The following is a 144,179-nucleotide window of genomic DNA, read 5'->3' on the forward strand; positions in this document are numbered from 1 at the left end:
CCCGTCAGACCGGATCGTAGAAGAGGAGGTGCTGGACCGGAGAGCAGCGACACCCATCGGACCGGATCAGAGAAGAGGAGGTGCTGGACTGGAGAGCAGCGACACCCATCGGACCGGATCGGAGAAAAGGAGGTGCTGGACTGGAGAGCGGCGACACCCATCGGATCGGAGAAGAGGAGGTGCTGGACTGGAGAGCAGCGACGCCCATCGGATCAGAGAAGAGAAGGTGCTGGACTGGAGAGCAGCGACACCCATCGGACCGGACTGTAGAGAGGAGGCGCTGAACCGGAGAGCGGCGACACCCATCGGATCGGAGAAGAGGAAGTGCTGGACCGGAGAGCGGCGACACCCATCGGACTGGATCACCACCTAGGTAAGTATTATAAAGTGATTTTTATGTTATACACAGCGGCCTTGCCTCTTATATACAGTTATTCTAACATACTGTATATAAGAGCCCACTGGTGGTGGCCGCAGCTTATAGTCACCAAATCTGCAGACAGGTTCCCTTTAAAGGGGTTGTCCATTACTTTTACATTGATGGTCTATCCTTAGCACAGGTCATCAATGTGTGATCGGCAGGAGTCAGACACCCAGCACTCCCAACGATCAGCTATTCTCGGTGCCGCGAGGTTGGAAGTGCTCAATTCCGGAGCTGCTCTGTCAACTGATTACAGCCGGGGCCGGGTACTGCAAATCTGCCGCATATTGATTTGAATAGGTGGTGGATGTGTAATACCCAGCCTCTGCCGTTATCAGTTGACGGAGCAGCTTCAGGATTGAGCAATTCTAGATGCCGGCACCAGGCACAGCTGATCGGTGGGGGTGCCCGGGTGTCGGACTGAGGTCATCAAGGCCTGATCGGCCAATCCTAAGAATAGGCCATCAATGATTAAGAAGTGGACAACCACTTTGACCACTTCGGGCTTCGAAAGCTGTGAAGTGGCTAAAAGTGACCGGTCTTTCTTCCGTTCGGAAGTTGCTCACAATTTAAAAAAAAGACGCCACTAAAATAAATAGAAACCAAAGAAGATGCTTCAGAAAAAAGACTGTTGGCATTTTCCTGACGCGTTTGTTGCTTCAAAAACTCATCAGGTGCAACCGGCGTCTTAAAGATGTCAAGGGCACGTGCTCCAAGGCTGAAAACCGGGCCTGATCGTGTTCAGTAACAGTGCATTAGGACATTTTCGTGGTACAAACCACACCGCTATAAATGTTGGACATCATTCTGATGTAAGCAAGAAGGAGTAACGAGGTGCCCATACCCGTTAGGGCATATATCATAAAGGACAGTTGTGTCCGGTGTGGTACACTTGAGCCATTTCTGTGTTACTTGGCCATGGTTTTGGGGAAATGTGTGGTCAGAAAAGTCTTTTCGTGGCAAAATCAACTGGGAGCTAAACAATTGGCGATCAACTGATCAACATGTGATCTGCAGCTACTAAGGGGTGAGACGGCGCGGCGGCGGTCTGCTCCATAGACGCTCTACATCCTGATCCTGCCAGCTGATTGTGCCAAGTGCCAGACCCCCACTGTCTGATATTGATGACATCTCCTAATACCATAGTAGTGGAAACCCCCTTTAAAATATTCTTTCTTCGGCGCTCCATTGGGAGACCCAGACGATTGGGTGTATAGCTACTGCCTCCGGAGGCCACACAAAGTATTACACTAAAAAGTGTAAGGCCCCTCCCCTTCTGCATATACACCCCCCGTGGGATCACGGGCTGCTTCAGTTTTCATGCTTTGTGCGAAGGAGGTCAGACACGCACGCATAGCTCCACTGTTTTTAGTCAGCAGCAGCTGCTGACTATGTCGGTTGGAAGAAAAGTGGGCCCATATGGGGCCCCCAGCATGCTCCCTTCTCACCCCACTTTTGTCGGCGGTGTTTGTAAGGTTGAGGTATCCATTGCGGGTATGGAGGCTGGAGCCCACATGCTGTTTTCCTTCCCCATCCCCCCTCAGGGCTCTGGGTGAAGTGGGATCTTACCGGTCTCCAGGCACTGAGACCGGGCTCCATCCACAGACCCGGAGAACCTGCTGGATATGGAGCTGGGTATCGTCAGGGACAGGGCCCTGCTACATTAAGGTACTCTGTGTCCCCGTACACATCGCGCACACACACACCAGCATTGCTGGGAGTGCTAGTGCGCCGGGGACAACAGCGCGGAGCGCTTGTGCTATTATTCACTGCAGCTTAGCTGAGTGAATTTATGTGTTAGAAACTGCCGCGCCGGCCGCTGCGGGGTGTTTTACACTGTGGCGCGGCTGGGACTTGTGGTGCGCCGGGGACTTCCGCGCTGGCCGTGCACATAGGACGGCCGCGCTTATTACTCGAGTCCCCGGCTTTGCGGCCTAGTTTTCGCTTCGTTCCCGCCCCCAGCCCTGCCAGTCAGGGGAGGGGCGGGACGCTGTACAGAAAGTCAGCGCCGAGAGCTGGAGTCTGCTTTGCATTCTCCAGCCCCCTTCACTGGACACAGTGGGACGCCAGTTTCCCGCTCTTGTCTGGGGCACGCCCACGGCCCGCCCCTCTTCACAAGACGCCGGCAGCCATTCCTGCACGCAGTCTGGGCTGGAGAAGGGAGACAAGCTCTGGGCAACCAGTCACAGGATTCGGGCGACCACACACCCGCTTTTGTGCGGGCGGTAAGCAGCACCTGGAGTGCTGACCCCACTAATGCCATTTGTACTTTATGCTTAGATGGCTAGACTACAGCAGCAAAAAGCAAGGGTGCTAAGGCACAGGCTTTCTAGGCTGCTTGTATTGCATGTGCTGAAGTGGTCATTTGTACTTTATGCTGGTATGCTATACACTGCACTGTACGGTCGCTATTCTTGGCTATATACTCCTAGATGGCTGGACAACAGCAGCAAAAAAGCAAGGGTGCTAAGGCACAGGCTTTCTATGCTGCTTGTACTGCATGTGCTGAAGTGTTCATTTGTACTTTCTGCTTGTATGCTATACATTGCACTGTACGGTCGCTATTCTTGGCTATATGCTTCTAGATGGCTAGACAACAGCAGCAAAAAAGAAAGGGTGCCAAGGCACAGGCTTTCTATGCTGCTTGTACTGCACGTGATACTGTTCCACACGGCAGGTTCCACTGTCCCCATTGTGTGCAATGCTCCCCTGTAGCACTTGGTCAGCCGGGGTCTCTGCTAGAGGTGGCCAAAGGAACCACCTGTGAACCCTGTCCAGGGACAGGGACGGAGTTGCAGTTTCGGCTGATAGATTGTCTGTGACTGTGACTAACATCTTAGAGACTTTGCAGTCCAGACGGACCATGGGCAATGTTGATACAATGCTCCCTGGCCGCCCTCATTTGGAACAAATCAGTGCTCCGGGGGGGTCCCATGCATCCCAGGGCGCAGGCTCTGACACGGACGACAGTCCCAGACAGTCTAAGCGAGCTTGCTGGGAGCGGCACTCGGCTTCATCACTGGTTAGGGTCCCAGCAGGACTCTCTGTATGATGAGGCAGACGTAGCTGATCAGGACTCTGATCCTGAGACCGCTCTCAATCCGGATACACCGGATGGTGACGCCATGGTGAATGATCCTATAGCGTCCATCAATGGAATGTTGGATATTTCTCCCTCAGCTCCTCCGGTGGAGGAGTCAGCTTCACAGCAGGAGAAATCCCTTTTCAGTATCTCAAGCGTATATTGAGTACTTTTCTGGCCACTCTGACTTCAGAGAAGCAATCCGGAAACACCACACTTATCCAGATAAGCGTTCTCCAATCGTATTAAGGATACACGTTATCCTTTTTTCTCCCTGACGTGGTCAAGCGCTGGACCCAGTGTCCAAAGGTGGATCCCCCAATCTCCAGGCTTGCGGCTAGATCCATAGTTGCAGTGGAAGATGGGACTTCACTTGAAGATGCCATTGACAGACAGATGGTCCTCTGGTTGAATTCTGTCTATGAAGCTATCGGCGTGTCGGTTGCTCCGGCATTCGCAGCCGTATGGGCATTCCAAGCTCTTTCAGCTGGTCTTGCACACGTGGACACTGTCACATGTACATCTGTGCCGCAGATGGCGTCCTTAACCTCGCAATGTCTGCATTGCGACTTACGCTATTAATGCTGTCCTGCACTCTACGAGCCGTACGTCAGTGGCGTCCGCCAACTCCGTGGTTTTACGCAGAGCCTTGTGGTTGAGGGAATGGAAAGCAGATTCTGCTTCCAAAAAAGTGCTTAACCAGTTTGCCATTATCTGGTGACAGACTGTTTGGTGAGCGATTGGATGAAATCATTAAACAGTCCAAGGGTAAGGACTCTTCCTTAAACCAGCCCAGATCAAACAACACCCAACAGAGGAAGGGACAGTCGAGGTTTCGGTCCTTCCCAGGCTCGGGCAGGTCCCAATTATCCTCGTCCAAAAGGACTCAAAAGGCTCAGAGAGGCGCAGATTCCTGGCGGGCTCAATCACGCCCAAGGAAGGCAGCCGGAGGAACCGCTACCAAGGCGGTTTCCTCATGACGTTCAGCCCTCTCTCTCCGCATCCGCGGTCGGTGGCAGACTCTCCCGTTTTGGCGACATTTAGCTGCCACAGGTCAAAGACCGGTGGGTGAGAGACATTTTGTCTCACGTGTACAGGATAGAGTTCTGTTCTCGTCCTCCGACTAGATCTTCAGAACTTCCTCACCTCCCGACCGAGCCGATGCTCTTCTGCAGGCAGAAGGAGTGGTAATCCCTGTTCCTCCTCAGGAACAAGATACGGTTTTTACTCCAATCTGGTTGTGGTACCAAAAAACGACGGCTCTTTCCGTTCCGTTTTGGACCTAAACCTGCTCAACAAGCACGTGAAAACCAGGCGGTTCCGGATGGAATCCCTCCGCTCCGTCATTGCCTCAATGTCTCAAGGAGATTTCCTAGCGTCAATAGACATCAGGATGCTTATCTCCACGTGCCGATTGCTCCAGAGCACCGGTGTTGGCTACGATTCGTTATTGAAGACGAGCATCTTCAGTTCGTAGCCCTGCCCTTCGGTCTGGCGACAGCCCCACGGCTTTTCACAAGTTCATGGCAGCAGTGGGAGTAGTCCTGCACTCTCAGGGTCACTCTGTAATCCCTTACTTGGACGATCTACTTGTCAAGGCACCCTCTCAAGAGACATGCCAACACAGCCTGAACGTGGCGCTGGAGACTCTCCAGAGTTTCGGGTGGATCATAAACTTTTCAAAGTTAAATCTGACACCGACCCAATCGCTGACATATCTTGGCATGGAGCTTCACACTCTCTCAGCGATAGTGCAGCTCCCGCTGGACATACAGCGTTCACTACAGACGGGGGTGCAGTCTCTCCTTCAAGGCCAGTCACACCCCTTAAGACGCCTCATGCAGAGGCAGTCCCTTTCGCGCAGTTTCATCTGCGTCCACTTCTATAGGACATTCTTCGCCAATGGGATGGGAAGTCGACGTCCCTAGACAGGAACGTACCCCTTTCTCAGACGGGCAAGGACCCTCTTCAGAGGAGTCCACCCTTCAGATCAATGTTCTGGAAATCTGGGCAGGGTATCTTGCCCTGCAAGCCTTCCAGCAGAGGCTGGAAGGCAAACAGATCCGAATTCAGTCGGACAACTTCGCAGCGGTGGCATACATCAACCACCAAGGCGGAACACGCAGTCGGCAAGCCTCCCAGGAAGTCCGGCGGATTCTGATGTGGGTGGAAGACAGAGCATACACCATATCCGCAGTTCACATCCCGGGCGTAGAAAACTGGGAAGCAGACTTCCTCAGTCGCCAGGGCATGGACGCAGGGGAATGGTCTCTGCACCCGGACGGGTTTCAAGAAATCTGTAGCCGCTGGGGTAGGCCGGACGTCGACCTAATGGCGTCTCGGCACAACAACAAGGGCCCGATTTTCATGGCGCGGTCTCACGATCAAAGAGCTCTGGCGGCAGGCGCCTTAGTTCAGGATTGGTCGCAGTTCCAGCTACCCTATGTGTTTTCCCCTCTGGCACTGTTGCCCAGAGGGCTACGCAAGATCAGCTCCGATTGCCGCCGCGCCATCCTCGTCGCCCCAGACTGGCCGAGGAGGTCGTGGTACCTGCATCTGTGGCATCTCACGGTCGGCCAACCGTGGGCACTACCAGACCGGCCAGACTTACTGTCCCAAGGGCCGTTTTTTCCATCTGAATTCTACAGCCCTGACCCTGACTGTGTGGCCATTGAGTCCTGGATCCTAGCGTCTTCAGGATTATCTCAAGACGTCATTGTCACCATGAGACGGGCTAGGAAGCCGACGTCTGCCAAGATCTACCACAAGACGTGGAAGATATTCTTATCTTAGTGCTCTGCTCAGGGAGTGTCTCCCTGGACATTTGCATTGCCTACTTTTCCTTCCTTCCTGCAATCTGGTTTGGGAAAAGGTTTGTCGCTCGGCTCCCTTAACGGACGAGTCCCAGCGCTGTCTGTATTCTTTCAGAAGCGCATAGTACGACTTCCTCAGGTACGCACGTTCCTGCAGGGGGTTTGTCACATTGTCCCTCTGTACAAGAGGCCGTTATACCCATGGGATCTGAACAAGGTACTAATTGCTCTCTAGGAGCCGCCCTTTGAGCCTCTGAGGGATGTTTCACTTTCTCGACTTTCACAGAAAGTGGCCTTTTTGGTAGCGGTCACGTCTCTTCAGAGAGTGTCCGAGCTAGCAGCGCGGTCATCCAAAGCTCCCTTCCTGGTGTTTCACCAAGACAAGGTAGTGCTGCGCCTGATTCCGGGGTTTCTCCCTAAGGTGGTATTCCCCTTTCATCTCAGTCAGGATATCTCCTTACCTTCCTTTTGTCCTCATCCAGTTCATCGATATGAATTGGATTTGCATTTGTTGGATCTGATGAGAGCGCTCAGAATCTACATTTCCCGCACGGCGCCCCTGCGCCGCTCGGATGCACTCTTTGTACTTGTCGCTGGTCAGCGCAAAGGGTCGCAGGCTTCCAAATCCACCCTGGCTCGATGGATCAAGGAACCAATTCTTGAAGCCTACCGTTCTGCTGGGCTTCCGGTTCCATCAGGGCTGAAGGCCCATTCTACCAGAGCCGTGGGTGCGTCCTGGACATTACGGCACCAGGCTACGGCTCAGCAGGTGTGCCAGGCGGCTACCTGGGCGAGTCTGCACACCTTCACCAAGCGTTATCAGGTGCATGCCTACGCTTAGGCGGATGCCAGCCTAAGTAGAAGAGTCCTGCAGGCGGCGGTTGCCTCCATGTAGGGAAGGGCTGTTTTTACAGTCCAAACTTGAGGTATTTCTTTACCCACCCAGGGACTGCTTTTGGACGTCCCAATCGTCTGGGTCTCCCAATGGAGCGCCGAAGAAGAAGGGAATTTTGTTACTTACCGTAAATTCCTTTTCTTCTAGCTCCAATTGGGAGACCCAGCACCCGCCCCTGTTCCTTCGGGATTTTTGGTTGTTCGGGTACACATGTTGTTCATGTTGAATGGTTTCAGTTCTCCGATGTTCCTTCGGATTGAATTGTTTAACCAGTTATTGGCTTTCCTCCTTCTTGCTTTTGCACTAAAACTGAAGCAGCCCGTGATCCCACGGGGGGTGTATATGCAGAAGGGGAGGGGCCTTACACTTTTTAGTGTAATACTTTGTGTGGCCTCCGGAGGCAGTAGCTATACACCCAATCGTCTGGGTCTCCCAATTGGAGCTAGAAGAAAAGGAATTTACGGTAAGTAACAAAATTCCCTTCTTCTGTACTTCTATAATGAACAGACTCAATATTGCCCAACGTTCTGTATTTATGAAACTCTATGCAGAAGAATGGTGTACTCCTGAGCCAGCGATTCGGCTTTTCATCCTAAGGGTTTCATTTATCAATCATAATTTTTACTTTATTAGATACGTCTTGTATAAACAAACAATAAGTCTTTCTTTTCTCGTTATAATGGGGAAATCAGGTTTACTGTAGTATGACCATACATTCAAGATACATTTTGAAGTCACCATAAATCAATTCTCCTGCGTTCCCGCGCCAATTCTCTTCTGCCGCCCTGATTCGGATAGTTACTGTAGTTCGTCCAACTCTCCTGCCTCTGGTCTAAGGTTTTATGACTACACTACTTCTGTAGTGAACACGTGGCGTATTCCCACCCAAGAAAATACGTACCCATAGATCTGCACTAACTATATGGAAGTAAAAGAAAAATGATGGTACGTTTACATTGAGATACCTTTTTAGTTTTTATTGTGCATAATAGCACAGATGACTGAGCTCTTCTTTGACAATTGATCCAATATATACTACTTTTTTTAAGCATTGATGTCTGTGGCAGAAGACAGTGAATTGATGCCTATGGCAGAAGACACAATGAACAGATGATTGCTACTATTTCATAGTTTAATGGTAGACATCTGTGTCCAAAAATGAATTATAAAAAAAAAAACTATAGGTGGTATTGGGAGCCAGTCACACTTTTTTTTTTTTATAGGAATTGATGCCTATGGCAGAAGACAGTGATGTACGAAGTACTGTATGTCCAAGAAAAGACTAGACTGCACACGGTGAACAGATGATTGCTATTTCACAGTTTAATGGTGGACATCTGTGACCAAAAATTAATTCTAAAAAAAACCCCTCTATAGGTAGTATAGGGATCAAGTCCCACTTTTTTTTTTAAGAATTGATGCCTACGGCAGAAGACAGTAATGTACGAAGAACTATGTCCAAGAAAAGACTAGACTGCACATGGTGAACAGATGATTGCTACTACTTCACAGTTTAATGGTGGACATCTGTGCCCAAAATTGAGTTCTAAAAAAACCCTCTATAGGTAGTATAAGGATCAGGTCCCACCTTTTTTTTCAGAATTGATGCCTATGGCAGAAAACTGATGTACAAAGAAGTATGTTCAAGAAAAGGATAGATTGCACACGGTGAACAGATGATTGCTACTATTTCACAGTTTAATGGTAGACATCTGTGCCACAAATTAATTAGTAAAAAAAAGCTCTATAGGTGGTATTGGGAGCCAGTCGAACTTTTTTTGTAAGAATTGATGCCTGTGGCAGAAGTCAGTGATGTATGAAGAAGTATGTCCAAGAAAAGACTAGATTGCACACAGTGAACAAATGATTACTACTTCATAGTTTAATGGTAGACATCTGTGCGGAAAAATGAATTATAAAAAAACCTCTATTGGTGCTATTGGAAGCCAGTCCCACTTTTCTTTTTTTAAGAATAGATGCCTAAGGCAGAAGATAGTAATATACGAAGAAGTATGTCCAAGAAAAGGATAGATTGCACACGGTGAACAGATGATTGCTACTATTTCACAGTTTAATGGTAGACATCTGTGCCACAAATTAATTAGTAAAAAAAAGCTCTATAGGTGGTATTGGGAGCCAATCCCACTTTTTTCTTTAAGAATTGATGCCTATGGCAGAAGACAGTAATGTATGAAGAAGTATGTCCAAGAAAAGGCTAGATTGAACGGTCTGATCAGATGATTGCTACTATTTGACTATTTAGCGGTAGACATCTGTGTATAAAAAATGAATTATAAAAAAACTTTATAGGTGGTATTGGGATCCAGTCCCACTTTTGAGAACTCCAAGCTCTTATATAAACGGTGGATGAGACGGTTATTAGTGCCTGGTCAGAATAAAGCTCACAAGTCTCTCCATGTTTGGCTCTGGGGGACGTCCAATGACACAGATATGCTATATTTGCCAACGTGATAAAAGAAGCCTTTGTAACACAGACTAAAAATATCAGTACTGATGTTTCACATGGCTGAGAAGATTTTATTGTGCAATGGCCCCAAGACTACAACAAAGACCAATGGAAGATGGGAACAGTAAGTAAATATCCCAAAAAAAAAGACACCGCAGGCTATTAGCCACACATGCTTCCCACTGAATAACCCTTTCAGTCTTGCAACATCCTCTTTTTCATTAACAGGCTTATAAATATAGAATAAACATGGAGTCAGTAGGGAGGTCTGTGATTGGGGAATTGTCATTTTATAGTACCAGATGCAAAAGTGCATGACTTTATGCTATGAGAAGTCCTATTATAACATGAGCATTTTTATGCAACATTAGAAGGTTTAATTAAACGAATAACCTTGTTTGCTTATACCCAAAAGTGCTTTTTCAACCATGCAGGGTGCCCAAAGGGAGAGACAAAGACCTGTCCCTACTGCCTATAAGGAAACAAAAGACCTGCACACTCTTCCTGTAGACAGATGAAGACCTATACTTACTTCCTGTAGATAAACCAAGACCCGTCTCTACTTCCTGTAGATAGACCAAGACCTGTCCCTACTTCCTGTAGAAAGACCAAGCCCTATACTTATTTCCTGTAGATAGACCAAGACCTGTCCCTACTTCCTGTAGAATAGACCAAGACCTGTCCCTACTTCCTGTAGAATAGACCAAGACCTGTCCCTACTTCCTGTAGAAAGACCAAGACCTATACCTACTTCCTGTAGATAAACCAAGACCCATACCTACTTCTTGTAGATAGACCAAGAACCGTCCCTACTTCCTGTAGATAGACCAAGACCTGTCTACTTCCAGTAGAAGTGTAAGAGTCCCACCTCTATTTCTAGAAGAGTAAAGACAGAAACCCAGCCTTACTTCCTATAGACTGACACAGACCAGCTCCTTCTTGCTATAGACTGACACAGACCCACCCCCACTTCCTATAGCGTGACATAGACCTTCCCCTACTTCCTATAGTGACAAAGACCCACCCCTACTTTCTGTAGAGTGACTTTGACCCACCACCACTTCTGGTAGTGACAAGACCCACAACCAATTCATGTAGAGTGACATAAACCTACCCCTACTTCGTATAAAGTGACATTGACCCGCTCCTACTTCCTATAGAGTGACATTGACCCGCCACTACTTCCTATAGAGTGACATAGACCCGCCCCTACTTCCTATAGCGTGACATAGACCTTACCCTACTTCCTAAAGAGTGACAGACCAACCCACACTTGCTATAGAGTAACATAGACCATCCCCTACTTCCTATAGAGTGACATAGACCCACCCCCACTTGCTATAAAGTGACATAGACTTCTCCCTACTTCCTACAGAGTGACAGCTTCCCCTTCTACCTATAGAGTAAAATAGACCTTCCCCTACTTCCTATGGGGTGACATAGACCCACCCCCACTTGCTATAGAGTCACATAGAACTTCCCCTACTACCTATAGAGTGACATAGACTATCCCTTACTTCCTGAAGAGAGGCAAAGACCCATCCATACTTCTTGTAGGGAGACAAAGACAAGCCCATACTTCCTCTAGATAGAGAGATAAAGACACACCTCTAGAACCCTGCAGAGACAATGACCTACCACAACTTCCTCTAGAGACAAATGACCATCCATTCTTATTGTAAAGAGAGAAAGAAGAGTCCACACTTCCTGTAAAAATACAAAGACCAACCCCTAATTTCTGTAGAGAGACCAAGACCTGACCCTACTTACTGTAGACAGGCAGAGTCCCACCTCTATTTCTAGTAGAGAAGCAAAGACCCCCTCTACTTCCAATAGAGTGACATAGATCCGACGCCACTTCCAGTAGAGAGACAATGACATACAACCACTTCCTGGAGTGACATAGACCCACCCTTACTCCCTATAGAGTGACAAGACCCCCCCAACTTCCAGTAGAGCGACAAAGACCTACAACCACTTCCTTTAGCGTTACATAGACCTGACCCTACCTCCTATAGGGACAAAGGCTCACCCCTACTTTCTATAGAGTGACATTAACCCACGACCACTTCTGGTAGAGACAAAGACCCACAACCACTTCCTGTAGAGTGACATAGACCTGCCCCTACTTCCTATAGAGCGATATAGACCCGCTTCTACTTCCTATAGAGTGACATAGACCTGCTCCTACTTCCTCTAGAGTGACATAGACCTGCTCCTACTTCCTATAGAGTGACATTGACCCGCCCCTACTTCCTCTAGAGTGACATTGACCCGCCCCTACTTCCTATAGAGTGACATTGACCCGCCCCTACTTCCTCTAGAGTGACATTGACCCGCCCCTACTTCATCTAGAGTGATATTGACCAGCCTCTACTTCCTCTAGAGTGACATTGACCAGCCTCTACTTCCTCTAGAGTGACATTGACCTGCCCCAACTTCCTGTAGAGTGAAATAGAACCGCCCCTACTTCCTGCAGAGGGACACAGACTTACATATACCTCCTGTAGAGTGCCATAGGGGACATAGGTGACACTATATTCATAAAAAAAGAGTGTAAAAGCCATCCCATTTTCTGTAAATCTGTCTATGCGGGTAATGCAGTTCTGCATGGGGAAAAAAAGGGTCCAGATTAGTATTACAATTATTATTATTATTAATGATATTATTTATTATTATTAAGACTATGAGTGCAGAATGTTATAAACCTATGAAATTGCATTTCATTGCTATGTGTGATTATAGCTCATCTCTGAGGAAACATCCTTGACCCGCTCACACCTCAGGTGGGCTATCGACTCCCCCTGCTGGAACCACCGGTAAACTCAGCAGCTCAGGTTAACATTAATACTTTCAGACAGACATAAGCCTCTGTGTTTAGAGAGATGGAGACAATACTGCTGAGATCAGATGCTGCATCAATACCCAGTAGGGGGGTGTACGACGCACCAATGGCCGAAATGGGAACGATCCACTCAGCAAGAGCCTGACGTCCTGCATTATAGTTATATAGAGTTTTAGAAGTCATACAGTGAATGTATTACTGTTATATGACTGATGAAGAGGAACAAACTTTGGTCAGTCAGTTCACATATGGCCCGTCACACTAATGCACGTTTCTAACACATGGTCTCTCCAAGTTCACATCCCAATCGGGGAGTGATTCCTTTTTATTCCTTTTTTTTTGCTTTTCTCTTTGTCCTGCATTTGTAAGAATGGCCCACTATTGCTGTCGGGTTCCTCCCATGAAGACACCAATGTGAATAATTTCTTGCGTCTTTTGTGTATAAAAAGTTATATGACCTGTGATGATAATGTATTGTACCATAGGGTAAGCAAAAGTTAATTGTTGGGACTAGCCCATAATGGGAGGAGCTAGATAATAGGGTAAGAGACAGTTTATTCTAGAAGAGTTAGTTAGGGTTTAGACAGTGAAGATGTAGTGAGAGACAGTTACAAATTGATAGTCTGTAGGTTGTGAGGTTGCATACAGTGGGTGACTTGTGGCAGTAATGGGAAGGAGACTGGAGATGAGATAGCGTGAACCTTGAGAGTTGACTGAGACACGGAGTGCGAACAGCGTTGAAATGAGAGACCGATCCTCAAACAGGACAACCCAAGACAATAAGAGCTGAAAGACAGGACTCTAGTGGCCAGGCCCATTAGCGTCAAGGTGATGGGTTTATCCTAGCTGGCATGTGACTGTAGTTGACGGATCCGGACGGATTCTCCCCGAGCGTCTGAGAGCTCAAGGCTCTACTCTAACCATTAAATCATTTTCACTTTGCATGAATTTAGTGCAGTGCTAATTTTTGTATTTTCTACCACTGAGCACTACAACTATGATCATTGAGTGCCCACCATTTACTTTCTACTACTCTGACCATGGCGATGGGAACCCCGATCGTCAAAACTCTAAGAAGACTAGGGGTGGAACTGCTGTACGGGAAAGTGACCGTCATAGGATGTACTGTAATGCTGGGCTGGGTTGTGCTGGGAGTCACCGGGACGGTAAGATCTGAAACAACCATGTGGGAACTAGGACTGTGTCTGAGTATGCCTTGTAGCACTGTAACGTGTTGGAAGAGAAGTGCCCACTATCGTGAGTGGTCCTACTCTTTTTGGGGCACGGAGGAGATCACTTTTACAGAGTAGGACATAAAAGATGGCTTTTTAGACTATGTTGTGAACTATTACTCTCTGGTGCATAATATAGGGCACTATTTTGTACCATTATCTGGGTGGTATTCATTTTTTAAAGGATTTTTATAGTAGAGGCATCAATAATTCTGATACACAGTATTTAGGGTATTCAATATTGGTGCAAACTGGGCAGTAATGGGTCAGAATTGGGGTTAGTGGCAGAATAGAGAATTTGTGCAATTTGAAAAATTGTGAAATTTGTATGGGTTGCAAATTTTGCAGATGAGCTGTGACTGCAAGAAGAAATGTTCATAACGGCCTGGGCCAAATGAAGAGAAAATGCTCATAACTGCCTGGGCCAGATGGAAAGAAAATGTTTATAACGGCCTGGGCCAGATGGAAAGAAACTGTTCATAAGAACCTGGGCCGGATGAAAAGAAAATGTTCATAATGGCCTGGGCCAGATGAAAAGAAAAATGTTCATAACGGCCTGGGCCAGATGAAAAGAAAATGTTCATAATGGCCTGGGCCAGATGAAAAGAAAATGTTCATAACGGCCTGGGCCAGATGGAAACAAAATGTTCATAACGGCCTGGGCCAGAGGGAAAGAAAATATTCATAACGGCCTGGGCTAGATAAATAGAAAATATTCATAACGGCCTGGGCGAGATAAATAGAAAATGTTTATAACGGCCAGGGCTGGATGAAAAGAAAATGCTCATAACAGCCTGGGCCAGATGAAAAGAAAATGTTCATAACAGCCTGGGCCAGATGAAAAGAAAATGTTCATAACGGCCAGGGCCGGATGAAAAGAAAATGTTCATAACAGCCTGGGCCATATGGAAAGAAAGGATGTCCTGTGTGAGCCACTCTATACAGTTTCTATACTTTAATATTTTATATGAACTTCAAAATTGGTTATAGATGAGCGAATCCATTTGTAGGACACTGGTGAAGTGGCCACAAGAGTATTCTGTGGCTGCTTGAGGGGAGCAATGCCTCCTCTTTTGATTTGTAGACCCGGCACGACATCGTCATTGTGGCATGATGCCTACACAAAGTCAAGCCAGGTCGGCTAATCAAAAAGAGCCCGGGAGGTTGGGGAGGTGGTTCAAAAGGCTCCCGTCCGGCAGCCATGGACTACTAACTTGGTCAGTAGACCAGGTACCCCATCTCTAGAATTGGTACCATCCACTCTACGTCACTATTGGTAATATTGGTCTTTCGATAATGGTTAATGGCTGCGGTGTCCACTATACGAGACTACTGGGACCCTTGTATGCTTCTGTAGTTGTAAAAGAACTTGGGAGTCAGATACGTCCCAGAATCAGATGTTTGGCCAAAACCTTGTTAGATCCTTGTGTTCCAATGATTAGATTATAGGAGCAATCGGCCAAAGAAACTGTTTACAGGGAAACAGTGAACTACATTGTGGCTCGTTGTGTACGCCGGGTAATTCTATCATACAACATACAATAGTCTGTTTTTAAAGACTTTATAGATGTGATGGGTAAATAGGGCGACATACAGTAACGTGATCCTTGAAGTCCCATGAAATGTGATCCATAAAGTCCCAATATAGCTTGGGGTCATATACTATACATACATACCGCTTGTTTTTTAATTAAAGGGGGGGTGGATGGTTGTTGAACAGTTTTCATGGTTTCATAACTTTCCACTGCCTCTGGCCGCCTTGGTCATGTGGGCCTCTCCTGGCTTTCTAGGAGGGGCTCAGAAGATGCCTTTAAAGAGACTCCACAGATAGAACGATTCATTCTTTGTCCTTATCTCATCCGAAGGAATAGATCTTTCCCGGCGTTAGACAAGGAGAGAGGGAGCCATAAGGTAACGTGAAGTGAATGAGTCCTGCTGGGAGAACCACTGTGTGCTCCACCATCTGGACCTGCCGTCAACGGGAGAAGGTTGGAGACTTCATCTGCTGTGAGTCTACCCAAGCAGAAGAACACCAGCTTGGTATGTCAGAAGCACAGTGGGAAACTGCCCTGCGCACAAGTGATTCCCCGCAAAGCAGAACTATAAGAACTGTTGTGATTGACGGGGCATCAAAATGTACAAGGGGAACCAAAAGAACTAAAAGCATTGATCCCCACCAACCTTAAACGAGCTGGAGGCACCAACACTGCTTTATTCTGAAGGCATTATCCATCACGCACAAGGTAATGGGACTTATTTGGCATTGATGAATTTTTCACAAACCCATAGGTCTTTGAAGGAGTCCGGTAAGTAATGAGGTCATCTATAGATCATGAAGATGATACCCAATGGTGGAGACCATCTGACATAACATTGGTGTAATGCAGCCTTCACGAGAGGGGACTGGAGCAAAATCCCAAAACAAGAAGATTCCTGCTCTCATTTCTCAGATGCCTACTGGAAAATGATAGCAGCCACCGGTCTGGTTGTAATGGGTAACGTCATCTCTTTGCTTGTGTACCAGTTTATATTATTGTATCCCAATTGCTCGCACATTCATATAGGTCTGAGATCAATAATCTACCACTATCCCTCAAAGTAGGTGCACACCACTTCTGACTTTTTTAAGTCTTAGTAAGTTAAGGCTCTTAACACCCTTAACCATAGCCTACTTGTTGGATCCAACTTTGTGATCTAAAGTTTGGGGAATGCACGTCGACTTAGTGGACTTATTGGCAATTTTGAATGAAAATTTTAGTTCCAAAACCAGAAATGTTGAGTTATCCTTCAGCTGGATCTACTTCTGGATTTAGGCTCAGAAGCTATATATTTGATTGCAGCCTTAATCAGATATGTTAATATCGGACCACGTTGGAAAAATCACATCATGCTCAAAATGGCATCTGATTATCGGATTGCAAGTCAATAGGTCCCATACAATATGGAGAGAAGGCATGCACACCAGTGACTATGTAAGGGTGTGCATACCTTCTCTCCATATAGTGTACATTTTTTTGTTTTTTGCACCCAGTTCAGACTCAGAATGGTGTTCCAGACGTTATTTCTTGATTGATTTGTAGTTTTTCGTTTGTGAACCCTCCCCATACACACCTATTGCCAATCCATATCATACGCATATATAGCCTGGGTCTCGGCTTCCCATACACGGTAAGTTTTTTAACTGCATGAGAGGACACACACAAGCTAGGGACCCCAACGTAGAGAAATACTTTGGCGTAGTGTTGGGGCTCTATTGCATTGATCAAATCAGTAGCTAAATTTCTCTTGATTCATATGTTCATGGCAGTAATGCAGGTTCCATTTTCATATTTTCATTCTTACATATAGCTATTGGATTTTTCAGGCCAGTATTCACACAGCAGTTTCTGCTTTTCATATATTACCCTTACATAGTCACTGGTGTGCATACCTTATCTCCATATAGTGTAGATTTTTTAGGTTTTTGCACCCAGTTCAGACTCAGAATGGAGTTCCAGATGTTATTTCTTGATTAATGGGTCCCATACAGGCTGGGGATTTGGGGTCACCAACGACATATGGAATTTGAACACACCGTACCCCAAATTATACAAAGATATTAATGTATTTTAATAAGCTTTATTATTATTAATGGAAATGGTTCTAATCGAGGTACACTTGGAGCCAAAATGTTGAAGAATTTGGAATCACTCTAAAACTGCGTGCCCACGATCAGAGTGTTTTTGCTGCGTCCAAATACTGCGTTATACAGTACAAGCACAGTGGATGGGATTTCTAGAAATCCCATGCCCACTGTGCTTATTTTTCCCGCAGCGAAAACTGACCTACGGCGCAGCTTCCCAAGCTGCAGCATGTCAATTCTTTGCTGTAGAGACACAAGGGAGAACAGAAGCGAGAGACCACAACTGCCCGAGCCCGGATCGTAGGCACGAGCAGCTGCGGGATCCTGATGAGGAGACTCGCGACTCCACAGGTGGCGGGTCCTGATCGTGGGCACTTACCCTTAGACTAGGTGAAGATGAGCAAATCGGGTCAATTATGCTTAATGTGCTTTGATCGGATTGTGATCCGATTTCTCGAATGTAGAGAACAAAGAGAAATTTTATATTGTATCTTCTTGATTCTGTCAGTCCGAAAAAATTGGACAGCACTTGGTTGTCATCAGAGTGCAGTCCGATTTTTCCACGGACCCATTGACTTGCAGTGATAATCAGATACCACTTGGACACAGTATATTTTCCGATGGTCCGAGGAAAAATTGGACTGGTGCACACTCCATAGAATAACATTGGTCCGAGTGTGATCCAATATTTGTTGGATAGCATTCGGACCGAAAATATGGTTATGAGCACCAGCCCTATGTATGGATGACTAGGGATTAATTAGGTCTGGTCAAGGGTTAATCAACGGTATGGAAACAGGAAAGAGGTTCTGCAGTTCAGTTCCTGTTATTTCCAAAAATAGAGCAATATAAGTGGTGGAATGGTAAATATCTGGTCTTTCTATTTAGACACCATGATTTATAGGGATCCGGTGGGATTACACATACTACAATGTGATCGTGCTCATCCATCACTTCGCTTATGCATCTAAATATATGTAGATTATTTTGTAAGTTGAACAAATAAGATTTTCTATGCAGAGGACAATAAAAAAATTGGTAAAAAAGGAAAAACCTTGTTCGCCCACATAATAATATAAAGGTAGTGATGTATTTAGTAGTGATCGTTAATAATCGAGCTGTAAACCTCAATGGACAACCATGTTTATCACATCCATGACCTGTTTGCAAATCTTTTTCTTAGCACATTGACTCCTGTAACTGAGATCTGAAGGACATAAAAAGTTTAGTAACTTTGTGTGTGTGTGTGTGTGTGTATATATATATAGCTATGCGTGGATACTTAATAGTTGCACTATGTGCAAAGTCATTTTTTGCTATTGTTGTTGATCTTTTTCTTATTTTATTTTTTGCGTATTTTTTAGTGTCATTTTTATTGCATTTTTTATGTGCAAGGTATATGTATCAGCCTAAAAGCATGAAAAAAATAAAATGAAATAAAAAATAAAAAAAATATGCCAGCATTTGGATATGCGTAGCATCGGGCTGTATACACAGTATTCTTAATGAGAAATGCTGCATTTAAGTGGCTTTTTTTTTACTTAATTGGATTTTATCTGTTTGTAGCTAATTTTGCTCATATATATATATATATATATATATATATATATATATATATATATATATAAAAAAAAAATATATTATATATATATATATATATATAATATTTTTTTTTTTTATTATTATTATTTTGTTAAGTTAATACATTTTGCATTTTTTGTGTCTTTTTTTTTTTTATGTTACAAAACATAAAATATTTAGGGCAGTCTAGCAATCATACAATGCATAAGTCACTTGACTTATAATAGCAAAAATGCAAAAATAAAAAAAGTACTAAAATATATTGACTTTTAGACAGACCAGAATAAAAGAAATGCATGTGAAACATGAGAAAAATGTGTGTGTGACAGTAGCCTTAGGGTAATTGTTCTTCCAAACATCTGTAAGATAGGTAATGACATTCTTACCTGTGGAGTCTGATAGCCGATATTGGAACTCTGAAATTCTCTCTTCAAAAGGAGTACTGGTAACTAGTGATGAGCGGGCACTACCATGCTCAGGTGCTCAGTACTGGTAACTAGTGATGAGCGGGCACTACCATGCTCAGGTGCTCAGTACTCGTAACTAGTGATGAGCGGGCACTACCATGCTCAGGTGCTCAGTACTCGTAACTAGTGATGAGCAGGCACTACCATGCTCAGGTGCTCAGTACTGGTAACTAGTAATGAGCGGGCACTACCATGCTCGGGTGCTCGGTACTCGTAACTACTGATGAGCGGGCACTACCATGCTCGGGTGCTCAGTACTCGTAACTAGTGATGAGCAGGCACTACCATGCTCAGGTGCTCAGTACTCGTAACTAGTGATGAGCGGGCACTACCATGTTCGGGTGCTCAGTACTCGTAACTAGTGATGAGCGGGCACTACCATGTTCGGGTGCTCAGTACTCGTAACTAGTGATGATTGGGCACTACCATGCTCGGGTGCTCAGTACTCGTAACTAGTGATGAGCGGGCACTACCATGTTCGGGTGCTCAGTACTCGTAACTAGTGATGAGCGGGCACTACCATGTTCGGGTGCTCGGTACTCGTAACTAGTGATGAGCGGGCACTACCATGCTCGGGTGCTCGGTACTGGTAACTAGTGATGAGCAGGCACTACCATGCTCAGGTGCTCAGTACTCGTAACTAGTGATGAGCGGGCACTACCATGCTCGGGTGCTCAGTACTGGTAACTAGTGATGAGCGGGCACTACCATGCTTAGGTGCTCAGTACTGGTAACTAGTGATGAGCGGGCACTACCATGCTCAGGTGCTCAGTACTGGTAACTAGTGATGAGCGGGCACTACCATGCTTAGGTGCTCAGTACTGGTAACTAGTGATGAGCGGGCACTACCATGCTCTGGTGCTCGGTACTCGTAACTAGTGATGAGCGGGCACTACCATCCTCGGGTGCTCAGTACTGGTAACTAGTGATGAGTGAGCACTACCATGCTCGGGTGCTCTGTACTCGTAACTAGTGATGAGTGGGCACTACCATACTCGGGTGCTCAGTACTGGTAACTAGTGATGAGCAGGCACTACCATGCTCGGGTGCTCAGTATTGGTAACTAGTGATGAGCAGGCACTACCATGATGAGCGGGCACTACCATGCTCAGGTGGTCAGTACTCATAACTAGTGATGAGCGGGCACTACCATGCTCGGGTGCTCAGTACTCGTAGCTAGTGATGAGCGGGACTACCATGTTCGGGTGCTCGGTACTCGTAACTAGTGATGAGCAGGCACTACCATGCTTGGGTGCTCAGTACTAGTAACTAGTGATGAGCGGGCACTACCATGCTCAGGTGCTCGGTACTCGTAACTAGTGATGAGCGGGCACTACCATGCTTGGGTGCTCAGTACTAGTAACTAGTGATGAGCGGGCACTACCATGCTCAGGTGCTCGGTACTCGTAACTAGTGATGAGCGGGCACTACCATGCTTGGGTGCTCGGTACTCGTAACTAGTGATGAGCGGGCACTACCATGCTTGGGTGCTCAGTACTAGTAACTAGTGATGAGCGGGCACTACCATGCTCAGGTGCTCAGTACTCGTAACTAGTGATGAGCGGGCACTACCATGCTTGGGTGCTCAGTACTCGTAACTAGTGATGAGTGGGCACTACCATGCTCAGATGCTCGGTCCTCGTAACTAGTGATGAGTGGGCACTACCATGCTCAGATGCTCGGTCCTCGTAACTAGTGATGAGTGGGCACTACCATGCTTGGGTGCTCAGTACTCGTAACTAGTGATGAGCGGGCACTACCATGCTTGGGTGCTCAGTACTCGTAACTAGTGATGAGCGGGCACTACCATGCTCGGGTGCTTGGTACTCGTAACTAGTGATGAGTGGGCACTACCATGCTCAGATGCTCGGTCCTCGTAACTACATCCAACTGCTCGATATGAGTACTGAGTACCCAAACATGGTAGTGCTCGCTCATCACTAGTGGCTACTCATGCTTTCCACAGAGCTCCTCTCATGTTTTTATCGGACTTCCATAAAATGTTGTGCACTTTGCTCGACTATCTTTGGGCACCGCTCCTTGATGACAGGGTATCTCAGAGCACCAATTTTGGGACCGGTGTAGTCTCACGGGTCAATCTCCACAAATAAGAAACTTATTACCTTTCCCATGGTTATTACCTATCCCTTTGAAAATTCCCTTTGAAGTGTCTCTGGTCCTGTGTATATACGCTGCATTAAGAATATTACACTTATGCATTGATTTTTTTACCCCTACCTTTTATTCTTTTATGGGGAAAAAAACCCTCACCACTTCCCCCTTCCATGTGTTATCTGCAATTATATTTTATTCTTGGCTATGTTTCCCACTTTTCAATTATCTTATTTGTCAGTTTTATAGCTTCTCTAATCAGAAAAACTGTTTTCAGCTGTGCTAACATACTTGCACAAGAGTTTTCAAGGGATTTCTTATTTGTAAAACAATAAGTTTTGGAAAGAAATAATATGCCACATGTAGAGCATGCTATATTTTCCCCAAAAATGTCAAGGACCAAAAAAAAGGCACAAACTCCCAAACATTTACAAACAATTGTGGGAGAGCGTGTGTCATTACGATCATTAGGCCGTGCTGTAATCTATGGAATCTTCCGAAAATAGATCTTTAATCACAGGGAAAGTAAACCAGTTTTTAAAAACACATAGAATCTTTCGCAGGTCATCACCGGGCCATACATAAGAAACATTGCCCTCCTCTGCACATTATACCGTGTATGAGGCTCGGCTCACCCTCACTTTGGTGTTTTAATTAAGAAGTCCCTGTGTACATACATTACATTACTGATCCTGTATGGATCCTGAGTTACATCCTGTATTATCCTCCAGAGCTGAATTCATTATTCTGCTGGTGCAGTCACTGTGTACATACATTACATTACTGATCCTGAGTTACCTCCTGTATTATACTCCAGAGCTGCACTCACTGTTCTTCTTGTGAAGTCACTGTGTACATACATTATGATACTGATCATTTATTTATTGTCAGTTACATCCTGTATTATACTTCAGAGCTGCACTCACTATTCTGCTGGTGCAGTTACTGTGTTCATACATTACATTACTGATCCTATACTGATCCTGAGTTACCTCCTGTGTTATACTCCTGAGCTGCACTCACTATTCTGCTGGTGCAGTCACTGTGTACATACTGTACATTACATTACTGATCCTGAGTTACCTCCTGTATTATACTCCAGAGCTGCACTCACTATTCTGCTGGTTCAGTCACTGTGTACATTCTGTACATTACATTACTGATCCTGAGTTACCTCCTGTATTATACACCAGAGCTGCACTCACTATTCTGCTGGTGCAGTCACTGTGTACATACATTACTGATCCTGTATTATACTCCAGAGCTGCACTCACTATTCAGCTGGTGCAGTCACTGTGTACATACATTACATTACTGATCCTGAGTTACCTCCTGTATTATACTTCAGAGCTGCACTCACTATTCTGCTGGTGTAGTCACTGTGTACATACATTGCATTACTGATCCTGAGTTACCTCTTGTATTATACTCCAGAGCTGCACTCACTATTCTGCTGGTGCAGTCACTGTGTACATACATTACTGATCCTGAGTTACCTCCTGTATTATACTTCAGAGCTGCACTCACTATTCTGCTGGTGCAGTCACTCTATACATATATTACATTGCTGAATAAGGTAAGTTATGCCCTATACGCTTCACATCTCCAGTCTTCCAGCTTTCCCTGTTTTCTTTGTATCTGTGCTTGGTCGCTTTAGTAGTCGGTATTCTGTGAAATGTAATTTTCACATCAAAAACTGAACAATAATCCAATAAAAAGAAAACTAACTCACCCACTTCAATACATAAGTTAGGCAATGAGGGGTGCGTCTGACGAAATGTTTGCTGACTGTTTCCAGGATGTCTCAGGATATGGTAGATCAGTTCTAAGAAGCCATCAGCGTAAGGTAAGGGCACGTGCAGTGAAGTAACCTGTACAGGGAGCTTGTGGTGCACACACGGGACGCTCCGTATCACCCAGGTAAGAGCACCTTGAGCCACACAGGATCCTGCACACTCAGGTCCAGGACCTGCGATCAGTGCAGTCAGTGGAAAGTAGAGGGTGGTCTTAGCAAAGAGATGCATGTGTGACGCCCTGGACTAGCCAGGTAGTCACAGTTAGTGCCCCGCATAACACCGGTCCCCTAAAAAGGAGTCATCAGCCAACCCCAAAAACCCTAGTCACCTCCCTCAGTGCTTGATGGACACACCAGGGGGGCGGAGCCAGGCGGTAGGCACGCCCACCGAGGAGTTCAGAGGGCCTGAGGCAGGAAAAACAAGTTCAGTTGTCAGTTTAGTGAGATCAGTTTGAGTGTTGAGGAGTGAGGAGGTGAGGCCTCTGAGACAGGCCGGTGACAGACTGACAGGTGTGAGGGTCGTAGCCGGCACACCTTGGCTAGGAGGCAAATGGTGCCCTCAGCCTGCAGGAGTCAGGAAGACAGCTCAGTGGAACCGTGGTGGACCGGGACAGGGTAGTGGCCCGCCGGTACCGACTCGGGGAACCGACTCAGAAACCGATGCACACAGGAGGGTACTCAGACCCTGAAACGAGGTCCAGAATCCACTGGACTGAGTTAATTAACTGATTGCGGTCTGGACTATAGGTTCTTTCCCACCCAAGTCCCGACTGAATACAACAGCCCACCGAGGGGGATAGAAAGCCACCGCACAGGCAGAGAGATCCCACGGGCCAGCGTCTGCCTGCAAACGGGCTCTCCCGACATACACAAACCCGTGGAGCGGACTCCCGTCGCTGAAGCGCAGGCAGTCCACAGCTACACTACACGGTGCAGGAGAAAGGCAGAGACCACCATCTGGGTGGGGGATCCGTCCGCTTACCAGTGACTTGTGTGTGTCAATAACAGTGAGTACAACAGTGCCCTCTGGCCGCGCACATCGCCCTGCACTGCCCAGCTATCCCCAACGGGTCCCGAGGCCATCATCCCTGCCCACGGAGGGGTTAACATCTTGCTGCATAACCATCTCCCCCCAGGTGCCCCGTAACCGCAGCGGTGGTGTCTACACCTTCACCACATCCCGTGGGTGGCATCACGAACTCAAGCGAGGCTCCGGCCGTGCACCTACCTGACCCCCACCGAAAGCGCCAGCATCCCCTTTCAGAGCGAAGTGACCCCGGGTCCGGAGGCGCTCGAGCCACCCACCAACGAGCCCGGATCCGAGCATGTACATGCATCAATAATCATCCAATCATATACTAATCATCCTCATTAATGTCTGTGTCTGTCACTTTTCATTGAAGCTGTATGGGGGTGGGGTGGCAGGGCGAACCATCAGATTTGGGAAAAAATCCCTTTGGGTCTGTTCACATGTCCGATTTCTGGGATAACAGGGCTTCTAAAGATCCTTATGTTAGTGGAGCGGTAGTGAGCATGTGCGACCACTGCTCTACTCAGTGTTTATAGGATTTGTGGTCGCACATGCTCACTACAGTTCGATTAGTGGGCATGTGCGACCACTGCTCTACTCATTGTTTATAGGAGTTGTAGTCGCACATTATCAATACAGGTCGATTAGTGGGCAAGTGTGACCACTGCTCTATAGGAGTTGTGGTCGCACATGCTCAGTACAGCTCGATTAGTGAGCATGTGCAACCACTGCTTTAATCAATGTTTATAGGAGTTGTGGTCGCACATGCTCACTACAGCTTGATTAGTGAGCATGTGCAACCACTGCTCTACTCAATGTTTATAGATGTGGTCGCACATGCTCACTACAGCTTGATTAGTGAGCATGTGTGACCACTGCTTTGCTCAATGTATACAGGAGTTGTGGTTGCACATGCTCAGTACAGCTCGATTCACACAAGTGGCTTATGCTTGCTCTTTGGGATTGGTGGTAGTCTGAGCACCCGGACACCCAGCGATTATACATGTATCATCTATTCTGGAAGTGAGTAGTAAATGTTGTTCATGGGACAGCCCCTTTAAAAAACATTTTTGGGTGAGAAGAAAGGTAAAAGATGATTTTTTTGGAAATGTTTGTATTTGAGACTGTCCCACCTAATCCATGTTGTTTTCTTCCCCAGACGCAGCTTACTATGACCCCGTTGTCTACTCTACAATCAGGCATCAATATCACAAACATCACTCTCCAAAGCACCGCAGAGGTGAAGGCTAATGAATCCACCATCATTCACATCGAGGTCCCTAAAGGGGTCTTCTTATTCCTGTGCCTTCTTAGCCTTTTGGAGAACATCCTGGTGGTCGTAGCCATCGCGAAAAATCACAACCTCCACTCTCCCATGTATTATTTCATCTGCTGCCTGGCTGCATCAGACATGTTGGTCAGTATCAGCAACCTGGTGGAGACCCTAATCCTGATCCTTCTCAGCTATGCCGTCATTGAGTATAACGAACCCATGGTCAAAATGATGGACAACATTGTAGATACGATGATCCTCTGCTCCTTGGTGACTTCTCTCTCATTTCTCGGAGCCATTGCTGTGGACCGCTATGTCACCATCTTCTACGCGTTGAGATACCACAACATCATAACCCAGCGTAGGGTGGTCAGCGCCATTATTGGGATCTGGGTGGCCAGCATAGCTTGTAGCATCACCTTCATCGTGTTTTCGAACAGCCATGTAGTCATCTTGTGTCTTATTGGGTTTTTTATTTTCATGTTGGTCTTAATGTTGGGTCTCTACATCCACATGTTTGTTTTAGCAAGAAAACATTCCCAGATCATCATGGCCCAACAGAAAGGAGTGCGAAGGGGATTCTCCCCTCATCAAGCAGCTGCCAAACTCCGAGGAGCCATCACCTTGACCATGCTCCTTGGCATCTTCTTTCTATGCTGGGGACCCTTTTTTCTCCACCTCACCCTAATTGTGTCCTGCCCCAAGCACCCCTTCTGCCGTGAATACTTCAAGTACTTCAACATCACCTTCGTCCTTATGATATTTAACTCTATAATTGACCCTATTATCTACGCCTTCCGAAGCCGGGAGCTGAGAAAAACCCTGAAGGACATTGTGATGTGCTGTTCCCAGTGACGGTACAAGGGGGATGGGGGGGACAGAAGCATAAAGAACATATGAACTTCTTGTCCAAGTCCTCTCCATCCCCCAAGAACGTGCTATTGACTTGTACAGGGTAAAAAATGGCATAAAAAGACTGCGGGTAAAGACGATGAGCGCCAAGACACAATTAACGATGAGGTTACTACTGGGTAACGACTCTTGGTTGGCCCTGAATTCTGGTCCATAAATACCATTTACTGTATAGGTTTTTCTATACTTTCAGACGGTACTCTTTAGTTTTTCTATATGTTTTGTCGCTACTTTTAGTTTTTCTATACTTTTGGTGGGTACGCTTTAGTTTTTCTATACGTTTTGTCGCTACTTTTAGTTTTTCTATACTTTTGGTCAGTACTCTTTAGTTTTTCTATACTTTTGGTGGGTATTCTTTAGTTTTTCTATACTTTTGGTCGCTACTTTTAGTTTTTCTATACTTTTGGTGGGTATTCTTTAGTTTTTCTATACTTTTGGTCGCTACTTTTAGTTTTTCTATACTTTTGGTGGGTATTCTTTAGTTTTTCTATACTTTTGGTCGGTACTCTTTAGTTTTTCTATACTTTTGGTGGGTATTCTTTAGTTTTTCTATACGTTTTGTCGCTACTTTTAGTTTTTCTATACTTTTGGTGGGTATTCTTTAGTTTTTCTATACTTTTGGTCGGTACTCTTTAGTTTTTCTATACTTTTGGTCGGTACTCTTTAGTTTTTCTATACGTTTTGTCGCTACTTTTAGTTTTTCTATACTTTTGGTAGGTATTCTTTAGTTTTTCTATACTTTTGGTGGGTACTCTTTAGTTTTTCTATACTTTTGGTCGTTACTCTTCAGTTTTTCTATACTTTTGGTGGGTACTCTTTAGTTTTTCTATACTTTTGGTCGGTACTCTTTAGTTTTTCTATACTTTTTGTCAGTACTCTTTCTTCTTGAGCATATATTTGGGAAGGCAGTGCTCCTTGGGAAAAGAATGCAAATTTGATCCCGTCCTCCTAAAGAAAATCTGCCTCTCCAGTGCCATCTTTAAGTAGCTGAAGGTCAATGTCTGACAAAGCCAAAGCAGAGACACCAATCTGTACAGGAATGTATATAATGAAAACCTTTTACGCCCTAGAAGATGCCAGTCACTAAGCTATAACGGGGCAGACTCCCCTGTATATAAGACATGAACATTGGCCATGTGAGACTATGGGTGGCCCATTGATCAGCCTGATCGGATTTTAGGATTGGGAGGGACCATCCGAATCGTCTCAATGGAAATGCCACAATCATATAATATTAGGTGTCATGTAATAAAAGCCTTTACTTATTGTAATAAACACGGTCACAAAGATGTGTTTTATGGTTATTTAATGTGTCCTGTGAATCAAGATAATGCATGAAATCACATTTCCCATGAGATCCAACGTGACACATAGAGACACGGTCCTTTGAATCCTACAGACTTCTGGTGTTGATCATATTTTGGGAAGACGTTAATGAATATAATAATAGACAATGCTTTATTACCAGCATCATGATGAACTGTGATGGATACCATTGCATTAAAATAGGATCCATTGGGTTTTCCATTGGGTTTCCAGCAAAGAACAATGTGCTATCAAATGTGGCACATTTATGGCACATCCACATGTCCGACAGGTGCACGTCCCATCATTGGTGCCAACATCTGTCTTGAGAATAGGCTTGTCTGAAAGGGAAAGGTGCTTTGCAGGAGTGGCCGACGCTGTTAATTTGTATGGGATTTCCAAAATTGCCAATTTGCTAAAATCAGCATGCGATGGTGCCTCGTTCTTGAGATAGATGCGAGCCGCAGCTTCGAGGCACACATCAATCGGACATTCTGTGGAAATGGCATAAAAGTCCGAGATGATCAGATTATTTGCCTGCGACATATTACACATTACTAGCCAAGCAATATGCCATTAAGGAGTTATTCCCAAAATAACCAGTTTTACCCTATCTACAAAATAGGCAATAACGAGCTGGTAGCGGGGGTTTATGGGGACTCGCAGTGATCCAGAGCTAGACCTCCGCTCCATTCACCGTCTATTGGACTGCCAGCGAAAGCTGTTAACTGTACACTGCTTCGTATGGCAGTCTCGTAGGCAACAAATGGAAGTGGAGATGTTTCAGGTACGTGCGGTGTCCGTTTCCACGCTTACGGACACATGTAGACCCATAAAATTCAATGGGTTTAGTCATACGTCCGTGTTTTTACACAAACTATGTGTCTGTGTGGAGCACACGTGTGTCTGTGTGCGCCACACGGTGACATGTCCATTTGTGTCCGGCAGCACGGGTGTCACATGGACCGCACACTGATGTGATCTGTGTGACATCAATGTGACACGTACTGGAGGACAACCAAGTCACTAAAAAAAGAGGATTTTTATACTTACCTGTCTCCGCTGCTGCTGTTGCTTCCGAGTCCCACTCATTATGCCTCATAAATATTCACTGCATTGACTGCAAGTGTGACAGCAGTGCCGGAGACAGGTAAGTATACAAGTTCATGCTGTCCATGTGCTATCCAGATGTCACACAGATAACAATCGAACAGCATACGATGACACACACACTGACACATGGATGGCCCAGAGAAATCCACAACGGATGGTGCAAAATGTTCGTGTTTTGCATAGATGTGTAACAGGGGTCTAAGACGAGGCTGCAGAGCACCGTTCTCGTGATCACTTGTTATTTTTGGAATAACCCTTAAAGTGCTGATATTTTCAAGGCTCAAAAAATAGATTGAGTTTCACTAGCTCATCCCATTACAGATAAGCAGCCAGGAGTAAAGCCTGCTTTACACGCTGCAATTTCTCGTGTGACTGCATTTGTGATCGCACCCGCCCCCATCGCTTGTGCTGCACGGGCAATTTGTTACCCGTGGCGCACATTCGTAACCCCCCGTCATGCGCACTTGCCTTCCAAACAACCTCACTGTAGGCGGCGAACACCATCTTCCTGAGGGGGGAGGGACGTTTGGCGTCACAGCGGCGTCACACAGCGGCCGGCCAATAGAAGCGGAGGGGCGGAGATGAACGGGACGTGAAGCGGAGGGGCGGAGATGAACGGGACGTAACATCCTGCCCACCTCCTTTCTTCCGCATTGCCGGCGGCCGCAGGTGAGCTGCAGTTCATCGCTCCCTGGGTGTCACACGGAGCGATGTGTGCTGCCTCGGGAACAATGAACAACCGGCGCTTAGAAGGATGCTCGATTTTTTGAAAATGAGCGACGTGTGTTGTGAATGTCAGTTGTGCTTTTGTCGCTGTGAGGCTCCCTCTTGTGGCCAGGAATGGTTTGGACAGAGACCAGGTGTGCTGGAGCAATGGGCGTTTCCATTGCTAACTCTCTGCCTATTTAATCCCTGGTCTGATAGCAGGCTATGCCGGATGTCAGTTGTTCTTTGTCCACCAGCCTGCTTCTTCCTGCTCCAGACCACATCTACCCCAGATAAGTGCTTGCTCTTTATTTGTTGTTTGGTTCTTTTTGTTCTTATCTGAATTTGTCATTTACTGTGGTTATTGTCAGTTTATTTTCATGCAGGGATCTTCCCTCTCAGTTGCTTAGCTGGGAAGCTCCCTGCAGCTATGTTTGGAGTATTGCTCCTATAAGTCCATGTGTTTGTTGCTTCTTGAATTTGTATGGTTCCTGCTTTCTGTTCATTGGTATGACGAGCGCCTGGTATAGGACGGAGTTCAGATCTAGTGATCTGAGGGCTTTTTGTACTATCAGGTTCTTGGACTTTTGCAGGGTTTTTCTCGGGCCACCATCAGTCCCTTTCCTATCCTGTCCTATTTAGTTATTGGGGGCCTCACCTTTGCTAATCCTATCATCTATCTGTGTATTGTGTTTTCCTATATCACCGCAGTCTTTGAATGTGGGGGGCTTGCTATTCTTTATCTATTTTCTGAGACAGAGAGTTATTCATCTTTCCTTCCATTAGGATAGTTAGTTCTCCGGCTGGGTTCAGATGTTAGTTCACCCCTCGGCTACTTCTAGTATTGATGGTTAGTAAGGGGATGGCGGCCAGATTAGTTGCCAATGCTCTTGTCACCTTTTACCAATGATTTATGGTGGTCTTCCATGATTCCGGATCATAACAGACGTGTCAACGACCAACGATAAGGTGAGTATTTTTGCACGATCACAGTCGCTCATAGCTGTCACACGCTACAATATGTCAAACGATGCCGGATGTGCGTCACGTACGACGTGACCCCGACGGCATATCGTTTGATATATCGTAGCGTGTAAAGCCCACTTAAGGGTCCGTTTACACGAGCCAACCTGGGGAACTAAATGACCACCGATCAACTGCTTCTCTACTGATCTCTGGTTTAATCTGACAAACGAACCTTTTGTTTGTTCGTCAGGTGATCGGCAGCTTGTCTAACGTACTGTATATAAGAGCCCAGGCCGCTGTGTAGAATGTAAAAATCACTTTATAATACTCACCTAAGGTGCCGTGCAGACCTGTCGCATGGATGTCTCCATTCTCTGGGTCCGGCGCCTCCTCTTTCGGCCATCTTTGTCCTCCTTCTTCTGAAGCCGGGGTGCATGATGCGTTCTACATCATCCACACTAGTCGGCATTGAGGTCCTGCCGCAGCTCATAGTTGCCAATTCTGGTGACCGGTTCCCTCCACCGTTATGCGCAAGCGCTGGCCATATGACCTCACGTCACCTATTACCGCACGCGCGAGATTATGGGAGGCGCTGTTATTGTCATCAGCAGCGTCATCCAAGTATCCGCCCATAATCTCGTGCCCAGGGTAATAGGTAACATGGTTCATATGGCCAGCGCTTGCACATATCAGTGTAGGCAGAGGGAAAAGCGGGGGCACGAGATTATGGGCGGGTACTTGGATGACGCTGGTGATGACAATCACAGCGCCGCCCATAATCTCGTGCCTGCGCAATCACCTCACCAGCGGTCACACTTTGCACAGTGCTCAGTCCCACGAGAGTGGCACTGGGCATGCGCGAGACTTCGGGAGGACGTGAGGGCGTCCTCGTGTATGTAAATGAGCAGTGGGGGACGGTGTACAGCAGCAGGAGGGCGAATAACGGACCCAAGACAGCCCGCCCCCGTGACCATAAAAAAATTTTGCATACAAAAAGGTAAGAATTTATAAAGTATTTATTTAGGTCTCAAAGGGGGCACAATAGCAACAGGAACCTTTCTAGAATGCAGCCCAGGAGCTGCAGAGGGGAATGTTTTAGGTTTATTGCGAAATTTCTGCTGACAGGTTCCCTTTAAGGTGATGTCACAGCTTCAATATGACTATGATACCCTCACTGCTCAGTGTAATCCAGTAGGGGGCAGCACTTCTCACAGTCATTCTGTTTGCAACATATGGTCTTTCGCAGAGGATTTAGCAGGGATGAGAAATTATTTTAAAGCGATGGCGGCCGTCTGTTGTTTATATAATTGCAAAAATAATAGTAAAATGTGATTCAAAAATGAACATTTTGGTAAAAGCAGCAATTTTCCACAAATCGACTGAAGAGTGTGTAATTGTAATAATGTTATATGGCGCTACAACGTGACCAAAGTCCACAAAATCAATGCTAGCCCTTGGATATTATGCGGATTCTGCACCAAAATCTGCATCCAATGCAAGTGAATAGGGTTCAAGTGCAAACAAAAAGTTAAGCGTGCTGCTTATTTTTTGTGATACCCTTCCCCTTTGTCAATGTCGTCCCTAAGGAGTCTGACACTGGGGGGGGGGGGGATTGTGTAAGGACAAGGCTTTGGAGCCAGTACTTGTTTCCTTTTGCTGGATGGGATCTAATGGTCATAAGGGAGCAGAGTGGTCCTATTGTATGGCAGCTGTGTCTGGACAGGGTTAACTATGTCTTAAAACCAGAAACCAGACAGAGACTAATAAAATAAAACTCCATTAGGAAGATGTGCTGGATGTGTGTGATGTCCAGACCTGACCCCATAGGTCACCCACCATCATCCATCTCCTGGATGCGCAATTAAAGGGAATCTGTCACCAGGTTTTTGCCATCTAATCTGAGAGCAGAATAATGTAGTGGCAGAGATCCTGATTCCAGTGATGGGTCACTTACTGGGCTGCTTAGTATAGTTTTGATAAAATCACCACTACTACTTGGACTACTTGGTGTGGTGCAGGTAGTCCAGCATATTCATCAGCTCTGTATTACTGCTAGATCTGCAGCAAAGAAAGAGACAGAGATCCTGATTCCAGCAGTCACTTACTGGGCGCTTAGTGTAGTTTTGATAAAATCACTTATTAGTTAACAGGAGATTATCATTACAGGACTACTTGGTGTGCTGCAGGTAGTCCAGCATATTCATCAGCTCTGTATAACTGCTAGATCTGCAGCAAAGAACGAAACAGAGACCCTGATTCCAGCAGTCCCTCACTGGGCTGCTTAGTGTAGTTTTGATAAAATCACTTATTAGTTAACAGGAGATTATCATTACAGGACTACTTGGTGTGCTGCAGGTAGTCCAGCATATTCATCAGCTCTGTATTACTGCTAGATCTGCAGCAAAGAAAGAGACAGAGATCCTGATTCCAGCAGTCACTTACTGGGCGCTTAGTGTAGTTTTGATAAAATCACTTATTAGTTAACAGGAGATTATCATTACAGGACTACTTGGTGTGCTGCAGGTAGTCCAGCATATTCATCAGCTCTGTATAACTGCTAGATCTGCAGCAAAGAAAGAGACAGAGACCCTGATTCCAGCAGTCACTTACTGGGCGCTTAGTGTAGTTTTGATAAAATCACTTATTAGTTAACAGGAGATTATCATTACAGGACTACTTGGTGTGCTGCAGGTAGTCCAGCATATTCATCAGCTCTGTATAACTGCTAGATCTGCAGCAAAGAAAGAGACAGAGACCCTGATTCCAGCAGTCACTTACTGGGCTGCTTAGTGTAGTTTTGATAAAATCATTGTTTAATCAGCAGTAGATTATCATTACAGGACTACTTGGCATGCTGCAGGTAGTCCAGCATATTCATCACCTCTGTATAACTGCTAGATCTACAAACATTGATTTTATCAAAATGACAGCAAACCGCTCAGTAAGTGACACATCACTGGAATCAGGGTCTCTGTCCCTACATTATGCTGCTCTCAGATGGAGGTGCAAAAACTTGGTGACAGATTCCCTTTAAGATCTGGTCCAGAGGGCAAGGAAAAACAGTGGGAATATTATACGAGTCCCAGAAATGTGGATCTGATCTCTCAGACTTGAAGACCTAAGGACAGCAATACAGGTTGGCTGCTCACTAATGACAAAAATAATTCCACCAATGAGAATTTATACTACCTACCCATCGATGATGTCACATGCTGCTGTCTGATGATGTCACCCTGTAAAACAGAATTCATTTATTACTGACATAGTTATATTCAGCCTGATTAATGTCATTAAAGGGGTTTCAGAAAACTCCTCTCCCCGGCTGCAGTTTAAAAAACAAACTGCTTTATTCACCCTCCCCAGGTCCAGCTCTAAGTCTCTGCCACTGTTCCTGATGTCTGTCATTGTCGTTGTGTTGACAGCGCTGCAGCCCATTAGTGAACTCAGCGGTCCTGAGCAGTTTGAGCCATCAACTTCAGCAGAGCAGTTGAGGTCACTGATTGTCTGCAGCGCTGTCAACATATGCAACAGGACTCCAGACAATTACAGACATCTGGAGCAGTGATGAAGATTTCGATCTGGACCAGGGGAGGGTGAGTAAAACAGTTTTTAAAGAAAAAATAAACTGTGTTCTAAGACTGAAAAACTCTTCTGTCACCATTTTGTTGCCACCAAATCTAAGAGCAGCATGACGTAGAGACAGAGACCCTGATTCCAGCGATGTGTCACTTACTGGGCTACCTAGTAGTTTTGATAAAATCCCTGTTTAATCAGCAGTAGATTATCATTTCAGGACTACCTACTTGCCGTGCTGCCAGGTAGTCCAGCATATTCATGAGCTTTGTATAACTGCTAGATCTGCAGCAGAGAAAGAGACAGAGACCCTGATTCCAGCGGTGTGTCACTTACTGAGCTGCTTAGTGTAGTTTTGATAGAATCACTGTTTAATCAGCAGTAGATTATCATTACAGGACTACTTGGCGTGCTGCCAGGTAGTCCAGCATATTCATGAGCTTTGTATAACTGCTAGATCTGCAGCAGAGAAAGAGACAGAGACCCTGATTCCAGCGGTGTGTCACTTACTGAGCTGCTTAGTGTAGTTTTAATAAAATCCCTATTTAATTAGTAGTAGATTATCATTACAGGAGTACTTGGCGTGCTGACAGGTAGTTCAGCATATTCCTGAGCTTTGTATAACTGCTAGATCTGCAGCAGAGAAAGAGACAGAGACCCTGATTCCAGCGATATGTCACTTACTGAGCTGCTTAGTGTAGTTTTGATAGAATCATTGTTTAATCAGCAGCAGATTATCATTACAGGAGTACTTGGCGTGCTGCAGGTAGTCCAGCATATTCATGAGCTCTGTGTAACTGCTAGATCTGCAGCAGAGAAAACATTGATTAGATTGTGAGCCCCAATGGGGACAGTGTTGCTGATGTACTGTATGTAAATGGAATTAATAGCGCTATATAAATGAATAAATATTATATTATTGCAGTCCCTTTAATTAACTCTTCAATGACTGTCCAATAATGATCATATCTATAAGGTGCTGTGGAATTAATGGCGCTATATATGTGAGTAAAATATATAATGCAGAATATTTTATAATCCACCACCTTGCTGGGATAAAGGAATTTTCCATATATCATTTTTTATTATTTTTTTTTTTATTTTTTTCAATAGCTGCAATGGTTTACTAAAAATAGATCTGACACCATCAGTTCCCCACATGGAGGGCGTCATCTCCGCCCCGAAAATCAGTGATTTATATGGAGACATAACAGGTGGTTGCATGCACTTCCATAGTGAAAAGAAGGCTGCAAAGGGTAGGGGGCTATGGAGGAAAGGAGGGGATGGCAGGGCATTGTCTGCACACATGACTCAGCTCCCATCCCCCTCCCGAAACATCTGCCCCTTCCCAAATATATGACTCATGTACCCCCTCCTCTGTCTGTAGGACCCAAGGGATGCCCAGTGTCAAGGAGCCGGCCCCATTATCCCCACACAGGGGAAGGATGCTTTGTCTGGTGCTAGGCGTGCCATGTCATGGGAGGATCTCCCCCCCCACCTCTGCTTTGATATTCCCATAGACTATAATGGTACAGATTACCCATAATAGTGCTGAGTAACCCTATGTGACTCCACGTCCCGTGCACTTACACAGGGTGGTCCCACTCCAATATTATCTCCATATAGCAGTGTGACTGGACAAGTAATGATGTGAGATCACCGACATTATTGCTCATGTACAAAGCTGTACTAAGCAAAATGGCGCAGCTATATCAGAAAATATGGGGGAGATTTAGGAAACCGACAACGAGAGAAAGTGGCTTTGTTGCCCATAGCAACCAATCAGAGCGCAGCTTTTATGTCTTCAGAGCAGATTGAGAAATGACAGCCGAGCTCTGATTGGTTGCTATGGGCAACACACAGGCCTAGTGACAGTGGTTGTGATAAATAAGGCCCATATATTAGTCCGTTAAAGGAATCCGCACAGTCGCATTTACAATCACAACATTTTGCCCAGACACCCCACGTGACTCAGGGAACGTCATAGACTATGTTTTGAGGGGGAATGTAACCCCGTGCTTTACAGTTATTCACCAAAAAAACCTGCTTACATTAGAGTCAATGGAGCTGGGAGCTACAGGTCATTAATAGGAGCTCTGACTGGTTGCTATAGGCAACGAAGGACATTGTTAGTATAAGAAGCTTATGAGGGAAGTAATATGATATTGGTGGAGAGACGGATAAAGGGAGATAGAGACAGACAGAGAGACAGACAGAGAGACAGAGAGAGACAGAGACAGACAGAGAGAAAGAGAGAAACAGAGAGAGAGGCACACAGGGAGGGACAGAGAGAGACAGAGAGATCGAGAGAGAGATAGACAGACAAAGAGAGAGAGACAGAGAGACAGAGAGAGACACACAGGGAGAGACAGAGAGAGACAGAGAGATCGAGAGAGAGATAGACAGACAGAGAGATAGAGAGAGACACACAGGGAGAGACAGAGAGAGAAACAGAGATCAAGAGAGAGATAGACAGATGGAGAGACAGAGAGAGACACATAGAGAGAGACAGAGAGAGAATCAGAGAGAGACAGAGAGAATCAGAGAGAGACAGAGAGAAACAGAGAGAGACAGAGAGACACACAGGGAGAGACAGAGAGAGACAGAGAGAGAAACAGAGATCAAGAGATAGATAGACAGACGGAGAGATAGAGAGAGACAGAGAAAGGGCGAGGCACACAGAGAGAGAGAGAAACAGACAGACAGAGAGAAACAGAGAGAGCGAGAGTGACAGAGACAGATGGAGACAGACAGAGAGAGAATAACAGAGCGAGAGAGACACAGGGAGAGACAGAGAGAGAGAGAAACACAGAGAGATCAAGAGAGACAGAGAAAGACAGAGGGATAGAGAGACAGAGAGAGAGAAAGAGAGAGAGAGACAGAGGGAGACAGAGAAAGACAGAGGGATAGAGAGACAGGGAGAGAGAAAGAGAGAGAGACAGAGGGAGACAGAGAAAGACAGAGGGATAGAGAGACAGAGAGAGAGAAAGAGAGAGAGACAGAGGGAGACAGAGAAAGACAGAGGGATAGAGAGACAGAGAGAGAGAAAGAGAGAGAGACAGAGGGAGACAGAGAAAGACAGAGGGATAGAGAGACAGAGAGAGAGAAAGAGAGAGAGACAGAGAGAGACACAGAAAGACAGAGGGATAGAGTAACAGGGAGAGACAAAGAAAGAGACAGAGAGGGCTTACAATCTACAGTCCCCATCATTATGCCTTTGGAGTGTGTGAGAAAACCTGAGACCCTGGAGGAAACCCACGCAAATACGGGGAGAACATACAAACTCCTTGCAGATGTTGTCCTTGGTGGGATTTGAACCCAGGACCCCAGCGCTGCAAGACTGCAGTGTTAACCACAAAATGAGTACACCCCACACTCTAATGGTGTAAAGCAAGACAACAATGGAGGCTGTGATGGAGGTCTATTCTTTTCAGTCATGCTTTTGATTTTGACCCAATGATAGCTGGAGATTGGTCTGAAGACCATGTGGGCAACACCATGAAGAGGCCTTCAGCAGAGAATGTCACCCTCCTAGGAATATGGTGTGGGGTGGCATAATGTATGTTAGTTGGACTCCTCTTGTCTTCATACCAGATAAACGAATAGCTTGTCATTACATTGATTTGGTTGTGGAATCAATGATGCTGCCAATTCTTCAAAAAGTGTCCCGGGAACCGTTTTTCCACACGAAAACACCAGGACGCTGGTTGCGCGTGTAATTGTGTGCAGCCTGCATGGACTGAAAGTTCTACCACGGTCTGCGGCGTCTCCAGATTTGTCTCTCAAGAACATATGGGACATCATTGGTCGCCAATTGCAAAGGGAGCTGTCAGCAGTGGATTTTGATGATTTGGCCAAGTGCATTAACCCTAGAGCACGCAACCATAGAAATCTACAATAGAAAACAAGTAACCTAGCAGGCCTGCGAGGCCCCAGATATGCGTTCTAGGGTTAAGCACAGAAGAACATTCCTCAGATGAGGAAGTACCTCACTGATAGCAGTGAAGGCTGTAAAGGGTATGTGCGCACGTTGCTTTTTACCTGCTTTTTACCTGCTTTTTTGCTGCTTTTTCTTCTGCGCTGTTTAATGCCAAAATGGATGTGTTCTTCTATTCAAGCAAAGTCTATGGGAATTTGGGTTTCTTGTTCACACTATGTTGTTCAAAATGCTGCCTTTTTGTGGCAGAACTTTGGTCAAAAACTCAGCTTTTCAAAGAAGCAACATGTCAATTGTTTTTGCCATTTGGGTTTTGCACTGCAAAGCTGAGTTTTTGACCAAAGTTCTGCCACAAAAAGGCAGCATTTTGAACAACATAGTGTGAACAAGAAACCCAAATTCCCATAGACTGCTTGAATAGAAGAACACATCCATTTTGGCATTAAACAGCGCAGAAGAAAAAGCAGCAAAAAAGCAGGTAAAAAGCAGGTAAAAAGCAACGTGCGCACATACCCTAAGTGCAGGGATTTGTACTCGAAACTGAATAAATCAAGATGTTTTGGTGCTGTAAATTCAATGTTAAGCAGAGTATAAGACTTTGCTCACCTATTACCCTTGACCACGTGTTAGGAGCGACAGCCATCTTAAATCCTCCATCGTTGCGTCACTAAACAGGAGAAGATCCAGGACAACAATAAGCTTTTTAAAAATGAGATTCAGAAAGAATATCAAACGCAGCCACCATAGACGACAATGTTCAAATCCACTCGGGTTCTGGCTTTTTTTTTCACAGTATCCATTTATCTCCGTTTTTCCGACATTGAGGCAGAACATTGATGGAAGGGCTAAAATATGATCCCTTTAACGCTAAAAGGAACCAATCAGACGCCATGTTTAATTTTTCTAAGACTATTAATGATTGAAGTGAAGGGAACAAATCCTAAACTATACATTATACAACATCATGTGGGTGTTGTGACTGCAACATGGATCCCAATGTGACAAGCCTGTCAGCCAAACAATACTTCAGGGAATCGTTTGGCCGACAGTCATCTCAACTGACTCTCCCATACATAGTAGTGCCCATGCGGCCGAGCTCTCCTGTGTTTCATATGAGCTGCGCCGGATGGTGGCTTATCTCAGGGAGAATAATCCGATCGTCAGTACAAAATTTGATTTGAGCAATCAACATCCATCCCATCAATCAGCCCCCCCCCCATACAGATTAGACTGTTGACCAAACCTGTCACTATCGGTGGCTTCAGCCAACATTAGTCTAATGTATATGGGGGGGGGGGGCGTCTTTAATCTATCAGGTTTTCCTTCTTAACAATTAGTATACTGACAAGATCCTGAGGACAGTTTGTGAAGAGGCATCTATTCACTCACAGCAAGCCAATATCTCAAAATCACTGAGCACTGGAATCAAATTTGTTCCAATGACTAAACTTTTTTATTATTATTAAAGGATTTTTAAAATTTATCATAGGATACTGTAGTTACCCTATAGCCACAGTTTTAGAGTAGGGCAGTGATGGCCAACCTTGTGAGCTCCGTGTGTCAAAATTTGTAAAAAAAAAAAAAAAGATGAGCATAACTCCCCCAGCAGTCATTAACTTTTCTCTTCCAGCAGTCATTATCTCCTCTCCCCTTCCCTTCCCCCAGCAGTCATTATCTCCTCTCCCTTTCCCCCAGCAGTCATTATCTCCCCTTCCCTTCCCCCAGCAGTCATTATCTCCTCTCCCTTTCCCCAGGCAGTCATTATCTCATCTTCCCTTCCCCCAGCAGTCATTATCTCCTCTTCCCTTCCCCCAGCAGTCATTATTTCCTCAAACTTTACCCCTCCTTTCCCACCAGCAGTAATTATCTCTTCTCCCCCAGCAGTCATTATCTCCTCTAACTTCCCCCAGCAGTCATTATCTCCTCTCCCCCAGCAGTCATTATCTCCTTTCCCCCTCCTTTCCCCCAGCAGTCATTATCTCCTCTCCCTTTCCCCCAGCAGTCATTATCTCTTCTCCCCCAGCAGTCATTATCTCCTCTCCCTTTCCCCCAGCAGTCATTATTTCCTCAAACTTTCCCCCTCCTTTCCCACCAGCAGTAATTATCTCTTCTCCCCAGCAGTCATTATCTCCTCTAACTTCCCCCAGCAGTCATTATCTCTTCTCCCCCAGCAGTCATTATCTCCTCTCCCCCAGCAGTCATTATCTCCTTTCCCCCTCCTTTCCCCCAGCAGTCATTATCTCCTCTAACTTTCCCCTAGCAGTCATTATCTCTTCCCCTCCAACAGTCATTATCTCCTCTCCCCCTCCTTTCCCACCAGCAGTCGTTATCTCTTCTCCCCCAGCAGTCATTATCTCCTCTCCCCCAGCAGTCATTATCACCTCTCCCCCTCCTTTCCCACCAGCAGTCATTATCTCTTCTCCCCCAGCAGTCATTATCTCCTCTCCCCCTCTCTTCCCCCAGCAGTCATTATCTCCTCTCCCTTTCCCCCAGCAGTCATTATCTCCCCTCCCCCCAAGCAGTCATTATCTCCTCTCCATTTACCCCAGCAGTCATTACATCCTTGCCCCCTCCCTCTCCTGCAATGGTGCCTGTTTCATGCTCTGCTCCAGAGGGTTAGAGAGAGGTGTGTTACGTACTGTTTGGTATGTAAGCACGCCTCACTCAGGACTCTGATTTAAGTGATTTAAGATACAGAACAAATTAGTTAAACCACCGGCAGCCACCTTCTGATCTATAAGACAAAATCACCGCCGGAAGTGGTTTGTCTTTTAGATCAGGATATGCTGTACGAGTCAGCAAAAATGGCTTGGCGTGTCACAGGTTAGCCATCACTGGGCTAGGGCTATATGATAACTCATTGACATTGTGGTGTCGCATTGCAACATTGTATCTAATGTTGTCCTATGTTGTCACATTTTGTTCTGCAACTAACGCACCTGCAATTGAAAAGTCTCAAATGTTTCCAACTATGTTTGATTTTCTGTCGCCAGTTGTAAGTCGTATTTGTCTCACTTACTGCAACTGCAACTTGGAAGCTGGCTTGTTCCCAAATGCTATGGTATTAAAGAGGTTTTCAACTATTAATGTGATCCCCTTTCTTTTATCCTACCTCTTCCTAACTAACACTTTCCTAATATACTTTTGCTATCTATGCTGCTCCTGTAAGCTTATCTATCAGAAGCTCATAAATCCCTTTATTGTTGTTGTAGCTTTGATCCTTCAGGAGGCAGACCAGAGTCGGACCAACTGAGCAGGGCATGTCACTGGTTGGGCTGAGAAGAGAGTGAATGAACTTCTTAGAGATAAGCTTACAGGAGCAGAGTAGATAGCAGAAGTATATTAGGAAAGTGTTAGTTAGGAAGAGTTAGGATAAAAGAAAGGGGGTAACATTAGTAGTGGAAAACCTCTTTAACTTGCAGATATAAGGTTAATCTGTAGCATTGCAATGCTGACTGTACACCTTACTGAAAGTGCGACTGCAGAGAGAAAATTAACTTTATTCCTCCCTGGAACCGACAGCTTTCAGACATATAGGACGGCACAAAGCGTTCACAGTACAGCATTTAACGGAAAGTAGTAGAGCAGGGTATTTCCAAGCAGCGCCAATGACTACCAGATCATGAAGAATGAAGATTAATGTAGCTTTATTTGTGCACTGGTCAACGCTTTTCGGGAGACTCTGCTCCCTTCCTCAGAACAGACTGGCAAAGAACTCGCTGTATACTGAGTAGTGACTGTAGCCGCTACGGCTGCACCTCTATAACTGAAAAACAGCGGTTCACAAGAGGAATAAAGTGCATGTCCTCACTTTTAGTGTGTCGGCCGGACGGCATTGGAGTCCTAGTAACCTACAGATTAGTTATTAACATTTGGAACATCAATAGATCCCTTTAATGCTTTAATGCAAGTAACACACAACCACAACGTGTCTCCTATTTACCGTATATGTTTTTGGGGGGTTTTTTTTACAGCAAAAATATTTAGTTTTTTTTTTCTTTTTGTAACCCCCTAATATTTTTTTATTTTTATAATAATATTTTGTTTGTTTTTTTGTTTTTGTTTGTTTTTTGTTTTTTTTTTATCGGTGGGGGGGCCCCATTCAGACTTTTTGCTATGGGGTCCCATGGTTTCTATGTACGACCCTGTTTTTATATATTATTTTACATGGAAATGATCTCCATTCAAAGCTCCAGTATCTGTATATCAGACCCCTTAAAAAGTTGTTCCCTTTCAATGAAATTTTGCTATAAAAAAAAACAAACAAAATGCAGTGTTCTAACCTTCCCCAGAACCATCGGCAAGTCTCCCCCGCTGTCACCGGTGTGTGGCTGACGTCAGCGTGACAGCACGGCAGACAGTCATTGAGGGGAAGAGTCCAAGTGGCTTTTTTCCCGGAACTTCTGTTCATATTGGCATCCCAGCTTGTATTACCCTCTGGGCATTCCTATTGTATGCCATCTGTCAGTATGTGTCCCGTCTAGTGTGAGAACCTGCAGCATGTCTACAACAGGTTGTCAAATGGTCGACATGAGATATGACTCAATGTTTTGCTACCAGGAGCTGGCACCAGGGGTAGGAGAACCCAAAATATTAAGAAACAGAAATGATCTGTTGAGGCCCGGATGATTAAAGGGCATCTGTCACCTGGTTTTTGCTACCTCATCTAAGAGCAGCATGATGTAGAGACAGAAACCCTGAATCCAATGATGTATCACTTAGATTACTGCCGGCAGCCGTTCTGACACAATCTGAATTGTTAGATTTAGCCATGGTGTAGCAGAGCTGAAAGAGCCGCCCCGTCCACCCCAGGCTCTGTATAGAGATTATACATCAAAGGAAGAGGTGTGTGTAGTCCCAACAATGATAAGACTCCTGCTGTTTAAACAAACATAGCAAATAAACAAAAGATGAAACCTTGACAAGACAGGCAGCCATGAATTTTCTGTGTTAACCCTTGCAGCATGCTGTCTTCAGCTTACATAACCCGCTGATGATTCTGACTCGCCCACCCCAGGGCCTTAGATGACTCGGTGTCGGGCCGGACTAGTCCAGGGTAGTCAGCGGTGGCGGGGCCCGACTCCGTGACCCTGGTGGAGTCTGTTAATGATGTGGTGATATTGGGGAGATGATGATAATGTTTATATGAATATTCGTGACGCCACCTGTGGTAATTTGCAGCTATGGCGCCGCAGCTGCTGGAAGGGACCTCCGGGGCTGGTGTTATGGCAGCTGAGGTGTTTCTTGCTCTCCACAGGTAGAGCGGATGCCCCGGGGCAACCTTTGGTGCTTGGTAAAGTCTATGGTGTTTGTTAACGAGGTGCAGGATAAACCAGACGACACAGGGCTTGCAGTTAGGATGGTTTTACTCACTGTTCAGTCTCAGTGCTGCAGTTGACCGGTCATCCACGGAATGCCAGGATCCGCTCTCAGGGGCCGCCGCCGATCCCGAATAGGTCAAGGGTCAGTCCCGGTGTACCCATTTTGTGTGTGTCCTTTTCTGACTCACTTCCTAGCCTTCAACTGTTTTCACTGGTCTTGGCCTCCACCACAGGGCCAGTACAAAGGGGGCTGACCGCAGTCGTCTCTTGCCCTATTCACCGGGGGTCTGTGGCGGGAAGTGGCCCTGGGCGCTTGCAACGATCTCCCAGGCCTTCGGTTTTACTCTCAAGGAATTGTCTTTCTTCCCTCTGTCTAGGGACCGTCCCTGAATGCAGCCAGATCCCTCCACCCGATGTTGTCAGTGGAACAGGTCACGGGACAATTGTCCTTCCGTGGCCCCAGAATCCTTTCCTCCTTTCTTGCGGTGTCACCTGGGCCTATCCAGACCCAAGGATCTCCACCAGGAACCTCCTTCTGTCTCTGCCTTCTCTATCTGCTGTCCTCTCCTGACAGCCCACCTCCTCACTCCTCTACTCCTTCTGACAGACTACCCAAACTTGAACTTCCTAGTTCCTTTTTCTACTCTCTCTTTCTGATTCCTCCCACACACCCACTGACTAGGCCCCACCCACACCATTGGGACCAGAGACGGGACCCATGGCCCCATGAGCTAAACATCTATGGGGCTTACTGCCACTATCCCTGACCCGGTGTATGCCTACTAATTGGTGTGTGCAAGTTTTGTCTGTACACTGGCAGTTGACCCCATTCTTACCCGGCTGAGGTGCAATATCTCTGTGGCGACGGAAGCCTCAGGGGTGCCACACTTCCCTTCGATGATCTGATCAGGTCCATTCCCTCATTACATTTGTCTGTTCTGTTAACTTGTTTTACAACCCTTTAAGAAGCAACGGACCCCCCCCCCCCCCACACACACCCCAGTAGGCTCCACTTTGCTTTAGATTGTCCCTCCCAGCTTGCGGAGAGTTTTTTTTATTTGTTATTCAATAAAGAGTCTCTGTCGTACACCATTTTTGGGAGTATACGCTTACTGCAGGCGGACACCCAGATGCAGTCTACTACGTCCGCCTCCAATGGGAGTATACTCCCAAAAATGGTGACTCCATCCACGCCATTATAGTCAGTGACCCCATCGGCGGATACGTCCAAATCCCGTTTTGCAGAGGGGTTCAGACAGAAGCTCCGACAGGATCACTGAACGGAGATTAAATTTAAAGGGTGCTCTCTAACGTCTTCTGGGATCACATTGAATTTTTTGAGGAGTCTTTTGGAGAGGGTACGGTACACTCTGAAAAATGCCCCCAAAAATTGCTAACAAAAAACCCCCCTGAAAGAATCTTCCTATTAATTTGCTGTTCATACGATCGATACAATACTATTGGTCAATTTTAATTAGCTTCCTGTTTCCAAAAATGCAGATGGAATAAAAGAAGTCACCAGACTGTCCTTAAGGGGGTTTTTGGCACATTTTTTTTCTATTTTTTGGCATTATTCTTTTGGTTTTGGCACATTATTGAAATTTTTTGACACGTTTTTTCGGCATGTTATTTTCAATTTTTTTCAAATTTTTTTGTATGTTTTTTTCACAGTTTTTGGCATATTTTTTAAAAAAAAAAAATTCCATTTTTTGGCATGTTTTTTAAACTTTTTTGCACGCTTTTTCATTTTTTTAGAATTTTTTATTTCTTTTTTTCAATTTATTTGGCACTTTTTTTTCTATTTTTTTGGTATGGTTTTTTTACATTTTTCTTTTTTCAATTTTTTTGGCATGTTTTTTCAATTTTTTGCACGTTTTCTCTATTTTTTTTGGTATGGTTTTTTTCCTTTTTTTCTCTCATGCTTTTTCAATTTTTTGCCATGTTTTTTCAATTTTTTTGGCACTTTTTTTTCCATTTTTGGCACTTTTTTATTTTTTGGTACTTTTTCTCCATTTTTTAGCATGTTTTTTTTATTTTTTGATATGGTTTTTTTCCAATTTGATGCCACTTTTTTTTTCCAATTTCTTGGCACTTTTTTTCAATTTTTTTCCACTTTTTTATTCAATTTTTTAGGCACGTTTTTCAATGTTCCTGCCCCCCCCCCAAAAAAAATACACACATTTTAATTTATAAGATGATAAAAAAAAAAAGCCTGAAAAGCTCTCAGGAAATTTCCAAAAACCACTTTGGGTTCTCAAAACTCCAGAGAGAAGGAGCGATCGTATAGCGCCTTCTGCTTGAGACACAATCGTATTTAACCGCTGCAAAAAACACTCAGTGTGAACACACCCTTAGAGGTTTGGGGGTTTTTAGGTTGTAAAAAAAGTTTTCTAGTGGAAAATTTTGCTTTTTTTTATTTTTTGCAACCTTTTGATTTGACAGTGCCTGAGTTAGAGCATTTTTTCACTCACAAAAGTGACGCACAGGTTTATTTTTGCCCATAAAAGTTTTTTTTTCTTTCTTTTTAAATTTGATGTGAGAAAAAACCCTGAAAATGCAGAAAATATGAGGAGAAAATGTTTTGTTTTTTTTTTACAATCTATTGGTCGTTTTTAATTAGCTTTCTGTTTCCAAAAATGCAGATGGAATAAAAGAAGTGACCAGACTGTCCTTAGGGGGTTTTGGCACATTTTTTTCAATTTTTTTTTGCATTATTCTTTTGTTTTTGGCACATTATTTCAATTTTTTGGCACGTTTTTTTCAATTTTTTGGCAATTGTTTTCAAATTTGTGGTATTTTTTTCACATTTTTTGGCATATTTTTTTAAAATTTTTGCCATTTTGTTTCCATTTTTTGGCATGTTTTTTCCACTTTTTTGCACGTTTTTTCATTTTTTTGGCATGTTTTTTTCTATTTTTTGGGTATGGTTTTTTAATTTTTTTCTCATGTTTTTTTCAATTCTTTGGCATGTTTTTTTCAATTTTTTTTGCACGGTTTTTCTATTTTTTTTTGGTATGGTTTTTTAAAAAATTTTTTTCAATTTTTTGCCATTTTTTTTTCAATTATTTTTGGCACTTTTTTATTTTTTAAATTGCTGTGAGGACTGTGGGAGGACAAGTCCCAGCAAGTCTTCCTTCCTCACGCACTTATTACCAGAGCGCGCAGGCGCTGTTTAGCTAGCTTGAGGTGGAGCGCGTCCCCGCCGCGGATGAGGAGCTGGGCGTGTCGTGCGCGTCCTAGTCTCGGAAGAACTGGGCGTGTCGTGCGCGTCCTAGACTCGGAAGAACTGGGCGTGTCCTGCGCGTCCTACACAGATGAGAAGCTGGGGGTGTCGTGCGCGTTCTAGTCTCTGAAGAGCTGGGCGTGTCTTGCGCGTCGGAGGAGGAGCTAGGCGTGTCCCCGCCTCGGAGAAGGAGGAGCTGGGCGTGTCCCCGCCTCGGAGAAGTCGGAGCTGGGCGTGTCGTGCGCGTCCTAGTGTCTGAAGAGCTGGGCGTGTCGTGCGCGTCCCCGCCGGCGGTGCTGATGCTGCAGAGATGTTGCGGCGTGTCGCAGACGCCTTGTGATTGGCTGCGGGGAGCGATGACGTCACGCAGCTGCCTATATAAGGGGCCGTCTGCGCCGCCACCTCCTTCAGTGCCCGCATCCCCGAGCCCAGACCTGAGCCAGAATGAGGGAGATTGTGCACATCCAGGCCGGCCAGTGCGGCAACCAGATCGGGGCCAAGGTAGGTGCCCACTGCTGCAGCCTGGCTTATACTTTCCATTACTGTACAATTATATGGGGCCTTTTTTTTTTTTTGCATTGATTAACCCTTCAAATGCCCCTAGATACCATTATTTTTTGCATTACCACCCCTAAATTGCTTGTTGCACCCATTGCACAGCGCCTACCTGCTGACTGTCTCCTTCTGCCACTAATATCACTACAGATCACCCTGTAAATGGAATATTTGCTGGGAAAAGTCAATGAATCCCCCTCCCCCCATGTCCTTGAACCCCACCCCCCCTTTAGGGTGGATGATGGGCACGTCACCAATCCTGGGCTCCAGGTGTCGGTGTCGCCAGACACTGGGTGGGCGCAACTGATTGCTGCAAAACCCCACCCATCACTGCAGCACAGGAACAAAAGGGGAGTGGGTATGGCTGAAAGATGGGGGGCACTACATGGAAAAGGGGGGGCATGACGAATGATTAGGGCAATCCTCACTATTCCCAGCGCACTGTAATATTACCCTTTGTATCAACTATTTCCTTTCCGGTCAAACCCAACAAAGCCCCTCTTTTTTTTTTTGTTTTGGGGGCCTCCTTTTCATTCATTCATTCATTCATTCACAGACCTTGCTATTGATTTCTATTCAATATGGGGTTTTGGTGTCCGGCAGGCAGTTAAAGGGTTAACGCCGAAGCGTGTAAATCCTGTTTAATTAAAGGGATCTGCAGGCGTAAAAAAAAAAAAGGGAGGTGTTGGCACCATCAAAGCAGGACGGATGGGAGGGAAGGGATGAGATGCCGGCGATTAGGACCAGGGGTCGGATTAAAGGAAGCGAATGAGTAGGAAAATGACAGCGGAGTCTGAAATTTAACCGTCGCAGTGCCGGATCGGTGTGTTAGTGCATTGTTCGGCTAGATAGGGGGGGGGCACTGGGGACCACTCCCCACCCCCATCCCCTCGGCGTAGGGAGGTGATGTCATTATAATACCAGCAGACAAAGAATGGACCTATAGATAGAGGATGCTGCGCGGTGTAGTGATGTCATCGGCGGTGATGTCACGTCTTCGGTGTCAGACGCCCCATGCTGCAGAGACACAGATGCTTTGATCACCCTGTGGACATCTCCGCAGACATCAGCAGGTCCCAGGAGATGACAATTTTAACTCCGGCAGCAGGTCCTTTTATTGTCACCAGGGGATGGGGGAGCGAGGACGGAGCAGCTGCCGCCAGACATCAGCGTTATTAGATTAATTATACAGCGCAACAGTATGTGCAGAGCTTTACAATGGGCTGCGGCACCGAGGAGGTGACTGAGACCTGAGAACATAGAGGATAAAGGAAGGATTTATTTTCCTGACCACTGCAGCCAATCACTGGCCTCAAAGTAACACATATTTATTGGCTGTAGTTTGAAAAAAACAATTCTCACACCTAGCGCCACCACTTTGGTAGAACTCTCCAATCTTTGCCAATTTTTTTGCAAACGTGACCACTGCAGCCAATCACTGGCCTCAAAGTAACACATTTATTGGCTGTAGTTTGAAAAAAACCCCATAATGCTCACACCTAGTGCCACCACCATTTTTAGTCCCCTCCAGTCTTTGCCAGTTTTTTGTGCAGCGGTGTCATGTCATACTTCCACTTGACCACTGCAGCCAATCACTGGCCTTATAGTAACATATTTATTGGCTGTAGTTTGGAAAAAAAATCTCTCACCTAGTGCCACCATATTGGTAGTCCCCTCTAGTCTGTGGCAGGTTTTTTTGCAGCGATGTTATGCCGTTCTATGTGACCACTGCAGCCAATCACTGGCCTCATAGTAACACATATTTATTGGCTGTAGTTTGGAAGAAAAAATGCTCACACCTAGTGCCACCATATTGGTAGTCCCCTCCACTCTTTCCCAATTTTTTTTGTAGCGGTGTCATGCTGTCCTTCCACGTGACCACTGCAGCCAATCACTGGCCTCATAGTAACATATTTATTGGCTGTAGTTTGAAAAAAAAATTCTCACCTAGTGCCACCACTTTGGTAGTCCCCACTAGTCTTTGACAATTTTTTTTGCAGCGATGTCATGCCGTTCTTCCATGTGACCACTGCAGCCAATCACTGGCCTCATAGTAACACATATTTATTGGCTGTAGTTTGGGAAAAAATGCTCACAGCTAGTGCCACCACTTTGGTAGAACTCTCCAATCTTTGCCAAGTTTTTTTGCAGCGGCGTCATGCTGTTTTTCCACGTGACCACTGCAGCCAATCACTGGCCTCAGAGTAACTCATTTATTGGCTGTAGTTAAAAAAAAACTGAAAAAATACTCATACCTAGTGTCACTAGATTGGTAGTGCCCTCCAGTCCTTGCCAATTTTTCTGCAGCGGTTTCATGCCATACTTCCACGTGACCACTGCAGCCAATCACTGGCCTCATAGTAACATATTTATTGGCTGTAGTTTGAAAAAAAAAAAAATTACACCTAGTGCCACCATATTGGTAGTCTCCTCCACTCTTTGCCAATTTTCCTGGAGCGGTGTCATACCATACTTACACGTGACCACTGCAGCCAATCACTGGCCTCATAGTAACAAATTTATTGGCTGTAGTTTGAAAGAAAAAAAACCCCTCACACCTAGTGCCACTACTTTGGTAGAACTCTCCAATCTTTGCCAAGTTTTTTTGCAGCGGTGTCATGCTGTTTTTCCACGTGACCACTGCAGCCAATCACTGGCATCATAATAACATATTTATTAGCTGTAGTTTGAAAAAAAAAATGCCCACACCTAGTGCCACCACTTTGGTAGAACTCTCCAGTCTTTACCAATTTTCTTGCAGCGGTATCATGCTGTACATGTGACCACTGCAACCAATCACTGGCCTCAGAGTGACAGATATTTCTTGGCTGTAGTTTATAATTCATGTGTTTATATGCAGCAGTAGCAGTACGGCAGTTAAGGTTGCTTGTCCCCCGATAAAAATGATACCTTTCTTATAAAGATCCGATGTGCCAGTGATGAAAAATCAAATATAGAACCCACATGTAAATTAGGCTGGAAGTGCACAGGGGGAGTGTCAGTGCACTCAGTCAGACACGCCCCAGTGCACTTCCTGCCTAATTTGCATATAACTTCTAAGCTCAATATCTCAACACTGGCACATCAGATTTGTAAAAAAAAGGTATCGTTTTTATCGGTGGACCTGTGCCTATACAGTAATATATAAATCAGTCCAAATATTCTAAAGGTGCATATGACCTGTTTGTAAAACACTTGCAGATGGACGTAACCTCTCAGCACGTAAGGACGGATTTTTTTTTAATCTTTCTAGCAGTCATCCACGCCATAATTGATGGTGGCTGATAACAGAGAACAATAGATCTGGCAAACAAAAGAAAAGGGAAAGGATTCCGAGGGATGTGATAAACAATTGCTGCTTGTAGCAGTGACGTGTTGGGGATTATTGCGGCGTTGGGTGACATCATGGGGTGGGGGGCTATAAACCGGAGGGAGTGGCTTCTTTGATCATTATAATTTCAGGTCCTTTCATCGTTCCTCTTTGTCATGATACATTCGCCTCCTCCGCTGCCGGCGCGCCCCACCCTCTGCTCCTCCTCGCCCTCCTCGCCATGGAATGTGCTTGCAGGGTGTTGTCGGCTTATGGCTTTGTTGCTTTTTACTGTAATAACCCAGTGATTTCCGTGCAGACAAAGCCGGTCTGGTTTACATAGTCACTGACCACGGGGGTCTAGGACGGGTCACGTCGGGTTATGTGCCACATTGTCAATCTCAGAACAATGATGCCATGTGCATTGCAAGGTGCTGATCAAAACTGAACTCATCCATATTTTTTTTTCATTTTGCTAAATATATCTATTGTTCTCTGTTGTCAGCCCATCCAGGCTGAAGAGATGATGGCTGTTATGTTTGTTAATTAGATGAATATTAAGAAGTGAAAAAGTCACCAAAATCCTTGGGATAGAAATCTAACCTTGAGAATCAGTACAAAGGACAGCTCCATCTGCAGATCCAGCCGTCCTCTATAGGAGGGGAATCAAGACATAAAGACCCAGAGACATCATCCTTATAGCTGCTGAACTACAAGTCCCATCGTGTGAGGGAGCTTGTGTGTATTCTATAGATATATAGTATCCTAGTTGCATCATGTGGTGTAGATCTGGACCTGATGGTGCCATCACTTGGGGTGGATGTGGAGCTGATAGTGCCATCACGTAGGGTGGATGTGGACCAGATAGTGTGATCACTTGGGGTGGATGTGGACCTGATAGTGCCATCACGTGGGGTGGATGTGGACCTGATAGTGCCATCACGTAGGGTGGATGTGGACCTGATAGTGCCATCACTTGGGGTGGATGTGGACCTGATAGTGCCATCACTTGGGGTGGATGTGGACCTGATAGTGCCATCACGTGGGGTGGATGTGGACCTGATAGTGCCATCACGTAGGGTGGATGTGGACCTGATCGTGCCATCACTTGGGGTGGATGTGGACCTGATAGTGCCATCACTTGGGGTGGATGTGGACCTGATAGTGCCATCACTTGGGGTGGATGTGGACCTGATAGTGCCATCACTTGGGGTGGATGTGGACCTGATAGTGCCATCACTTGGGGTGGATGTCGACCTGATAGTGCCATCACGTGAGGTGGATGTGGATCCACTAGTGCCATCTTATTAGGAAGATGTGAATTCACTAGACCTATCACATGGGGTAGATATGGACTAGTTGGAGCCATCACGTGGGGTAGATGTAGACCCACTAGTCTCATCAGATGAGGTTGATGTGGTCCCGCTAGTCGCATCATGTGGGGTAGATGTGGACCAGATAGTGCCATCACGTGGGATGAATGTGGACCCACTAGTCTCATCACCTTGGATAGATGTTGACCCACTAGTGCCATCTTGTTAAGGAAATGTGAATCTACTAGTCCTATCAAGCGGAGTAGATATGGATTAGTTAGGCCCATCACGTGGGGTGGATGTCTACCCAGTAGTTTCATCACATGCGGTGGATGTGGACCCACTAGTCTTATCACATGGTGTAGATGTGGACCCACTAGTGTCATCACACGGAGTGGATGTGGACCAGTTAGTGCCATCAGTGGAGTAGATGTGGACTCACTAGTCTCATAACATGGGGTAAATATAGACACACTAGTCTCATCACATGGGGTAAATGTGGACCCACTAGTCTCATCACACAGGGTTGATGTGGACCAGTTGGTGCCATCAGTGGAGTAGATATGGTCTCATCACATGGGGTAAATGTGTACCCACTAGTCTTATCACATGGGGTAAATGTGGACCCACTAGTTTTATCACGTGGGGTAGATGTGGACCCACTAGCTTTATCACATGGGGTAGATGTGGACCCACTAGTTTTATCACGTGGGGTACTAGTGTCATCACACGGGGTGTCTGTGGACCAGTTAGTGCCATCTGTGGAGTAGATGTAGACTCACTAGTCTTATCACGTGGGGTAAATGTGGACCCACTAGCCTTATCACGTGGGGTAGATGTGGACCACTAGTCTCATCACATGGGGTGTATGTGGACCAGTTAGTGCCATCAGTGGGGTAGATGTGGACCCACTAGTCTTATCACGTGCGGTAGATGTGGACTCACTAGCTTTATCACGTGGAGTAGATGTGGACCAACTAGTCTTATCATATGGGGTAGATGTGGACCCACTAGCTTGATCACGTGGGGTAGATGTGGACCTACTAGCCTTATCACGTGGGGTAGATGTGGACCCACTAGTCTCATCACACGGGGTGGATGTGGACCAGTTAGTGCCATCAGTGGAGTAGATGTGGGCCCACTAGTCTTATCACATGGAGTAGATGTGGACCCACTAGTCTCTTCACTTGGGGCAGATGTGGACCCACTAGCGCCATCATATACGATGACTGTGGATGCACAAATTCTATCCCCACAGTATTTATATCAATTATGACTGGTACATTTACTACGATGGGTTCCTAGTCTATAGGACCTGCAGGAGGACACGGCATCTGCACTGTCAGCCTGGCGACATACGACACTACCGCTATGGATGGCAAGGATTTGTGTGCTGACTAATGGTCCCGGCTGCTTCCCAGAAGGGACCCCTCGTGTCAGTCCTGATCCTCATCTGTAAAATCAGAAGTGCCTGAGGGGGCAATTAACCCTCGCTTCCCCTCTGCAGCGCTCGCCTGCTGTCATGTCAAGTATCTGTGCAGATGGAGAGCGGGGTAATGGGTTTGTGCAATGAAGATTTATATTCTGGTTTCGGACACTTTTTTATGTGTTCTCCCTTCTGGGATCTCGTGCGGCCATCGCAGCCGTATAGTGACACATCTGAGACGTCTTCTTTGTTCTGCTTTGTCTCTAGTTCTGGGAAGTGATCAGCGATGAACATGGAATCGACCCCACTGGAAACTACGTTGGGGACTCGGATCTGCAGCTGGAGAGGATTAGTGTCTATTACAATGAAGCTTCCTGTAAGTGCCCTGAGCCCATACATTGGGCTTCGTTACCTGTCCAAAATTATTCTCTAGGGTCAATACTGGTCAATACACTCGTCCTCAAATCTGCCGCTGCCAGACACCTCCATCAGAAACTCCTCTCCCCTGAGAACAAAAGGATCGGGCATATTGAAATCCAACTGCCTGATCCTTTTCAGTAAACATCATGTGTCGGAGTCAGTGTGCAGCTTGTATAACAGGGTAAATTTGGTGTCCTCTAAATAACCTAAAACACAGCCATTAATGTCTAAACCGCTGACAACAAAAGTGAGTACACCCCTAAGGGAAAATGGCCAAATTGCGCCCAAAGTGTGAATATTTTGTGTGGGCTGCCATTATTTTCCTGCCTTAACTCTCTTGGGCCTGGAGGTCACTAGAGCTTTACAGGAGCCGCTGGATCCTCTTCCATCCTCCATGATGACATCACGGAGCTGGTGGATGTTAGAGACCTTGTGCTCCTCCATCTTCCATTTGAGTCCCCAAAAATGCTCCATAGGGTTTAGATTTGGAGACACTTGGCCTGTCCAGCACCTTTACCCTCAGTTTCTTTAGCAAGGCAGTGGTGGTCTAGAGTTGTGTTTGGGGGTTGTTATCATGTAGGAATATGAAGGGAGGGATCATGTTCTGTTTCAGTATGTCACAGGACATGTTAGAATTCATAGCTCCCTCAATGAACTGTAGCTCCCCATAGCCGCCACCATTCATGCAGCCCCAAACCGTGACCCGCCACCACCATGCCTGACTGTAGGCAGGACAAACTTGTCTTTGTCCTCTTCATCTAGTTGTTGCCACAGACACTTTACACCATCAGAACCAAATAAGTTTACCTTGGTCTCATCAGACCACAGGACATGGTTCCAGTAATCCATGTCCTTAGTCTGATTGTCTTAAGCAAACGGTTTGTGGATTTCTTAAGCATCATCTTTAGAGGCTTCCTTCTGGGATGACAGCCATGCAGAGCAAGGTGATGTAGTGTGCAGCGTATGGTCTGCTGAGCACTGACAGAAGGACCCCCCACCCCTGTAACCCCTGCAGTGTGAGGTGTATGGTCTGAGCACTGACAGGCGGACCACAAAGCCCTGTAACCTCTGCAGTGTGCGGTGTATGGTCTGAGCACTGACAGGCGGACCCCCCCACCCCAGTAACCTCTGCAGTGTGCGACATATAGTCTGAGCAGTGACAGGTGGACCCCCCACCCCTGTAACCTCTGCAGCAATGCGTCTATTCTGAAAAGACGACCTCTGGATATGACGCTGAGCACGTGCATTCAGTTGACCATGGCGAGGCCTGAGTGGATCCTGTCTTGTTATACCTCTGTATGGTCTTGGCCACTGTGCTGCAGCTCAGTGTCAGGGTGGTGACAATCTTCTTATAGCCTCGGCCATTTTATGTAGAGCAACAATTGTTTTTTTTTAGCTCCTCAGAGAATTCTTAGCCATGAGGAGCCATGTTGATCTTCCAGTGACCAGTATGAGAGAGTGTGTGAGCTATAACCCCAAATGTAACACCCCTGCCCACCATTCACACCTGAGACCTTATAACACTATTGAGTCACATGACACCGGGGAGGGAAAATGGCTAACTGGGCACAATTTGTCCATTTTCACTTAGGGGTGTACTCACTTTTGTTGACATTAATGGCTGTGTGCTGAGTTATTTAGAGGGCACCAACTTCACCCTCTTATACAAGCTGCGCACTGACACTGTACATTGTATCACAGGGTCAGATCTGCAGTGCTGTCCCATGATAAGATATAATAAAATATTTACAGAAATCTGAGGGGTGTACTCACTTTTGTGATATACCGTGTGTACACTTCCTCGACAGATGATGTTAGAGGATATAGAGATAGTTTTTTTTATAAGATCATACACAAAGGTTCACTCTTTGGTTGTAGATGTGATATTGTACGTTGCCATAGTAACGTTTATTTGAAAATATGCAACGCTAATTTCTAGAACTGATCATCTAATATGACGCCCTATTTCTTCTTTCCAGCACACAAGTACGTGCCTAGAGCCATCTTAGTGGATTTGGAGCCAGGGACCATGGACAGCGTCCGCTCCGGAGCCTTCGGACACCTTTTCCGACCAGATAACTTCATTTTTGGTATATTTTTGGTTTGTAACCACAAACTATTGTAGGGTTTGGAAGGCAAAAGCATCACTATCAGACTTTGTAAATGAAGCATGCAGCGGTATGATACTATACTGCATTATAAGCACCCAGCCCAGCATAAAAAAAAAAAAAAAGTACCGTATTTTTCATTTTATAAGACACACTGGATTATAAGACTCACCCCAAATTTAGAGGAGGAAAATAGGAAAAAATATTTTTTAATGTTAAAATGAGGGTCTTTCTTATAAGCTTAGTGCGTTGTATAATATCTCACCAGAGGGGAGCGGCGGTGGTGGAAGGTCACAAGAGACAGGGTCGGCGATGCTGCGGGATCTGAGGAGGGGGTGTCGCGGTTCAGGAGGGTTGGCGATACTGCAGGCTTGAGGTTGTCGCCATTGACGCAATGGACTTCAAGAAAATGGCCGCGGAGGCCAATCTGCACATGCACCGCCTCCACGGCCATATTTTTGAAGTCCATAGCGTCAACCACCGGCGAGTCAATGGAGCCCACAGCCTGCTGGCAGATCCATAGTGCCTGCCGCGACACCCCCAAGCCTGCAGTATCGCCAACCCTCTTGAGCTGCTCCACTACAGTGACACCCCCTCCCCCGAGCCCTCGGTATTGCTGACCCTGCATCATATGACCCCGCTACATCACCGCCGCCCCGGTATGCTATATCCGGATTATAAGACACACCCCCTTTTAACTCAGTTTTTTTGGGGAAAAAAGTGCGTCTTATAATTTAGAAAATACGGTATTCAGTTTTGGAAAGCCCCTGTTACTTGGAAGCAGTACTGTGCTTTACTCATCCTTCCCAGGTCCAGCGCTGAGTTTCTGCTGCAGATCCCAGTGTCTGTTATTGTCCGCAGCTCTCAATAACTGAGCTCAGCTGAATGAGTTGACGGCACAAGCTGCTAAGCTCACTGATTGGATGCAGCGGTGTCAGTGACATCAGCGCTGCAGAAAATAACAGGAGCAGCAGTGGAGGGTGAGTAAAGCTCATTTTGTTTTTCTAGAACAAACTGCAGACGGGGGATAGGGGCTTTCAGAAAAAGGAAAAACCCCTTTAAAACTGGCTGTATACTTTATGAAGTGGACAGTGAAATTATTTCTCCTTTTTCGCATGTGCACTTGGCCAAGTTTCAATGTGATCTCATTAGGGAGAGGGGTGTAAGCCATGGCAAGACACCTCTTGTAGCGACTTACCGTATTTTTCTTTAATAAGGTGCACCGGACTATAACACGCACCGCAAATTTAGAGAAAAAAATGGTAAAAAACTAGATGAGGTCCGTTTTATAATCCGGTGGTGTCTTGGCAAGGAGGGAGGCAGGGGGGGTGGGGTCACAGGAGGGAGGGACGGTGGTGGAGTGGGGTGATGCTGTGGACGGTGCGGCAGGTGTCCCGGATGCTTGCTGCGAGCGCTGTGAGGCTGGTGCGGGCTTTAAGGTAATGGCGTCCATAGTCGGCGCATGTGCAGATTGAGCTACCGGCTCAATGACGAGTCGAGATCTCATCTGTGCACGCGCCACCTCCAGCCGCCATTTTCCTTAAGTCCGTTGCAGGTATATCAATGGACTGGAAGCAGCGCGTGCGCAGATGAGATCTCATCTTCAAAGAAATAGCGCCCGGATTTGGCATTTGCACAGATTGAGCTATCAGCTCAATGACAAGCCGAGATCTCATCTGCGCACGCGCCACCTCCAGACGCCATTTTCCTTAAGTCCGCTGCTAGGAGATCAATGAACCGGAGGCGGCACAGGCGATTTTGAACCAAGAGCGCACACGCCGACTTCGTTCACCATTTGAAACCTGCACCGCCGATATTTTGAGGATGGCCCCTGCCTCACCCCCTTCAGTAAGCACAGTCCGGCATCAGCATCAGCACCGTCCACAGATCAGCGCGCAGCCTGCATCATCGCCCCAGCTCCACCATCCCTGGCAAGCTAGATTCGGCTTAAAAGACGCACCCCCTATTTTCCTCCCAAATTTTTGGGAGGAAAAATGTGTTTTATAATCCGAAAAATATGGTATCTCTGTAGGTAATGGATGCAGCATGTTGAAAGTCATCATGGCCAATCTTTATTTGGCCAATCTCATCGAAATCAATGCCTTCTGTTTGACATTCACCTAATGTTCTAATCAGCTAGGTCTCTTTTCACGTCTGCTTCCTCCTTTTATCATTTTTCACCTTCTGTCGTTTCTTCTTTTTCCTTCCTAGGACAAAGCGGTGCTGGTAACAACTGGGCAAAGGGTCACTACACCGAAGGGGCTGAATTAGTGGACTCTGTGCTCGATGTGGTGAGGAAGGAATGTGAAAACTGCGATTGTCTTCAAGGCTTCCAGCTCACACATTCCCTGGGTGGTGGCACCGGCTCTGGCATGGGCACCCTGCTCATCAGTAAAGTCCGGGAGGAGTACCCTGACCGTATCATGAACACTTTTAGCGTAGTCCCCTCTCCAAAGGTGTCCGACACCGTAGTTGAACCATACAACGCAACACTGTCCATCCATCAGCTGGTGGAGAACACCGATGAGACCTACTGTATTGACAATGAGGCTTTATATGACATCTGCTTCCGTACCCTTAAATTGGCCACTCCAACCTACGGAGACCTCAACCATCTTGTCAGCGCCACAATGAGCGGGGTAACCACTTCCCTAAGGTTCCCCGGACAGCTTAACGCTGATCTCCGCAAACTGGCTGTCAACATGGTGCCCTTCCCTCGCCTCCACTTCTTCATGCCCGGCTTTGCTCCTTTGACTGCCCGTGGTAGCCAGCAATACCGAGCACTTACTGTACCGGAACTCACTCAACAGATGTTCGATGCCAAGAACATGATGGCAGCCTGCGATCCACGCCACGGACGGTACCTGACAGTGGCTACCGTTTTCCGTGGACGCATGTCAATGAAGGAAGTAGACGAGCAGATGCTGGCCATCCAGAGCAAGAACAGCAGCTACTTTGTAGAATGGATCCCCAATAACGTAAAAGTTGCCGTTTGTGACATCCCACCGCGTGGCCTCAAAATGTCTTCCACCTTTATCGGCAACAGCACTGCCATCCAAGAGCTTTTCAAACGCATCTCCGAGCAGTTTACCGCCATGTTCCGGCGTAAGGCCTTCTTGCACTGGTACACGGGAGAGGGTATGGACGAAATGGAATTTACGGAGGCCGAGAGCAACATGAACGACCTGGTATCTGAGTACCAACAGTACCAGGACGCCACGGCAGAGGAGGAAGGCGAGATGTACGAAGACGATGAAGAGGAATCGGAAGCTCAAGGAAAGTAAGAAGCTCAACCGGGAGCCGGAGACGTCTATTAGTGCCCCCCTTTTCCCCTCTCGAGGTTTAGAAATCCCACTCATACTGCATCATGTGTCGCTTCTGAGTTAGGATTATAGTTCCGGTCAGGATCCATCTCCCCTTATTTATTTAGACCTCCGCTGCCAAAGGAACCTGCAGAATCGATTGTGCAACAGCATGTAATGTGGTGGCGTAAACAAGGAGCTTTCTGCTGGCAGAGTCCTGTAAGATATTGCGCATGCGCTGCATCACTTTGCAGGCTTCTGCAGCAGGAAAAGGGTGTCTGTCGTAGGAACAAACTCAAGAAAAGTGAAAAATAAAGGTTATAATGTCTAGATAAGAGTCCGGCGGTGGAATACGAGCGTCTTGGTGAAGTCTAAGGAATGACATTCATGGAGGAAGACGTCCCGAGAGAGAATCTTAAGTGTTGTGAAACTCTAGAGGCAGGTTTTACTCCGTGTCTTTTCATCTTACTCTTGTACCGTCTCATTTTTATTTATTTTTTCCTTTTTCTTTTCTTTTTATTTTAACGTGCTCTTATTTTAATATCGGTTTTATTGGATTATTTATTTTTAAATAAGAAATAAACTTCTTGCTGTCCAACATGTGAGCGTGAGACTCGTACTGTCATTATAGAACAGGCCGCCGTGTGTTCCCTGGTAATAGCCTGGGTAATGTAAAATATCAGATGATCGCCCCCCCCCCGGGATCATTTATCCCGTCTGTCATCAGAGGCCAATGTCAGACAAGCAGAAATTAGGAACTGTGAAGAAGCCATTCATGAGCCCTCTGATGTGCAAGATCCAACAAAGGCGTCCTTGTAGAGAGTGCACGACCCGATGTGAATACATAGAAATACCCTGCACGGACGAAAGTATTGGGACACCCACACATTACACCTATGGGCATTAACATAGCGTTGGTCCATTTGCAGATATAACTGTTTCTGCTCTATTGGGAGTGTGTCCTACTAGGAGGTATCTGTGAGGATTTTAGTTCCTTCACCTAGAAGATCATTTGTGAGGAGACACTGATATTGGGGAGAGGTCGAGGTCACAATCTCCATCATAGGTGTTGGATGGGGCTGAGGTCCAGGCTACTTGCAGCCGTCATGTTCTCCCCCTTCATGTCTGTATGGAGCTTGTGCACTGGGATCAGTCATTGGGAATAGGATAGGGTCTTCCCCAAACGGTTCCCACAAAGCCGGAAGCTACAATTGTCCACAATGTCTTGTGCTGAGGAATTAAGATTTCTCTGCAAGAGACTTAAGAGGCCGAACCTTGAAAAATAAGTCCACCAAACTGTACAGGGGGCACAAAGCAGTCAGGGGGGTAATGTTCTCCTGGAATCACCAAACCCAGAGTCATCCATCAGACCTAGATAGAGAACTATGATACATCTCTGCACAGAACAGGTCACTTCCAGAGTCCGGTGGTGGCGGCTTTACACTGCTCCATCTGTCACTTGACATTGTGCTGGGCTGTACGGGCTGATGTACGGCTCAGCATTGTGCTTGGTGATGTACGGCTCGGCATTGTGCTTGGTGATGTACAGCTCGGCATTGAGCTTGGTGATGTACGGCTCGGCATTGTGCTTGGTGATGTACGGCTCGGCATTGTGCTTGGTGATGTACGGCTCGGCATTGTGCTTGGTGATGTACGACTCGGCATTGTGCTTGGTGATGTACGGCTCGGCATTGTGCTTGGTGATGTACGGCTCGGCATTGTGCTTGGTGATGTACAGCTCAGCATTGTGCTTGGTGATGCACGGCTCGGCATTGTGCTTGGTGATGTACAGCTCTGCATTGTGCTTGGTGATGTACGGCTCGGTATTGTGCTTGGTGATGTACGGCTCGGCATTGTGCTTGGTGATGTACGGCTCGGCATTGTGCTTGGTGATGTACGGCTCAGCATTGTGCTTGGTGATGTACGGCTCGGTATTGTGCTTGGTGATGTACGGCTCGGCATTGTGCTTGGTGATGTACGGCTCGGCATTGTGCTTGGTGATGTACGGCTCGGCATTGTGCTTGGTGATGCACGGCTCGGCATTGTGCTTGGTGATGTACGGCTCGGCATTGAGCTTGGTGATGTAAGGCTCGGCATTGAGCTTGGTGATGTAAGGCTCGGCATTGAGCTTGGTGATGTACGGCTCGGCATTGTGCTTGGTGATGTATGGCTCGGCATTGTGTTTGGTGATGTACGGCTCGGCATTGTGCTTGGTGATGTACGGCTCGGCATTGTGCTTGGTGATGCACGGCTCGGCATTGTGCTTGGTGATGTACGGCTCTGCATTGTGCTTGGTGATGTACGGCTCGGTATTGTGCTTGGTGATGTACGGCTCGGCATTGTGCTTGGTGATGTACGGCTCGGCATTGTGCTTGGTGATGTACGGCTCGGCATTGTGCTTGGTGATGTACGGCTCGGCATTGTGCTTGGTGATGTACGGCTCGGCATTGTGCTTGGTGATGTACGGCTCGGCATTGTGCTTGTCGATGTACGGCCTGGCCCTGCCATGTCATCACGTACGGCTGCTGCAGCTACTCGACCATGAAGCTCCTGGCTACCACAGTGTTTGTACTGATGTTAATAGCAGAGGAGGTCTGGACTCTGCAGTTATGGGGTCAGCAGAGCATTGGTGACATTTCTGCGCTCTGCTCCTCAGCTTTCCAATATACAGCAGTGTTCATATATGAAGGGAATATGGGAGTATTATGGAATAAAACACAACAGGCTAATATGAAACGGGACTATCTGTACATAAATATACCCGAAGTTCTCCCTACCTGTCTGCAGAGATCGGCTCTCTAAATTTGCAAGATGACACCACTGCTCAATGTCGATTCTTTTAAGCCATACGTGTACCCTATGAAAACCAAACAACAGTGAACACAGATAATTATATACACACACAGAGGTTATAGGGGTGAGGGGTCCGCCTGTCAGTGCTCAGACCATATGCCACACACTGCAGGGGTTACAGGGGTGAGGGGTCCGCCTGTCAGTGCTCAGACCATACGCCACACTGTGTCACATTTCTCTGTATGGCTGTTGTCCCAGAAGGAAGCTTCTTCGAAAGATGATGCACAAGAAAGCTGCAAACTGTTTGCTGAAGACAAGCAGACTGAGGACATGTGTTACTGGAGCTGTCCTGTGGTCTGATGAGAACAAGATAAACTTATTTGGTTCAGATAGAGGGAAGTGTGTGTGGCAGCAACCAGATAAGGACAAAGACAAGAGTGTCCTCCCTACAGTCAGGCATGGTGGAGGGAGAGTCATGGTTTGAGACTGCATGAGAGTTGTTGGCTGTGAGCAGCTACAGATCATTAAGGGAATAATGAATCACAACATGTCCTGTGACACTGAAACAGATCATGATCCCCTCCCCTTCATATTCCAACATGATAACGACGCGAAATTTCTCCAAGACCACCGCTGCCTTCCTAAAGAAACTGAGGGTTAAGGTGCTGGACCAGCCGAGCGTCTCCAGACCTAAACCTTATTGGGCATCCTCAAACAGAAGGTGGAGGAGCGCAATGTCTCTAACATCCACCAGCTCCGTGATGTCGTCATGAAGGATGGAAGAGGATCCAGCAGCTCCTGTGAAGCTCTAGTGATCTCCATGCTCCAAAGAGCTTGAAAATAATGGCAGCTGCACAAAATATTCACACCAAGGGCATAATTTGGCCATTTTCACTTATGGGTGTACTCACTTTTGTTGCCAGCGGTTAACCCCCACTTCTCCGTTCTCTGTCCCATGTTCACTGCCGGTCTCATAGCATAAACAATGTCATGTGTCCACTGCAGCCAATCAGAGGGCTGATAACCAACATCCCAACCAATCAAAGGCTGATAATTAGCTGAAGCATTCATAATTATATCCAAATGGAAGAAGGATAATTGATATCTGACTTGTGGGGGTCTAATATCTGACACCCCAGCCAATTAACTCTTTAGGTGGCAGCCAGATGTAAAAAATGACTGTAGCTGAAATAGAGCAGCTCCATACACTTTGTAGCGGCCGTTCTCAGGTACTGCAGTTTAGCTCATATTGAAGTGAATGTCTATGAGCTGCAGTACCCAGAATGGCCACTACACAATGTGGGGCGCTGTGCTGTTTAGACTGTGTGCACTTCCGGCCACCGCGGGAGCTGAAAATGGTTGCATAAACCAAACACTATACGACAATGACATCTTTTTCTTCTAAAGGGAAACGCCTTGGGATAATGTAGTTGTATAATTTTACTGTAATGACATCGTTAGGACTGTAAATCTTCGACCAGTGACAATGCAGGATGTTGTTGAGCAAATCAGCCTGAAGATGCAGAAGGAGCCTCCGAAGTCTTAATAACGTAAGTCCCATGCGCAAGTCTGGGGCTTATATAAGCAATGACGTCGCCCGGTAATTGGCATGACGGGAGGCAATTTGTGACGTAAGTGTCCAGTTTATGCAACAGTAAGTGCCAGCGGCAAAGCATGTGACAAGGGAGCCGTGGGCATTGGTATAAGATGCTGTATATAAAGTGATAAGGAAGGAATTATGATACCTGCCAGCAGGGGCGCCACTGTTCTGGGTATAGCTGCAGACTCTGGGGCTCAAAAGGTCCCTAAGAGCAACAATACTGTAAAAGATCTCTGATAGTTGGGGCCATGTGTCACGATTGACAGACAGTCCTGTGGTGTCCAGCTGTAGAAGGCCATAGCATTTGGATACACAAACTGCTCCCTGACATTCTATTCTTTGCTACTTGGGGTAAATCCCTTTCCCTTTAGGACCCTGTTGATTTCCTCACCTTTCAGCTATTAATCATCAGCACTTCCCATTGGGTCCTTAAATACTCTCATTCCCCCTTGGTCTTTGCTGGTGATAGAATTAAAAACCTATACAGGTCTTGGATGCAAGCAGTCAGCTTGTATCCATCTGAGGAAACTGTCACGTTGGGTGTGGGGAGAGACACCCAGCAAGTGGACTCTAGGGAATAAGGGAGGCTGTAATACAAAGAGGTGGGGTCGGGACCAAGGGCTCCTGCGCTGACCCTGACACTGGGGGGCCCTGCGCTTACCCTCAAACCACAGGTACCTACAATGGTTAGGAGGTGTGGCCCACCAACGTGCCCCTGTCTCCTAGCCAGACCCTAGGACTAAATCTCATCACCCACCAATCCATGAGGGGGAAAAACAAACACAAAAATAAACAGCAAAAGCGAAAAAGGAAAAAACAACAACTTATCTTTGAGGGGGAATCTTCAGAAACTACAGCTACAGTCTGAAGAAACATGCACACCAGCGCAAGCAACTTCTCCAAGTGAAGAGTATAACCCGCACTGGAGGTTATGGGGCCCAACCTTATAAAGAGACCCAACCTTATAAAGGCCCTTAATTACCAGCTGGAGGAAAGGCTCCTCCAACCTGGCAAGGGACAGAAAAAAAACCTAAATCCAGCCCTTAAAGGGACAGCGTCCATTAATGTCTGGATGATCGCCGGGCCCTTCTGCACCTAGTCCCAGACACTTCTGTGACAGAAACATTGTTGTTCCTCTCCCGGAATCATCCTGGAGATAATTTGTTCATGTGCTTTCCCCTGTGTGCGTGCCCTGTGTCTTCTTTAGAGCTTAGTGGGGTTGACTAGGCGCTCATCCCATCCATTCCCTACCTAGCGCCCAGTTCTAGGGTCAGTCAAGGTCAGGAATCCTGCTTGGCGCATAGGTGCAGAACTTATCAGGGAAGCCAGGGGCTAGCAGAAGGTTTGGTCATGGGGTCACTATCTCCCCTTTCCCTATACATAGGGTTTCTCTTCCCTGTCGCCGTACACGTGGTACTTCCCCATACCTAGCGTGACACCATGTTGGAGATTTTTCCAAGCTTAAAGGGGTTGTCCACTACTAGGAAAACACCTTTTGATTCCACATGTTTCCCCTAGGTAAAATAATAAAGACTATACTCACCTCCTATACCGGCGCCGTTCCAGCGGTGCCGTGGTTTGCATTACCAGGTTACCAGGACTGATGTCACGCGAGCCCCGTATCCAACCTTTTCCCCTCTTTTGCACCAAATGAGTTAACCAATAGCAAGTGAGTGCTGCGGCTGCACTCACTTCCTGTTGATTTGGTCCGAAGGCGGGGAGAAGGAAGTCGCCACGGATTGGATGTGGGGCTCACATGATGTTCCCATGCCATGTGAGCCCCGGAACGGCACCAGTATGGGAGGTGAGTATAGGTATGGGGAAAACATAGGATCAAAAGAGGTTCTCCTAGTAGTGGACAGCCCCTTTAAGGATTTGGGACCTGGGATGGAGCGGCTACTAGTGGATCGGAGCACTTGGATCCGTTTTTACGGTTTTGTGGATGCCCAATAAATGTATTAAATGACCATTCTAAACTAAATAATTTGACTTGTGTCGCTACAATGCATGCTCTCTTTTCTTTCTACCCCCCTCCTTTCTACCACATGCACATATGGTTCAGAGGTGTCTGCAAAAAACTGTTCAACACCTGGTAAAGTGGATCCACAAGACCCTCGCTTCTGAAAAGCAGGTGGAAGGCAGCACAGACTGATGATGTGGCCGCAGCAGAGCACAGCCGGGGGGAACTATGGAGGCTGCAGAGGCTGGATGGTAGCTGAAAAAGAGCAATAGAAGCAGATCTGAGTAGATCAGAAGGCTCACTAACTATGGAGCAGAGACCAGTGAGGTAGCAGAGGTGAGAACGCCAGAAGACTCACTGTAGCAGACAGTGTAGCAGAGGCCAGTGATGTAGCAGAGTTGAGTAGTTCAGAAAACTCACTGTAATGGTGTAGCAGAGGCCAGTGAAATAGCAGAGTTGTGAAGGTTAGGAGACCCACAATAACAATATAGCAGAGCACAGTAATGTAGCAGAGTTGAGAATGCCAGGACACTCACTGTAGCGATGTAGCAGAGCCCAGTGATGTAGCAGAGTTGAGTAGGTTAGAAAACTCACTTTAGCGGTGTAGCCGAGGCCAGTGACGTAGCAGAGTTGAGTGGGTCAGGAGACCCACAATAACAATATAGCAGAGGACAGTGATGTAGCAGAATTGAGTACACCAGATTACAGTAGTGGTGTATATATATTATATTATATATTATATACATCATATATTATATATATATAATATTATATTAATTTTATATATCATATTATTACTGTAGTGGGGTATACAAAATATAGCAGAAGCCAGTGATGTAGCAGAAGCCAGTGATGTTGCAGGGTTGATTAGGTCAGGAGACCCACAGTAACAATGTAGCAGAAAACTAGTAATGTAGCAGAGCTGAGTACGCCAGAAGACTCACTGTAGCGGTGTAGGAGAGGCCAGTGAAGTAGCAGAGTTCAGTAAGTCAGAACATTCAATTTAGTGCTGTTGAGGAGCCTGGTCATATAGCAGAGCTGAGTAGGTCAAGAGACCCACAATAGCAATGTATCAGTGTCCAGTGATGTAACAGAATAGATTAAACCAGAACACTCAGTGTAACACTGCTGAAGAATCTGGTGGTGTAGGCAAGCTGAATAGGTCAGGCAACCCACAGTAGAAATGTAGCAGAGTCCAATATGTCAGGAAACCATCTGTAGCAATGTAGCAGAGACCAGTGACGTAGCAGAGTTCAGTAAGTCAGAACACTCAGTGTAACACTGTTGAAGAACCTGGTGATGCAGCCGAGCTGAATAGGTCAGGCGACCCACCGTAGAAATTTAGCAGAGACCAGTGACTTAGCAGAGTTGAGTAGGTCAGGAAACCATCTGTAGCAATGTAGCAGAGACCAGTGACGTGGCAGAGTTGAGTAAGTGAGAACACAGTATAGCACTGTTGAGGAGCCTGGTGATGTAGGAAAGCTGAGTAGGTCAGGTGACCCACAGTAGAAATGTAACAGAGTCCAGTGAGTTAGCAGAGTTGAGTAGGTCAGGAAACCATCTGTAGCAATGTAGCAGAGACCAGTAATGTAGCAGAGTTGAGTAAGTCAGAACACTCAGTGTAGCACTGTTGAGGAGCCTGGTGAAGTAGCAGAGCTGAATAGGTCAGGAAGCCCACAGGAGAAATGTAGAAGAGTCAAGTGGTGTAGCAGAGTTGAGTAGGTTTGAAGGCATCTTGTGGTAACGTAGCAGATTCCAACAACATAGTAGAGTTTGGTATGTCAGGAGACACACAGTGACAATATAGCAAGAAGCAAATATGTGACAATGTAGCATAGCAGAGCTGAGGATATCAGGAGGCATTTAGTGACTATATAGAAGAGCCCAGGGATGTACGGGGCTCAGTATGTCCAGAGGCAGACATGAGCAGTGGAGCGGTGATGGTCCGAGGTAGTATCACTAACACCTACTCTGCATTCTCAAGCCACATCTCGCAGCCTGAGTCGGGGTAGCCGTCCCGGTGAGGGACATCATAGGAGAGTATGGGATTGAGGCAACCCAGCACAAATGGAGGATGAAGCGACCAGCGCTGGATCCAGGAGAGGGAAGTAATCCGTATTTGGGGGGGAAATTCAACATGCCCGATCCTTCTTGTCCCTACAGAATCTGTTGTGGCAGCCATGTACTGTATGCATAAGTTATTGAAATAGTCATCAATCAGCGAGGGACCGACTCTTACATTACACTTGGCTTTCTTAGACACTACCATACACTTCGACTGGGATGGACGGATGGAGGAACAACTTTTCCAAGCTGCGGTCTTGCAGGTAAGAGGTAAAACAGGGGCCAAGTGTCACGAGTAACACAGTCCTGTGGCGTCTGGCTATAGAAGGTCACAGCGTGTGGCTGTGCAAACTGCTCCCTGACCTTCTATTATTGCTGCTTGGTTTTCATCCCTTTCCCTTTAGGAACCTGCAGAGTTCCTCAGCCTTTCAGCTGTTTTTCATCAGCACTTCCCTTGGTGTCTCTATATACCCTCATTTACCCTCACTCTGTGCTGGTGATAGGTCTAATACCCTTAACAAGTCTTCAGTGCAAGCAGTCGGCTTGTATCTGGAGAATCTTTGTTGTTGCAGTTCCTCTACATGAGTCATCTGGAGTTGTTCGTTCACTTTCCCCCCATGTCTTCTTTAGAGCTTATTGGGGTTGACTATGCGCTCAGCCCATCCGTTCCCTACCTAGGGCCTATTTCAGGGTCAGCCAGGGTCAGGTATCCTGCTTGGCGCTTAGGTACGGAACCTATCTAGGGTGGTGAGGGAAGCCAGGGGTCAGCAGTAGGGATACCTAGGGTCAGGTATCCTGCTTGGCGCGTAGGTGTAGAACCTATCTAGGGTGGTGAGGGACCCCAGGGACCAGCACTAGGGATACCTAGGGTTAGGTATCCTGCTTGGCGCGTAGGTGCGGAACCTATCTAGGATGGTGAGGGAAGCCAGGGGTCAGCAGTAGGGATACCTAGGGTCAGGTATCCTGCTCGGCGCGTAGGTGTGGAACCTATCTAGGGTGGTGAGGGACCCCAGGGACCAGCACTAGGGATACCTAGGGTCAGGTATCCGGCTCGGCGCGTAGGTGTGGAACCTATCTAGGGTGGTGAGGGAAGCCAGGGGGCAGCAGTAGGTTTGGTCAGGGTTTCAAAATCTTTCCCTCCCTAGACACAGGCGTCCCCTTCCCTTTTGCCATTCACTTGGTACTTCCCCGTACCTAGCATGACACTAAGGCCGGTTTCACACATCAGTTTTTCGTCATCAGGCACAATCCAGCGAAAAAACTGATCCGTTGCATCAGTTTTTTTGCATCCATTTCTTCCGTTTTTTGATGGATCCGTTTTGATACTGAACATGCTCAGTTTAAAAAAAACGGATTCCGGCATATGACGGATGACGACGGATCCGGCTACCATAGGCCGCTTTCACACATCAGTTTTTTTCACGAATTCCGTGACCCCGACGACATATCGTTAGATATGTCGTTGCGTGTAACGGAGCCTTTAGGCAGCTTTCACACATCAGTTTGTTGCCATCAGGCACAATCCAGCAAAAACATCCCCCATAGACGTCTATTAGCGCCGGATTGTGCCGGATGGTCTTGCGTTCCATCTAGCTTTCGCCAGATCCGGCAAAATTTGCCAAAAGTTGTCACCAAGAGCTGTAATCTTGCTTCTGCTGTCTGGCACGTGCCTAATACCATCCTCCCTTACAGTCTATTTGAGGCTCAGTAATTGATAAATGACCAGATCCAATTTAGTATAAATCCTTCTAATTGTCTGTCTGACCCGTGACACGGCCCGAGGCGAGGACCGACTCCAGAGCAGCGCTCAGGTTAATTCAGGCACCTGCCATGCACCGAACTGGAAGAAAATACCGAAATATTAGTGCGCTCTATAATCAAATACAAAATCAACTTAAAGGGAATGTTCAAAATGTCCCAGTGTCTGAATCACGTTTTTATGATAAATGCATTTTTTTTTAAAAATGTTTGGCTTTTTATTTCCATATCCCAATATTAAAAATATAAATGAGCAATGTTGCATTTTTCACACTGGCCACTGTTTTGTTTTAGATTCATAAGTTCCTGTAGTTCCAGAAAATGCACATGTACATTAGCAGCAATGAACAGACTCTGTCCCCATCTATTGTACTGAAGCTTCTAATAAGCGTGTGCAAGGATCATCAGGAAGGGGGAGGAGGTAAGCTGTGACATCACCTATTGTGAATGGTGGATCCCGTGTTATTAGTCACTGTACAGAGAAGGAGGAGGTGAGCTGTGACATTGCCTATTGTGAATGGTGGATCCCGTGTGATCAATCACTGAACAGGTGAAGGAGGAGGTGAGCTGTGACATTGCCTATTGTGAATGATGGATCCCATGTTATCAACCACTGAACAGGTGAAGGAGGAGGTGAGCTGTGACATTGCCTATTGTGAATGGTGGATCCCATGTTATTAACCACTGAACAGGTGAAGGAGGAGGTGAGCTGTGACATTGCCTATTGTGAATGGTGGATCCCGTGTTATCAACTACTGTACAGGTGAAGGAGGAGGTGAGCTGTGACATCTAATAGGATTGATGGGTGCTGTGTTATCTACTGTATATTGAGGTGTTAGTCATTGTACAGGAAGTGGAGGAGGTGAGCTGTGATATCACCTATTGTGAATGGTGGATCCTGTGTTATCTACTGCATACAGAGGTATTATCAGTTAGTGTACTGGAAAAGGAGGAGGTGAGCTGTAATATCACCTATTTAGTGAATTATGTGTTATCTACTGTATATAGAAGTGATATCAGTCATTGTATAGGTGGAGGAGGTAAGCTGTAACATCACCTATTGTGAATGGTGGATCCTGTGTTATCTACTGTATATAGAGGTGATATCAGTCATTGTACAGGAGGGGGAGGAGGTGAGCTGTAGCATCACCTAGTATAAATTGCGGATCCTGTGTTATCTACTGTATATAGAGGTGTTATCAGTCATTGTACAGGAGGGGGAGGAGGTGAGCTGTAGCATCACCTACTATAAATTGCGGATCCTGTGTTATCTACTCTATATAGAGGTGTTATCAGTCATTGTACAGGAGGAGGAGGTGAGCTAGACCACCCACAGGACCTACCGTATACTGGGAACACCCCACAGAACCCACTGAATACTGGAAACACCCCACAGAGCAAAGCATATACTGGAAACACCCAACAGAACCCACCGTATACTGGAAACACCCCACAGAACCCACCACATACTGTGAACACCCCACGGGCGGGACCCACCGTATACAGGAAACATTCCACAGGATTTACTGTATACTGGAAACATCCCACAGTACCCACTGTATACTGGAAACCCCCACAGGATTTACTGTATACTGGAAACATCCCACAGTACCCACTGTATACTGGAAACCCCCACAGGATTTACTGTATACTGGAAACATCCCACAGTACCCACTGTATTCTGAGAATATCTCAGAGGACCAGGGGCTGGCACATTTTACCCTGGGGGGCAGTCATAAAGCAGTGGCCCTCAAGTTGCAGTGGCCCATCTTTGGTCTGTTTATCTCTGGCTGCATTAAAACAGCAGTGGTAACAGACTTTATGAACAGACTGATACATATATATTGGAACAGAACCGCGCTTACTGCTTACATAGATACTGCAACAGAGCCAATATGACTACATAGATATGGGAACTGCAAGGAGCTTACTACAGAGATATGGGAACAGAACTGAGCTTACTGCAGAGATAAGGGTGCAGAACCAAGCTTACTACAGAGATATGGGAGCAGAACCGAGCTTACTACAGAGATAAGGGTGCAGAACCAAGCTTACTACAGATATAAGGGTGCAAAACCGAGCTTACTACAGAGATATGGGAGCAGAACTGAGCTTACTACAGAGATAAGGGAGCAGAACTGAGCTTACTGCGGAGATAAGGGAGCAGAACCAAGCTTACTACAGAGATAAGGGAGCAGAACCAAGCTTACTGCAGCGATAAGGATGCAGAACCAAGCTTACTACAGAGATACAAGACCAGAACTGAGCTTACTGCGGAGATAAAGGTGCAAAACCAAGCTTATTACAGAGATAAGGGAGCAGAACCAAGCTTACTACAGCGATAAGGATGCAGAACCAAGCTTACTACAGAGATACAAGACCAGAACTGAGCTTACTGCAGAGATAAAGGTGCAAAACCAAGCTTATTACAGAGATAAGGGAGCAGAACCAAGCTTACTACATAGATAAGGGTGCAGAACCAAGCTTACTACAGAGATGGAATATCAGAACTGAGCTTACTGCAAAAATAAGGGTGCAAAACCAAGCTTACTACAGAGATAAGGGAGCAGAACCGAGCTTACTACAGAGATAAGGGTGCAGAACCGAGCTTACTACAGAGATAAGGGTGCAGAACCAAGCTTACTACAGAGATAGAAGATCAGAACTGAGCTTACTGCAGAGATAAGGGAGCAGAACCAAGCTTACTACAGAGATATGAGAGCAGAACCAAGCTTACTACAGAGATAAAGGAGCAGAACCAAGCTTACTACAGAGATAAAGGAGCAGAGCCAAGCTTACTACAGAGATAAGGGAGCAGAACCGAGCTTACTACAGAGATAAGGGTGCAGAACCAAGCTTACTACAGAGATAGAAGATCAGAACTGAGCTTACTGCAGAGATAAGGGAGCAGAACCAAGCTTACTACAGAGATATGAGAGCAGAACCAAGCTTACTACAGAGATAAAGGAGCAGAACCAAGCTTACTACAGAGATAAGGGAGCAGAACTGAGCTTACTACAGAGATAAGGGAGCAGAACCGAGCTTACTACAGAGATACAGGAGCAGAACTGAGCTTACTGTATCCATACAACAAATTGTACTTGGTCTACAACATAGAAACAGCAACAGAACCAAGCCTCCTCCATAGCTATGGGAACAGAACATGCTAACTGCATATACATAGTAACAGAACTAAGCTTACTGCTTAACTATGGTACCATAACTGAGCTTACTGTATTCATATAGGAGCAAAACCACGCTTACTACATAGATACAGTACCATAACCCAGCTAACTACATGTGCAACAATACAAAGCTTCTCCTATATTTTCAATGATAAACTCATACAGAACACGGCTGTCACACGGACTATACACTGATGCTATCTGTGTGCTGTATGTGTTTCTCACGGCCCCTTAGGCTTCTATTAGCCCTGGTCATCTGCGCTGCTGGGAAAAAAACCCCAGATGTCTCCGTAGGGATCACACACGTTTTGTGTAAACACACGGACATGCAAGCAGCACCATATGTTATAATGGGTACATATGGTACCCATAAAAAAGCGGATACAACACGTACCAGATACACAGGCACGTGAAGGAGGCCATAAGGTGGTCACATAGCTACGTCACAGTGCAGGGGTTAATTTCACTTTTCTTTTCATAAACATGGAAAGACAAATGAAATTCCCAAACACATATGTGAACGAGCCCTTAGGGTCCGTGCCACGATCAGTGTCAGCAGCGTCTTGGACGCAAAGTGTTTTCTCTGATTCCAAAATGCTGTGTTGTACAGTATAAGCACAGTGGATGGATTTATAGAAATCTCCAAGAAACTAGTGTGGCGCCCCTGCGGCTCCAGTTGCCACAGGGTACTGCACCTCATTTAAGGTGCAGTACTCACCTCGGGTAAGGAGGGGGTTAATCACTGGTGTTCCACATACACTTTATATACAGCTTAGGCGCCTTCTCACTGGGGAGCCGGACTAGGGTAGGCAGGGGGTGGCCATCACGAAGCTTGGGACTTTCCCGGTCAGTAGGACTACCACCTGGGGGAAGGGTTCCACTTGGGGTAGAAGAGGAGCATCACACACACCCACACACACACACACACACCCGGCCGTCAAGTCGGAACTTCAGTTCTGGCGACACAACACCACTTATTCTCCTTTTTCTTCTCATGGGGCCTGAGGCTTGGAGCGAGATGCTCACGGGTTCCCCCTCTCCTGAAGGGACACCCCTAGGACACTTTCTAAACACCGGTGGCTTCCTCCAACTCATCCGAGGTCGACGGGGCCCAGCACGGCAGTGTCCGGTGCCTCCCGGGCAATGCAAAGACTGTTAGTAAAGACACCTGGAACTCTTATTACCGGCGCCAACAGCCACTACTCCCCTCATTATCCTCCCCGGGGCCTACTCCACCTGAGGGGAGCCAAACCATCTTAGCTGCAATTACCATCTGCCCCGGAAGACAGCGACAGCAGCAGCGGCTAATCCCTGGCGGCGTACCGCAGGTGGCGTCACAAAATCATTCCATCCATCCCCCCTTCTCCATGGACACCTCGGGGTCACGAAACCGGGCAGGCCACCCATGACATCCATCCCCCTGACCTTTCACCGGCCCGGCGACGAGTAACCCCCAGGCCCTGTGGGGTGCTGCACTAGCGTCTCCACCAGAGAAAGCATGCTGTGTCCAGACCGCGAGGACGCCTGATGGTGGACACTCGCCCTTATAGATTTAGCGTTGTGCCCTAAAAATACAAATGTTTTACACATACAGCACAATACACTATAAGATTGTGCCCACGGTCTGGACATGGTGTGTCCTGGACACATGTCCTCTCCTGTGGGGCTGTGAGTGCTCTCCGCAGGGACCACAGCGACCGGTGCCCACAGCCAGGGTTCGGGCCACTGTGGTCTCTTCTATTCTTTCTGTGGAGACACAGCAATAAATTAACATCCCAGGGCTCAGGAAGCCGCACCACAGGTCAGTTTTCGCTGTGAGCTGCACACGCACAGTGCGCAGAGGATTTCTACAAATCCCATCCACTGTGCTTGTACTGTACAACGCAGCGAAAACACTCTGAATCCACAATGCTGTGAACCCTGATGGTGGGCACGCAGCCTCACATACAGGCATCTTACACACATACACAACCCCAGAAACACGGACATGTAAACATACAGTACAGAGATGTGAACACATATACACACACATGTACTCCCACACGTCATAGACGTGCACACACAGTATACAGACATATACACACACATGTACTCCCACACGTCATAGACGTGCACACACAGTATACAGATATATACATATACCGACACCTATACACAGCGTACAGCCATATACACATACATATACGCTGACACGTACACACAGCCGTATACACACACGCACAGCGTACAGCCATATACACACACACACTGCTGTATACATACATGCACAGCGTACAGCCGTATACCCCCAAGCACAGCCATATACACACGCACAGCGTACAGCTGTATAAACACACGCACAGCGTGCAGCTATATACACATACATATACAGATATAGTCACATAGAAGCATATACATATTTGAAAACATTCACATACAAATAATCAGACACATAGACAGACACAATCCTATACACTCAGACACACATACTGGGGGGCTTTTATTTTGATGATTGGGGGACACTTCTCTCCTCTTCTTGTCTCCTGTGCGGTCCACAGACTTGTTTGATGGTAAATCCCACGGGCTAAAGGACCTGTGGTGATGTCCTGCCCATGTGATCAGAAGAGGCGGGGCTTCAGCAACACAGCTGATACCAGAAAGAAACTCCAGGGGGTCCTGGAGTTGTTTATAATAGAAGTGGGGGTCTGAGGTAAGATCCTCAAATGGGGGAGGGAGATGGGAAGCCTGCATGAGTAAAGTGGACGGGAGGAAGCATGGCCACGCCCTCTAACCGAGCTGGCCACGCCCACTACCCAGTCAGCTTCTTCTAGCCACTGGGATGTAGCCGCAACACTTGTCTGATGCTCTTCGGCTGGACGGAGGCAACGTGCGCAGCAGGAAGCCATTACAGTATAACACACATGGGCGCGCACAGTGAATTGCGCGCGGCCGTGTCTCCTGTACTATGCGGCCGGTCAGCACTGTGTGCACCTGTAATGTCAGTGTGCCCGACCGCATCACAGTACAGTAGACACGGCCGCGCGCAATTCCCTGTGCGCGGCCATGTGCTATAATGACATTATGCAGCAGGCGGCCGGCCCTCTACAATAGCTGGGAGAGCAGCCCGGGGGCAATTGCCCCCTGCCTCCCGGCCCAGCCCGCCCCTGCACAGGACCCACCTTATATTGGAAACACCCCACAGAACCGCACGTATACTGCAAACACCTTACAGGAACCTGTCGTATACCAGGAACAGCCCACAGGACCCACTGTATACTGGAAACACTAAACAACACCTGCCATATACTGAAAACACCCCACAGAACCCTCTGTATACTGGAAACACCCCACAGTATACAGGGAACACTCCACAGTGCCCACAGTATACAGGGAACACTCCACAGTGCCCACAGTATACAGGGAACACTCCACAGTGCCCACAGTATACAGGGAACACTCCACAGTGCCCACAGTACACAGGGAACACTCCACAGTGCCCACAGTACACAGGGAACACTCCACAGTGCCCACAGTACACAGGGAACACTCCACAGTGCCCACAGTATACAGGGAACACTCCACAGTGCCCACAGTATACAGGGAACACTCCACAGTGCCCACAGTATACAGGGAACACTCCACAGTGCCCACACTATACAGGGAACACTCCACAGTGCCCACAGTATACAGGGAACACTCCACAGTGCCCACAGTATACAGGGAACACTCCACAGTGCCCACAGTATACAGGGAACACTCCACAGTGCCCACAGTATACAGGGAACACTCCACAGTGCCCACAGTATACAGGGAACACTCCACAGTGCCCACACTATACAGGGAACACTCCACAGTGCCCACAGTATACAGGGAACACTCCACAGTGCCCACAGTATACAGGGAACACTCCACAGTGCCCACAGTATACAGGGAACACTCCACAGTGCCCACAGTATACAGGGAACACTCCACAGTGCCCACAGTACACAGGGAACACTCCACAGTGCCCACAGTATACAGGGAACACTCCACAGTGCCCACAGTATACAGGGAACACTCCACAGTGCCCACAGTATACAGGGAACACTCCACAGTGCCCACAGTATACAGGGAACACTCCACAGTGCCCACAGTATACAGGGAACACTCCACAGTGCCCACAGTATACAGGGAACACTCCACAGTGCCCACAGTATACAGGGAACACTCCACAGTGCCCACAGTACACAGGGAACACTCCACAGTGCCCACAGTATACAGGGAACACTCCACAGTGCCCACAGTATACAGGGAACACTCCACAGTGCCCACAGTATACAGGGAACACTCCACAGTGCCCACAGTATACTGGGAACACTCCACAGTGCCCACAGTATACAGGGAACACTCCACAGTGCCCACAGTATACAGGGAACACTCCACAGTGCCCACAGTATACAGGGAACACTCCACAGTGCCCACAGTATACAGGGAACACTCCACAGTGCCCACAGTATACAGGGAACACTCCACAGTGCCCACAGTATACAGGGAACACTCCACAGTGCCCACAGTATACAGGGAACACTCCACAGTGCCCACAGTATACAGGGAACACTCCACAGTGCCCACAGTATACTGGGAACACTCCACAGTGCCCACAGTATACTGGGAACACTCCACAGTGCCCACAGTATACAGGGAACACTCCACAGTGCCCACAGTATACAGGGAACACTCCACAGTGCCCACAGTATACAGGGAACACTCCACACTATACAGGGAACACTCCACAGTGCCCACAGTATACAGGGAACACTCCACAGTGCCCACAGTATACAGGGAACACTCCACAGTGCCCACAGTATACAGGGAACACTCCACAGTGCCCACAGTATACAGGGAACACTCCACAGTGCCCACAGTATACAGGGAACACTCCACAGTGCCCACAGTATACTGGGAACACTCCACAGTGCCCACAGTATACAGGGAACACTCCACAGTGCCCACAGTATACAGGGAACACTCCACAGTGCCCACAGTATACAGGGAACACTCCACACTATACAGGGAACACTCCACAGTGCCCACAGTATACAGGGAACACTCCACAGTGCCCACAGTATACAGGGAACACTCCACAGTGCCCACAGTATACAGGGAACACTCCACAGTGCCCACAGTATACTGGGAACACTCCACAGTGCCCACAGTATACTGGAAACACCCCACAGTGCCCACAGTATACAGGGAACACTCCACAGTGCCCACAGTATACTGGGAACACTCCACAGTGCCCACAGTATACAGGGAACACTCCACAGTGCCCACAGTATACAGGGAACACTCCACAGTGCCCACAGTATACAGGGAACACTCCACACTATACAGGGAACACTCCACAGTGCCCACAGTATACAGGGAACACTCCACAGTGCCCACAGTATACAGGGAACACTCCACAGTGCCCACAGTATACAGGGAACACTCCACAGTGCCCACAGTATACAGGGAACACTCCACAGTGCCCACAGTATACAGGGAACACTCCACAGTGCCCACAGTATACTGGGAACACTCCACAGTGCCCACAGTATACTGGGAACACTCCACAGTGCCCACAGTATACTGGGAACACTCCACAATGCCCACAGTATACAGGGAACACTCCACAGTGCCCACAGTATACTGGGAACACTCCACAGTGCCCACAGTATACTGGGAACACTCCACAGTGCCCACAGTATACAGGGAACACTCCACAGTGCCCACAGTATACAGGGAACACTCCACAGTGCCCACAGTATACAGGGAACACTCCACAGTGCCCACAGTATACTGGGAACACTCCACAGTGCCCACAGTATACAGGGAACACTCCACAGTGCCCACAGTATACTGGAAGCACCCCACAGTGCCCACAATATACTGGAAACACCCCACAGTATACTGGAAACACCCCACAGTATACAGGGAACACTCCACAGTGCCCACAGTATACAGGGAACACTCCACAGTGCCCACAGTATACAGGGAACACTCCACAGTGCCCACAGTATACAGGGAACACTCCACAGTGCCCACAGTATACAGGGAACACTCCACAGTGCCCACAGTATACAGGGAACACTCCACAGTGCCCACAGTATACAGGGAACACTCCACAGTGCCCACAGTATACAGGGAACACTCCACAGTGCCCACAGTATACTGGGAACACTCCACAGTGCCCACAGTATACTGGGAACACTCCACAGTGCCCACAGTATACTGGGAACACTCCACAGTGCCCACAGTATACAGGGAACACTCCACAGTGCCCACAGTATACAGGGAACACTCCACAGTGCCCACAGTATACAGGGAACACTCCACAGTGCCCACAGTATACAGGGAACACTCCACAGTGCCCACAGTATACAGGGAACACTCCACAGTGCCCACAGTATACAGGGAACACTCCACAGTGCCCACAGTATACTGGGAACACTCCACAGTGCCCACAGTATACTGGAAACACCCCACAGTATACTGGAAACACCCCACAGTGCCCACAATATACTGGAAACACCCCACAGTGCCCACAATATACTGGGAACACCCCACAGTGCCCACAGTATACAGGGAACACCCCACAAGGCCTGTCACTTTTTTAGGATGTAGCATAAAAAATGTTGGACACCAAAACCAGCTTTCACAGCTGTCTAATACCCTAGCACTGCTGCACCACACACATTGTCCGCTGCCCGGGCTCGGGGATGTCACCACATACAGGACAGGAGCAAAACAGCCGGAGAAACCCCCAGAGGAGGCGACACAGCGCCGGCCAGGGAGCGGCCTGCAGCACCCGCATCCTGCCGCCAGAGGGCAGCACGGCCACCACAGGAGGAGCCACCAGCGTCTGATGACTGGAGCCCGGTGCTGGCGGCTCCGCCCCGTCTGACAACCGGAGGCACCGGACCGGGGGGAGAGTGGGCAACGGGCCGGCAGCAGGACCGGGGGGAAGGCCGCTCCTGGACGGGGAGGCCTCAGCGTGACGGGACATGCCGAGGTGAGCGCTGGGCAAGCTGTGTGCAGCAGGGCAGGGGGAGGCATGGGCTGATATGGGGTGTCATCCAGTAATATAGGGCAATACGGGGTGTCATCCAGTAATATAGGGCAATACGGGGTGTCATCCAGTAATATAGGGCAATACGGGGTGTCATCCAGTAATATAGGGCAATATGGGGTGTCATCCAGTAATATAGGGCAATATGGGGTGTCATCCAGTAATATAGGGAACTATGGGCAGTCATCCAGTAATATAGGGTAATATGGGGTGTCATCCAGTAATATAGGGAACTATGGGGTGTCATCCAGTAATATAGGGAACTATGGGGTGTCATCCAGTAATATAGGGAACTATGGGGTGTCATCCAGTAATATAGGGCAATACGGGGTGTCATCCAGTAATATAGGGCAATATGGGGTGTCATCCAGTAATATAGGGCAATATGGGGTGTCATCCAGTAATATAGGGAACTATGGGGTGTCATCCAGTAATATAGGGCAATACGGGGTGTCATCCAGTAATATAGGGCAATATGGGGTGTCATCCAGTAATATAGGGCAATATGGGGTGTCCTCCAGTAATATAGGGTACTATGGGCTAATATGGGGTGTCACCCAGTAATATAGGGTACTATGGGCTAATATGGGGTGTCATCCAGTAATATAGGGAACTATGAGGTGTCATCCAGTAATATAGGGTAATATGGGGTGTCATCCAGTAATATAGGGCAATACGGGGTGTCATCCAGTAATATAGGGCAATATGGGGTGTCATCCAGTAATATAGGGCAATATGGGGTGTCCTCCAGTAATATAGGGCAATACAGGGTGTCATCCAGTAATATAGGGAACTATGGGCAGTCATCCAGTAATATAGGGCAATATGGGGTGTCATCCAGTAATATAGGGTAATATGGGGTGTCATCCAGTAATATAGGGCAATACGGGGTGTCATCCAGTAATATAGGGCAATACGGGGTGTCATCCAGTAATATAGGGAACTATGGGCAGTCATCCAGTAATATAGGGCAATATGGGGTGTCATCCAGTAATATAGGGTAATATGGGGTGTCCTCCAGTAATATAGGGCAATACGGGGTGTCATCCAGTAATATAGGGAACTATGGGCAGTCATCCAGTAATATAGGGCAATATGGGGTGTCATCCAGTAATATAGGGAACTATGGGCAGTCATCCAGTAATATAGGGCAATATGGGGTGTCATCCAGTAATATAGGGAACTATGGGGAGTCATCCAGTAATATAGGGCAATATGGGGTGTCATCCAGTAATATAGGGAACTATGGGGAGTCATCCAGTAATATAGGGCAATATGGGGTGTCATCCAGTAATATAGGGCAATATGGGGTGTCATCCAGTAATATAGGGAACTATGGGGTGTCATCCAGTAATATAGGGTAATATGGGGTGTCATCCAGTAATATAGGGAACTATGGGGAGTCATCCAGTAATATAGGGCAATTTGGAGTGTCATCCAGTAATATAGGGAACTATAAGGTGTCATCCAGTAATATAGGGTAATATGGGCTAATATGGGGTGTTATCCAGTAATATAGGGTACTATGGTGTAATTCCAGTAATATGGGATGGCATAGGGTGTAATTAGGTGTTATGGAGTAATATTAGGTGTAATATGGGATGTTATTGCATAATATGTGGTGTTATTTGGTAATATGGGGTGTCATGGTGTAATATAGGGTGTTCTTGGGTAAGATGTGGTGCCAACGAGTATTATAGGGTTATATAGGATGTCATGGGGTAATACAGACTGTAATATGGGTGTCATGAAGTAATATAGGGTGTTATTGGGTCATATGGAATGTTATGGAAGAATATGGAGTGTTATTGGATAATATCGGGTGTTATTGGGTTGGAAAGGGGTTTATGGGGCAATATGGGGTGTCGTGGAATGACATGGAGTGTTATTGAGAAACAAAGGGCTTCACGGGGCCATATGGGGTGATATTGGGTAATATGGGGTGACATTGGTTAATTTGGGGAAATCGGGGGCACCCGATGGCCAGTTATAGTAGTATGCTTCTCCTGGTTAATATGGGGTGACGTTGGGTAATATGAGGTGACATTGTGTAATATGGGGTGATGTTGTGTAATATGGGGTGGCGTTGGGTAATATGGGGTGGCGCTGGGTAATATGGGGTGGCGTTGGGTAATATGGGGTGGCGTTGGGTAATATGGGGTGGCGTTGGGTAATATGGGGTGGCGTTGGGTAATATGGGGTGGCGTTGGGTAATATGGGGTGGCGTTGGGTAATATGGGGTGGCGTTGGGTAATATGGGGTGACGTTGGGTAATATGGGGTGACGTTGGGTAATATGGGGTGACGTTGGGTAATATGGGGTATTATGGGGTGATGTCGGGTAATATGGGGTGACGTTGGGTAATATGGGGTGATGTCGGGTAATATGGGGTGACGTCGGGTAATGTGGGGTGACGTCGGGTAATGTGGGGTGACGTCGGGTAATGTGGGGTGACGTCGGGTAATGTGGGGTGACGTCGGGTAATGTGGGGTGACGTCGGGTAATGTGGGGTGACGTCGGGTAATGTGGGGTGACGTTGCGTAATGTGGGGTGCTGTTGGGTAATGTGGGGTGCCGTTGGGTAATATGGGGTATTATGGGGTGATGTCGGGTAATATGGGGTGACGTTGGGTAATATGGGGTGATGTCGGGTAATATGGGGTGACGTCGGGTAATGTGGGGTGACGTCGGGTAATGTGGGGTGACGTCGGGTAATGTGGGGTGACGTCGGGTAATGTGGGGTGACGTCGGGTAATGTGGGGTGACGTTGCGTAATGTGGGGTGCTGTTGGGTAATGTGGGGTGCCGTTGGGTAATGTAGGGTGCCGTTGGGTAATGTAGGGTGCCGTTGGGTAATATGGGGTAATATGGGGTGACGTCGGGTAATATGGGATGACGTCGGGTAATATGGGATGACGTCGGGTAATATGGGATGACGTCGGGTAATATGGGATGACGTCGGGTAATATGGGATGACGTCGGGTAATATGGGATGACGTCGGGTAATATGGGATGACGTCGGGTAATATGGGATGACGTCGGGTAATATGGGATGACGTCGGGTAATATGGGATGACGTCGGGTAATATGGGATGACGTCGGGTAATATGGGATGACGTCGGGTAATATGGGATGACGTCGGGTAATATGGGATGACGTCGGGTAATATGGGATGACGTCGGGTAATATGGGATGACGTTTGGTAATATGGGGTGATGGGTAATGTGGGGTGATGGGTAATATGGGATGATGTTGGGTAATATGGGGTGACGGTGGGTAATATGGGGTGACGGGTAATATGGGATGACGTCGGGTAATGTGGGGTGATGGGTAATATGGGATGATGTTGGGTAATATGGGGTGACGGGTAATATGGGATGATGGGTAATGTGGGGTGATGGGTAATATGGGGTGACGGTGGGTAATATGGGGTGACGGTGGGTAATGTGGGGTGACGTCGGGTAATGTGGGGTGACGTTGGGTAATGTGGGGTGTTATGGGGTAATCGGGGGCACCAGACAGCCAGTTATAGCAGTGTTGTCCTCCTGTATATTTTGCAGTAAATGTAACTACAATCCTATGACTGTTTATAAACAATATTCCAGATTGTTACATATACCCACAATCTGATTATTTATCTCCACACGATTCTATTCACCTCTGAATACAGATGAGCAAATCAAGTGTAGGCCCCATTCACACTGCGTTCCCCTCCCCCTTCACTGGTCCCGTCGGGGTTTCCATTCGAACCTCCCGCAAAACAGGTTTCGGACATATCCGCCGACAGGGCCATTGACTATAATGGTGCAGATGGAGTCACTGTGTGCTCTGTCGTGCACCATTTTCGGGGGTATACACTTACTGGACACGGACTCTCAGACGTGGTAGACTGCGTTTGGGTTTCCGCCTTCAGTAGGCGTATACCACCGAAAATGGTGCACGACAGAGCACACGGTTACTCCTTCTGCACCATTATAATCAATGGCGGTGCATACGTCAAAATCCCGTTTTGCAGGGGTTTCAAACGGAAACCCCTCCAGGACCACTGAAGGGGGAGGGGAACGCAGTGTGAAAACGAATTGAGCTGTTGAAAATTTCAGATTCTACTGAATGCAACATTTTTGGGATTCATTTTGTACGAATCTAGCAAAATACATTTTTTTTTACTTTTAAGATCTGGGATGGGAGTTAAAAAAAAAAAAAAACAACTTATAAAATATTACACCTTTATGTCCTGCCACCGCCATTCCCTTCTTAATTTTTCCATGGTCACATGGGGAGCGATTCCTGCTATTGACTTCAATGGTGTGAGGCCTAGTTAGCACCAAAAGAATGGAGAAAATGAACGAAAAACTAATCCAGGATGTGCAAGAAGTTACAAGAACACAGGTGGCAAATGATACAATGTATCCAAGCCAGAAAGACAATAAACTAGAGGCAGAAAAGTCGCCCCTTCCTCCGCAGCCATGGTTAACAGAAGAGACCCTGAAGATCATCAAAGAAAGACAAAAGGTAACCAGCAGGAAGCAGACAACATCAGTAAAAGACTAAAAGACATTCAAAGACCTTTATTACCATAAGATCTGTACAAAGATAGAAACTTAACATCTGAAGGGAGGACCAGAGAGGCACAAAGACATGCAAAGCAAGTTTCAACCAAGAGTGGGAATGTTGGAAGATGCCAAAGGGAACAAACTAACTGAGCCAGAAGAGATCAAGGAAAGATGGAAAGAATACATGGAGCTTCTATACAAGAATGATTCGGTGATACGAGAAGAAACCGAGACTGGAAATGATAGTGAACCGAACACCTTAAAACAGGGGTGGGGAACCTTTTTACTGTCGGGGGCCATTTGGAATTTCCTACTAACCTTTGGGGGCCGCACAACATTATCAACCTGAAAAATAACCCTGCTGTATTTGGTCAAACGATTAATTAACTCACCCCTACTGTGGAGGCAGGAGCTGCTTCTCTTTGGTGCGATTGTGATGTTTGGTGATATTGATCATCTTGTTTCTCACAGCTGCTTTTCCAGGTTTGTCTCTGTCTGGAGATGCTGGGGGCATAAACATCACAGGAGGGGCTGGGGCGCATAAATTACAGGAGACACTGGGAGTACACATCACAGGAGGGGCTGGGGCATATACATCAGTAGGGGGCATGGACAGCCCTGGCGGTGGCACAGACATGACTGGGGGCATGGACGGCCCTGGCGGTGGCACAGACATGACTGGGGACAGGGACTGCACTGGGTGGCAGCACGGACAGCACTGGGTGGCAGCACGGACTGCACTGGGTGGCAGCACGGACAGCACTGGGTGGCAGCACGGACAGCACTGGGTGGCAGCACGGACAGCACTGGGTGGCAGCACGGACTGCACTGGGTGGCAGCACGGACTGCACTGGGTGGCAGCACGGACTGCACTGGGTGGCAGCACGGACTGCACTAGGTGGCATCACTAGGGAGACACAGACAGGTCTGGGGGAACATAGACATCAACAGGAGGGCTCGGACTGGGGGGCATAGAAAGCAGTGGGAGGGTACAGACAGCAGTAGCGAGTTAAGAGCACTGGGGGGTACACAGTGCTGAGGGGTGGCACACAGCACTGGGGAGCATGGACAGCATAATGGGGGCACAGACAGCACTCACCGTGGCATGGACAGCACTGGTGGCAGCATGGACAGCATTAGGTGGTGCGGACAGTACTGGGGGGCGTAGACATCACCCAGGGGGTACAGACAGCACTAGGGGGGCACGGACAGCAGTGAGGGGTTACACCACACTGAGGGGGTGCACAGCACTGGGGGGTACACACTGTACTAGGGGGTACACACTGTACTAGGAGGTACACAGCACTGGGGAGCACACACAGCACGAGGGGGTACACAGCACTGGGGGGTACACACAGCATTACGGGGTACACACAGCACGAGGGGGTACACAGCACTGAGCGGTGGGAACAGCGATGGGTTGAGTACTCACAGTACTGGGGTGAGGGGGAAGTAGTCACGCATGCGCATCCACACATACACACACACACACACACACACACACACGTCAGGGGGGCTGGTAAATCTGCTGCAGCTCTTCTGTGACTTTTCGCAGCGTGCTGCTTCCCCCGCCCACCAGAGCACACTAGCACAGGCCGGGTATAAGCCTAGAATGTACGGGCTGCAGTCAGGTCTTGGAAGTCCTGGATAGAGCCCATACATTCTAGCATCTACCCACAGGGCATCTGGCAGTGGGATTTAAAGGGTCGGCAGCCGGGAAAAGCGCAGCTGCCGCCAGAGCACAGCGGTCCCCGGGAATGTGCCCGGGGGGCCGCATAAAAAGTCGTCACCTACGGCCCGCGGGCCGGAGGTTCCACACCCCTGCCTTAAAAGATGAAAACGTCGCTGAGATAAAGCTTCTATCACAAAACAAAGCGCCTGGATGTGGCAATGTCCAATAGAGCTAATAAAGTCTTCTGAAGCAGCGGTTGATGTGATCACACGCCGAAGTCAGCAGATATGGACGACTGGTCAATGGTACAAGGACTGGACAAGATCGATGAGCATTCCTGAAATTGCTGAACGAGTCATCAACATTCTTAAATGCAAAGACGATACAACATTGATAGCAACAAGTGTAGATGGAATGAAGGACGTATTACTGCGTGTCAAGATGGAAGTTCAGACATGGGACTCCAACTCAATACAAAGATATTGATTACTGCCAGGTATGACCGGGACACATCCGAGATGGACGGTGATGAACTGGGAGTTGTAAAGGACTTCAACCTACCCGGATCAATGATCACTCAAGATGCAGTGATGACACCAGAAGTAAATAGGAGAATAGCTGTGGGCAAATTAACAATGAAGTTACTGGACAAGGTCCTCAAATCAAGAAAAATTTCACTGGTGATGAGAACACAGCTCTTGCATAGTCTGGTCTCATAGATTGTCTGGTCTTTGCTGTAGTAACGTAGATGCCAAACCTAGACCTGGATAAAGTCAAGTCAAGGAACATTTCACAGGTGATTAAGACACAGCTCATACATAGTCTGGTCTCGGCTCGTACATAGTCTGGTATTTTCTGCAGTAACATGGATGCAAAACCTGGACCTATATAAGGTCGTTAAATCAAGGAACATTTCACAGGTGATGAAGATACAGATAATACATAGTCTGGTCTTTTCTGTAGTAACATGGATGGAAAACCTGGACCTATATAAGGTCCTCAAATAGAGGAACATTTCACAGGTGATGAAGACACAGCTCATACATAGTCTGGTCTTGGCTTCTACATAGTCTGGTCTTTTCTGTAGTAACATGGGAATGTAAAACCTGGCCGATAAAGAAACAAGACAGCAGAAGAATCAACGCCAGTGAAATGTGGTGCTGTAGAAGGATGATATCAATACCATCAGGCCCGGACTAGGAGTCTGGCATAGTGAGCAGATGCCCTATGGGCTGGTGAATCACAGGGCTGCTTATGTGCAGTATGACGCCACTGTTCAGCGGCCGCTGGGGATCAGCATCGGGAATACTCCGCAATTATCTTGTCTATTTGGTAGAAAACTTAATTATTATGTCAAGCAAGAGGCGGCAACAAAGACTGATGCTGCTTCTTGTTGGAGTGCGGGGAGTCTGGAGCTGGGGGAGGATGGCAGGCGCAGGAAACATGGTAAAATCTAACCCCCTCTCCTTATCACTTCTAAGATCTATTATACAGGGCCCTTCCTCCCCTCCCCGTCCAGATCTATTATCCAGGGCTCTTCCTCCCCTCCCCTTCCAGGTCTATTATCCAGGGCTCTTCCTCCCCTTCCACGTCTATTATCCAGGGCTCTTCCTCCCCTTCCAGGTCTATTATCCAGGGCTCTTCCTCCCCTCCCCTTCCAGGTCTATTATCCAGGGCTCTTCCTCCCCTCCCCTTCCAGGTCTATTATCCAGGGCTCTTCCTCCCCCCTCCTCCTCCAGGTCTATAACCCAGGGCTCTTCCTTCCCCTCCATTATCACTCCAGGCAGTCGGGACTGAGAGAGGACGGGGAGCACATGGCAGCATTAGTGTGAGCAGAGCCTGCTCCATCCAAGTCCTGCTGTGTGCCGTGCACCATTTCTTCCTGACCATTGGCTTCGGCACTGGTCATTGTTGCTGTGGGCAGGAGACTAAAGACCCCGGCTGCTTCAGGACACCATAGGTGAGTACATCTGATAATGTGTTGTATATTGTGTATATGTATGTACTATATAGTGTATTTATACTGGTGTGTGTAGTATATATACTGGTGTAACAGGTCCCCTTTAAGACTTTTACAAGTTGTTGGAAAAATTGTGGCAAAAAATGCACCGTGTTGCCACAATTTTCAAAAACTACAGTAATAAAACCACTGCAATGTGTGAACACAGACTAAAAAGGCTACTTCTGCATTAGGATGTGAGCAGCACTGTATAAATACGGAAGACTAATACACAGGTGCGCCTGTCCTATTCTGATGGAAAGGAAACATACACTGTATCAGCTCAATATGCACACTGTCCAGTAGGTATGTGCAGATGTGACGCCATTACTGCTGCGCCCCTCCCAATTTAGAATTAAGTAACGGCAGAAAACCCCTTTAAGAGAGGTGAGCCGTGTGACAAAAAATGATGCTAGGCTCATGTTAAACCCTATTTTTGGGATTGGGGTAAAGGCAGTATTGTATGTGGGCTGGCACAGGCTATGTGGCAGGGCTGATTTTGTAGTCCCAGTCCGTCCCTGAATACCATGAATGGCAAGAAGAACAAACAAATCAAGCCAGACCTGTTAATCAAAGTAAAGCTCAGCAAGCTACGACTTGCCTACTATGGACACGATACGAAGAGAACAATCACTGGAGAGGGACATCACGGTCGGAAGAATAGAAGGAACAAGGCGAAGAGGAAGACAAGCAACCCGATGGCTTGATACGATCAAGATAATGGCGGAGGAGACCCTGGCAGATTTATCTAGGCAGCGGAGACCCTGGCGGACCTATGTAGGCGGAGGAGACCCTGGCGGACCTATCTAGGCGGAGGAGACCCTGGCGGACCTATCTAGGCGGAGGAGACCCTGGCGGACCTATCTAGGCGGAGGAGACCCTGGCGGACCTATCTAGGCGGAGGAGACCCTGGCGGACCTATCTAGGCGGAGGAGACCCTGGGGGACCTATCTAGGCGGAGGAGACCCTGGCGGACCTATCTAGGCGGAGGAGACCCTGGCGGACCTATCTAGGCGGAGGAGACCCTGGCGGACCTATCTAGGCGGAGGAGACCCTGGCGGACCTATCTAGGCGGAGGAGACCCTGGCGGACCTATCTAGGCGGAGGAGACCCTGGCGGACCTATCTAGGCGGAGGAGACCCTGGCGGACCTATCTAGGCGGAGGAGACCCTGGCGGACCTATCTAGGCGGAGGAGACCCTGGGGGACCTATCTAGGTGGAGGAGACCCTGGTGGACCTATCTAGGCGCCCTGGTAGACCTATCTAGGCGGAGGAGACCCTGGTGGACCTATCTAGGCGGAGGAGACCCTGGTGGACCTATCTAGGCTGCACAAGATCATCTTCCTACAGAGTGTTCAACCATCAAGTCGCCATAGCTTGAGATAGAGCTAAATAATAATAAATCAGAGCAGGTAACAAGTATCTGTCTGGAGCCAGACTTGGATACAATTGTAGCAAATGCTCAGAGTTCCCAATTACCAATGCGGGGTTTGGTTTTGCCCCGAGGTTTGAGTTGCTGAAGCAGGATGACATCTAGCGGCACCTGTGATAGCGCTAATATATCTGTATCCGTGTTGTGCTGCTCTAACATAAGACAAACTGATTAATCGGGTCCAAAGTATAATAGAAAGTTGTAGAACGTTCATCCTACTAGAATACACTAGACCAATTACATAAAACTGGAAAACCCCTTGATGTCCTAGATTTTTCAGAACAAATAAATAGAAGCAGAGGTCATGAAATATAAACAAGTCCTGACCATAAATGATCTACTCAAACCCACGCCATTCGACTGGTCCCTGCCGTTAAGTGCTCACTCAGCAGTGGTGCCGGCATGTAGCGATTGCCTGCAGCGGTCCCGTTTATATACGTCTGGGGACTATCAGCGCAACGGTGTTGAAACTGCTTTTAGTAATTTCTTTTGTTTTTTTTTAATAAAATTTACCATATTTGCTACTTTTAGGGTTTTTTGATTTTACATTGTGGACACCCCCTTTAATTTTTCCACTTCTCCTGCAAAGCGGTAATTAGTGTGAAACGTATAGCGTCCGAGCTGCTGCAGAACCTCAAGAGCCGTGAAGGTCTATTGATTGACACGAGCTCTGAGTATGGGGATGCCGAATGAGTGTCCCTGCTTTGCAAATTAAAAATTAATTTACTTATGTATGTTAGATATTCCTAAGATTATATGCAGCCATGCGGGCTGCGGACTATATTGTATATGTGTCGCCTGGCCCTTTAAGATGTTTGTCCTGTGTGTGTGTATGTATGTACATTATATATATATATATATATATATATATATATATATATATATATATATATATATATATATATATATGATAGATATAGATATATAGAGAGAGATATATAGAGATATATATAGATATAGATATATATATATATATGATATGATATATATGATATGATATATATATATATATGATATAGATATATATATATATATATATATGATATGATATATATATATATATGATATAGATATATATATATATATATATGATATACATATATATCATATCATATATATATATATATATATATATATATATATATATACATATAATATATATATATATATATATACAAATAATATATATATATATATATACATATAATATATATATATATATATATATATACATATAATATATATATATATATATATATATATATATATATATACATACATATAATATATATATATATATATATATATATATATATATATATATAATGAGATATATATATCTATATCTCATATATTATATATATATATCATATAATATATATATATATATATCATATATGATATATATATGACATTCATCAAATATATATATATATATATAAATAAAATATATATGATAAATATAGATAGATAGATAGGTATATGTATACTATGATTATTGTTGTGTTGCTCTTGTCTTGCAGTGTGACTGGATATGGAATACAATGACAGGCTGGCCCGCTTCCGCCAGGGTCATCTTAACCCTTTTAATAAGCCAAGAGAGGAGGAGAATCCCCGGGAGGACAGGGAGCCGGAGCCTTCCAAGGGTTTGTATTTCAGGAATGAGACATTGAGAGCCTAACCTTCACCAACGTAAGAAAGGAGAACTGCTCCTTCAGGATGGGGGCGCTCGAGTGTAGAGATACAAGTTCATAAATGTCGCTAATGTCCCGCCAGTTGTATTGCAAAAACCATTTAGCTATTAACAATAGACGAGCCATTAGTAATCCATTTTTAATGACGCAGTGGAAAGCAATATTCCAGAATCTGCACCAGAGCAGACGCCCCTCGGATCCGTGCAACGTGCGCACCATGTGTGACCCACCCCATTCCTGGCCAGAGAGGTCTCTTGTCAGATTATCTGTTTCGGGATTGTATCAGAGTCTCACAAAACAGATATTGAGGGAACTTAACTAAGCTAAATGTGCAATTTATTGCAAAAAAGTCTCATTCACACATAGGCGGGCTTTGCACATTGCGACATCGCAAGCCGATGCTGCGATGTCGCACGCGATAGTCCCCGCCCCCGTCGCAGCAGCGATATCTTGTGATAGCTGGCGTAGTGAAAATTATTGCTACGCCAGCTTCACATGCACTCACCTGCCCTGCGACCGTCGCTCTGGCCGGCGACCTGCCTCCTTCCTAAGGGGGCGGGTCGTGCGACGTCACACGGCAGGCGGCCAATAGGGGCGGAGATGAGCAGGACGTAAACATCCCGCCCACCTCCTTCCTTCCGTATAGCCGCCGGCGGCAGGTAAGCTGATGTTCCTCGCTCCTGCGGCTTCATACACAGCGATGTGTGCTGCTGCAGGAACGAGGAACAGCATCGTACCTGTTGCGGCAGCGTAATTATGAAAAATTCGGAGCCTGCACGATGATACGATAACGACGCTTTTGCGCTCGTTAATCGTATCATCTAGGATTTACACACAACGATGTCGAAAGTGACGCCGGATGTGCGTCACTTTCGATTTGACCCCACCAACATCGCACGTGCGATGTTGCAACGTGCAAAGCTGCCCTTAGGCTGCTTTCACACATCAGTTTTTTGGCATCGGGCACAATCCAGCGAAAAACGGATCTGGCGCCGGATCTGTTTTTTTCCCTCATTGAATTGTATTAGCACCGGATTGTGCCTGATGCCCTTGTGTTGCATCCAGTATGCGAAATTTATGTGTCCAGCTGCCAGAAAGGACGCAGCATAGAACGTTTTTTGGCAGCGGCAAAAAAATGGACCCCGGACCCAACGTCATGTTCAATGAAAGCCTATGGGCGCCAGATCTGTTGTAATGCGGCATACAACGCATTACAGCAACTGATTCCGTTTTTTTCTATTGAGCATGCTCAAGCGCACAACGGATCCGTGCAAAAACTGAAGGAACTGATGGAAAAAACTGATGCAACTGATCAGTTTTTTCGCCTGATGCATTGCATCAGTTTTTACACCGGATTGTGCCTGATGCCAAAAAACTGATGTGTAAAAGCGGCCTTAGCGTTTTTGATGCTTTTTTTTTTCCTGGATGTTTTAGGCTGGTTTCACACATCCGTTTTTTCACCGGTTTGATGGATGCGGCGCACGCCAGTACAGTGTATACAGTACAATGGCAGCGCGACAAGCGCCGGTCACATGCTGTCATGTGACCGGAGCATGTGACCCGGAAGTTGCGGCGCTGACACTGTATTGTATCATACTGTACTGGCGTGCGCCGAATCCGCCAAACCGTCGAAAAGCCGGATGTGTGAAACTAGCCTTACAGTAACCTCAAAATGAATGCGATTCCTAAAATCTCATTCACACTGTGCATTCCCTTTGTCCTGTTTTTTTTTAATGCACAGTCAATTCATTCAGCAGTTTTTCCACCATTGAGATCAAAATGGCAACAAAACGCATAAAAACGTGTGTAATTTATATTGCATTCTTCACCCAGGAAAAAAAAACACAACTAAAAAGCTGTGTGTGAATGTACCCATAAAGGCCGTGCACCACATATTCTTTTTTTATAATGTATTGTAGACATTTTTTCCACTTTTTTGTAGAAGGGGCATAGTTTTGCAGAAAAAGGCTGTGGCCGGATCTCTGCACCACCATGTGCCAAAATTTTGGCACAAAAAACAACTAATAGATCTTGGAACCTTTAAACGAGAATTTGGGGTATTTTAGAACTGTTTAAAAGGAACCTGTCACCAGATTTGGTGACTATAATTTGCGGCCACCACCACTGAGCTCCTATATACAGCATTCCAGAATACTGTATATGAGAGCCCAGGCCGCGCTGTATAACGTAAAGAACACTTTTATAATACTCACCTAGGGGGCGCTTTGGTTCGGTGCCTCCTCTCTGCAGTCTGGTGTCTCCTCTCTGCGGCGTCCTCCTTCTTCTGAGGCCCGTGTTCATGACCCATCCTATGTCATGTACACTAACCGGCATCGCGGTCCTGCGCAGGCGCAGTTCGATCACCAACAAGAAAAAATAGTCAATATAAAAATTAACTTTTATTAATCATAAAATATTAAAAAATAGACAGGATGTCTCAAGTAAGCAAGCCCCTCAGAATTGGTTAAAATTGTATCAAAACTTGTTATTATGTTGGGAACACCAAAAAGTTCACATAATTATTTTCACCCCTTATAAAACATCATAGTGGTACATATATAAATAGAAGAGTATAATAATAAATATGTATAATAACACAAGTGTGTTATAAAAAAATGCAATAGCTCAAAAAGAACTAATAGCAAAAAACAGATAACAAAACATATACCTTCGGGGTATCAAAAAATACAAGTGAGTGTCCCACACCCTCTCCAACGCACGTTTCGCACTTGTAGCGTTTCTTCCAGGGCTTCTGAGGGGCTTGCTTCCTTGAGACATCCTGTCTATTTTTTAATATTTTATGATTAATAAAAGTTAATTTTTATATTGACTATTTTTTCTTGTTGGTGATCTATATCTCATTGTTTGTATTTCCCTAATATTGGTATACAAGTTTTTTGGTGTAGAGCAAACTATTGTAGTGCGCATGCGCGGGCAGTCTGTAGTCTTTCCTCGCGTTTGCGCATTATAGTACTTTCTGTACTACAGTGCACCTGCACAGAACCGCAATGTCTGCCTGTGTGGATTACATAGACGCATCATCCATACAGGGCTGGGTAGAAGGAGGACGGAGATCACTGCAGAGAGGAGGCACCGGACCAGAGACACCCATCGGACCGGACCGCCCCTCCTAGGTGAGTATTATAAAAGTGTTTTTTTACGTTATACAGCACTTCCTGGACTAATATATATATACAGGGTGGTCCACAAGTAGGTGGACAGTATGTGTAATAGGGTTATCAAACATGGTGGAAAGTGAAACTGACTCAGTTGCCCTTAGCAACCAATCAGATTCCACCTTTCATTTTCCAAAGAGTCTGTGTAGAATGAAAGGTGGAATCTGATTGGTTGCTAAGGGCAACTGAGTCAGTTTCACTTTACACCATGCTTGATAACCCTATTACACATACTGTCCACCTACTTTTGGACCACCTTGTGTATATAGTATATAAGAGCCCACAGGTGGTGGCTGCAGGTTATAGTCGCCAAATCCGGTGACCGGTTCCCTTTAATCTATATTTTCCCTAAGAATTGAATTTTTTATCCCACGTGTCCTCTCCCACAGGAATATTTCCCCGCTTTTCCAGATTTCAGAATGGCAAATCTCTCTACTTATCTACTTAAGTAGGAACACATTACAGCCCCCCCCCCATTGGGATATTCTCATAAAGCGGAGTCACCGCCAATTAGCAAATTGTTCCGCGGCCACATCTGGACTCTTGCCTCCTACTTCTCACTGTCCGCGGGTCCTCTTTTGAATAGCGCAAAGTCATCATTGCGGAATGATGTGCCGAGCTGGCTAATCAAAAGGTGCCAAGGATGCCGGCAGGGCAACTGTCCAGTGGCCAAGGAATACCGACATGGCCGCTGAACCAGGGTCCTGGGGATTTATTTGCTCGTTTCTAGGGGTCACCAGTTTTGTACCCCGCATCGGTCTGACCCTTTCCTATCCCTTCTTTCAGAATCTCCGCCAGGATCTCCTCTGCGTGTACCAGAATTCCAGTACCCGGAGCGAGTGATGGATCTGGGCGTCTCTGAAGATCACTTCTCCCGGCCGGTGGTGAGCATGGCACCTACGTTATGAAGGGTTTAGCTTTATGTAAGACCAGTACATGCAGCCGGTGTAATATCCGTCTTCCCTTTAAAGGGCCTCTTTCTGGCGTCCGACATCCAGCAGTTGAGACAGGCGATTGAGGAGTGTAAGCAGGTGATCCTGGAGCTGCCCGAACAATCGGACAAGCAGAAGGACGCAGTGGTCAGACTCATTCATCTCCGACTCAAGCTGCAGGAGCTGAAGGTGAGAAGACATTGTGCATGGAAGATCCTCATCTCATTATACTGTGTCTGTAGCCACTGGTGGGCTTATACCCTCCGGAACTAAGCACCCAACAATGGCCATATACAGTATGTCCGCCAAAGGGAGCCATGGACGCCCAAAAGGGAGCCATGGACGCCCAAAAGGGAGCCATGGAGGCCCAAAAGGGAGCCATGGAGGCCCAAAAGGGAGCCATGGAGGCCCAAAAGGGAGCCATGGAGGCCCAAAAGGGAGCCATGGAGGCCCAAAAGGGAGCCATGGAGGCCCAAAAGGGAGCCATGGAGGCCCAAAAGGGAGCCATGGAGGCCCAAAAGGGAGCCATGGAGGCCCAAGAGGCAGCCATGGACGCCCAAGAGGCAGCCATGGACGCCCAAGAGGCAGCCATGGACGCCCAAGAGGCAGCCATGGACGGCCCCAGGGACCTAGAACGGCCAAAGGGACCCAGAGAAGGCCATAGGGACCCATAGTAAAAAAAAATGTTTATTTAAACCTAAGACACTTAAATAATTTTAGACAAGGAAACCATAACAAAAAAATGCTCCATGTGAACAGTCCCTCAAAATTGTCTTTTCGGCTCCACTATTCACCTTTCTTCCATTTTCCAGGACCCCCATGAGGATGAGCCCAATATGCGAATTATATTAGAACATCGATTCTACAAGGAGAAGAGTAAAAGCGTAAAACAAGTGTGTGACAAGTGCAGCACGTTTATATGGGGCCTGATACAGACCTGGTACACGTGCACAGGTGAGGGGCACTGCAATGCACAGGTGCAATTTATGTATTTGATAGAGGCAAAGTCACAGCAATGTTGTGTTATTTTGCCCATGTCGTACACACATCGGGGTCACTGATCTTAGTGGCTCTGCTTCAGGCAAACTAAATCTGAATGACCCCTTATTTTCTGGGGTCATCCATTATGTCTATGGTCTGATCAGCGTCACACTTTCCTCTTTGCAGGTTGTTACTATCGGTGTCATAGCAAATGTCTGAACCTCATTACTAAACCCTGCGTCAGGTCGAAGGTCAGTCACCAGTCCGAGTATGAGTTAACCATTTGCCCAGAGACGGGCCTGGACAGTCAGGATTACCGCTGTGCCGAGTGCCGGGCTCCAATCTCACTGCGTAAGTACAGGGCCATCACAAAGCCAAAATGTCATTCAGTACAAGATATAGCGAATGCATCACATCTAGAGTTCAAGATTTAAAGGGCTATTCTGAAAATCAAACTTGCTGATCGCTGCCGCAGGGAAGCCAAGTGAGCCCCAAATTTGGGCTGCAGCACTCTCTGTACTGGTGTTGAAATGGGCATGCTCGGCCTCCACTTCATACATTGTATAAGGGACTGTCTGAAATAGCTCTGCTCGAGTGTGGGTCGAGCATGCACTTCATTCATTGTCTATGGTACTGTCGGAAATAACTGCCGGAGTGTGGGTCGAGCATGCACTTCATTCATTCATTGTCTATGGGACTGTCGGAAATAGCTCTGCTGGAGTGTGGGTCGAGCATGCACTTCATTCATTGTCTATGGGCCTGTTGGAAATAGCTCTGCTGGAGTGTGGGTCGAGCGGACGCTTTATTCATTGTCTATGGGACTGTCTGAAATAGCTCTGAGGGAGTGTGAATCGAGCATGTGCTTCATTCATTAACTATGGGACTATGGGAAAAATCCCTGCTGGAGTGTGGGTCGAGCATGCACTTCATTCATTGTCTATGAGACTGTCGGAAATGGCTCTGCTGGAGTGTGGGTCGAGCATGCACTTCATTCATTGTCTATGGGACTGTCGGAAATGGCTCTGCTGGAGTGTGCGTCAAGCATGCACTTCATTCATGGTCTATGGGACTGTGGGAAATGGCTCTGCTGGAGTGTGCGTCGAGCATGCACTTCATTCATTGTCTATGGGCCTGTTGGAAATAGCTCTGCTGGAGTGTAGGTCGCGCATGCACTTCACTGATTGTCTATGTGACTCTCAGAAATAGCTCTGCTGGAGTGTGGGTCGCGCATGCACTTCATTGATTGTCTATGTGACTCTCAGAAATAGCTCTGCTGGAGTGTGGGTCAAGTATGAGCTTCATTTATTGTCTATGGGACTGTGGGGGAAAAAGCTCTGCTGGAGTGTGGGTCGAGCGTGCGCTTCATTCATTGTCTATAGGACTGTTGGAAATAGTTCTGCTTGAGTGTGGGTCGAACATGCTCTTCATTCATTGTCTATGGGACTGTGGGGAAAAAGCTTTGCTGGAGTGTGGGATGAGCATGCACTTCATTCATTCTCTATGGGACTGTGGGAAAAAGCTTTGCTGGAGTGTGGGATGAGCATGCGCTTCATTCATTGTCTATGGGACTGTGGGAAAAAGCTTTGCTGAAGTGTGGGATGAGCATGCACTTCATTCATTCTCTATGGGACTGTGGGAAAAAGCTTTGCTGGAGTGTGGGATGAGCATGCACTTCTTTCATTCTCTATGGGACTGTGGGAAAAAGCTTTGCTGGAGTGTGTGATGAGCATGCGCTTCATTCATTGTCTATGGGACTGTGGGAAAAAGCTTTGCTGAAGTGTGGGATGAGCATGCACTTCATTCATTCTCTATGGGACTGTGGGAAAAAGCTTTGCTGGAGTGTGGGATGAGCATGCACTTCTTTCATTCTCTATGGGACTGTGGGAAAAAGCTTTGCTGGAGTATGGGTCGAGCAAGAGCATCAGAGCTTTTTTCTTGGGGGTTCCAGATAACTGATCATGGAATCGTTGGGCGTCCCAGCAGTAAATCCTCCAGCGATCAGCAAGTTATCCCCTATCCATTGGCTAGGGTATCACTTCTGATTTGAGAAATAACCTTTTTAAAGGGCTATACACCACAACATTAAATATCAATGCTGTAAATATGGATCACGTGCACATGTATATCTTCACGCTAGGAGTGGTTAAACACGACACCACCGCATGTTCTGACCGATGGAACATATTTCCTTAGGGCAGACCCCGTTGTTTCAGTTCCACGATGATCGCACTAATCACTAGCGATCGGCCATTTAATTGGGATTGTTAGTGATTAGGAAAGGAAGAAGACAAGGAAGGGCAGGGTCTGTGGGTGTGACGAGCCGATAGGTGCAATTTACAGGCAATACGCCCAGGATTATATGTAATTATGCGTCTTATCTTTCCACGTGTCCGGCTTTGCTTTTATTTTGCCCGATGTTCCCGTTCCAGGAGCCGTCCCCAGCGAGGCCCGGCAGTGCGACTACACCGGGCAGTATTACTGCAGTAATTGCCACTGGAATGATCTGGCCGTCATCCCGGCCCGCGCCATTCACAACTGGGACTTTGAACCACGCAAGGTGGGCATGGAGTACACAGCGACCCCAACATCACCTGTATCCGTCTATTAAAAAAATATACATGGCCGAAGTGCCATAGATGATAGTGGGTATCAGTTGGGACACCCCAAGTTCTGTGGATACAATATTAAAGGGAACTTGTCGCCAGGTTTTTCCCTTATGAGCGGCGTCCACCACCCGTGGGCTCTTATATACAGCGTTCCAGAATACTGTGTATAAGAGCCCTGGCCGCTCTAAGGCTATGTGCCCACGGGACTCTGTACCCACGGATTTTGCCGCAGAAAACCTGCAGATTTTCTGGATTTTCTAGATAAATCTGCAGGTTTCAGCAAGTACAGACACTCCCTATGTTATCCTATGGGACATGGGTAGTGTCTGTGTCCATGCTGCGGTATGTGCGGCTGTGGATTTCCCGCAACCGCACATAACTGCATGTCAGTTATTCCTGCGGAAACTCTGCCTCTCCACTATGGAGATAGAGGCCGGGACTTCCGCAGGTAAGTTGCATGAATGTCCGCAGGTTTACCGCAGATATTTCGCCGGAATCCCGCAGCTATGTATAGCTGCGGATTACGGGGAGTTGCTGGGGGAAACCTCCGGTCGTACATGCGGATATATCTGCGCGTACAGAGTCCCGTGGGCACATAGCCTTATACTCACCTAAGAGGCGGTCCAGTCCGATGGGGTCACTGCTGTCGGTCCGATGCTGTCGCCATCTTGTGGGATCACCATCCTTCTGCCCAGCCCCGTGTGGATGACCCATCGCGCATTATTCACAGAGAGGCCTCCATTTCACTCCTGTGCAGGCGCACCTTGATCTGCCCGGCTGAGGGCAGAGCAAAGTACTGTAATGCGCAGGTGCAAGAAAAGTTCAAAGACCGCATGCGCACTACAGCCGGGCAGATTAAAATGCGCCTGCGCAGGAGCACAATGGAGGCCTCTTTGTGGATGACATAGGACGTGCCAATGACACGGGGCTGGGTAGGAGGACGGCGATTGCGCAAGATGGAGAAGGCGCCGGACTGAGGGCAGCGACATCCATCGGACCGGATCACCCCTTAGACATAACTTACTGACCACTGGAGGTCCGACTGTTGCACCCCTCCATACAAGGGGTTAAATTTTAATTTTGGGCATCTTAAGTACCATGCCCCCTTTAGCTTTTAACTATGTCGACTGCATATGCATGCTCCATAGCCATCAATGTAACTTAGGAGGGGGTCAAGAGGCTTTGGGATCGGTGAGGATCCCAGCAGTCGGACCCCCAACAATCCACACGTTTGGGATCCTAACGTGCGCTCTCCCCCTCCAGGTCTCCCGCTGCAGCATGCGCTACCTGGCCCTGATGTTGGGACGTCCGGTCCTGAGACTGCGGGAAATTAACCCTTTGCTGTTTAACTACGTGGAAGAACTTGTAGAGATCCGGGTAAGAGCTGGACAGATCGTTAACACTTTCTGCTCTGTCCAGAAGATATGGATCATTATCAGATTGCAGAATATCCCTCTGATGACCGGTTTCTCTTTTTTCTTGTCCCCTGCGCAGAAGTTACGTCAGGATATCCTCCTCATGAAGCCGTACTTCATCACTTGTAAGGAGGCGATGGAGGCGCGATTGCTGCTACAGGTCAGGATATCCTTTACCCTGGAAATAACAGTACATGGTGTGACTTTATTTCTATTATTCACGCCGTGTTCTTCTTGCAGCTCCAGGATCGGCAGCATTTTGTGGAGAACGATGACATGTATTCCCTGCAGGATCTCCTGGATGTCAGCAGCGGACGGCTGGGGGCCTCCCTCACAGACATACACACCATGTTTGCTAAGCACATTAAGCTGGACTGTGAGGTGGGTAACCTGATCGGGTGGGTGTCAGTGTACATGTCTGCAAGCCCTGGATCTAGCTGAGCGATCTGCAAAAATTCTGACAGTTCTCTCTTCTCTCACATCCAGCCTATATTACTGGGAGAGACACACAGAGCTCACATCCAGCCTATATTACTGGGAGAGACACACAGACCTCACATCCAGCCTATATTACTGGGAGAGACACACAGAGCTCACATCCAGCCTATATTACTGGGAGAGACACACAGACCTCACATCCAGCCTATATTACTGGGAGAGACACACAGACCTCACATCCAGCCTATATTACTGGGAGAGACACACAGAGCTCACATCCAGCCTATATTACTGGGAGAGACACACAGAGCTCACATCCAGCCTATATTACTGGGAGAGACACACAGACCTCACATCCAGCCTATATTACTGGGAGAGACACACAGATCTCACATCCAGCCTGTATTACTGGGAGAGACACACAGAGCTCACATCCAGCCTATATTACTGGGAGAGACACACAGAGCTCACATCCAGCCTATATTCCTGGGAGAGACACACAGAGCTCATATCCAGCCTATATTACTGGGAGAGACACACAGATCTCACATCCAGCCTGTATTACTGGGAGAGACACACAGAGCTCACATCCAGCCTATATTACTGCGAGAGACACACAGAGCTCACATCCAGCCTATATTCCTGGGAGAGACACACAGAGCTCATATCCAGCCTATATTACTGGGAGAGACACAGACCTCACATCCAGCCTATATTACTGGGAGAGACACACAGAGCTCACATCCAACCTATATTACTGGGAGAGACACACAGAGCTCACATCCAGCCTATATTACTGGGGAAGACACAGACCTCACATCCAGCCTATATTACTGGGAGAGACACACAGAGCTCACATCCAGCCTATATTACTGGGAGAGACACACAGAGCTCACATCCAGCCTATATTACTGGGGAAGACACACAGACCTCACATCCAGCCTATATTACTGGGAGAGACACAGACCTCACATCCAGCCTATATTAATAGGAGAGGCACACAGACCTCACATCCAGCCTATATTACTGGGAGAGACACGCAGAGCTCACATCCAGCCTATATTACTGGGAGAGACACACAGAGCTCACATCCAGCCTATATTACTGGGAGAGACACACAGACCTCACATCCAGCCTATATTACTGGGAGATCCACATGTACCTCACATCCAGCCTATATTACTGGGGAAGACACACAGACCTCACATCCAGCCTATATTACTGGGAGAGACACACAGAGCTCACATCCAGCCTATATTACTGGGAGAGACACACAGACCTCACATCAGCCTATATTACTGGGAGAGACACACAGAGCTCATATCCAGCCTATATTACTGGGTGAGACACACAGATCTCACATCCAGCCTGTATTACTGGGAGAGACACACAGAGCTCACATCCAGCCTATATTACTGCGAGAGACACACAGAGCTCACATCCAGCCTATATTACTGGGAGAGACACACAGACCTCACATCCAGCCTATATTACTGGGAGACACACAGAGCTCACATCCAGCCTATATTACTGGGAGAGACACACAGACCTCACATCCAGCCTATATTACTGGGAGAGCCACATGTACCTCACATCCAGCCTATATTACTGGGGAAGACACACAGACCTCACATCCAGCCTATATTACTGGGAGAGACACACAGACCTCACATTCTGCCTATATTACTGGGAGAGACACACAGATCTCACATCCAGCCTATATTACTGGGAGAGACACACAGAGCTCACATCCAGCCTGTATTACTGGGAGAGACACACAGAGCTCACATCCAGCCTATATTACTGGGAGAGACACACAGACCTCACATCCAGTCTATATTACTGGGAGAGACACACAGATCTCACATCCAGCCTGTATTACTGGGAGAGACACACAGAGCTCACATCCAGCCTATATTACTGGGAGAGACACACAGAGCTCACATCCAGCCTGTATTACTGGGAGAGAGACTCAGAGCCACGTGGACTGTTGAGCTTCTTCTATGGTGCGCTGTCAGCCAGTACAGACAGGAGAATGATGCTACAATAAAACTCATCTTATTACCTAGTGGGAGGCTGTATAGGGCGGGTGTTGCAACTTGCAATACAAAAGGAACCAGTTTGCCGGTGCCCTGGGGCCGGGGCTGATCCGGCTGATATTGGGAAAGCTCCTGTCCTGAGCATGATGTGATCTTTTACCTTTGCAGCGCTGCCAGGCTAAAGGCTTCGTGTGTGAACTGTGCAAGGAGGGAGACATTCTTTTCCCATTTGACAGCCACACGTCTGTGTGCCAGGACTGCGCCGCCGTGTTCCACAGGTGAGATCCGCTATACACCGCTGGTGTGAATGGGAGGCGGAGGCTGGTATTTCCATCATTTTTATGCTGAGAAATATTTCCTTTTACGTCCCCATTGAGTAAGATTTAATTGCCATATTTAGCTCCTATACCTATAGATTTCAGCCTGTGTGGTCACATATATAACTGCACCACCTGATACTAATGTCTGCAGTCTCTGTGACTACATTTTATGTGTAGGTGACTTTTATATTCTATATATACCGTATTTTTCGGATTATAAGATGCACTTTTTTCCCCAGATCTGGGGGGAAAATGGGGGTGCGTCTTATAATCCGGATATGGCTTACCGGGGTGACACTGGTGGAGCTGGGTTACAGGAGGCAGGGTCGGCGATACTCAGGGCTCGGAGGAAGGAGAGTCACTGCAGTGGAGGGTCAGTGCACCTTAGGAGGGTCACAGGACGGAGGGTCGGAGATACTGCGTGCTCCATTGAACCGCCGGCTGTTGACACGATGGACTTCAAGAAAATGGCTGCAGAGGCCAATCTGCGCACGCGCCACCTCCGCAGCCGTTTTCTTGAGGTCCATCGTGTCAACTGCTGGTGGTTCAATGAAGCCTGCAGCTTGTTGGCAGATCAATGGTGCCCATTGCCGCCACATCCCTGAGTCCTCCATCCACTGACCCTCCTGTGCCACAACATTCCCTCCTCTGAACCTGCAGTATCACTGACCCTCCATCCACTGAGCCTCCTGTGCCACAACATTCCCTCCTCCGAGCCTGCAGTATCACCGACGCTCCATCCACTGGACCATCCTGTGTCACGACACCCCCTCCTCCGAGCCCGCAGCATCGCCGACCCTCCATCCACCGACCCTCCTGTGTCACGACACCCTCTCCTCCGAGCCCGCAGCATCGCCGATCCTCTGTCCACTGACCCTCCTGTGCCACAAAAGCCCCTCCTCCAAACCCGCAGTATCGCCAACCCTCCGTCCATTGACCCTCCTGAGCCACAACACCCCCTCCTCCGAGCCCGCAGCATCGCCAACCCTCCGTCCATTGACCCTCCTGAGCCACAATACCCCCTCCTCCGAGCCCGCAGCATCGCCAACCCTTCCTTCCTCCTGTGACCCTCCTGAGCCGCTCCACCACCGCCGCTCCCCCCCTGGTACTATTAAAAATTATTTTTTCCTATTTTCCTCCTCTAAATTTGGAGTGCATCTTATAATCCAGTGCGTCTTATATAATGAAAAATGTGGTGTAATATATATATTTTTGCTGATTTTTCTATTCCAGGGATTGCTATTATGACAACTCGACCAGCTGCCCCCGCTGTATGAGGATGAACCTCCGGAAACAGACACAGGAGCCTGGAGAGGAGAGATGGCAGCAGTGAGGAAGAGACCCCCGCGCCTAGAACAACTGTGTACAGAGAGACCCTTGTATAATTTGGGGCAGGTAGAGGTGACAAAATTTTGGAAGGAACAAACTAACACCTATGGATAAGGATATCTTAAAACGAGACATTCCAGACTGATAGACAGCGACCATTCCTGCAGAGACGGATATTCCCCCATACAGGGGGGGGCTTCATCTATAGGACTCGGTCCTGTAATTTCGTCTTCTTGCCCTTACCTGCAGGCACTGCCATGGACGACATCATTGAAAGCAGATTTACTACTACTCTATAGACCTCTCCCACCTACTGTATATATAATGTACAGCCTCTGGCCTCTCTAATAGGACTATTCAGTGCCTCGCTAGGTCTCTTCTCACTAAGGTGCTGGGGTTTTGTTTTTTTCTTTTTGTTTTTTTTTGTTCTTATCTTGCATTTTTTAATTTTGCAAGTTTTTAAAAAGCCCTATGGGTTTGTACAGAAAGGGTTAATAGTGTGAAACTCAGCGCTTCACACCATTAGATCTTAAGGACAAAGGGGAAAAAGTGCAAAAACGTACGTCCGGGGTGGGGCGTGTTTTACCGTATGGTATTAAAGGGGTGGTCCGGGTCTTTAACATTGATGATCCATCATCAAGGTCTGATCGGTGGGGTGCGACAACTGACTTCCCCCGCTGATCAGCTGTTCCCGGTCGCACCTACTCCGTTAGGGAGCTTCCATTGACAGAATAGTGGCTGCGGCAGAGTCCTGCACATCTGCCCCCTATTGATTTGAATAGGGGGCGGATATGCAGTATCCACCGGTGGCCACTATACTGTTCTGCGCAGCTCTGTAATTGAGTAGTTTTGGCAAAATCGGGAACAGCTGGTTGGTGGGGGGCGACCACAGACTTCCCCCACCAATCAGAAATCATCAATTTTAAAGTCCCGGACAACCCCTTTAACAGACCAGTTTAGTAAAACACTGATTGCGGCGAAACCACTCATCACTGGCAAACATGGGGAATCCAAAAATATCTATAAAGGGAGGGGTGGGGGAGGGATGAGCCGGAGGATCAATATTATTTATTAAGAGAATTTTTGCTGTTATTTATCCCCTTGTATATTAAAAATTGATTTTGACAATAAAATTGATGCTATTCAACATTGTCTTCTTTTTCTTCAGAGCATCTCATTCATTCAGGCCATGGGTGTAGTGATCTGAATATTAAGGGATCAACTAAAAAATCCATTTCTTAAAATGTATGAGCTTTGCTACCAATAGGTGTGTTAAAAAGTCTACCGTTTTTTGTATACAGCTCCAATGCGGACCTATGTGCGCCCCTGGTAAGAGATTTCAGACAGTCCTTAGATCCTGTAGTCACTTCTCTTTTTTTTCTTTTTTTCTCTTGAGGCCTGTTTATACGAGATGATAATCGGGAAAGAGTGTACTCTGCAATTATTGTCCACTAATTATCATTTTGTGTAAACATGCCCACGATCACCAGATGAATGCGAAAAATGCTCGTTCACCAGGTGATGGGATGATTAGGCCATTGCTAAAAATCATTATCGACAATGCATTGTCACAGCTTCTTACGGTATAGGAAAATGTAGCATGAAAAATATGCGGCAGCTCCCGTCCTTTGCTGCTGCAGCTCCCGTCCTTTGCTGCTGCAGCTCCCGTCCTTTGCTGCTGCAGCTCCCGTCCTTTGCTGCTGCAGCTCCCGTCCTTTGCTGCTGCAGCTCCCGTCCTTTGCTGCTGCAGCTCCCGTCCTTTGCTGCTGCAGCTCCCGTCCTTTGCTGCTGCAGCTCCCGTCCTTTGCTGCTGCAGCTCCCGTCCTTTGCTGCTGCAGCTCCCGTCCTTTGCTGCGGCAGCTCCCGTCCTTTGCTGCGGCAGCCCCCGTCCTTTGCTGCGGCAGCCCCCGTCCTTTGCTGCGGCAGCCCCCATTCATCGGTTGCTGCTGCAAACCCCATCCATCGGTCGCTGCGGCAGCCCCCATCCATCGGTCGCTGCGGCAGCCCCCATCCATCGGTCGCTGCGGCAGCCCCCATCCATCGGTCGCTGCGGCAGCCCCCATCCATCGGTCGCTGCGGCAGCCCCCATCCATCGGTTGCTGCGGCAGCCCCCATCATTAGCTGCAGCAGCCCCCATAATTTTCTGCAGCAGCCCCCATCATTTTCTGCAGCAGCCCCATCCTTTGCTGAGGCAGCCCCCGTCATTTGCTCCGTCAGCCGCCATCATTTGCTGCTGCAGCCCCTATCATTTTCTGCAGCAGCCCCCTATCATTTTCTGCAGCACCAGCCACATTAGCTGCAGCAGCCCCTGTCATTTGCTGCAGCACAGTGACTTAAATGACCCTTGGCTTAAAATAATCTTCATTTTCATTGTCAATGTAAAATCTTTGGGAGTTGCAAAAAAAAAAAAAAAAGGCAAAATAATGATTTTATTCCTTAACTGAAGTTACAATATTAGGAAGTTGTATCATAGCTGTGGTTTTAGAAATCAGGAACTAAAGCTTTGCCGTACAGGACCCGGAGCAACCGTCACTCTCCTATAGATACTAGAACGGTGTGCAGCAGAACTATAGCGAATAGCAGCATTCTAGATTTCCTTTTGAAAAATTTGACTTACTTCATGAAAACTTATAGAACGGCATCCAGTAATAAAAAAAAGTGAAAAGAAGGAACTTTGTAATATGTCCTATCGAAGACATCTGCTTCTTTCTCCTCCTGGACTGATCTTTCACTCTTAAGTCATCTGTAAAATCTATATTTAGTGAAGACTGATTGTTCCCTTACTGAGATAGGAGCATAGAGCACGCTCTCTCCATTGTTGGGTGACCATCAACTTTTGATCAAACCTTATGACTCTTTGGAACACTTAAGACAAAAGTCTTCAAGGGATTGTACAGGAGTGAAAAAACATGTAACTAGTGATGAGAAGGGATTACCATCACTACTAGTGCCCGCTCATCACTAGTTATGGGTACTGAGCACCCGAGCATGGTAGTGCCCGCTCATCACTAGTTACCAGTACTGAGCACCCGAGCATGGTAGTGCCCGCTCATCACTAGTTACCAGTACTGAGCACCCGAGCATGGTAGTGCCCGCTCATCACTAGTTACCAGTACAGAGCACCCGAGCATGGTAGTGCCCGCTCATCACTAGTTACGAGTACTGAGCACCCGAGCATGGTAGTGCCCGCTCCTCACTAGTTACCAGTACAGAGCACCCGAGCATGGTAGTGCCCGCTCATTACTAGTTACGAGTACTGAGCACCCGAGCATGGTAGTGCCCGCTCATCACTAGTTACCAGTACAGAGCACCCGAGCATGGTAGTGCCCGCTCATTACTAGTTACGAGTACTGAGCACCCCAGCATGGTAGTGACCGCTCATCACTAGTTACAAGTACAGAGCACCTGAGCATGGTAGTGCCCGCTCATCACTAGTTACAAGTACAGAGCACCCGAGCATGGTAGTGCCCGCTCATCACTAGTTACGAGTACAGAGAACCCGAGCATGGTAGTGCCCGCTCATTACTAGTTACGAGTACTGAGCACCCGAGCATGGTAGTGCCCGCTCATCACTAGTTACCAGTACAGAGCACCCGAGCATGGTAGTGCCCGCTCATTACTAGTTACGAGTACTGAGCACCCGAGCATGGTAGTGACCGCTCATCACTAGTTACAAGTACAGAGCACCTGAGCATGGTAGTGCCCGCTCATCACTAGTTACAAGTACAGAGCACCCGAGCATGGTAGTGCCCGCTCATCACTAGTTACGAGTACAGAGAACCCGAGCATGGTAGTGCCCGCTCATCACTAGTTACGAGTACAGAGCACCTGAGCATGGTAGTGCCCGCTCATCACTAGTTACGAGTACTGAGCACCCGAGCATGGTAGTGACCGCTCATCACTAGTTACAAGTACAGAGCACCTGAGCATGGTAGTGCCCACTCATCACTAGCTACGAGTACTGAGCACCCGAGCATGGTAGTGCCCACTCATCACTAGTTACGAGTACTGAGCACCCGAGCATGGTAGTGCCCGCTCATCACTAGTTACCAGTACAGAGCACCCGAGCATGGTAGTGCCCGCTCATCACTAGTTACGAGTACTGAGCACCTGAGCATGGTAGTGACCGCTCATCACTAGTTACCAGTACAGAGCACCTGAGCATGGTAGTGCCCACTCATCACTAGCTACGAGTACTGAGCACCCGAGCATGGTAGTACCCGCTCATCACTAGTTACGAGTGCTGCGCACCCGAGCATGGTAGTGCCCGCTCATCACTAGTTACGAGTGCTGCGCACCCGAGCATGGCACCAAATCTCTCACCCCCATTTAACTCAGAAGGCTTAATAATAAAGCAAGTGTGAAAAATATGCACTGGGTAATTCTGACAGCAGTTCACAGGGATACTCAAAGACAAAAATGTCTAAAACTATTTTTAAATGGACATGAACACCATGTAATACTAGACAACCCCCTGGTATAGACCCTACACACACCGCGCATGCAGAAAAGCAGGAGAGCTACATTCTTAATGATGTGGTTGCAGAATTCATCAGGTCATTTGGCAGCTGAATGGCTCATGACCAGTTGGCACTTCTGCCGCCATCTAGTGTCCGAGCATCTGATCATGGTTACTTTATACAACCTGCTTTAAAGAAAATAAGAGTGGTTTCTAAGCTCAGCTGCCTTATGTTTTTAATATATATATATATATATATATATATATATATATATATATATTATAATATAATATATATACACACACACGCACACATACACACGCACACATATGTGTGTATATATATATATATATATAATTAGTGTATGTACACCTCCTTGTTGTGCTTTTGTGGATCTGCACACACTTTCATTGTTTTGAGGAGACCTAAAATTGTCCCACTCCTTCAAAAACCTGATTTTTCCATAAAAGATAGGTGAGTGCACTTAGATTATTATAAAATCTTGCTGCCTATCCACAGACATGTCATATGTCATATATCAGTGATAAGGACTGGCGTTGTCGGGCAAGACAGCAAAACCTCAGGGTCAGGGAGTCATTTTTAGCGGGCGGACAGGGGCAGCCCTAACAGTCTGAATGTCCTGAAAACCAGACGCTCTTTTTTTTTTTTTTTTTTTTTTTTACATGTTACGAAGTATTTACACATGACAGTTTAAGTATTTTTTTGTCCATGACATGCGCAAAAATAAAAACTCTTTAACAAGTAAACAGCTGCAGTCGGAGGCGCTAAGGTATGCAAACATTGAATATAGGGACTTGGACATGCATTACTGCTAAGGAAATAAATTCAAAATTTGAGACAGTGTATAAAAAGGCCAGTTATAGGTGAGCCCAGCAGCCAACTTCAAGGCGTATCTCCTTTCTGTATCCCTATCTAAATGCCTATCCGAGCAGGACAGCCTACATCTTTATGGATGAGCAGGAAATAATGGAGTTTTGAAATAATGGAGTTTATAAGCATTTATTTTTTGTTCATGACTTGTGCAAAATATATATAAAATCATTGTGTGTAAATTTTACTCTTTATCTCTCCTGTAACAGGAGACTCTTGGACAGCAGCGCTCCATAACTGTATTGTTTGCCTGACAACAAGACGCTGGGGCCACGTGTATACGTTTTCCATTTCCCATGCAGTTTGTTTTAAAACAAACTGTGCTTCACTCACCCTCACCTGGTCCGGTGCTGAGTCTCTACTTCTGCTTCAGGTGTCTGTTGTCTGCAGCGCTGATGTCACATCAACAGCGCTGCAGCTAATCACTGATTGCACTGTAGATAATAACACATACCAGAAGGAGGGGTTGGGTTGAGAGTCAGTAATGGACCCGGGGAGGGGGAGTAAGGATAGATTTATTTTTTTTGGTGGAATACCCCTTTAATGAACTCTCAAAATTACACCTATTTCTACATATATACCCACTTTTTAATGTATGTTACTTTAACATCAGGGTTACAACACGAGTCATCCCTGCCCCATAAATATCTAGGAACCGAAAAATCAATACTAAATAGTATGGAACTAATCAAGCTATACTTTGTTCCTTACCGGACAACAATATGTGAAGGACACAGAAGGACCGGTCGTGAAGGCCCCCTACAGTGTGTCTATACACTGCCTGCCCGGATTGCTGTTTTTCTATTGGCTGAAAGTTGACAGGCGCAGTTGGCAGCCTAGTGTCTGCCAGTTTCAGTGACATTGCCTCATCCCCATACAGTAGAGTGAGATGAGTGCCGGGGTCGGGCGCCTGCTCTCCTCCGGGCTGGTGCGATGTTGTCGGGCCGGCTGGTGGCGGGGTCTGTCCTGTGGAGCTGGGACTCGGCAGGTGAGGCCTGTGCAGTGTGTGAGCTCAGCTGCTGCTGTGCATTGTCTGTCTATTTTCACCCCCTCTGCTTGCTGCCTTTGAATTGAGGCACCATTTATATACAGAGGCTGAAGCCCTGCAGTTTGGAGACATCTCACAGCTGAGGATTTGCTACAATTGTATACATTGCAAGTAGTTCTCTGCAGCCAGAACGTCTGATACATTGTAGCAAACCCTCAGAAGTGGTCAGATCAGTCCTGCTGCTGCTCTGCTGAACTCACAGAGGACTCTAAATCAGATGCAACTGTAGCAAACCCTCAGCTGTGCCATGGAACAGGTCTGAACAGGCCTTTACATACAGTGACGGTGCGCGTGCATTGTGGTCTTGGCCTAAAAATCGGGCCATGTTTTCAGCAAACAGCCTGTTCTCCGACTTGATTGATATAAAAGGAACTGACAGCAAGCAGAGGTATCGAAAATGGTAAAAGTCAGCTATAATGTTAGGCTCTTTCCAGATACTAACCCTTGTTTTTTTTTCTCTTGTTTCTAGCTCGTTGCCTTGGAGACCGACCACCGCTGCTGACTTGCTACTAAGCAGACTCCCAGCTCCAAGACCGTGCTTACAAGCTCAATAGACAAGAACTTGGAAGTGCTGCGCATGTTCTGCTGTCTAGCAGCGTTGGTCGGTCTCCAAGGCAATGAGGTGTAAAGAAAAGCATTTATATCTCAAATTACCAAATGACTTGTATTTTACAAGGACTATCCCCATATATGACGGGGGACATTAACCCTTTAACTCTTTTCTCCTTGTCATTGTTCCCCCATAGACCATTGACACTTGTGCTTTTTTTTTTTGTTGTTGCAGTCTGTAAGAGGAAGCCTGGTGTTCCATCACAACCTCCAATGGAGGCCGTCACCGATGTTATCATTCATGGGCTCTAAGCCTTATAGAGGTATGTAACGTCTCGCTGGTATTAAAGGGTGTGGGCAAGATTAAAAAATAATAAAACTTGCAATCCTATTGAAGTGAATAGAACTGAGCTGCAATACTGCACTCTTCCTGCAGACTGGTGTGGCGCTGTTTTCGGATGCAGATTTTTTTTTAAAATGTATTTTATTATTTTACTTGTTATGTGATATTATTTTTATTATTTTAAATATATATATTATATTATAATTTATTATATTATATATTATAATATATTATTATAAATATATATGTAATATCTATTCTCTTCCTACCGTGTCCTGCTGATCTTGAGACTATAATAATCTTTATTCATTTATATGGCGCTATTGATTCCACAGCGCTTTACATACATTGACAACACTGTCCCCATTGGAGCTCACAATCTAAATTCCCTATGTGTATGTCTTTAGAGTGTGGGAGAAACCCACACAAACATGGGGAGAACATCCTTGCAGATGTTTCCTTGGTGGGATTTGAACCCAGGACCCCAGCGCTGCAAGACTGCCACCGATAATTGCTCAAACTGTCTGCAGAAGTTCTGAGCTCTTACATAGGCTCAATAGAAAGTCTGTGACCCCTTTGTGTTCCGGTGTATAGACTTTTTATTGAGTTCATTACACTCTTGCAGGGGGTTGGCGCTTCTTCTTGCTGAGCAGGGCCTTTATTTTGAGCAGTTGATGATGGGGGGGTGTCTTATGACCCAGACCGCTACCGATTGCCTGGACACGTAAGGAAGGGAGTATATAATATATAAAATGATAGGTGACCTTTAATCTGGGATAATAATATTTATTCACTTATATAGCGCTATTTAATTCCACAGCGCTTTACATACATTGGCAACACTGTCCCCATTGGGGCTCACAATCTAAATTCCCTATCAGTATGTCTTTGAAGTGTGGGAGGAAACCGGAGACCCCGGAGGAAACCCATGCAAACACGGGGAGAACATACAAACTCCTTGCAGATGGTGTCCTTGGTGGGATGTTAACCCAGGACCCCAGCGCTGCAAGACTGTAGTGCTAACCACTGAGCCACCGTGCAGTGCTAACCACTGAGCCACCGTGCTGCCCTTTAATCCTGTTTACGCTTATAGCAGTGACTTGGATGTACTCACCTCTTCCTTTGCCGGACCGCACTGTTGCTTTGTTTTCTCCTTTAATGTGATGTGATCTCCATTACAGACAAAGAATCGGGTTCACAAGACAACAGCGGGAGCAACAATAAGAAGGATGGGAATAGGAAAGAGCCCGGCTGGTGGCAGCGAGTGCAGAAGGTGTGTGAGTAGCAGCGGTGTTCTATACTAAGAAAACCACATAGACCTACAAGTACAGCGGTCACCCGGGTACAGTCATGGCCGAAAGTGTTGGCACCCTTGAAATTGTACCAGAAAATATAATATTTCTCCCTGAAAATTATTGCAGTTATGTACATTTTGTTATACTCATGTTTATTTCCATTGTGTGTATTGGAACAACACAAAAAAAATCAAAACAGAGGAAAAAAAAAAGCAAAGTGGACATGCTTTCACACACACGCACAAAAATGGGCGGACAAACTTGTTGCACCCTCAACTTAATATTTGTACTGGACTTGTGCTTTAAATGTAATATTGTCATGTATTACATGTACATATTGAATGTCATATATTCACCTTCCGGCGCCTTCACCTTTTACCGATGCCGCTCTGGTCCTGCGGCACCATCTTGTGACAGTAAATGCTGACTGGCTGGAAGTCAGAAGTTACGCCACAAGCTCCCAATGCATCTCTAAGAGGCCAGAAGAAGCCTCTCATAGCGATGCATTGATTTGTGACCTCTGGCCGCTCCATGAAACACTAGAGCATCCGACAGGTCACAAATCGCTGAGACCAACCAGAGCGGCGGCGATAGAAGGTGAAGGTGCCGGAAGTTGAGTATAAGACGGGAGGCTTAGCACCATTCCAGCAGGGAAGTAAAACAACTGGAATGGTCTTTTAAGATCTCTCCACAGATGTCAATGGGTTACGATCCGGACTCATTGCTGCCACTTCAGAACTCTCCAGCGCTTTGTTTCCATCCATTTCTGGGGCTTCTTGAAGTGTTTGGGGTCATTGACCTGCTGGAAGACCCATGACCTAGGACTAAACTCAGCTTTCTGACACTGGGCTCTACATTACAACCCAAAATTGTTTGGTAATCTTCAGATTTCATAATGCCTTGAATAAAGGCAACCAGTGCCAGAGGTAGCAAAACATCTCTGACCTCCACCATATCTGACTGTAGGTCCTGTGTTCTTTTCTTTGTAGGCCTCATTCCGTTTTCGGTAAACAGTATAATAATGTGCTTTACCATCTTGGGCTCCTCTGTTCACAAGACACTTTCCCAGAAGGATTTTGGTTACTCACGTACATTTGGCTAACTGCAGTCTAGCTTTTCTATGTCTCTGTGTCAGCAGTGGGGTCCCCCTGGGTCTCCTCCATAACGTTTCATTTCATTCAGATGTGTATGGACAGTTCATGTTAATACTGATGCCCCCTGACCCTGCAGGACGGCTTGAATTTCTTTGGAGCTTGATTGAAGCTGCTTATCCACCCTCCGGACTATCCTGTGTTACAACCTTTCATCAGTTTTTTTTTCTGCCGTCCACATCCAGGAGATTAGCTACAGTGCCATGTGTTGTTGCGAACTGTGGACAAAGGAACATCAAGAGCTCTGGAGATTGTTAATATTTTTCAACAATTTTGGTTCTCAGACAGTTCTCTCCTCTTTCTGTTATCCATGCTTAGTCTGGCACACACGGACACACAATGCAAAGATTGAGTCAACTTCTCCCGTTTTTTTATATTGCCCACACCTGTTACTTGCTGCATGTGAGTTTGAAAGTTTGAACGAGCATCACATGCTTGAAACAAATTTGTTTACCTACAATTTTGTCCGTCCCATGTTTGGGGTTTTGTGTGAAATTACGTCCAGTTTGCCTTATGTTCTTTGGGGTTTTTTTCATGTTTCCAATACACACAAAGGATATAAACGTGTAATCGCAATAATTTTCTGAGAGAAATCATTTCTTTCTTTGTCGCTCCATTGGGAGACCCAGACAATTGGGTGTATAGCTTCTGCCTCCGGAGGCCACACAAAGTATTACACTTAAAAGTGTAAAGCCCCTCCCCTTCTGCCTATACACCCCCCGTGCCTCACGGGCTCCTCAGTTTTTATGCTTTGTGCGAAGGAGGCTGACATCCACGCATAGCTCCACATCTTAGTCAGCAGCAGCTGCTGACTATATCGGATGGAAGAAAAGGGGGCCCATAACAGGGCCCCCGGCATGCTCCCTTCTCACCCCACTCTGGTCGGCGGTGTTGTTAAGGTTGAGGTACCCATTGCGGGTACATAGGCAGGAGCCACATGCTGTTTTCCTTCCCCATCCCTTAATGGGCTCTGGGTGAAGTGGGATCCTAATCGGTCTCCAGGCACTGGGACCGTGCTCCCTCCGCAGCCCCTGGGGAATCTGCTGGACAGGAGCCGGGTATCGTCAGGGACAAGGCCCTGCTACTGTGAGGTACTCTGTGTCCCCGTGGGGGACCGCGCATGGAGCGCTTGTGCCATACACACTGCAGCACTGCTGGGTGCGTTAGTGCGCCGGGGACTACCGCGCCGACCGCGCTTATTTGCCGGCCGCGCTTATAACTTTAGTCCCCGGCTTTTGCGGCCTAGTATCGCATATTCCCGCCCCCAGGCCTGCCAGTCAGGGGAAGGGCGGGACGCTGCACAGGACGTCAGCGCTGAGGGCTGGAGCATACTTTGTATCCTCCTCCCCCCCTCACTCAGCACAGTGGGGCATCAGATTCCCGCACTTTCTAGGGCACGCCCACGGCCCCCTCCTCCCCACAGAACGCCGGCAGCCATTCCTGTCAGCACTTCTGACGCTGGAGAGGAGAGACAACACGGCTCTGGGAGGCCCAGGCAGGGAATCTGGTGATCACACAACCGCTTTGAGCGGTCGGTAAGCAGCACCTGTGGTGCTGGCCCCACTGAGTGCCGAAGTGTACATATATATATATATATAGGCATATATGCTATACATTTACACTGTACGGTCGCACTGTTGATTTTTGGCTATATACCCTCCTGCATTGTACTCAGAGGAGACAACAGCATGTCGTCCGCAAAAAGCAAGGGTGCCAAAGCACAGGCTTACTTTGCAACCTGTACCTCATGTACAGCTGTACTACCGGCAGGTTCCACCGACCCTCATTGTGTGCAATGCTCGGCCCCTGTGGCACTTACTCAGCCGGAGCCTCTGCTACTGGTGGCCCAGGTGGAACCACCTGCTGCCACTGTCCAGGTGACAGGGACGGAGTTTGCAGTATTTGCTGACAAACTGTCTGAGAGTATGGATAAATGGTCTGCTAAAATACTAGAAGCCTTACAGTCCAAACCGGTGACTCAGGCCCCAGGCCCCCCTCAATTGGAGCAGCAAAGTGCTCCTGGGGTGACCCATAGGTCCCAGGGTGAGGTCTCTGACACGGACCGCAGTCCCAGGCCGCCTAAGCGGGCTCGCTGGGAAATTCCCTCGACTTCATCACACTGTTCAGGGTCTCAGCAGGAGGACTCTCTGGATGATGAAGCGGAGGTATCAGATCAGGATTCTGATCCTGAAGCCGCTCTCAACCTAGATACACCTGAAGGTGACGCCGTAGTGAATGACCTTATAGCGACCATCAATCAGGTGTTGGATATTTCTCCCCCAGCTCCTACAATTGAGGAGTCAGCTTCTCAGCAGGGGAAATTCCGTTTTCAGGTTCCCAAGCGTACAATGAGTACGTTTCTGGATCACTCTGACTTCAGAGAGGCAGTCCAGAAACACCGAGCTTGTCCAGATAAGCGTTTTTCCAAGCGCCTTAAGGATACACATTATCCCTTCCCCCCTGACGTTGTCAAGGGCTGGGCTCAGTGTCCCAAGGTGGATCCTCCAGTCTCCAGACTGGCGGCTAGATCCATAGTTGCAGTGGAAGATGGGGCTTCACTCAAAGATGCCACTGACAGACAGATGGAGCTCTGGTTGAAATCCATCTATGAGGCTATCGGCGCGTAATTTGCTCCAGCATTCGCTGCCGTATGGGCACTCCAAGCTATCTCAGCTTGTCATGCGCAGATTAATGCAGTCACACGTACATCTGCCCCGCAAGTGGTGTCCTTAACCTCTCAGGCGTCGGCGTTTGCGTCCTACGCCATTAATGCTGTCCTGGACTCTGCGAGCCGTACGGCGGTAGCATCCGCCAATTCGGTGGCAGTCCGCAGGGCCATGTGGCTACGTGAATGGAAGGCAGACTCTGCTTCCAAAAAGTTCTTAACCGGTTTGCCATTTTCTGGCGACCGCCTGTTTGGTGAGCGATTGGATGAAATCATTAAACAATCCAAGGGAAAGGACTCATCCTTACCCCAGTCCAAACCAAACAGACCTCAACCATGGAAGGTACAATCGAGGTTTCGGTCCTTTCGGTCCGCGGGCAGGTCTCAATTCTCCTCGTCCAAAAGGCCTCAGAAGGATCAGAGGAACTCCGATTCATGGCGGTCTAAGTCACGTCCTAAAAAGACCGCCGGAGGAACCGCTCACAAAGCGGCCTCCTCATGACTTTCGGTCTCCTCACACCGCATCCTCGGTCGGTGGCAGGCTCTCCCGCTTTTGCGACGCCTGGCTGCCACAGGTAAAAGACCGTTGGGTGAGAGACATTCTGTCTCACGGTTACAGGATAGAGTTCAGCTCTCGTCCTCCGACTCGATTCTTCAGAACATCTCCGCCCCCCAAGCGAGCCGATGCTCTTCTGCAGGCGGTGGGCACTCTGAAGGCAGAAGGAGTGGTGATCCCTGTTCCTTTTCAGCAACAGGGTCACGGTTTTTATTCCAACTTGTTCGTGGTGCCGAAAAAGGACGGATCCTTCCGTCCGGTTCTGGACCTAAAACTGCTCAACAAACACGTAAAAACCAGGCGGTTCCGGATGGAATCGCTCCGCTCCGTCATCGCCTCAATGTCCCAAGGAGATTTCCTAGCATCAATCGACATCAAAGATGCTTATCTCCACGTACCGATTGCTCCAGAGCATCAGCGCTTCCTGCGTTTCGCCATAGGGGACGAACACCTTCAGTTCGTGGCACTGCCTTTCGGCCTGGCGACAGCCCCACGGGTCTTCACCAAGGTCATGGCAACAGTGGTAGCAGTCCTACACTCTCAGGGACACTCGGTGATCCCTTACTTAGACGATCTGCTGGTCAAGGCACCCTCTCGGGTGGCATGCCAACACAGCCTGAACATTGCTCTGGAGACTCTCCAGAGTTTCGTGTGGATCATCAATTTTCCAAAGTCAAATCTGACACCGGCCCAATCACTGACATATATCTTGGCATGGAGTTTCATACTCTCTCAGCGATAGTGAAGCTTCCGCTGGACAAACAGCGTTCACTACAGACGGGGGTGCAATCTCTCCTTCAAGGCCAGTCACACCCCTTGAGGCGCCTCATGCACTTCCTAGGGAAGATGGTGGCAGCAATGGAGGCAGTTCCTTTTGCGCAGTTTCATCTGCGTCCACTTCAATGGGACATTCTCCGCAAATGGGACAGGAAGTCGACGTCCCTCGACAGGAACGTCTCCCTTTCTCGGGCAGCCAAGGCTTCCCTTCAGTGGTGGCTTCTTCCCACTTCTCTGTCGAAGGGGAAATCCTTCCTGCCCCCATCCTGGGAGGTGGTCACGACGGACGCGAGTCTGTCAGGGTGGGGAGCGGTCTTTCTCCACCACAGGGCGCAGGGTACTTGGACTCAGCCAGAGTCCTCCCTTCAGATCAATGTTCTGGAGAGAAGGGCAGTGTAACTTGCCCTAAAGGCGTTCCAACCGTGGCTGGAAGGCAAGCAGATCCGAATTCAGTCGGACAACTCCACAGCGGTGACATACATCAACCACCAAGGCGGCACACGCAGTCGGCAAGCCTTCCAGGAAGTCCGGCGGATTCTGCTATGGGTGGAAGCCACAGCCTCCACCATATCCGCAGTTCACATCCCGGGCGTAGAAAACTGGGAAGCAGACTTCCTCAGTCGCCAGGGCATGGACGCAGGGGAATGGTCCCTTCACCCGGACGTGTTTCAAGAGATCTGTTGCCGCTGGGGGCTGCCGGACGTCGACCTAATGGAGTCCCGGCACAACAACAAGGTCCCGACATTCATGGCACAGTCTCAAGATCACAGAGCTCTGGCGGCAGACGCCTTAGTTCAGGATTGGTCGCAGTTTCAACTCCCTTATGTGTTTCCTCCTCTGGCACTGTTGCCCAGAGTGTTACGCAAGATCAGGTCCGACTGCCGCCGCGCCATCCTCGTCGCTCCAGACTGGCCGAGGAGGTCGTGGTACCCGGATCTGTGGCATCTCACGGTCGGCCAACCGTGGGCACTGCCAGACCGACCAGACTTGCTGTCTCAAGGGCCGTTTTTCCATCTGAATTCTGCGGCCCTCAACCTGACTGTGTGGCCATTGAGTCCTGGATCCTAGCGTCTTCAGGGTTATCTCAAGAGGTCATTGCCACTATGAGACAGGCCAGGAAACCAACGTCCGCCAAGATCTACCACAGGACGTGGAGGATCTTCTTATCCTGGTGCTCTGGTCAGGGTTTTACTCCCTGGCCATTTGCCTTGCCCACTTTTCTTTCCTTCCTTCAATCCGGATTGGAAAAAGGTTTGTCACTCGGCTCCCTTAAGGGACAAGTCTCAGCGCTCTCTGTGTTTTTTCAGAAGCGCCTAGCCAGACTTCCACAGGTACGCACGTTCCTGCAGGGGGTTTGTCACATAGTCCCTCCTTACAAGCGGCCGTTAGAACCCTGGGATCTGAACAGGGTGCTGATGGTTCTTCAGAAACCACCATTCGAGCCAATGAGGGATATTTCTCTCTCACGCCTTTCGCAGAAAGTGGTTTTTCTAGTAGCAGTCACATCACTTCGGAGAGTGTCTGAGCTTGCAGCGCTGTCATGCAAAGCCCCTTTCCTGGTGTTTCACCAGGACAAGGTGGTTCTGCGTCCGGTTCCGGAATTTCTCCCTAAGGTGGTATCCCCCTTTCATCTCAATCAGGATATCTCCTTACCCTCTTTTTGTCCTCATCCAGTTCACCAATGTGAAAAGGATTTGCACTTGTTAGATCTGGTGAGAGCACTCAGAATCTACATTTCTCGTACGGCGCCCCTGCGCCGCTCGGATGCACTCTTTGTCCTTCTCGCTGGCCAGCGTAAAGGGTCACAGGCTTCCAAATCAACCCTGGCTCGGTGGATCAAGGAACCAATTCTCGAAGCTTATCGTTCTTCTGGGCTTCCGGTTCCTTCAGGGCTGAAAGCCCATTCTACCAGAGCCGTGGGTGCGTCCTGGGCTTTGCGGCACCAGGCTACGGCTCAGCAGGTGTGTCAGGCAGCTACCTGGTCGAGCCTGCACACTTTCACGAAACACTATCAGGTGCATACCTATGCTTCGGCAGATGCCAGCCTAGGTAGGCGAGTCCTTCAGGCGGCGGTTGCCCACCTGTAGGAAGGGGCCGTTTTACGGCTCTCTTACGAGGTATTATTTTACCCACCCAGGGACTGCTTTTGGACGTCCCAATTGTCTGGGTCTCCCAATGGAGCGACAAAGAAGAAGGGAATTTTGTTTACTTACCGTAAATTCCTTTTCTTCTAGCTCCAATTGGGAGACCCAGCACCCGCCCCTGTTCCCTTCGGGCTGTTGTTCTTTGTGTACACATGTTGTTCATGTTGAATGGTTTCAGTTCTCCGATATTCCTTCGGATTGAATTTACTTTAAACCAATTTATGATTTTTTCCCCCTTCTTGCTTTTGCACCAAAACTGAGGAGCCCGTGAGGCACGGGGGGTGTATAGGCAGAAGGGGAGGGGCTTTACACTTTTAAGTGTAATACTTTGTGTGGCCTCCGGAGGCAGAAGCTATACACCCAATTGTCTGGGTCTCCCAATTGGAGCTAGAAGAAAAGGAATTTACGGTAAGTAAACAAAATTCCCTTCTTTCTGAAACAATTTCAAGGGTGCCAACACTTTTAGGCACAGCTATATATCTTCCAGACCCTACTGTGAGCAGTAACACTGATACAGAAGTGTGATCTAATGAAAACACAAGTCGCCCCCTCCTTCTCTCCTTATCTCCCCCTCTCCCTTTTTTTTTCTCCCCCTCTCCCTTTTTCTCCCTTTCTTCCTCCCTCTCTTCCTTTTTCTCCCTTTCTTCCTCCCTCCATCCCTCCCTTCCTTTCTCCCCTCCCTTCTTCTTCCTTTCTCCCCTCCCTTCTTCTTCCTTTCTCCCCTCCCTTCTTCTTCCTTTCTCCCCTCCCTTCTTCTTCCTTTCTCCCCTCCCTTCTTCTTCCTTTCTCCCCTCCCTTCTTCTTCCTTTCTCCCCTCCCTTCTTCTTCCTTTCTCCCCTCCCTTCTTCTTCCTTTCTCCCCTCCCTTCTTCTTCCTTTCTCCCCTCCCTTCTTCTTCCTTTCTCCCCTCCCTTCTTCTTCCTTTCTCCCCTCCCTTCTTCTTCCTTTCTCCCCTCCCTTCTTCTTCCTTTCTCCCCTCCCTTCTTCTTCCTTTCTCCCCTCCCTTCTTCTTCCTTTCTCCCCTCCCTTCTTCTTCCTTTCTCCCCTCCCTTCTTCTTCCTTTCTCCCCTCCCTTCTTCTTCCTTTCTCCCCTCCCTTCTTCTTCCTTTCTCCCCTCCCTTCTTCTTCCTTCTTTCTTTCTTTCTTTCTTTCTTTCTTTCTTTCTTTCTTCTTTCTTTCTTCTTCTTTCTTTCTTCTTTCTTTCTTTCTTCTTTCTTTCTTTCTTTCTTTCTTTCTTTCTTTCTTTCTTTCTTTCTTCTTCTTTCTTTCTTCTTCTTTCTTTCTTCTTCTTCCTTTCTCCCCTCCCTTTTTCTTCCTTCTTTCAAAAGGATTTCCTAAAAATCTGCAGGATAGTGGATTGTGGTGGTTTAGGAACAACCACTGGTTACAAGGACGGGGTCACATTTAGCCTCCTGAGTGACTAAGTGAACGTCCTAATGATAACGCAGTGATCGCTCCATGATATGTGCAGATATTAACCATCCTGCCTCCTGACTTGTTGCTACAGGGTGAATTCCCATGGGATGATAAAGATTTCCGCAGCTTTATGATCCTGGCAGCCGGACTGTTCACCGGATTTGCAGTTTTTTACCTTCGAGACTCCGGCAAGGAAATTAGTTGGAAGGAATTTGTCCATTTCTACCTGGAACGAGGGCTGGTACGTTTCCATTACATACCGTTCATCTGGCTTTTGTGTAATGCGGGCAGGTTGATGTATTAATGTACATTTTGGAAAAATGGACCTCTGCTTGCTATAAGGATGGAGAGATCAGCTGAGAGCACCACCTCTCTCCAGAGGAGACAAAGGTTTGGACAACTTGTTCTATTCTGTCACATTACAGGTTTGATTTTTGGCAGATCTTGTTTAATTTGCCGGGATCTACCAATAAATATCTGCCCATAATTATCTTATAAGTGCTATTTTTAATTGCTAATTGGTCAGGAATAGTTGGTCCACCCTATCTGGATCGCCGAATCATCGCTTAGCCATTAACAAAGCTAGAGATGAACGGATGCCGGATACCCTCTTAGTGCCAGCGTCTCTGCCGACTTATCGCCCCGACTGGGTCGCTTCCTCCCCGTCACTCCCCCAGTCATCCATGTGTGGTGCTGTCTCCTTCCCCCTCCTGGGGCCTGTGCACACAGCCCAGGTTTCCCAAGAGTGTGCTTAAGGCTCTCACACGCGCCCCGGCCCTCCTCTTAAAGGGTTGGCACGCTATTTCCAGGAAATGCCTCAGCCTATGGCTGAGAGGCACTATGTATTTAAGGCACCCTCCCATTAGGGGAGGTGCCTGTGCAATTTTTCCATTTAGTCAGTGTCTTGTCTGTCTAGCTAATTGTCACGTCCCGTTACTTCTGTGTCAGTCACTCTGTCCCATACCTTTCTGTCCCTGCCCTGCCAACTACTCCTGTCTGTACCCGCCTGTCCAGCCTGCCTCAGTCATCCTGCCTGTACATGTATCTATACCTGAATCCGTCATCTGTCCTGGGGGTCAGCTGCCACAGTCCCGGTCCCTGCCCTGGGAGTGGTATCTGGCGTTCACCTTGCGGTGGGCGCTTAGTTAAGCCCCTCCTACTAAAGGGTAAGCGTATGTCCCCTCCCTGTGGTCCAGTGGGTCCACTAACCCCACTCACAGCCCCTACACCAGCCGCGAGCATTACACACCGCCTGCACTTCTCAGCAGCAGAGAGGTTTTTACTCACTTTTTTTTATCTGATTGTTGATATTTATTCCTTTTTCTATTCACTGCAGGTCGGTCGGCTAGAAATCGTCAATAAGCAATATGTAAGAGTGATTCCTGCGCACGGGTCCCCTACAGAGGTAAGAACACGTATCATCCGACCATCCGCTGATGGCAAATGTGCAGCGGTAACATCCACCGCTTTCCTTCCAGCATCTTCATTGGATTTTATACGCCTGTGTTTGTACAGCCCTAATTCCAAAAACAAGGAACCAGGAATTTTCGGATTAAATGACTAGTTTTTTCCAAAATATATTTGCAGCAGAACATAGGACACAGATCAGAAGATGAATGTTAGATCTTTTCCCGTTTCATATGGAAAAAAATGTACTAATTTAGAAATCGGTGGCAGCGACACATCTCCAAAACGTTGCTACGCCCGTGGCCAACTTGTTGGGTATTCCAATTAGGGAACATTTCTAATTATGGATGAGCCCTACTTATGTGATGTCAGGCTCTCGCTGCTCCACAGTCTGGGTTCTATGCCAGATTTTCCAATTTATAAAACCCCAAATGTTTTCTGTTGGTGAAAGGTCTGGACTAGGGTCGGCAGACTCATCCACCGAACTCTTCTCTTGCAGAGACATGCTGCTGTGATGAAGGCAGTGTATGGTTATGAAATAGAACAACATCTGCTCCATCCAAACGTCTAACACCTCTATATAACGCTCACCTTTCATGTATAAGCTGCCTATGTCATAGACAGTAATGCAGCCCCATGCCATCAGAAATACAGGAACTAGGTACGTTGAAGATCTGGTGACGGACGAGTATGGCAAAACAGCGGTAGCTAGAATGCTATACATGGCTAGAAAGCTGATAGCACAGCATTGGTTGGATGACCAGACCCCCTCTATTCCGGAGTACATTAGCAAAGTGAACTGGCTGATAAGTATGGAAAAAGCGATATATCTAAAAAGAGACTGTATCTCAAAGTTTGGGCGCCCCGGATAGACGGCTCAGGCTTCGCCTCGAGAGAACTGAGGAGATTTCATTTAGGTCTCTTTTGAGTATTGACATGTTGGTGTAAAGTGGATCTCGTATTTGTAATGTCTGTTTAAGAACCCTTTTACATACTTAGTGATCTGATGAATATATTGGATACTATTGCACTTATCTTTTATGTTGGGGGTTTTCTGTGGGGGGGAGTTGGGGGGACTGCGTTTCCCGGGTATGTTACAAAACTTAGTTTTTATTTAAAGCTTTTCAAACACTCTTGGCTCTGATAACCAGCTGGATGGTCCCTCCGGTCTATAACCAGCGGGGTGGTCCCTCCACTCTATAACCAGCTGGGTGGTCCCTCCACTCTATAACCAGCTGGGTGGTCCCTCCGGTCTATAACCAGCGGGGTGGTCCCTCCACTCTATAACCAGCGGGGTGGTCCCTCCACTCTATAACCAGCGGGGTGGTTCCTCCACTCTGTAACCAGCTGGGTGGTCCCTCCGGTCTATAACCAGCGGGGTGGTCCCTCCACTCTATAACCAGCGGGGTGGTCCCTCCGGTCTATAACCAGCGGGGTGGTCCCTCCACTCTATAACCAGCGGGGTGGTCCCTCCGGACTATAACCAGCGGGGTGGTCCCTCCGGTCTATAACCAGCTGGATGGTCCCTCCGGTCTATAACCAGCGGGGTGGTCCCTCCACTCTATAACCAGCTGGGTGGTCCCTCCACTCTATAACCAGCTGGGTGGTCCCTCCGGTCTATAACCAGCGGGGTGGTCCCTCCACTCTATAACCAGCGGGGTGGTCCCTCCACTCTATAACCAGCGGGGTGGTCCCTCCACTCTGTAACCAGCTGGGTGGTCCCTCCGGTCTATAACCAGCGGGGTGGTCCCTCCACTCTATAACCAACGGGGTGGTCCCTCCGGTCTATAACCAGCGGGGTGGTCCCTCCACTCTATAACCAGCGGGGTGGTCCCTCCGGTCTATAACCAGCGGGGTGGTCCCTCCGGTCTATAACCAGCGGGGTGGTCCCTCCGGTCTATAACCAGCGGGGTGGTCCCTCCACTCTATAACCAGCGGGGTGGTCCCTCCACTCTATAACCAGCGGGGTGGTCCCTCCACTCTATAACCAGCTGGGTGGTCCCTCCACTCTATAACCAGCTGGGTGGTCCCTCCACTCTATAACCAGCTGGGTGGTCCCTCCACTCTATAACCAGCTGGGTGGTCCCTCCGGTCTATAACCAGCTGGGTGGTCCCTCCGGTCTATAACCAGCTGGGTGGTCCCTCCGGTCTATAACCAGCTGGGTGGTCCCTCCGGTCTATAACCAGCTGGGTGGTCCCTCTGGTCTATAACCAGCTGGGTGGTCCCTCTGGTCTATAACCAGCTGGGTGGTCCCTCCGGTCTATAACCAGCTGGGTGGTCCCTCCACTCTATAACCAGCTGGGTGGTCCCTCCACTCTATAACCAGCGGGGTGGTCCCTCCACTCTATAACCAGCGCGGTGGTCCCTCCACTCTATAACCAGCGGGGTGGTCCCTCCACTCTGTAACCAGCTGGGTGGTCCCTCCGGTCTATAACCAGCGGGGTGGTCCCTCCGGTCTATAACCAGCGGGGTGGTCCCTCCACTCTATAACCAGCGGGGTGGTCCCTCCACTCTATAACCAGCGGGGTGGTCCCTCCACTCTATAACCAGCGGGGTGGTCCCTCCACTCTATAACCAGCGGGGTGGTCCCTCCACTCTATAACCAGCTGGGTGGTCCCTCCGGTCTATAACCAGCTGGGTGGTCCCTCCGGTCTATAACCAGCTGGGTGGTCCCTCCGGTCTATAACCAGCTGGGTGGTCCCTCTGGTCTATAACCAGCTGGGTGGTCCCTCCGGTCTATAACCAGCTGGGTGGTCCCTCCGGTCTATAACCAGCTGGGTGGTCCCTCCGGTCTATAACCAGCTGGGTGGTCCCTCCGGTCTATAACCAGCTGGGTGGTCCCTCCACTCTATAACCAGCGGGGTGGTCCCTCCACTCTATAACCAGCGGGGTGGTCCCTCCACTCTGTAACCAGCTGGGTGGTCCCTCCGGTCTATAACCAGCGGGGTGGTCCCTCCACTCTATAACCAACGGGGTGGTCCCTCCGGTCTATAACCAGCGGGGTGGTCCCTCCACTCTATAACCAGCGGGGTGGTCCCTCCGGTCTATAACCAGCGGGGTGGTCCCTCCGGTCTATAACCAGCGGGGTGGTCCCTCCGGTCTATAACCAGCGGGGTGGTCCCTCCACTCTATAACCAGCGGGGTGGTCCCTCCACTCTATAACCAGCGGGGTGGTCCCTCCACTCTATAACCAGCGGGGTGGTCCCTCCACTCTATAACCAGCTGGGTGGTCCCTCCACTCTATAACCAGCTGGGTGGTCCCTCCACTCTATAACCAGCTGGGTGGTCCCTCCGGTCTATAACCAGCTGGGTGGTCCCTCCGGTCTATAACCAGCTGGGTGGTCCCTCCGGTCTATAACCAGCTGGGTGGTCCCTCCGGTCTATAACCAGCTGGGTGGTCCCTCCGGTCTATAACCAGCTGGGTGGTCCCTCTGGTCTATAACCAGCTGGGTGGTCCCTCCGGTCTATAACCAGCTGGGTGGTCCCTCCACTCTATAACCAGCTGGGTGGTCCCTCCACTCTATAACCAGCGGGGTGGTCCCTCCACTCTATAACCAGCGCGGTGGTCCCTCCACTCTATAACCAGCGGGGTGGTCCCTCCACTCTGTAACCAGCTGGGTGGTCCCTCCGGTCTATAACCAGCGGGGTGGTCCCTCCGGTCTATAACCAGCGGGGTGGTCCCTCCACTCTATAACCAGCGGGGTGGTCCCTCCACTCTATAACCAGCGGGGTGGTCCCTCCACTCTATAACCAGCTGGGTGGTCCCTCCGGTCTATAACCAGCTGGGTGGTCCCTCCGGTCTATAACCAGCTGGGTGGTCCCTCCGGTCTATAACCAGCTGGGTGGTCCCTCTGGTCTATAACCAGCTGGGTGGTCCCTCCGGTCTATAACCAGCTGGGTGGTCCCTCCGGTCTATAACCAGCTGGGTGGTCCCTCCGGTCTATAACCAGCTGGGTGGTCCCTCCGGTCTATAACCAGCTGGGTGGTCCCTCCGGTCTATAACCAGCTGGGTGGTCCCTCCGGTCTATAACCAGCTGGGTGGTCCCTCCACTCTATAACCAGCGGGGTGGTCCCTCCACTCTATAACCAGCGGGGTGGTCCCTCCACTCTATAACCAGCGGGGTGGTCCCTCCACTCTGTAACCAGCTGGGTGGTCCCTCCGGTCTATAACCAGCGGGGTGGTCCCTCCACTCTATAACCAACGGGGTGGTCCCTCCGGTCTATAACCAGCGGGGTGGTCCCTCCACTCTATAACCAGCGGGGTGGTCCCTCCGGTCTATAACCAGCGGGGTGGTCCCTCCGGTCTATAACCAGCGGGGTGGTCCCTCCGGTCTATAACCAGCGGGGTGGTCCCTCCACTCTATAACCAGCGGGGTGGTCCCTCCACTCTATAACCAGCGGGGTGGTCCCTCCACTCTATAACCAGCTGGGTGGTCCCTCCACTCTATAACCAGCTGGGTGGTCCCTCCACTCTATAACCAGCTGGGTGGTCCCTCCGGTCTATAACCAGCTGGGTGGTCCCTCCGGTCTATAACCAGCTGGGTGGTCCCTCCGGTCTATAACCAGCTGGGTGGTCCCTCCGGTCTATAACCAGCTGGGTGGTCCCTCCGGTCTATAACCAGCTGGGTGGTCCCTCCGGTCTATAACCAGCTGGGTGGTCCCTCCGGTCTATAACCAGCTGGGTGGTCCCTCTGGTCTATAACCAGCTGGGTGGTCCCTCCGGTCTATAACCAGCTGGGTGGTCCCTCCACTCTATAACCAGCTGGGTGGTCCCTCCACTCTATAACCAGCGGGGTGGTCCCTCCACTCTATAACCAGCGCGGTGGTCCCTCCACTCTATAACCAGCGGGGTGGTCCCTCCACTCTGTAACCAGCTGGGTGGTCCCTCCACTCTATAACCAGCTGGGTGGTCCCTCCGGTCTATAACCAGCTGGGTGGTCCCTCCGGTCTATAACCAGCTGGGTGGTCCCTCTGGTCTATAACCAGCTGGGTGGTCCCTCCGGTCTATAACCAGCTGGGTGGTCCCTCCGGTCTATAACCAGCTGGGTGGTCCCTCCGGTCTATAACCAGCTGGGTGGTCCCTCCGGTCTATAACCAGCTGGGTGGTCCCTCCGGTCTATAACCAGCGGGGTGGTCCCTCCACTCTATAACCAGCGGGGTGGTCCCTCCACTCTATAACCAGCGGAGTGGTCCCTCCACTCTATAACCAGCGGGGTGGTCCCTCCACTCTATAACCAGCGGGGTGGTCCCTCCACTCTATAACCAGCGGAATGGTCCCTCCACTCTATAACCAGCTGGGTGGTCCCTCCACTCTATAACCAGCTGGGTGGTCCCTCCACTCTATAACCAGCTGGGTGGTCCCTCCACTCTATAACCAGCTGGGTGGTCCCTCCGGTCTATAACCAGCTGGGTGGTCCCTCTGGTCTATAACCAGCTGGGTGGTCCCTCTGGTCTATAACCAGCTGGGTGGTCCCTCTGGTCTATAACCAGCTGGGTGGTCCCTCCGGTCTATAACCAGCTGGGTGGTCCCTCCGGTCTATAACCAGCTGGGTGGTCCCTCCGGTCTATAACCAGCTGGGTGGTCCCTCCGGTCTATAACAAGTTGCATGGTCCTTTTTCTCGATAACCAGCTGTATGGTCCCTCCCCTTGATAACCAACTGGATGGTCCCTCGGTTCGATACCAAGCCAGATGGGCCCTCGGCTCCATACCAAGCCGGATGGGCCCTCGGCTTCTATACCAAGGCGGATGGGCCCTCGGCTCCATACCAAGCCGGATGGGCCCTCGGCTTCTATACCAAGGCGGATGGGCCCTCGGCTCGATACCAAGCCGGCTGCTTCTCTCCTCTTGAGACCACAAGACATGGTGTCCATGGTTTCAATAAAGAAATTCACATTTCTTCGTCGCTCCATTGGGAGACCCAGACGATTGGGTGTATAGCTACTGCCTCCGGAGGCCACACAAAGCATTACACTAAAAAGTGTAAGGCCCCTCCCCTTCTGGCTATACACCCCCAGTGGGATCACTGGCTCACCAGTTTTCTGCTTTGTGCGAAGGAGGTCAGACATCCACGCATAGCTCCACTGTTTAGTCAGCAGTAGCTGCTGACTATATCGGATGGAAGAAAAGAGGGCCCATATAGGGCCCCCAGCATGCTCCCTTCTCACCCCGCTTGTGGTTTGTAAGGTTGAGGTACCTATTGCTGGTACGGCGGCTGGAGCCCACATGCTGTTTTCCTTCCACATCCCCCTGAGGGGCTCTGAGGAAGTGGGATCTTACCGGCCCCAAAGCCCTGAGGCCTGGCTCCATCCACAGACCCATTGAACCTGCTGGATACGGAGCTGGGTACCGTTCAGGGACATGGCCCTGCACCATTCAGGTACTCTGTGTCCCCGTACACACAGGCACAGCACACTCCAGACTTGCTGGGTGTGCTAGTGCGCCGGGGACAGTAAAGGGTTACAGTCACTGCAGCCTAGCTGAGTGACTTTATGTATGGGGAACTACCGCGCCGGACGCTCCGGGAGCGGCGGCGCGGCTGGGACTTGTAGTGTGCCGGGGACTTAGCGCCGACCGCGCTTTTACGGCGGCGGCGCTTATAAATCCAGTCCCCGGCTTTTGCGGCCTAGCTCCGCTTCGTTCCCGCCCCCACCCTGTCAATCAGGGTAGGGGAGAGACGCTGTACAATCAGCAGCGCCGAGGGCTGGAGCCTTATTTACATGCTCCAGCCCTCTCACTGGACACTGTGGGACGCCGGTTTCCCGCTCTGACTTGGGGGCACGCCCACGGCCCGCCCCTACTCACACGAGCTGGAGAAGACGCCGGCAGCCATTCCTGCAGTCCGAGCTGAGAGATCGGACTCTGGGCAACCAGGCACAGGACTAGGGCGACCACACACCCGCTTATAGGCGGGCGGTAAGCGGCACCTGAAGTGCTGACCCCACTAAATACCGCAGTTGTCCATTTGTATTTTTATGCTTACACTGCATAGGTCGCTATTTTTGGCTATATGCCCTCTTAGATGGCGACACATCAGCAGCAGGAAAGCAGGGGTGCTAAGGCACAGGCTTTCTATGCTGCTTGTATTGCATGTACTGAAGTGTTCATGTGTATTTATGCTTGTATGCTATACACTGCACTGTACGGTCGCTAGTCTGGGCTATTTTCGCCTAGAATGACTAGACTACAGCAGCAGAAAAGCAGAGGTGCTGAGGCACAGGTTTTTTCTATGCTGCTTGTATTGCAGGGGTTGCAGTGTGCATTTGTACTTATGCTTGTATGCTATACATTGCACTGTATGGTCGATATTCTGGGCTATATTCCCCTAGATGGCTAGTCTACAGCAGCAGAAAAGCAGGGGTGCCAAGGCACAGGCTTTCTATGCTGCTTGTATTGCATGTGCTGCAGTGTTCATTTGTACTTTATGCTTGTATGCTATACATTGCATTGTACGGTCGCCATTCTTGGCTCTATGTCCTAGATGGCTAGTCGGCAGCAGCATATAAGCAACACAGGTTTTCGATGCTGTTTTTACTGCATGTGATACTGTTCCACGGCACTGAACCCCATTGTGTGCAATGCTCCCCTGGAGCACTTGGTCAGCCGGGGTCTCTACTAGACGTGGCCAAAGGAACCACCTGTCAACCCTGTCCAAGGACAGGGATGGAGTTGCAATGGGATAGAGACTTGCAGTCCGGACAGGCCATGGGCAATCTGGATCATTGCTCCCTGGCCACCCTCGTTGGGAATAAAATCGGTGCTCCGGGGGGGGTCCCAGGAGGCTCTCTGTATGATGAGGCAGACGTAGCTCATCAGGACTTTGATCCTGACAACGCTCTCAATCCGGATACACCGGATGGTGACGCCATAAGGAATGATCCTATAGCGTCCATCAATGGAATGTTGGATCTTTCTCCCTCAGCTCCCCCAGCGGAGGAGTCAGCTTCACAGCAGGAGAAGTCCCATTTCAGTAGCTCAAACGTATATTGAGTATTTTTCTGGCCACGCTGACTTCAGAGAAGCAGTCCAGGAACACCACGCTTACCAGATAAGCGTTTTCTCCAAACGTATTAAGGATACACGTTATCCTTTTCCCCCTGACGTGGTCAAGCGCGGGACCCAGGGTCCAAAGGTGGATTCTCCAATCTCCAGGCTTGCGGCTAGAGCTATAGTTGCAGTGGAGATGGGACTTCACTTAAAGATGCCAGACAGATGGACTCTGGTTGAAATCTGTCTATGAGGCTATCGGCGTGTCGGTTGCTCCGGCATTTACAGCCGTATGGGCACCCTAAGCTTTTCAGCTGTTCTTGCACAGCTGGTCTTGAGCATATGTACATTTGTGCCGCAGGGGCGTCCGTAACCTCGCAATGTCTGCATTGCGACTTACCCTATTAATGCTGTCCTGGAAGGACAGTCGAGGTTTCGGTCCTTCCCAAGCTCGGGCAGGTCCCAATTGTCCTCGTCCAAAAGAGCTGAAAAGCCTCAGAGGGGCTCAGTTTCCGGGGGCTCAATCACGCCCAAGGAAGGCAGCCGGAGGAACCGCTACCAAGGCGGTCTCCTCATGACTCTCAGCTCTCTCATCTCTCCGCATCCGCGGTTGATGGCAGACTCGCTCGCCTTTGGCGACATTTAGCTGCCACAGGTCACAGACCGGTGGGTGAGGGACATTGTGCCCACGTATGAATCCAAGAGAACACAGTCCTGCACCACCCATACACGCCTATCACACCTGGGATCACTGGAGGGTAAGGAATATAGCACCAGACGTCCTTGTTGGAAGCCGGATCAGCGTGCAGGTCCAAACAGCAAAAGTCAGTTCAGTTCATCAATACAGAAGAAGAATAAGACCGCACCAATGCTGATGTCTTTTTCCGGATAATCTTTATTCCATAAACTCGGTTAAAAGGTGTTGTAAAATCAGCGGGTGGAGGAGACCTGGATGCGGCCCCTCACTATGGACGACGGCCGTTTCGCCTGTGATTGGGCTTCCACGGGTCCACATGTGGGGTAAGATCAGCCCTCCCTAAATAGGGTCATGCATCCAGGTGACCTCCCCACATATACAAAAAGTGTGCATGAAGTGTATAATACAATTAAAAGGTACTTTGTGTGCATATTTCACGTACCAAACAATTAAAAGCAATCATTGTGAAAAATACAAAAATCGGACAATATTACAGAGGTATGAGACATTATAATATTCACAAAAATCAATTCATACATGGTTTATATGCGTAATCAGGATTACAACTTGATTTCACTTATCTGGGATATTTATTCCATTAATTATCCCACCCATTGTCAGACATATACCATTATTTTACCATGCCCTGTTTTTGTGCAAAAAATCCTTTACAAAAAGACTGATAAGTCGTTACGGTCATTCATTCCCAATGCGCCCTGTGCTCCATATTTTATAATTAATTTTGCCTCCGTTTGCAACAACAGTTTGTGGTGATCCCCTCCTTGCGATGGGAGTGACACCCTTTCCAAACCGGCAAAATTCAGAACATCAGGGCAGCCATTGTGCGATTCTCGTACATGTGCTATCAATCTTGGGGATCCCTTTCCTGTCTGGATTGAATTATAGTGCTCCTTAAATCGAACATATAGGCATCTGATAGTTTTTCCTATATAAAATCTCCCACAGGGACATACTATTGCATAGACTACAAATTTTGTCTTGCACGATATAAACTGATTGACATAGTGTGTATGTGCACCAATTTTCACAGACTTGCCGGTCAAACGCAGACTACAAAATCTGCATTGGCCACATTTGAAGTTGCCATTAGGAGACTGTTTTTCCAACCATGTGTTTTTGCTGGTTAATCTATTTTTAACCAGCAAGTCCCTCAAATTGTGGCATCTCCTGTAGGAAACTAATGGCTTAGAAGCCGTCATATTTTTCAATTCAGGATCCCTTTCTAGGATGTGCCAGTTCTCATTAAGCGTTTTTCTTATGATGTCAAACATAGGTCCGAATTTGAAACTAAAGGTGAACCTATCATTAGTGTTCTTTTCTTTTCTCTTTTTCACCCCTCCTGAGTTGGCTACTGGACAGAGACGATTATCCTCGTTTGCAGATTTTTTAGTTTTTTCATATGCTAGATTGATAATAGTATCGGGATAACCCCGTTGTAAAAATCTATTTTTTAATTCAGAAGCCTGTTCCTCAAAGGTCACACTGGTACTGTTAGTTCTTTTTACCCTCAAAAACTGCGAGTACGGGAGGGCAGTTTTTGTGTGCTGCGGGTGGGCGCTTTCATAATGTAAAACAGAGTTGGAGGCTGTGGGTTTTCTATAAATTTTTGTTGCGATCACTCCATCATTGACCCCAACCTCCACATCCAAAAAACTTATAGTATTGCCTCCAAAGGTAGAGGTAAACGACATGTTCATGGTGTTGGTGGTGTTTAAATAGGAAACAAAATCGGAAAAATCCTTTTCTGTCCCATCCCACACCATGAACATGTCGTCGACATACCTTAAATAGTATTTAATATGCTTCAAGAACGGGTTATTCACTGTATATACATATTTGCCTTCAAATTGTCCCAAAAAAATATTGGCCATGGCACATGATACGGGGGTACCCATTGCAGTACCCCCGCACTGTACATACCACCCGTCTAGAAACATGAAGGCATTTTTTGATAAAACAAATTCCAGCGCTTCACCAACAAAATCACAAAACAAAGGACTTTTGCCACTGCGTGTGACAATGTCTTTTACTGCCTCTACTCCCAAAGCCTGTGGGATCCGTGTGTATAAATTATCCACATCAATTGTGGTTAAATTGTATCCCTCCTGCCATGTTACTTCTTTGAGGAGTGACACAAAATCCCCACTGTCTTTAACATAAGACGGAATATGGGACAACAGGGGTCTCAGCAGCCAGTCCAAATAGTGGGAGAGTGGCTCAGTCAGTGAGCCAATCCCCGCCACTATTGGACGTCCAGGAGGATTTTTTTCATTTTTGTGCACTTTTGGTATACAGTACCAGTGTGGTCTCGTAGGGAAAGGCGGGATCAATTTTTCTGCTTGTTTTTTAGAAATCAAACCGAGGATTACATATCTGTCCAAGAGACGTACAAGTTGTTTTTTGTATTCATTAATAGGGTTTGACAGTAAGGGTTTATATGTTGTGCGATCTTGTAGCTGTTTTAAGCATTCCTGCAGGTACATATCACGGGACATGAGGACAATGTTGCCCCCTTTGTCCGCTTCGCGGAAGATAGTATCTTCCCACGTGCGCATAGTTTTTACCGCAGCTAATTCACCTGCACTCAAATTCCTACTAACTTGTGGATACCTCAAAGCCTCTACTTTTTTTATAACAGTATCCTGGAACAAATCGATCAAATTCCCATGTACTGTTGGTGGACAAAAATCTGATTTATTTCCTTTTTTAAATTTCATGGGTTCACACATTATTTCATTTATGTCCACTTCGGACTCCAATGTGGGATCATTCAAGCTCATTAACAGTGTAGCTTCTTTTAATGTGTCAGGGTCGAAGGCCCCTGTCACATCAAAACTCCCATCATTCACCATGCATGGTTGTTCACCCTCAGGAATCAGATTTATGTTGTGAGGCATTTGGTTAAAGAATTTGAATAAATGTATTTTCCTTATTGCCTTATAAAGATCCACTCTAAATTCCACAAAATTAAATTCTTCTGGAACACAAAAGCTCAACCCCTTAGACAAAACGGACACCATATCGCTGGTCAGTGAATGCTCCGACAGATTTATTATATTCTTATTCAAAGAGACAAGCAATTGATTATCATTCAATTCCTCCATGACACCATCTTTCGTTTGCGTCCTCTTCCTCTTGTGCCCCTTCCTGCCCCCCCGTCGGATGCGTTTCCTAAAGGGGCAGGAGTGGGAACTGATGAAGAGGTATCTCTTGAAGGACCCGGTACTACCTCTTCAGAGCCACTAGATTCTGAATCGGTAGTCCAATATCCCTTATTTTGTACATGCGATTTTTTCTTATTATACATATATTGATGTTTTTTATATCCCTTGACCTTATCCTTTGTCCAGCAAAAGATCTGATTGGTGTCATAATCATGCTTGTCTCTTAAAAATTTTTCTCTTTTTTTATTTTTAATTTCTGTCTGAACATCCATTAGTTTTTTATCCAACTTAGATGTAAATGAGGACCAATAATCCTCAGTCACTCTAGAATGGGTATCCTGTTTTAAATTTTTCCAATTCCAAACTCAAATCATTATAATCTTCTATGTTTTTCTTTAAAACTAATTGCAACAGTCTCATAGAGCAATCCAATTGTATGGTTTCCCATTCCTTAACAAAAGTCGCATCCGCGGTTGATGGCAGACTCGCTCGCCTTTGGCGACATTTAGCTGCCACAGGTCACAGACCGGTGGGTGAGGGACATTGTGCCCACGTGCACAGGACAGAGTTCTGTTCTCGTCCTCCGACTCGATTCTTCAGAACGTCCCCACCTCCCCACCGAGCCGATGCTCTTCTGCAGGCAGAAGGAGTGGTAATCCCTGTTCCTCTTCAGGAACAAGACACGGTTTTCCTCCAATCTGGTTGTGGTGCGAAAAAAGGATGGCTCTTTCCGTTCCGTTCTGGACCTAAAACTGCTCAACAAGCACGTGGAGGCCAGGCGGTTCCGGATGAAACCCTCCGCTCCGTCATTGCCTCAATGTCTCAAGGATATTTCCTAGCATCAATAGACATCAAAGATGCTTATCTCCACGTGCCGATTGCTACAGAGCACCAATGTTTTCTACGTTTCGTGATGGGAGACGACCATCTTCAGTTCGTAGCTCTGCCATTCGGTCTGGCGACAACCCCACGGGTGTTCACCAAGGTCATGGCGGCAGTGGTAGCAGTCTTGCACTCACAGGGACACTCTGTGATCCCTTACTTGGACGATCTACTTGTCAAGGCACCCTCTCAAGAGGCATGCCAACTCAGCCTGAATGTTGCGCTGGAGACTCTCCAGACGTTCGGGTGGATCATCGACTTCTCAAAGTCAAACCTGTCACCGACCCAATCACTAACGTATCTTGGCATGGAGTTTCATACCCTCTCAGCGCTAGTGAAGCTTCCGCTGGACAAGCAGCGGTCACTACAGACTGGGGTGCAGACTCGCCGTCAAGGTCAGTCGCACTGCTTAAGACGCCTCATGCACTTCCTCGGGAAGATGGTGGCGGCAATGGAGGCGGTTCCGTTTGCGCAGTTTCATCTGCGTCCTCTTATTGGGACATTCTCCGCCAATGGGACGGGAAGTCAACATCCCTGAACAGGAAAGTATCCTTTTCACAGAAGGACTCTCTGCAATGGTGGCTTCTTCCCACCTCATTATCACAGGGAAGATCCTTCCTACCACCGTCTTGGGCGGTAGTCACGACAGACGCGAGTCTGTCAGGGTGAGGAGCAGTTTTTCTCCACCACAGGGCTCAGGGTACGTGGACTCAGCAGGAGTCCACCCTTCAGATCCATGTTCTGGAAATCAGAGCAGTGTATCTTGCCCTACTAGCCTTCCAGCAGTGGCTGGAAGGAAAGCAGATCCGAATTCAGTCGGACAACTCCACAGCGGTGGCATACATCAATCACCAAGGAGGGACACGCAGTCGGCAAGCCTTCCAGGAAGTCCGGCGGATTCTGACGTGGGTGGAAGCCACGGCCTCCACCGTATCCGCAGTTCACATCCCCGGCGTAGAAAACTGGGAAGCAGACTTCCTCAGCCGCCAGGGCATGGACGCAGGGGAATGGTCCCTTCACCCGGACGTGTTTCAGGAAATCTGTAGCCGCTGGGGAAGGCCGGACGTCGACCTAATGGCGTCCAGGCACAACAACAAGGTCCCAACCTTCATAGCACGGTCTCGCGATCACAGAGCTCTGGCGGCAGACGCCTTAGTGCAAGATTGGTCGCAGTTCCGGCTCCCTTATGTGTTTCCACCTCTGGCACTCTTGCCCAGAGTGCTACGCAAGATCAGATCCGACTGCAGCCGCGTCATACTCGTCGCCCCAGACTGGCCAAGGAGGGCGTGGTATCCGGATCTGTGGCATCTCACGGTCGGCCAACCGTCGGCACTACCAGACCGACCAGACTTACTGTCCCAAGGGCCGTTTTTCCATCGGAATTCTGCGGCCCTGAACCTGACTGTGTGGCCATTGAGTCCTGGATCCTAGGGTCTTCAGGATTATCCCAAGGGGTCGTTGCCACCATGAGACAGGCTAGGAAGCCCACGTCCGCTAAGATCTACCACAGAACGTGGAGGATTTTCTTATCCTGGTGCTCTGCTCAGGGAGTGTCTCCCTGGCCTTTGGCATTGCCTACCTTTCTTTCTTTCCTGCAATCTGGGTTAGAAAAAGGTTTGTCGCTCGGCTCCCTTAAAGGGCAAGTCTCGGCGCTATCCGTCTTTTTTCAAAAGCGTCTAGCACGACTTCCTAAGGTGCGCACGTTCCTGCAGGGGGTTTGTCATATTGTACCCCCGTACAAGCGGCCGTTAGATCCATGGGATCTGAACAGGGTACTAGTTGCCCTCCAGAAGCCGCCCTTCGGGCCTCTGAGGGAGGTTTTCACTTTCTAGACTATCACAGAAAGTGGCTTTTCTGGTAGCGATCACATCTCTTCGGAGAGTGTCTGAGCTAGCAGCGCTGTCATCCAAGGCTCCTTTCCTGGTCTTCCACCAGGACAAGGTAGTGCTGCGCCCCATTCAGGAGCTTCTCCCGAAGGTGGTATCCTCTTTTCATCTTTATCAGGATATCTCTTTGCCTTCTTTTTGTCCTCATGCAGTTCATCGGTATGAGAAGAATTTACATTTGTTAGATCTGGTGAGAGCACTCAGAATCTACATTTCCCGCACGGCGCCCCTGCGCCGCTCCGATGCACTCTTTGTCCTTGTCGCTGGTAAGCGCAAAGGGTCGCAGGCTTCCAAAGCCACCCTGGCTCGATGGATCAAAGAACCAATTCTTGAAGCCTACCGTTCTGCTGGGCTTCCGGTTCCATCAGGGCTGAAGGCCCATTCTACCAGAGCCGTGGGTGCGTCCTGGGCATTGCGACACCAGGCTACGGCTCAACAGGTGTGCCAGGCGGCTACCTGGTCGAGTCTGCACACTTTCACCAAACATTATCAGGTGCATACCTATGCTTCGGCGGACGCCAGCCTAGGTAGAAGAGTCCTGCAGGCGGCAGTTGCCTCCCCGTAGGGGAGGGCTGTCTTCGCAGCTCTAACATAAGGTATTTCTTTACCCACCCAGGGACTGCTTTTGGACGTCCCAATCGTCTGGGTCTCCCAATGGAGCGACGAAGAAGAAGGGAATTTTGTTACTTACCGTAAATTCCTTTTCTTCTAGCTCCTATTGGGAGACCCAGCACCCGCCCTGTTGTCCTTCGGGATTTTTGGGTTTTTTTCGGGTACACATGTTGTTCATGTTGAACGGTTTTTCAGTTCTCCGATGTTACTCGGAGTGAATTTGTTTAACCAAGTTATTGGCTTTCCTCCTTCTTGCTTTTGCACTAAAACTGGTGAGCCAGTGATCCCACGGGGGGTGTATAGCCAGAAGGGGAGGGGCCTTACACTTTTTAGTGTAATGCTTTGTGTGGCCTCCGGAGGCAGTAGCTATACACCCAATCGTCTGGGTCTCCCAATAGGAGCTAGAAGAAAAGGAATTTACGGTAAGTAACAAAATTCCCTTCTTTGATTTTATGACCCCAGAACAGTTTTCCATTTTGCCTCTCCATTATAAATGAGCTGTGGCCCAAAGCAGAGTTTCTGCATTGTGCTGATATAAGGCTTCTTCTTTGCATGATGGAGCTTTCTCTTACATTTATGGATTGCATGGCAAACTGTGTACAGACAATGAATTGTGGGAGAATTACTGGACCAATATAGACTGATTTGCACTACCAAATCCTTATTGTTACAAATGCAGTGTGACCGGAGAGCCCGCAGATCATGAGCGTCGAATATTGACCGTCAGCCTTGTCCCTGGTACACATGGATTGCTCCATAATCTCTCAACCATTTGATATTATGTTCTGTAGATGGAGGAGATTCTAAGTTTTTGCACTTTTATGCTGGGGAACGTCTTTCTGAAATTTCTCCACAATTTTTAGATGCAGTTATTCTCCGATTGTTAAATCTCTGACCATATTTGCTTCTGAGAGACTCTGCCTCTCTACCATGGTCTTTTCTCTCTCGCCTTTATTGGGGAACACAGGACCATGGGTGTATGTGACTTATCCAATTTTTAAATTATTTGTTTTCCCAAATTAAATAGTAAAATGACCAACATTCAACGTCTGATCTGTGCTCTATGTTCTGTTCTAAAAAAAAAAGTATGGCTATAAGATATTTCCGAATGATCATGTTCTTGCTTTATCTACATTGCACACACAGTCCCAACTTTTTGGGGAATTGTGGTTATATAAGAAATATGTACCATCCTTTGTATATTTCAGACACAAGCTTGGTTTAATATCGGCAGTGTGGACAGCTTTGAGCGCAATCTGGAGATGGCACAGCAGGATCTGGGGATCGAACCAGCTGATCGGATCACTGTTGTATATAGCACTGAGAGCGATGGGTAGGTTTATAGAGAGATATATAGCTATATATATGTACCGCCCCGCGCTCGGCCGCAGCCGAGCTGCTCTGATCCGGGCTCGTTGGTGGGTGGCTCGAGCGCCTCCGGACCCGGGGTCACTTCGATCTGAAAGGGTGCTGGCGCTACTTAGAGGGGTGGTAGGTAGGTGCACGGCCGAGGCTGTGTTTAAGTTCGTGTCGCTACCCACGGGCTGTGGTGAAAGTGTAGACCCCACCGCTGCAGTTACGGGGCACCCGGGGGAGATGGTAGTACAGCCCGATGTTAACCCCTCTGTGGGCAGGGATGATGGCCCCGGGACCCGTTGGAGAGAAGTAGCTGGGCGGTGCGCGGCCGGATGGCACTGTTGTACTCGCTGTTATTGACACACACAAGTCTCTGGTAAACAAAGTTGATGGTGGTCGGTGCCCGCAGCCGGCTGCGTCTGGTCCCCCACCCGGTTCGGTGGCCTTGGCCTTTCTCCTGCACCATGTTGTGAATGTGTAGACTGCCTGCGCTTCAGCGACGGGAGTCCGCTCCCCGGCTGTGTATATGTCGGAGGGCCCGTTTGCCCGCAGACGCTGGCCCGTGGGATCTCTCTGCCTGTGCGGTGGCTTTCTATCCCCCTCGGTGGGCTGATGTCTTCAGTCGGGACTTGGGTGGGAAAGGACCTAAGGTCCAGACCGCAGTCAGTGAATTAACTCAGTCCAGTGGAATCTGGACCTCGTTTCAGGGTCAAGTCCCTTCCTGTGTGCACCGGTTTCCAGTCGGTTCCCCGGGTCGGTATCGGCGGGCCTCTACCCTGTCCCGGTCCACCACGGTTCCACCAAGCCGTCTTCCCGGCTCCTGCAGGCTAGGCCACCGTCTGCCTCCTAGCCAGGGTGTTCGGGCTACGACCCTCACACCTCACAGTCAGTTGCAGACCTGTCACACAGGCCTGCCTCCACTCTCCTTCACTCCTGTCACTAATCTGACTCCCCAGACTCAACTAACTGTGTTTCCTGCCTCAGGCTCTCTGAACTCCTCGGTGGGCGTGGACAACCGCCTGGCTCTGCCTCCCTGGTGTGTCCAAGCACTGAGGGAGGTGACTAGGGTTTATGTGGTTTAGCTGATGTCACCTTGTGTGGGACTGGTGTTGTGCGGGGCGCTATCTGTGACTACCTGGCTAGTCCAGGGCGTCACAGATACATATATATCTGACTTGATATAGCTGATAACAGAGAGCAATAATAAGTTAATATTCTTTTAAAAGCTATTGTAACACTGCGTCCCTGCGCTCCTTGCTCTGGTGCGTGGACGTGCTCTGACTGACTCCCCACCGCGGCTGGGTCCCTCCACGCTGTCCGGTGTCCCTGCTTCTTCTCCCCCTCCCCTGCCCCCTGGAGTGTGTGCACTCGTCACAGCATCTCCCGGACCGCTACTAGGGAATGTGCGTTCTCCACTGCCCATCTTTTAAAGGACCAACGCGCCACTCCCAGGAAGTGCCTCCCAGCCTATTGCTTTTGAGACACTGGATATTTAGGGCAAGCTCCCACTAGGGGAGGTGCCTGATCAATGCCTTCGCTTAAGTAGTTAGTATCCAGTACTCCAGCTAGCTAGTTGTCAGGTCTCCTTGTCTCTCCCGTCTATTCAGTCCTTTTTGTTCCCTGCCTATCAATCCTGTCCTGTCAGTACCAGTGTCCCTGCCTGTCTGCCTTGGCTGTATCTCCAGCCTCAGCTATTCAGGTGGCCCTCGCCATGCCAGGGTCTGTGCCTGTCCATCTCTCCCGTACTTCCAGCCTCAGCTATTCAGGTGGCCCGGGTCTGTGCCTGTCCGTCTCTCCCGTACTTCCAGCCTCAGCTATCCCGATGGCCCTAGCCACGCCAGAGAATGTGCCTGTCTGTCTCTGCCGTACCTCCAGCCTCAGCTATCCCAATGGCCCTAGCTACGCCAGAGACTGTGCCTGTCCGTCTATGCCATACCTCCAGCCTGAACTATCCCGCTGGCCCTCGCCACACCAGAATCTGTGCCTGTCTGTCCTGGCTGTGCCTCCAGCCCTAGTCATCCCGTTGGCTTTCGCCACACCAGAGACTGTGTCTGACCGCCCTGGCCTTCTCATCTGCCCCTGCAACCCTTGTGGTTCCTGTTTACACTCGAGACTCAGCCCTGTCGTCTCTTGTGTCCAACCCTGCCCTGGGGGTCAGCTGCCACAGTCGTCCCTGCCCTGAGAGTGGTACCTGGCGTCTGCCTTGTGGTGGGTGCTTAGTCAAGCCACTCACTAAAAGGCTAAGCCCGGGGTCCTCTTGTGGTCCAGTGGATCCACTTTTGCTCACCGCAGTACCATCCCCGGCGGCGAGCGTGACACCTACATGACTTTACTTTATAAAGTAGACTGTATTGTTATCTTCCTAATCTGTGTCTTTATCCTCTTGTTTTTGCAGGTCTTTCCTCATGAGCCTCATTCCCTCACTACTCATCATAGGATACATATTTTATAGCCTGCGGAAGGGTCTTATGAACTCTGTCCGAGGAGGGAAAAGTGGTGGCATTTTTGGCATCGGGGAGACAACCGCCAAGATGATGAAAGGAAACATCAATGTCAAGTTTCGTGATGTGGCTGGATGCGAGGAGGCGAAATTAGAGATAATGGAATTTGTGAATTTCCTCAAAAATCCCAAACAATATCATGATTTGGGGGCAAAGATACCTCGGGTAAGAGAACAGGGGAAAGAGGGCATTATATCAAGACTTTACTATCCATAATTTATTACACAGGACGTTTCAGGCCTTGAATTCGGATTTCTAGTAACTAGGTACAGAGATTATTAGGGTGGATCTCAAAAGCGTTAGCCCGTTCTTCAATTTTAAAAAACTGGATATTAGTATAGTTCTATTTTTTTGACTAGGGAGCAATGCTCACTGGACCCCCCGGCACCGGAAAGACCCTACTAGCGAAGGCAACCGCAGGAGAAGCCAATGTGCCTTTTATAACTGTGAATGGATCAGAGTTCCTGGAGATGTTCGTCGGCGTTGGCCCGGCCAGGGTAGGTTTATAAGGATCGGATACCGGGGGCCACCTGTTTTTATATTAATAGTACACCTGTACAATTACTATCCTGTAGGTCCGGGACATGTTTGTATTGGCTCGCAAGAATGCTCCATGTATCCTCTTCATCGATGAGATCGATGCTGTTGGCAGAAAACGAGGGCAAGGGACCTTCGGAGGGCACAGTGAGCAAGAAAACACCCTAAACCAGCTGCTAGTAGAAATGGATGGTGAGTACTGATCAGATCGCTGCAGGGGAGTCATAGGAAGGTAGAGGGTGTGAGCTGTAGTTCTGGGGAACCTCAGGTTAAAGACCACTGATCTACTAAACCTCATAGCTCAATTATTATTTTTTCTTCTTCTTGGCTATAGGCTTTAACTCTGACACAAATGTGGTGGTCCTGGCCGGCACCAACCGTGCAGATATATTGGATCCAGCTTTGATGAGACCAGGGCGATTTGATCGGCAAATCTTCATTGGTAGGTTGTAAGTCAGCAAGGGAGGAGGAAATGTATTATAGGGATTGTCGTATAAACTACATTATCACCTATTCACAGAGTAGGTTATAAATGTATGATTACCCAGGGTATAACTGCCGGGACCCCCCAACAACCACAAAAATGGTGGTCTCGAATTTTCTTGTGAGTGTGACACTTGTACAGTGCCACAATTCACTGAAAAAGATATCAAATCCCCTTCAAAAAACACATTAAAAAGGCCATATGTACTAATGCCCTACAATGCTATAGCACTGCAAGGTACAACAAGACCTCACAATAAAAGGTGGAGGTTGGACAGGTGCAGAATACAGATGGACCATGGTTACTGATTTACGTGTAGTGCACCATGCTATTTTATCAGGTGGGCTACCCAGCACTATGTAAGTGTATACCACTAGGACAGACACCCTAATATTGCCCACCTGTACGCACAGGTCTGCTGCACTTCAGGACCCCCCTTCTAATGATCGTTGAGGGTCTCAGTAGTCAGACCCCAGTGATCGTACATTTATCCTCTGTATGAGTGATAGTGTTTAGGGGATTCAACCCACTCATAGCGACTGTATATATGGCTAAGCTTTATATTTTGCATATATGGCCAATGTATCCATAGGATTCATTGTACCCTATAAAGATTACCAAAAAAGTGTTTTATATGTGTTTGTATAATATTTGCCTTTTCTTTATTGATGGGACCCTATGGCCTATGGTTGCATCCGTACACCCACAAAGGGTCCTGCCTCGGAAGTATATAGTAAAGATTTTGTTACCGCAGCAAATCTGGACAATGGAAAAGAAGATTTTTGGGTACTCACCGTAAAATCTCTTTCTCTGAGCTTTTATCGGGGGACACAGGAAACCATGGTTTATCTGTGTCCTCCAATGAAGCGATAGGGAAAAGAAGATTTTGGGTACTCACCGTAAAATCTCTCTCAAAGCCTTCATTGGGGGACACAGGACCATAGTTTGCTGTGTCCACCAATGAAGCAATAGAGAAAAGATTTGGGGTACTCACTGTAAAATCTTATTCTCTGAGCTTTTATTAGAGGACACAGGAAACCATGGTTTGCTTTGTCCACCAATGAAGCCATAGAGAAAAGAATATTTTGGGTACTCACCGTAAAATCCCTTTCTTGGAGCCTTCATTGAAGAAAATCATAGTTTGCTGTATCACTTCATTGGGGGATACAGCAAACTATGATTTTCTTCAATGAAGGCTCCAAGAAAGGGATTTTA

General features: G+C 47.7%; 4 protein-coding genes across 6 annotated transcripts in view; all 4 read left to right on the plus strand.

The window, feature by feature from the left end:
* Positions 1-15,615: 15,615 nt before the first annotated feature.
* On the plus strand, positions 15,616-27,824 carry MC1R (melanocortin 1 receptor). The gene is made up of 2 exons (XM_075325985.1): positions 15,616-15,998; positions 25,522-27,824. Exon 2 carries the CDS (start codon positions 25,534-25,536, stop codon positions 26,488-26,490), a length of 957 nt encoding a protein of 318 aa, XP_075182100.1. The 5' UTR covers positions 15,616-15,998; positions 25,522-25,533; the 3' UTR covers positions 26,491-27,824.
* Positions 27,825-47,082: 19,258 nt separating this feature from the next.
* TUBB3 (tubulin beta 3 class III) lies at positions 47,083-59,724 on the plus strand. Its single transcript, XM_075325983.1, has 4 exons — positions 47,083-47,191; positions 53,562-53,670; positions 55,694-55,804; positions 58,034-59,724. Exons 1-4 carry the CDS (start codon positions 47,135-47,137, stop codon positions 59,104-59,106), a joined length of 1,350 nt encoding a protein of 449 aa, XP_075182098.1. The 5' UTR covers positions 47,083-47,134; the 3' UTR covers positions 59,107-59,724.
* A 19,586-nt stretch (positions 59,725-79,310) lies between these two features.
* On the plus strand, positions 79,311-105,289 carry DEF8 (differentially expressed in FDCP 8 homolog). 3 transcript variants are annotated; one of them, XM_075325986.1, is made up of 12 exons: positions 79,311-79,496; positions 90,731-90,853; positions 94,864-94,961; positions 95,049-95,198; positions 95,822-95,963; positions 96,177-96,341; positions 98,420-98,547; positions 99,860-99,973; positions 100,091-100,171; positions 100,252-100,392; positions 102,657-102,766; positions 104,042-105,289. In XM_075325986.1, the coding sequence occupies exons 2-12, from the start codon at positions 90,742-90,744 to the stop codon at positions 104,139-104,141; spliced, it is 1,341 nt and encodes a 446-aa protein (XP_075182101.1). In that variant the 5' UTR covers positions 79,311-79,496; positions 90,731-90,741; the 3' UTR covers positions 104,142-105,289. The 3 variants fall into 3 exon arrangements, with proteins under 3 accessions (XP_075182101.1, XP_075182102.1, XP_075182103.1); XM_075325987.1 differs by lacking the exon at positions 79,311-79,496 and adding an exon at positions 87,652-87,736; XM_075325988.1 differs by lacking the exon at positions 79,311-79,496 and adding an exon at positions 88,896-89,187.
* Positions 105,290-110,341: 5,052 nt separating this feature from the next.
* Positions 110,342-144,179, plus strand: part of LOC142254735 (mitochondrial inner membrane m-AAA protease component AFG3L1-like) — a 54,758-nt gene continuing 20,920 nt past the window's right edge. The window contains exons 1-10 of the mRNA XM_075325989.1: positions 110,342-110,476; positions 111,321-111,408; positions 112,610-112,701; positions 121,523-121,672; positions 122,768-122,836; positions 139,295-139,419; positions 141,838-142,108; positions 142,303-142,440; positions 142,519-142,672; positions 142,815-142,922. Of these exons, the coding sequence (XP_075182104.1) occupies positions 110,378-110,476; positions 111,321-111,408; positions 112,610-112,701; positions 121,523-121,672; positions 122,768-122,836; positions 139,295-139,419; positions 141,838-142,108; positions 142,303-142,440; positions 142,519-142,672; positions 142,815-142,922 (1,294 nt within the window). The 5' untranslated portion in view covers positions 110,342-110,377. The remainder of the gene's footprint in view (positions 110,477-111,320; positions 111,409-112,609; positions 112,702-121,522; positions 121,673-122,767; positions 122,837-139,294; positions 139,420-141,837; positions 142,109-142,302; positions 142,441-142,518; positions 142,673-142,814; positions 142,923-144,179) is intronic.

The sequence above is a fragment of the Anomaloglossus baeobatrachus genome, chromosome 10 (genome assembly GCF_048569485.1).
Source record: "Anomaloglossus baeobatrachus isolate aAnoBae1 chromosome 10, aAnoBae1.hap1, whole genome shotgun sequence".
Taxonomy (NCBI): Eukaryota; Metazoa; Chordata; class Amphibia; order Anura; family Aromobatidae; genus Anomaloglossus; species Anomaloglossus baeobatrachus.

Coding starts and splice junctions, on each gene's coding strand:
- DEF8 (XM_075325986.1), top strand. CDS start 90,742: ATGGAATACAATGACAGGCTGGCCCGCTTCCGCCAGGGTCATCTTAAC. Junction 94,962..95,048: donor ATCACTTCTCCCGGCCGGTG/GTGAGCATGGCA, acceptor TTCCCTTTAAAG/GGCCTCTTTCTGGCGTCCGA. Junction 98,548..99,859: donor GGGACTTTGAACCACGCAAG/GTGGGCATGGAG, acceptor CTCCCCCTCCAG/GTCTCCCGCTGCAGCATGCG.
- MC1R (XM_075325985.1), top strand. CDS start 25,534: ATGACCCCGTTGTCTACTCTACAATCAGGCATCAATATCACAAACATC.
- TUBB3 (XM_075325983.1), top strand. CDS start 47,135: ATGAGGGAGATTGTGCACATCCAGGCCGGCCAGTGCGGCAACCAGATC. Junction 47,192..53,561: donor GCAACCAGATCGGGGCCAAG/GTAGGTGCCCAC, acceptor CTTTGTCTCTAG/TTCTGGGAAGTGATCAGCGA. Junction 55,805..58,033: donor ACCAGATAACTTCATTTTTG/GTATATTTTTGG, acceptor TTTCCTTCCTAG/GACAAAGCGGTGCTGGTAAC.